Consider the following 104975-nt stretch of genomic DNA (forward strand, 5'->3'; position numbering starts at 1 on the left):
AATAAAATGTTGCCGTATATTCTCCGTCCTAGTAGGAATGCTTGTGTTCAGGGTCTCAGCCAACCACGCCACCCCCACCTCTTCCTGCCTCTCCTTTTCAGTTTCTTTTTTCCCAAATGACTCAACAGTTTGTGGCTACTAAAACATGCCCAGTCCTTACTGAGCCATTATTTGAGGACAGGTGCCCTTTAGGGGTAGGGTATAAAAGGATTTTTTGGTACTTTGGAAACCTCAGGATCCCCCTGAACCTGATAGAGAGCCTCCTGTTCTCAGGGTCCTGTTTCCGCTTCAGTCCTGTGCTGTGCTAAAGGACTGAACCCAACTTGTCCTACTCTCTTCTTTTCACTGCAGCAAAAGAAAATACAGGGACAAGTGCAAAATGAGCCAAGGAAAAGTTCTGCCTCAATGTGAAAATTGAAAATGGGTGATAAGCAGAGCTGGTCCACCCATGAGGCAAGGTGAGGCAACCACCTCAGGCAGCAGGGTCCACAAGGGCAGAAGATCATGACGTTGATCTTGATCTTCTCTTGCCCCTTCTGCCCTGGCAGGAAGGGAGCTGTCATTTTGGAGTCTCCCTCAGGTGCCAAAAATGTATCAGGCTGGCCCTAGTGATAAGAGTTCCCCTAGGCATGCGCAGAACATTTTTCTCATTACACTCTAAAAACAGATACATATTGCTTCACACCTGGTGTTATGGGAAGCATGTGGTTTTCAGGTAGGTAGAACTGTGACATCACTAAGTAATTAAAGCACTGGTAAATATACATTTATCCCACACACATATACAATCCTACCTCCCAACATCTTTTGCCTCTCAAACATCTCTTGAGAGAAGTTACACGCAAATAACTTCTCCCTGGATGATTGGTGGCATATCATGTTACAAACGATTAAAATATGTACATTAGCATCACAAATGCCAAAGGCACGTTTTTACATTTCAGATGTCTTCAATTTGTACTTTTTGTAGTGACATGGCAGACACACATGCTAACTTGTAAGGAATTTTTAAATTCTCTCTATTAATTGAAAACCTGTACTCCTTTATCGAAAGGAATTCAGAATGACATATTTCCCACTTCTACATTATTGTAATTCCTCCACTGTTTAGAGACCTCTCAGTTATCTAACATGTAGGTGGGTGGAACATTTCTACTGCCCTTAATGAGGTTGTGGTTCTGTGTGTGCAAAGTGCAAACACTGTTTTGTCAGATTATTGCTAGACTGAGCAAACACACTCTCACTTTGAATTAAATCAGTCAGCGCTTACCCTCGAACCTCCGTGATGAGCATTTGAACACCTGGCGTATAGAAGATAATTAAATTAATAAGTTAAGTAACTCTAAACATAATGGACATACTGTATATATTTTGCTGTTTCACATTGAGTTAGGAATTAGAAATAATTTGGCTGAGGGTAGCTGTAAACACACAAAATATGTTTAAGGTTTAGTGTTACCACAAGTGGGACCTGCAACAAAATATTGCAGTGTAGAGTGCTCATATTCAACCTCCTCTCCCTCCCTCACCGCTTCCTTCCTTCCCTCTCGCTGGTGCTCCTCAGCAGCTGCCACCCGCTGGTCTAGCAAGGTGCAGGTCTGCCACCACTTGGCCCCCTCCACCACCCCAACTTGACCTCTCCTCCCACCTCCCTCCTCAAGTCTCTTCCAACGCCAGCATGGGCAAGAGGCTGGAGCTGGGGCTCAAGTCACCTGTGGGAGCCAGCCGTCTACCCCGGGGCCCTGCCCACCTTCATGAGTTGTGGCAGAGAACAGGGCAAGGAGGCCAAATGTGGGGAATCCCACTCCACAAAGGGGGGGGGGTTGGAGTCATGAGAGAGTGTGTGCCCCCAAATCCCACCCACCCTGGGCCATCCTTTATTTTGCCCAGCCTGTCCCATATTTTGACCAACCAAAGGTGGCAACCCTAGATGTGGTTAATGATAAGCAATAGGATTCTGCAATAAAATGTTGCCGTATATTCTCCGTCCTAGTAGGAGTGCTTGTGTTCAGGGTCTCAGCCAGCCACGCCACCGCCACCACTTCCTGCCTCTCCTTTTCAGTTTCTCTTTGCCAAATGACTCTCAACAGTTTGTGGCTACCAAAACATGCTCAGTCCTTACTGAGTCTGATAGAGAGCCTCCTGTTCTAAGGGTCTTGTTTTTGCCTCAGTCCTGTCTACATTCACCACTTGAGTTTGCTGTTAAAAGGAATGATATAAAAACATTATGAATCATGAGTCACACTGGGGGGAACTTAGTGAGTGCCATATTACATCAGAAGCAGAAAGTCACTTGCACTCCTTCCTTGAATGTATGAACTGACTTTTAATAAGCTCATTTAATAGGTCTCTGCTACAGAAGTAGTAACAGATTAGCAAGCTTCTGAAGGAGAAGATTAAAGGCTTAGCCAATTAAAGACCATAATAAAATAAATTTTCTTATTAGTGTACAGCATATTGTTTTAGTCACACAGCTGTCAAAATATGTTCTCAGTTAATTGTGGTAGACTTGCTATTTAGAATCCCAACATTAAAAAACCTGTTACACAGCATATTAACAATAACATTATTGTAAATCAACTGTATTTCATGTATGAATTTGACACTAGCCAAATTCCTTAGATTGTCTACAATAGATTATAGATTATCCCCACTACGAGTCATTGACCAAGCAAATTAGCAGCCCCTGTGATAGCTTTTAAATATAAATCTTGAGAATTCTGATCAAAAGTCTCCTATGTAATTTGTATGTGTGCTAATGCATGTAAAAGGCTTTAAACACACTAAATTTGCTATGGAAAGTCTAATTAATTTATTACATGGCCTCTATGCTTTGAGCAAACTAGAATTCTGTGGATCAAGAGTAGACAACATGGTGCCCTCCAGATACTCCTCGACTACAGCTTCTATCATCCTTGGCCTTGGGACATGCTAGGGGCTCATGGGAAATGTAGTCCAACAAACATTTGGAGGGCATCCTATGGATTCTCCCCAATTGTTGCAGCTAAGGAGTTAATTTCACCAGTGTCTCTCATGTATATTTGTGGTGCATAAAATACTAGCAGCACTTACAGGACATATTTCTGAAAGAGGAAAGAAACAAGTGTGGAACTATGATTTGCTAAAATACAGCAAATGTAAATGATAGACAAGTTCACTAATGAGCACTGAAAGATCAATTTTAATGTAGTACAGTTTCTGTTCCTTGAATATGAAGAAGACAATATTCTGGGAAGAAAATGTGCTTAGAATGGGAGTCTTAAATGTATGTTGCACAAACTGAAATATAAATTAACTCGGTGGACACCTTAGCCACTTTCAATCTGTACTATTTATCTATCTTTCATGCCTTCTCTTTGTCGCTTTCTCTTCCACATCTCTTTTTCTTTCTCTCTCCCGGTCTCCATAAGATGGTCATGGTGCCACTAATCTTAAAAATAGCACAATATGTAATCCACATTAGCTGCCACATAGGTGTTATCACCACAATTCATTATTGCATTTCTGCAGCAAATGACAATGCTAATCTGGCATGGTCTGATTATGCCTGCCTACAATCTCTTCCCTAAAAGTTTTGCTATGACTTCTTATATTTGCAGGAAGGTGGACTTAAGAAGGGTTAAGTGAATAACCATAAATTTTGTTCCCTAAAAGAGACGAGCAGATAATATTGTCATTATAACTCATTTCACTTCCAGGGCAGTCAATTATGGGTTTGGCTGCAAGTCCTAAGAGGAGTAGAACATTTGATTTAAAACTTAAATATAGCTGAATTACATGGTAATGGTGACTGTAATGTAAGAGTGACAAAGCCAGCTCAACAACCCAACATGATCACCACAGTAACATTTAACTTCAATAAAAGGGAATTGCCATAAAACTAAAATACCAGTTAGAGGTAAATTGTAAGGTAGACTTGCAAACATATACACACAAACACCAGAAGACTTTAAAACATCATGATATATAGTCTGAAAAGAAATGTATTCCTGAAAAAAAGAAAAAAAGCTGAGCTGTTGTTCCAAATAAGTATTGTAAGAATACACCCTTTGAGAATAATTGATTAGCCTGAGCCATTTGTTAAGGAGATGCTCATATGCAGAAGCTTTGGGGATGCCAAACCTGAAACGAAGCCAGGATGCAAAAACCTGAAGCTACCTTTCAGAACAACACCGTAGTCTAGGGCCAAAACCCCTACTTGCCCCCAAAGCCTCATGCACAAGAATTGTGCACATATGCCTCCCTCAAGCTGCTGGAATTTCCAGAAGCAGAGGCCAGCTTGCAGGGGCAGGGAAGCAACATTAGGAACATGAAGAAAAGCTGAGCCATCCCTTTGTCCCTGTAGTGTTTATTGCAGGGAGGGACTGGGGCATAGAAAAAAAAACCTTCCGAGCCCAACCACCCTGCAAGGTTTTTTGACGCGCCCTAGTTAAGACTGCTGCCAGTTTCCGCTAAGATAAACGTTTATTTATAATGTTCACAGTCTGCATATGTATTTTGTGGATGGACTCTCTACTAACTTTTGTAAGGGGGTTCTCACGGTGCTGCTTCTTCCCAGTCTGTTCTCAACAAGACTTGTGTGTGACGCAATATGGCATAGCTACTACTGTGCCGCAAACTTCATTATGCCTCCTTCTCTTTTGCTGCTAGAGGGTCTGCCCTTTTACTTCCCCATATCTATGGGTTTACCCTCCAAATTTCACAGTGCTTCTTAAAATAAATATCACCATACACAGCCCTTTAAAAAAATTGCAGGGGAGTGGAAGAGGGATGACAAGGGAACAGAGAGTCCTCCTTCCCCCCGAATTCCTTGCTTGTTTGCACTATATAACACCACTGCTAGAGTTTTTTAGAATATCCAATAGGCCTTGTACATTCTCATGGCTAATACTGCCATTCTATATACACTTACTTTGGTGTACCTAGCTCACCTCTGAGTAGACATTTGTGGGATTACAGTGTTAATCTAAATGTAAAAGAGTCAATGTCTGATAAACCCTCTGCTACTAAAATTATATGGAGGTTGGAGACAAGAAAAAGATCCCCTTCTAGATTATTATGCCAGAAAGAACTGCCCTGAGAATATTTAAAAAAGTATATATAAGTTATTTCAGTTTTATCTATTTAACTCCTCCCCAAACCCAAACACACCCTGAGATAGGCAGCAGACTGGGGACAGCTGGGAGGGGTGTCAGATCTGGCCCCCCAAAAGCGCTCCTTTTGCCACCTCCCGTGCTTGTCACCTGCAGCTGCTGCCTGGAAAGTGTGGGTCTGCTACTGCCACCACCTGCCCCTCTGAGGCTTCCCTGCACCCTTCCCCCGTGTTTTAAGCAGGTGGTGGCAGCAGCAGGGCTGGGCACCATTTTCTGTTTCGCCTCAAGCGGCAAAATATCTCAGGTTGGCTCTGCCCTGAGTTGCTCTCTCCTTTTTCCAGTCTAACTGTTCTCTGCATCACCTTAGGTGTAGGTGTGGCAATGAGTCAAATGGGAACAGTATGTGGGATTCAGGTTACAAGCTGAACCTTTCACCAAGAAATAAACCTTTATGGACTGCAATGGTAGTCTGGCCAGACAGGTTTGAAGCAAGAGGCAAGTGCCCTTATACCTGACTGGTTGGGACAGATGCAGGGAAGAGATATGATGCATCTGTTTCTATTAGAAGAAAATTAGGTTGTCTCTCAAACCTACCCCCATATCTTACATCCACATTCCCCTTCAAACTTCTTTCACATGGCTCTGTCTGCTCTGCCTCCAACTGTTACCATCTGTCATCCTTCCAAACCTTCTTTTATTTTTACATTTGTCTATATCAGGGCAGTGTACAAAATATAAATCATACAACATTGATAATAGCTGGAATGCAGTTAGAATGAAAATTCACCACCACTCTTGTAGCAACAAATTATACACTAAAGGGGCCACACCACTTCTCTCTACCTCTAAGGGCGATGTACAATTTCCACTACCATTCTCTAATTTCCCTGCTCTCTCTCTGTGTAAGCTCACTGCTGCAGAAGAATATGTATGCAACAAGCCTTCTGTGGAGAGTGGCAAGTAGGAGTTGAACTTGGAATAAAAGGCAGGCTGCTGAGAGATGCTGGTTACTGCGGGGATGGAGAATATTGAGTGAGAAACCAAGGGGGAAGGTGAGGCGAGGAGGGGAGGAAGTTCCACACGAAATCATCTAGGACTGTAAAAAGGAACTTATTAACTGGAGGAGAAATGAGAAGCATTGGTCCTGAAGGTTCACCTTATGTGCCTTCTGGGAAACAGCAGTTATATCAAGCATTCCTGTATCAAACTCTGACCAACATGTGCAGATTCCACAGTGCAAACCACGAATGAAAAAACTGCTGCTGGTATCATTATCTTAACTCGGAGCACTTGAAAATGTTCCAGCAGCCAAGTCAGTTTTAGAAGGGCTGTTATTTTATGTTTAAAGATTATGGCTCTCATTGTGTACTCTCCTGCCCACTTTTCTGTGTAACAGGACATCTGACCTTCAGGCAGTTATTGAGACTGTATCTCTTAAAAAGAAACAAATACAGTATAAATAAACCTTCAGTTGCTGCAACCCTAAAAGCCATTGAGTCTTATCACCTATGTGCTACTTGCTAGCTTCTGTTTTAACCCTTCCACTCTCTGGTAAGGCAGTGGAGTTGATCCTCACTACTACTCCTTGCTGGCTGTTACACACAACTGTGCTATTATGTTAAGGGTACATTATTTGTAGCCTTCTTATGGCTTATGGGATTGCTGCCCTGAGACTTATGGGTATAGGGCAGTATGCAAATTTAATATATAATAATTTAATAATAATAAATAACCTGTTTGCTTTCTTGTGCTTTTGGAAGCCACACCTGGCCTCTAGACCAGGCTTCCTCAAACTCGGCCCTCCAGATGTTTTTGGCCTACAACTCCCATGATCCCTAGCTAGCAGGACCAGTGGTCAGGGATGATGGGAACTGTAGTCTCAAAACATCTGGAGGGCCAAGTTTGAGGCAGCCTGCTCTAGACTCTATTTGTATTGTGGAACTGATGCTTATCATTGCTGTTTTCTTGCTGATATTTTAATTGCCCTGTAAGTATTTTATTGATACCTATTTCCTTGTTGTCTGGAAACAGCTTTGAAGTCATATCTGGCAGAAAGCACCATATAAAAACCTTAAACAAGCAAATACTGTGGAACAATTTGCCACAGAAAAGCCACAATGAAGAACCTACTTCCAGCTTCTTACTTTTTGTGAGGATGCTGTGTCACTGGGTACAAATCACCTTTAACATCAGTAACATCTCTGACCTTTAGCTGCTATATTGATGAAAAATATGAGCATCTCTGATCTATGACTTTTGACGGCTAGTCCCAGTTATTATTCTCTAATGGGGGGGGGGAAGAGATGCACCCCATATGGTCCCAAATGCATGTATCCTTTGCTGTTTTTGATGCCCCACATACAAAACCCTCTCACATTCAGAGCAAGCTTGGACTTGCTCTCCTGGGTGTTGAATCAAATCAAGGTGTGCATGTGTGTGTTTGCAGGGGTGAGTGTGTTTTGAATTACACTAAATAAAGGGGGTGTTGAATAAGCTCAAGGGCTGTGTGTGTTGAATCAAGTCAAGGTGTGTGTGTATTTCTAGGGGGGTGTTGAACAAATAAAGGGGTGGGGGATGTTGAATAAACTCAAGGGCTGTGTGTGTGTGTTGAATCAAGTCAAGGTGTGCATGTGTGTGTGTTTGTAGGGGGGGTGTTGAATCAAATAAAGGGGTGGGGGATGCTGAATAAACTTGAGCTGTATGTGTGTTGGTGTTGAATCAAGTCAAGGTGTGCATGTGTGTGTGTTTGTAGGGGGGGTGTTGAATCAAATAAAGGGGTGGGGTATGATGAATAAACTCAAGGGCTCTGTGTGTGTGTTGAATCAAGCCAAGGGGTCCGTGTGTGTGTGTGTGTGTTGAATCAAGCCAGAGGGTGTGTGTTTTTGTGTGTGGGCCAGTTAAGGGGTGTTGAAAAGAAGCTCAAGGGCTCTCTCTCTCTGTGTGTGTGTGTGTTGGGGTTGGGGCATCCCTGCCCTGGGCTCCCTCGCCAACGCCGCGTTGGACAAAGAGCAGCTGAGGGAAGCGACTCTCTTCCCGCCTTTCCCCTTTGAGGCAAAGGCTCCCCTCACGTGAGGCGCGGCTCCTGCCTGGCGGCAACGGAGCTCCCGGCGGCCGCAACGGCAACGCCGGCGCTTGAGGGGGCCGGGCCGAGGAAAGAGAGGCGGAGGTGTGGGGGGAAAGAGCCGCAAACTCTTCCCGCCGCCGCGGCTGCTAACGCGGGTGGGCGGGGAAGGAGGGCGGCGGCGCGGCGAACGTGTGAGGCTCGGCACGGCGGGACCCGGCCGGGGAGCCTCGGCGAGAGCGAGTTGCCATGCCCACCAACTTCACGGTGGTGCCCGTGGAGGCGCCCGGCGGCGGTGGCGGCGAAGAGGGCCCCGGCGCCCAAGCGGGGCAGCAGCCGGAGCACGCGGCGGAGGAGCCGGGCGGGGGTACCCTCGGGCGGCCGCAAGAAGCGCCACTCGAGAATGGCTGCGTGGAGCCCGGGAGCCGAGGCGAGTGGTCGCGCGTGGGTCTCGGGCTGTGTGTGTGTGTGTGTGTGTGTGTGGGGTCTCATTGTTTTGCCCCCTCCCCACCCGTGTGGGTGGCATATGCGTGTTACAAGGAGGTGCAAGGAAGTGTGTGGGGGGGTCGTGTGTAGGTCCAGGGGAAGGGGCACTTCCCTCCCCCCTCAGGACATTGTGGGCATTTTTAACCTCCTATGGGCGCAGGTGGATTTAAGGGGAAGAGACAGCAAACTTCGGTTTCGCCCACACTCCCGGAAGGAACTGGAGGAATCTGGGTGTCAACTACGAACCCAGGTTTAGTGTATCCATTATTTCTTTTTTTTGGGGGGGGGTGAGAGGGAGGCTACCAAACACGGGGTTCGCGCTGCAAAACTTTGGAAAGGACCCAAAACTTAGCGGCTCGTAGTTAATGGAACTAGGAAGTGGTGGGGGGGGGGGGGAAGCTTGGCTTTGTTCATTTTGTATTATTATTTCCCAGCACGTGTGCATGATGCAGGTAAGTTGTGGAGAACTCGCACAGATAATAGTACCCAGGGGAACCCGCGAGGCCCCCCCTCCCCCCGGCGGCAGGTTGTCCTAGCGAAAGTTCCGTCGTGGGGATTTGCAACTCCCATTGTTTGCTCTCGCCGGTCCCACAGGTGGCCTTTCCCTCTCCTGGCAGCGGATGGAAAGGAGGAGGAGCCTCGTTAAGCCTGGGCGTTTCCGGCGCTTGCTTTGGTCAAAACGAGCCACGGTATTGTGCATTTTCTCTGGAAAGCGAAGCCCCGTTGCTTATAGTTCGTCCTCTATAAGCATGTTTCTTAAGGGGATTTTTAGAGGGAGCACTATCAGTTAACAGTTGGGAAAAGTTAGGAAGTAGAAAGCAAAGTTTAAAAAGGGGGGGGGGAGATAGAGGAGTATAGGCAAGGTAAATCAGTACAGTATGTTTCTGGAGTGTACCATGTCAGGTTGCAGTGGTTCCAGTTACAGGTGGGTAGCCGTGTTGGTCTGCCATAGTCAAAACATGGTATCTGAAGAAGTGTGCATGCACACGAAAGCTCATACCAGGAACAAACTCAGTTGGTCTCTAAGGTGCTACTAGAAAGAATTTTCGAGGTTGCAGTGGGAAAGAGGTGCTGTGTTTTTTTTTAATATTCCTATATGTAAAAGACATATTTACATATGGCATCTGTCAGACTGGAGTCAATGGAGGAGGAGTGCACCTTTGGGGGTGAAGCTAAACCATTGGGAGAGTTGCAGCACCCGCTGTGGCTTTAGAGACGAATATGGGACTATGGGAGACATGTTTTGTTTCAGCTGGGGCAAATGAAGGCGTCTGGTTGTGCTGCTGCAGGTGCACCATGGCGTTTCCTCTCTCTGCGCTCCTCCCAGTGGTCATTTCTCCTCTGGTCACTGCTCTGGATACATGACCTGTCTACAGGCATATGGCATGGTTAATGTTGCCAGCCTTCGTGTCATGTTTACAGACATCTTTGTAACATGAGTTGGTCTGCAAACGGGCCTGGTGCTTGAATGCAGAAAGATTTCTCCCTGATATGCTACTTCAGGGAGCTTTTTCCTTCTGGGGAAAACCTTGTGGCAATGTTCCAAAATAGGCCCTCACCTGCAGTCTTTAGTATTGTGTAGAATGTATTCCACTCTATCAGTTATGTAGACAACTGATTATATGTTGCAGAATGTGGTGGTAGGGTCTTGAGGGATGTACCACTTCATAATTTTTGAACGATTCCCTGTATTTAAAAATAACTCATTGCAAATAGAAAACTAGCACTTCAGGGAGAAAGGTTCTAGCCCAGTCCCTGTATTTAAAAATAACTCATTGCAAATAGAAAACTCTAGCACTTCAGGGGGAAAGGTTCTAGCCCAGTCCCATCTGTGCTGTGCTAGTTTTCTTTTTCTGTATACAGGTAGTTTTAAAATGTGATTCCCCAATTCTAGTGTGAATTGGTGTAGTCCATTCTACTATTTTATTTCCAATACCTTCTGCATGCTTAAGTCCAGCCGGAACAAATGACTGAAATATATGTGAATACACATTACAGTGGAACCCCGGGTTACGCACGCGATCCATTCCAGGTCGCTGTGCGTAACACGTGCGTGCGTATCCCAAACGCACAAAAAAACCCTGAAAACCTGGAAGTAGCACGATTTGAGCGCTTCTGCACATGCATGAAGTGCGCAGAAGCATTCTGTGCATCCGGGGGTCACGCGCACTCCGGAAACGCTTCCAGGTTGCGGGCGTTCTTAACTTGAACTTCCGTAACCCGGGGTGTGCGCAACCCGGGGTATGACTGTATACTTTAAAAGCACATTTGAAGCACATTACCTCCTAAAAGAATTCTGGGCACTGTAGTTTACCTACCACAGAGTTACAATGACCAGCAACCCTCAACAGACTGCAGTGCCCATAATTCTTGCCGGGGGGTGCGCTTTAAAGGTGTAGTGTGTATGCAGCTTAAGTTTGATGCTTAGTGTGGCTGAAGAGGTGTTCTGCAGGCAAAGGAAGTGAATAGGATAGGTGCAGAAAAACCTGAGGGAAAAAGAGGGGAAGAGTGGACAAATTTGAAAGAAACACCCATGCAAGTCTAGAAAAATATTTACCTAACTTTCTCCAAAAGGACAGAGTGAGAGAACAGACAAAAATAAGAGGAATAGGATTGGATATGAAGTGGTTTGAACAATTGGCCTGAAAGTAATGTGGAAAGGCAATATATTCACAAAAAATTGGGATGGAGCTTGGTATGGCATCTGCTGAAGTCAATTATTGTACCATATGACATCCTATTGCATTAGATTGCAGCAGTACCCCCCTGGTGCTTCCACTTCAACTACACATACTTGAAGTATATGTGAATAATTCTGGTATGCTTGCCAGCTGATTACTTTGTAGTTTGGTTGGTTGATCATTCTTCAGTGTGAGCCTAACATAAAGAGATAGCTGGAGAATTCTCCTGACTGTTTTAAGGAGATAGCTGGAGAATTGGAACCTAGATAAGATGACATCCTCCAGCAGATGGGAGAGGGCAGATTGGTGTGACAAACAGCAGCTGGTCATTTTGGAGAGGGAGAAGAGATATGTGAGTTTGCTGAGCACACCCTGTGAATGCAGGGCACCCCTCTGAAGATCTGATGTGATTCTGCTGTCTTTCTGGAGTGTTGTGTTGCCAGTATATGCTGTGCTATATTTGTAAATAAATATTATGTACACCAGAAGGGTCCAGAGTGCACTCGTCCAAAGTACAGTGGTATCTTGGTAGTCAAACGCCTTTGTTGTTGAACGAATCGACTCCCGAATGCCGCAGACCTGGAAGTGAGTGTTCTGATTTGTGAACATCTGGCGCGGCTTCTGATTGAGTGCAGGAAGCTGCTGCAGCCAATTGGAAGCCGTGCCTTGGTTTTCGAACCATTCTGGACTCCTGGAATGGATTATGTTCAACAACCAAGGTACTACTGTATTAAAAAAAACTGACATTGCTGTTCTGACGGAATTGGGGAGTATATAACGATATCTTGGTGCAATCTTATGCCTGCTTACCTGAGGAATCCTGAGGAAACATGTACAGTGGTACCTCGTGTTACATACTTAATCCGTTCCAGAGGTCCGTTTGTAACAGGAAACCGCTCATAACATGAGGCGGCGGCGCGCTTTCACTAATGGCTCCTCCCGCTGCTGCTGCACCGCCGGAGTGGGACTTCCACTCACATCCCAGGGCAAAGGTCACAACAAGGGGCATCCATTTCTGGGTTAGCGGAGTGCGTAACCCGCAGCATTCGTAAGGGGGAGGGTACATAACACAAGCTACCACTGTACTGTATAATATTCCACTGTAAGTATTTATATCAAAGGATTTCATATTCACCTCAAGCATTCTTACAGCAGCTCTGTCAGGGATCATGAAGAACTCTGACGGAATTTGTAGAGGCATTAAAATAACAAATGCAGTTCAGTGTAAGAAAGTGTGAAGGGATGCACACTGGAGAAGAAAATCCTAACTTAATAAATATGCTAATGGGGTCTGAACTGGCAGCAACTGACCCAGGGTACAGGACCTCGGGGTCATGATGGATAACTTGATGAAAATGTTGACCCTGTGTGCTACAGCTGTGGAAAGGTTAATTCTATGTTGGGGATCATTAGGAAAAGAATTGAAAATAAAACCACAAATATAATGCCATTATGGAAATATATGGTGAGACTACACTTGAAATACTGTATGCAGTTCTTATCATTGCAACTCATAAAACAAATTGAGCTAGAAAAGGTCCAGAAAAGGTTAATGAAAACGATCAAAGGGCTAGAGCAACTTCCTATGAGGAAAGATTACAATATTTGTGATTTCTTTGTTTAGGAAAAAAAGGGTGAGTGACATTTCAGAGGTGGATACAATTATGCATGATGTGTGGAGAAAGAGAAGTTTTTCTTCCTCTTTTACAACTCTAGAACCCAGGGTCATCCAATGACACTGCAAGTTGAAAGTTCAGGACAGGCAAAAGGGAGGACTTCCTCACACAGTGCAATGGAATTTGCTGCCACAAAATGTAATGATGACCACCAACCTGGATGCCTTTAAAAGGGGATTGGCATATTGATTGAGGATATGGCTATCAATTGCTACTGTGTCAGTGTCAGAGACTGAATACCAGTTGCTGAAAATCACAACTCTGCTCAGGTCCCATTGCTGCCACCACTGTGCTGTCTCTGTTGTAATGATTGTTGATCCGGCTGGCTCCTTAGAGACTTGCAAATTACCGCCCCTGAAGATGGCCGGGGGTCCAAAAGATCTTCCCAGGCAAATGGCCTGGTGCCGGCTGAAGATTTCAGGGCCCCCAGTCAGCAACATGGGAGAACCGCAAGTCCCGGCTTTCGGCACCAACTGTTACGGAAAAAATCCCAGGTGTGGAACTGCCCAGCCACCTGGCCCTTAGGGATAGGCCCACTGGTTTCTGCGGAGTTAAATAAAAGAAGTCCAGCCACTGGAGCAAGGACAAGACAGGGTTTATTGCGCAATAGGTTACAGTCAAACTGCACACCCAGAACAGTGTTACAAGAACTTTTAAAACCCCTATCATATCCCAGAATACAGTTTGAAAACATCATTACTACATCATCACTACATCATGAAAGGGAAGGGTTATACATGATTTACATATAGGAAAACAGGAAAGACAAGATTAGCATATGGGGGAAACAGAGCAATATCAGGGAGATAGCCCTGAGAAGTGTGAATGGGTGTTAAGTATTGGCAAGGATACCTTGAGCACTTATCTGGGAGAGAACAATGGGATTCTGGTTGAGGGATATTAGCCTGAAGCACCCAGAGATTACCTGCTGAGGCATTTCCCTGTGTACGTGGTCTCTCGCCTACTGGATCATGGCAGAGAGATGGGTCCCCTTAAGGGCATCACTCCATACCCCAAATGAGTTTACTCAGGAGGAGACTTTGCTTAGGTGAACCCCCCGATAATTTCTGTAACATTTGTCTAATGATGAATTATTATTTGCATTACAGTGCAGTACAGTTGTAAAAATGGGTAGAGAGAGGGGCTGAAAGGGAGCTTTATAGAAGTGTCTAACCAGAGAACAGCAAAAGAACAACATGCTGACAAGAAGCAGGGTATGATGGGATTTGTCAACTTGAGTGCCTGCCTCTTTCCTTTTATTCTATTCCTGTTACTTGAGCTTACTTCTGGTATTGAAGGAGGAACCCCCCCCCCCCCGAGAAGACAGATTGTGAGAAGGAAAGTCAGGGTGAAGGGAGATTTTAGCACCCTCAACCCGCACTCCATTTGTTCTGAAAATTGTCCAGAGAGTTTAACCAAATGGAGATGTTACTGTCATGTCTGGTTTGGCTTTGAATCTATTGCAGAATGCCACCAATGTTAACAGGAAATTGCACAGATCAAGGAGAGTCTTGATCTTTTTGCAACAATAACAATCAGTGGTTGGTTGTTTATTCAGTATTCTCACTCAGATAGGTCACTACTACTTGTGTCTTTTATATCCCTTCCTTCCTTCCTTCTTTGTAATCTTTTCTCGGTTTATCTTTCCCTTTCCCTTTGTTCCTTTTTCTTTTGTGTTTCCTACCTGCAAGAATTCCCATCTCCCTGTGGGTTCTAGGCTCACTATTTTTTCTGTTCTCCACTATCAGAACTTAGTTAGCTAGCAGTGAACTGCTGTAATTAAAATTTATAGAAGAAATTTTCAAGTACTGTGATATAATGATACTATTTTGTGATATTTTTGTTGGGCCTATTAAAGGCATCACCTGATTGTAAAATACACATAGAGGTCATTTTTGAACTCTCCTGTGGCTTTTGCTTGGTTTATATCAGGACTATTCTGTTTATTAAAGAACCTTTTAATGAGGGTGAAAGAGGAGAGCGCAAAATATGGTCTGAAGCTCAACATAAAAAAAACTAAGATCATGGCCACTGGTCCCATCACCTCCTGGCAAATAGAAGGGGAAGAAATGGAGGCAGTGAGAGATTTCACTTTCTTGGGTTCCATGATCACTGCAGATGGTGACAGCAGTCACGAAATTAGAAGACGCCTGCTTCTTGGGAGAAAAGCAATGACAAACCTAGACAGCATCTTAAAAAGCAAAGACATCACCCTGCCAACAAAGGTCCGTATAGTTAAAGTTATGGTTTCTCCAGTAGTAATGTATGGAAGTGAGAGCTGGACCATAAAGAAGTCTGATCGCTGAAGAATTGATGCTTTTGAATTATGGTGCTGGAGGAGACTCTTGAGAGTCCCATGGACTGCAAGAAGATCAGACCTATCCATTCTTAAGGAAAGCAGGCCTGAGTGCTCACTGGAAGGACAGATCCTGAAGCTGAGGCTTCAATTTTTTGGCCACGTCATGAGAACAGAAGACTCCCTGGAAAAGACCCTGGTGTTGGGAAAGATGGAGGGCACAAGGAGAAGGGGACGACAGAGGACAAGATGGTTGCACAGTGTTCTGGAAGCTACCAACATGAGTCTGACCAAACTGCGGGAGGCAGTGGAAGACAGGAGTGCCAGGCATGCTCTAGTCCATGGGGTCACATAGAGTCGTTCACGACTAAACAACAACAACATTCTGTTTTTTATTTTGATTTTTTTGGGGGGTGGGAGTTTAGGATATTTGTAATCTGAATATGTTCTCATGATTATACAAAATATACAAAGCAGGAGGATCAGACCTACAGGTTTAGAGACTCCTCTGATAGAACTGGAGTGGAGTGGAATGGAGGTAGAAATAAACACATCAGTAAACCTAAGTTGGCGATTCCACACACCACTGTCTCTTAAGAACAAGAAAAAGAAGGTTGAATAGAAAGTGGGAAACGGTCCCTTCTCATCTTCAGAATGTTTGTTTTATTAATTAGGCCAACTCAGATTTTGTGATGGGTTTTAGAAGATGTTGGAGTGCTCCCATCCAATTATTGTAAGAAGTGCAACATGGAAAGCAGGCAGGGGGAGGGGAAAACATTAGCCCTACATTTGCAAGCAAAATTTCAGGTGTTTGCAAACTTCTGTGCTGAAAGTGTTGAAGAGAAATAGGCATTAGTTTTCATCTGTATTGGGGGATGTTATATGATAATGGCAATTATAATTCTATATGCTAAATACTGAAAGGAAAGAGAAAACCCCAGAATTGAGAGCTGGGAAAAATAAATACAAATATGCAGTTGTTGGTGTAAATCAACCCATTACATCAGAACCAAGGAAGGGTGCAATTTCAGTGACTGAGTAACAAGAAAATATATGTACATGGTTGGTGGTAATTAAGATCATCAGTTCTTAAATTAGTTTTAGATGTTTTATTGTTTAGGTTTTTTAATAGTTTTTAAATGTTCTAAATAGGTTTTTATTTTATTTTTAATTGTGCTTTTTAATCACAGAAATGTGTCATCTTTGGGAGGAATGGTAGTACTGTATATAAATCTAATAAATACCTGTAAATATTGCCCTAAATCCAGCACAGAAGCCACTGATTTCATTCAAACTCTGCTGGATTTCTGCCACTATCATTACAGTTCAAATGGTTATGTGTATTTACAATCAAATTGCATTGTAACAACAAAAACATAAGCCCAATACATGTGCAGTGTTGGCATGTAATCACACAAGAAAAAATGTTGTGGAGTTCTTGTAGACAGTACTGGAAAATCCCACTCTTGCAGTATAGGAGTGAGTGGGAATTGACAGGCAATGGTGAAGAACCTGTCATTGCTTATTGACTAGCCACAAATCTCCCTGCAGTCTGGGAGTGGTGTTGGATATATTGGGATGAGCGTGTCTTGTGTGTGTTCGTGGTTGCATGCAAGTTGTGAAGATATGGCTAGAAGTTCACTGTCCTGTATTAGTCAGTGAATAATTTGAAATACTGTTCAGTGTTTTTTAAAGGGTTGTTGCCTGTCTCTGAGCTCAGAATATGCTGTAGATTAGATAACAATGTAAGAATATACTTGCTACATCAGACCAGTGGCACTTCTAGTTTAGCATTTTGTTTCCAAGAATGGCCAGCCAGATGCTTCTGAGAATCCCACAAGTTGTGCATGAAGGCAGGCACCAGTCTGCCTTCCTGTTTTGCCCCTCAGCAACTTGTTTTTGGAGACCTGCTGCCTCTGAACTGCAGATGGTCTTTCGTAGGCTACTAAACTAGGAATATGAGGAACTGCTTTTAAAGCCATCTAAGCCAGTGGTTACTATGACATCTTGTTGCAGCAGATTGCATTAATTGGTTATGTGTTGTGTGAAGAAATACTTCCTTTTCTTCACTGAATTTATTTTTAGCCCAATGTGTATTACTTTATACTTGCTTACAACTTCTTTTGAGGAGGAAAGAGGTTCTGGTGCTTTGTCCTTCTTCTCCCTCCATTTCTCAAGAACCATGTCTTCTTAAGAGTAAGTGGCACCACACAACCTGCTTTTTACTACTTTCCCGTTTCTTATATTTTGTAACTCCCCCCATGAGTTCCAGCTGCTCACCTTGAGCTACTACTACTCCAGTCTGATAATTTATGTAGACTACTTTGTCCTTTCATGCCCCCAATACTCCTGCTACTACTACTCCAGTCTGATAACTTGTGTAGACTACTTTGTCCTTTCATGCCCCCAATACTCCTGCCTTACTCTCTCTTTGCTTGCCTTTAGACTCACTTCCAACCTCTTCAGGAGGAGGCTGAGTGCAGGAACTAATTTCCCATTGCTTAGCTTGGCAGCCTTGATAACAAACTTTTTTCCCTTTTCAAGTGCTCCTGAAGATACAAATCGGAGTGCATGGAATTAAGATTAAGACCTCTGGTTTTGGTGCAGCTGACACTTTGGCTGTTCAACGGCTGTTACTTCTAGCCTTCTCGATGCCTATACCACAGCACTTCATGCAAGTTTACTTGTTTTAAGAGTTGTTTGTGGTATCCAGGATTCTCTGTGTTGCTACAATTGTACATATCTTCTTTTTAAAAGATTATGGAACTTGAAAAGCAGAAGAGAGCTAATTGGGCCCATTGATATTTTAGATCATGTAGAAATGAGATTATTCCTTTGTATTACTGTGACCTTATGTTTGTTTTCTTGATTATTTAATTAGCTTCTGATAGAACATAATTTGATGGGAGTAGCTCTGAAATAGGTTGCTAAAGGGCTCAGTTTATGATATAGTTTTTACTGTATCTTAAAGTAGATGTCTATTTTTCCAGGGCATATTCTTGATTCTCTGCAGTATCACATGGTAATAATTCAAGCTTTGGAGACTGTTAATTTTTTTTTTAATAATCCATACAGAATGTCTTTGTTAGGATTTGTCTTTACAATAGACTCTTTTAATTCCATAGAGAAGAAAAAGTAGAGAAGAATTTTTTCTTTACTATTTTGGGAAAGATAATTCTTTCTCTCCCCACCCTAGCCCTTAATTCTGTAACTGATATTTAGATATTGTATTGTAACACTTCCCACATCTTCGTACACGCTATCTCGAACACTAATTCCACGACCTACAGCTGGTGCTGCCTCATCACAGTCAGCATTCCACTTCCTATTGGTCAGCTGCAAGATCAAGGGCCTGACAGTCTTTTTGGAGCTCTTTTTCCAAGTCTGTCAACAGCCAATACCCTCCTCTTCCCAGACACTTGTCTTCTGAGGAAAGGAAAGGTGGGATTACAGAATATGGGGCTGGGTTGTGTTTTGGAATGTCTTCAGGGAAGTCAGTCTACTCCTAACATTGCCCCACATCTAATCACACCTTAAATTTTCTCTTCATCCTCAGTGTGCTAGTGCTTCTAAGCTTTTGGAGCACACACTCTCTTTGCAGTTTAAAATCAAGACTTGGGGCTTTTAGACATGTTCAGAATGTGGCCTAGCTGGAAGCTCCACTAAACTTAATGGAAGCTACTTCTGAGTAGACATGTAGAACAGTGTGCTGCAATGTTTAGAAAGGAGGAAATAAAAGAAGGGGAAATGGTGTGTGTGTGTGGAGAATCCCCCAAATGGCTGCTTGTAGTGAGAAACATAAGATAAATTTGTCAGGAGCGATTGTGGTGATGGGTGGCATATCTTAATTAACTTAACAAGGTGGTTGTCTTAGCTGAGGTACTTTGCTTGCCTTTTTTTAAAAGTCCTTTGCTTACCTGCTCAAGCAGGACTTGTAAAAAGCTAGCAACAGGCTTTAAAACTTTTTAAACAGTAAAAAAAAATGAATAAAGTGTTGCAAGCTGATCGTAATATAGAATAGTTCCTTTCACTTTCAGTTGTGCAATGAAAGTGGGTCAGGGTGGAGAAATTTCTTTATGTACAGTACTACTACAGCTATGAAGTGAAGACTGGAGAGTTAGGTGAGAAAATGACCCTGTTACCAAACAGAAGTGGCAGCAGTGTTGAGCAGACCTACAGAGGACTAAGCAGGGATGGATGGCTCTCTTCTGGCCCCTGCCTGGTCTGCTTGCCCAGCCAGGCTGCAAGAAAATGTGTATGCTTGTTTTTGTTTTGTTTGTTTTTTGCATCAGTTTGTTTGTCCAGTGAGATACCTGCCTGCAGGTAAGAGTGTTTGTGCTGATTGCAGTTTGGGGTACTGTATGATTGCTGACTGAGTGAATACAGCTGGGATGGGGGTGTGGTCCAGAGCTTGTCTTGCTACAAGAACAGGCTCTGGTGCAGGCAGTAGGGCTGTTCCCAAAGCTGGTGACACAAAAGGGTATTGCTGCTTTGAGACATCACTTTGGGGAATCACACACACACACACAGCCCAGGTCAGTACAGTACTTTAAAGTTATTACAGTGATACCTTGGTTTACGAACTTAATCTGTTCCTGAAGTCCGTTCTTAAACCAAAGCGTTCTTAAACCAAGGTGCGCTTTCCCATAGAAAGTAATGCAAAATGGATTAATCCGGTCCAGACTTTTAAAAACAACCCCAAACCAGGAATTTAACATGCATTTTACTATCTAACAAGACCATTGATCCATAAAATGAAAGCAATAATCAATGTACTGTACTATAAAATAAAATAAATAAAACAGTATTGTAGACAATAAAAATGAAAATTATAAATTTTCTTACCTGCACTGTTGATAGTCATTGTTTGGATGGGGGGCTTTTATCCATTTCCACACTCACTCACACACAATCAGTAGCTGTACTGTGATCCACACAGACCCCCCCCCCGCAGGAAATGCTCCCTAGAGTGCACGCCTTTCACAGCGGCGTGGGGGGAGTTGCGTGCCCTCAAACCAGCTGGCAGGCAGGTGCGCAGCTCCCCTCCCTTGAGGCTGCGGGAAACATTCTCCTCCCACAGCGGCATGGGGGGCGTTGCGTGACTGAAAACCAGCTGGCGGGCAGGCGTGCAGCTTCCCTCACGGCTGCGGGAAACACTGTGATGACCCTCTTCTCCACTGCCGGACGACGGAAGTGTGGCACTCAAAATGGAAGTGCACCCCTGAACAGAGTACATTTGGATTCCAAACACCTTCTTCCGGTTTTGAAGTGTTTGTGTACCAAAGAGTTTGTGACTTAGGCTGTTCGTAGACCGAGGTACCACTGTATGATAAATACAGTACTTTGCTTTATTGCATTGCAACATTTAACAACATCATTACACACAAAATAAACCCTAACCCAGAAGATGCAGTACATCTGAAATAACAGCCAGGTAATGTAAATAGTTCCTATCCCAGACAACCATTTGTACAGAAGGGGACATACAGGTTATGCTAAACAAATGTTTTATAATGGGAGAGGAGTCACCTTCTCCATTTTTAGCCATGTACACAGAAAAGCTGCACCAATCAGTTGCAGAATAGTCTTCATGCTTCAAACCTTGTGCCAGTTTTCTTTTATTAGTCAACTTTTCCACATGTGCTATTTGACGTACACTATTGTAGCAACTTGTCAGAGAAGTTTTTTCTCAAATTCCTCTAGTGTTTTGTTTTTTTTTATTCCTGTGAGCCTGACTGCTAATAAAAGAGAACTTATTAGGGGTTTGAACTGTAAGTTAGTATTATCTCCTGTGATACGATCGAGCAGTGCCAGCTCTGGACGTTTAAAGGTGTTTTGTCCTGTAATTGTTCTTATTTTAAAAATAGTTGTCCCAGAAATGAGCCACTTTCCCACATGTCCACCACATTTGTTGAACAGAGCCTAACATTCGACATCCTCTTCAACAGTTTGGTGAACAGGGAGGCTAAATTTGTAGGCATAAGATACCAATTTTTTTGCACTATTTAAAGTAGTAGATGTTGGGAAAGATGGAGGGCACAAGGAGAAGGGGACGACAGAGGATGAGATGGTTGGACAGTGTTCTCGAAGCTACTAACATGAGTTTGGCCAAACTGCGAGAGGCAGTGAAGGATAGGCGTGCCTGGCGTGCTCTGGTCCATGGGGTCACGAAGAGTCGGACACGACTGAACGACTGAACAGCAACAAAGTAGTACTTTCATCAAGGCCAGGACATTTTTAAAAGGAAATCTCCCCCACATTGAAATCAAGACCTCTTCATTAATAGTAATCTGCTAATCGGCTTCCCACATCTGCCTTAGACTTTCGCTGTATTCATATCTATTAAGATTAACACACTATTCTGTCTAGACACTGAACTGTTTTATCTTTGTGGCAGAGTCCAACAATAATTCATAAGGGGTAAGGTATTTCAATGTCTGTTCCCTGATATGGGTTCAACAAATAAAATTAACAATTTGGTACCAAGTCAGCCTAGAGATTCTATAGTCCTTAATTCGGGATTTCAACATAACCCTTGGGAGTGGTTGAGATTCAAGAACAAAGTCACAGAGTTCATTTAAACCTGCATTGTGAAGACGTAAGAAATTAATATGTCTGCTGTTCTGCATGAGCTCTAGAAAAATATTAAGCACCAGCTGTTCCTTCCACCATTTCCAAACCTGTCAGACCGCCCTCATAGTGGAGGTATTCTGTACTGGCTTCTGTACAGGGTACTTAATAAATATATAGTCAGTTCTCAAACTTCTAGCCCTGTTATAACTCTTGATTTGCACCCATTATGCACCTATTTTGGCAACCAAAAAACGAAGAAAAACTGGCTTGGGGCCAGTTTACCTGTGAGATGCCCTTATCCCATATATGCTCCATCAGCTGCTTTGAGCTGCGAAACTGGCATTGCTACAAGTCTCACATAATACTTGTATTGCATTTGTAAAAACAAACAAAAAAACGATCTTTTAGTGTTGCATCACCCACACTCCATAACTCCTTGCCTACTGACATGAGCAATAGCGCCATTCTGTTATAGTTCTAAATAGTATGATTTGATGGCCATTGCCTTCTTGCTCTGCTCGTGGAACCTTGCACTTCCAGTAATACCTGGCTGACCACAGTTAATTGGAATGTTGGGCTAGACAGACCTTGGACTTAATCAGGAAGACGATTCTTAGGTGCGTGACAGAGTAGCTGTTACTCCCCACACTGCCAGTATTTCTGTGTCTTTAACAAATGAGTGACATGCAAAAATTCATAAAATGTAGCTTTCCCCAGTTTGGAGATGCAGTGAATTAAAATGTCACCTGCTGGGTTTCTTGCAGTTACTCAGCTGTTAAATACATAGAAACCTCTGTGTAAATAAAGGTAGTTACAGGTAGGTAGCCATGTTGGTGTGTATCTGAAGAAGTGTGCATGCACATGAAAGCTCATACCAAGAACAAACTTAGTTGGTCTCTAAGGTGCTACTGGAAGGATTTTTTTTATTTTTTATTTTTTTTATTTTGTTTTAAATAAAGGTAGCAACTGTAAAAACTAGCAAGACAATAGTAGTGACAAATGCATATATCTGCATTCGGACAGTGGAGGAAAATAATTCTGGAGAGCTTATGACCTTTATTCTGACAAAGGCAGCTAGAAATAACCTGTTCACAACATAGATAATGAGATAATGACCTCATGTACAAAGGATCCATCATTACCAGCTGAGTCATTTTACCTGGCAAGGCTACTTTTAGATGTGGTAATAATTGACATCAGATGTTCTATTAAATATACTTTCCTTCATCTTTTTCAATAAGGAAAGTCATTTGTGTATATTAGGAACCCAGCAGCTAAGTCTGGATTGGTGCCAGTTAGAGGCCAGAGGTTCAGACAGAAACACTAGCTAGGCTTCACAAACAACTTCTTCCTTGCGGGTGTAGATTTTGAATGATGCTGGCCAATAAAAATGGGATGAAGAGGAACCTCTGGGAAGGAGGTGGAACACACAAGGCCAAATGGTCCAAGGCAATTTTGGTGCCTGAGCTGTGTAATCAAAACTACTCCCAATGTCAGGGCACATTGTGAAATCTGAAGAGTAGGGTTTCAAGACACCTGGTTTCAGTTTGTTAGCTATGTCAATATTTGTGACAATAGAAGAAGAAGAAGAGTTTGGATTTGATATCCCGCTTTATCACTACCCTAAGAAGTCTCAAAGCGGCTCACATTCTCCTTTCCCTTCCTCCCCCCCCAACAAACACTCTGCGAGGTGAGTGGGGCTGAGAGACTTCAGAGAAGTGTGACTAGTCCAAGGTCACCCAGCAGCTGCATGTGGAGGAGCAGAGGCGTGAACCTGGTTTACCAGATTACGAGTCTACCGCTCTTAACCACTACACCACACTGGCAATCCATCCTTCTACGTCTGTTTTCATTATCCTTGTTTAATCTAACATTTTCAACTGCCTAAAATGTTTTGCTGTGCTTCGAATTTATTGTTATCTAGACACTTTGTATAGTTTTGCTGGGTTCCCCCCCCCCCATGGTGCTGTACTCTGGAAGTAGCAGTATTGTATGAATGAAATTGACATTTTGTCCCATTTCATGGTGGCTTCAACCTGCCACTTTTACATTTTGCTTAATACTTGGGCTTGCCCTGGTTTCCTCTAACCCTCTAATTCAGTTAAACACCTGCTTCTGTCTTTTACACCGCTGTGAAAAAGATAATATGGAATGTTTTTTTAAAAATGTGACTCTTAAATTAGGCCTACAGAAATTTTGTCCTATGTTACTAATAGCCTGCAAGCCATGTTTTGCAGCCCTGGACCAAACAGGCAGTCCCTGGTGAGCTGCAAGCATCACACCTGGCTTACAAATTGCGTTTGGCTTGGTGGTTTACAAGTTGTGGTGTTTCTAAATCCATGTTGATCGGATATTGCAAAAGCTGCCATAAAATAACCAGATTGGTAATAAACTTTTATATTAGTCAAAGAAATAGAAGTTATGTAAAATGTAAGGGATGTTAAAGGCTTAGAATCTGTATTGAAGTTTGAAATACTACATTTGTGCCCTGCTGCTCCTAGGGAGGTCAGAGCAAGCTGTTTATCCTTGCAGCAGCCTGTGAGGTAAGTTAGGATGAGGGTGTGTGTGTCTTATTCAAGGCCCACCCACTGAGTTTCATAGCAGAGAGGATTTCTGTGGCCCTGATCAAGAACTCTAGGCTAGAATTGCACAAGATTTGGCCTACTGGGTTAATACAGGCTACCTGCTATGTAAGCCCACTCGCCGTGTGCTTGTTAAATGTGTTGTTTCTACTTTCTGTCTAGGACAGCAAAACTGCATTTTCGATGCAAGATATCTGTCCAAAATGTACGGCTGTCATCGTGCAGCCCTCACTGTAGTGCTGTGTCACAATCCTGGATTAGCATGAAGTCATGGCGCAGGGAGGGGTGCAGAAGAGCAGGCAGAAGATGGAAGGCTACAGAGGGAAATAGTGGTTTTAAACAACAGCAGAGGTTGGAAAGGAAACAGCAAAGGAGGGTTGGAGAGGAACTGAGAGGCAAAAAGTAATGATTTCAAACAATAGCAAAGAATTGAATAGAGAGAACAAGGTGTGACACTGAGAGAGGAGAGTGGCAGTTTTACATAAGGTTTGAATACAGTGAGAAGAGAGTTAGAAAAGGCTCTCTTGTGCTGGCTTCTTTGTTGTACCCACCTCTGCTATTTCTCCTGGTTAAAACCCACATTGTTTCTCCAGCACTGCTTTACTCAAACCACAATTTTTGTCTAGGTGTTTGTCCACCTTTGCTTTACTCAGACTTCTGCCATTGTTTGTGTGCAACAAGAAGGAACAAACACTGAAAGGAATTTTTTTTCTATTTTAAGCTTCTCCCTCTTCCAATCCATACCTCAGCTGCCTCATGTGTGAGAGATAAAGGACATGGATCTCTCACATATTTTATAGTACATGGCGGCCCAATTTTTCATACTAAGTGGGTCGCAAAAGTACTTCAACATAGAACCCATGGGCCGCACACTGCCTTGTCTTGCACACATGCACAGTGTGGGGCGGGGGGAGGCCAAAAATTGTTCCTCTCACACTGCATTCACACAGATGGCTAAGCTAGGCACAGGGCTTTAGGAAGGACACATGAGGCTTTGGCAGAGTCCTTGAGCCCTCCCACTTCTTTCCAAAATTTGGGAAAGCAGTAACTAGATAGCATGAGGGCTGTGGTGGTGGGTGGAGAGGATGTTAAATGTTGCCAGGTGTCTTGCGTTGGACTCCTACAATGTATTTCACTTCTGGTACTATTCGTTGTCTTCAACATGAAGTTCCAGATTCAGTGTAATAATTTAGAAAATATGTTTTATTAATAAGCAAACATGCAACCACTTTATTTAACCTTTTCTGATTGAACGAGCTAATTGACATGATTGCTCTGAAGAGTCTGTTCATCTTAAAGATACAGTAAGCTGTATAATCATGGGTAATGTGCACAAAGGGGACTGCAGAATAGGAGACAGGAGGAGGCATGGAAATTGGGGGTGGTTGATGTGCAAGGGAGAGTTGAGAAAAGTAAGGAGGAGGGTGAAGGAAAAAGTGAATGTGCAAAGGAGGTTGCAGAAAAGGGAATAGGAGGCATGGGAATGGGGTTGCAGATGAAAGCAGGGGCATGAAAGGGTCTGAAGAATAGGAGGGGACAATGACTTCACAACTGAACAGAAGGTGAAGTCTGCTTGTTGCAATGTGGGTGGTGAATGGAAGACGTTACAGTGGGGGTGGTTTGTATACAGGGGCAATTGCACAAAAGGAGGAGGTATGGACATGGGGTGAAGGTGAAAAGTGGGGAATAGAAGAGAAATGGTTTCAGAAATCAGGTGGGAAGGGGAAGCTTTAGGGTGTTAATATGGAGGGAGTGACAAGGGGGAAGGGGTTGGTGAGCAGAGGGAGCAGGACCACAGTGAACCTGGTAGCCCACAATAAATGGGTTGTACGCTGTGTATGGCATGATGTGTCCTAGGTTATGCAGACCTGTTTCAGCTACCATATCACACAAGTTCAACATATCAAATTTACAAACACATGCCTATTTTGCTGCATGAATGCAGATGATCTTGTTTAATGGAATGCTTTCAAAGCTCATATTCTCAAGACATTTTCTCTTTTTAGATTAGTAAACTTTCTCCATCGAGTCGCACAGTATAGATCAGGTGTTTTACGTAACTGTTTCATAGCTGGCAATAGATGTGACACGTGCGGATTACTTTCCAGAACATGATGCTATTTGCAGACAACATATCTAATATTGTAATCTCTGTGATCAGAGGCTAACATTTGTGCTTCGTTGATATTGCTTGAATATGTGCAAACACTATGCTGCTTAGATAGCAGATGGAAAAAATCAAATCCCAGCTAACATACTAGTTGTGCCATCTGTGGTGTCAACTTTGGTGTGTCCCTCCCCAATGTAATTGCTCTTTTATATTATTTGATATATATAATCAAAATATTTTGAATCATCATTGGTAAGCCATTGTTGTTGTTATTGCTTTATAGCATTGTTCTCCGGTTTCATTTTTATGCCACAAGTGGGTAATACGCGGAAAATCAAGGCATGAATCCTAGCATTTCCAGTAAAAGGATGTTTGGTACCAAGTTTGGGATAGACCTCAGCCTACACGTAAATGCATTTAACTAAACCACTTAAAACAAAACTGAAAAAAGAAAGCTGTGATTTTTAGAGGAGTGTGGGCACTTAATCATTTCCCCATCAGTTGTTTCCAGTTCAAATTCACAAACATCAAGCTCCACAACCATAATAGCAGTCTCCAGCAAGTCACAAAGCTGTTTCCTAATAGGCTTCAGGAAATATTACATTTCAAACTGAAATCCATCCAGCTGGACTTCAGACTTTTCCCCTCCTTTCAACAGATCAGTATGCTGTTTTCAACCTTCTTGGTCCCTCATTAAAATGTTAGCATTTTAAATGCTGTAGATTCTCAAATAAGACTGATATGGATAATTAAGGAGCCAGGAAAAAGGTGATTCGCAGATAGCACGTGGTTACTTCCCCAGTGCTATAACTTTAGCACAGTAAAAACATCATTACTTCACTAACAAAGTTAGATTTAACAGCAAATACCAAAAGCCGCCTTATTTCATTTAAAACCTTTGGTTATTGAGAGTCCTTCTAACTCAGCTCCGTCTTCTCTGACTGGCATTCCATGATCTTGTGAACATTTTGTGAATTTTTCTACTTTTGTCCATTTACTGTATTTATTTTTCCCAATTTGAACTATAAATTGGTGACTTTATTGAGTCAAAATGAGAATACCCCTAAACATTTTAAAGAAAAAAAGCACTGCCCTTACCAAAACAGTAATAAAAAGAAACATGTTCTAAGCCTAGTTACTTGGAATTGAGTCTTACTGATTTCACGATTTTTTAAATTTATTTGCTTATTTGGGTAAAGGGGGCATTGATCACTATCTAGTTTTTTTCTGGTTGGGTTTCTTTTGGACATGCAGTCAGATAAAACATAAAACATGAATATTTTGAGTCCTGTAGGAACTATATTTTAGAGCAGTGGGCTTCTTGACTTCTGCAAAGGGATAAATTAACAGAATTGAAACATTGATGTTTTCTCATATTGTTTTGAAGGGTTTTTTGTACATGTAAAGGTTTTCAAGAACAATATATTTCAAAACGATCATAGTTGACTTCCTCATGTTATAAAAATATTTTGAGTCCCCCAGAATTCTCATTTACAATCATTAAGATAAAGTCATTGCATGGTGATTTTATAACCTTTTTTATTAAAAAAAAATACACCATATGTTTAATGTTTTAATTTATTATAAATTAAATTAATCTGTGTTAAATAATAAACTCCCATGTGTTTCAACCACCCATGTGGGTAACAATTATTTATATTAATAATATTTCTGCATTGCATAACATGGTTTACATAAAGCACAATAAGATACTTAAATGTCGGAGAAGATAAATCTGTACACAAAATTATAACAAAAACAAAATGAATGAACATATCAATAAGAACAAGCAGAACAGTGTGATGAATTGTATAAGCCAGTGAAAGGCTTCTTAAATAAATGGCTCTTCAGGAGATGTTTTAACTTTACTGCTATTTCTGCCTTGTGTGGGAGGGTGTTCTAGAGAGTGGGTGGTACTACTGAGAAGCTAATTTTTGAGATGGCATTAGATGGCATTCCACCAGTTGTGGTATGGTCAGCATGGCTGTTCTAGAAGATCTGAGTGGGAGATCAGGGTTGCAATGGAGAGGCAGTTTGCTAGGTATCTTAGTCCCAAGTTGTTCAGAATTTATGCACCAGTAATGAAACATGTAACAAGTCTGGGACACGGGTGGCGCTGTGGGTTAAACCACAGATCCTAGGGCGTGCCGATCATATGGTCAGCAGTTCGAATCCCCACGACGGGGTGAGCTCCCGTTGCTCGGTCCCAGCTCCTGCCAACCTAGCAGTTCGAAAGCACGCCAAAGTACAAGTAGATACATAGGTACTGCTGCGGTGGGAAGGTAAACGGCATTTCCGTGCGCTGCTCTGGTTCGCCAGAAGTGGCTTAGTCATGCTGGCCACATGATCCGGAAGCTGTATGCTGGCTCCCTCGACCAATAAAGCGAGATGAGCCCCAGATTCGTCCATGAATGGACCTAATGGTTAGGGGTCCCTTTACCTTTACCTCTTCCTCTACCTCTACCTCTACCTCTACCTCTACCTCTACCTCACAAGTCTGGGTAGCTATTAGACATGTAGAAGTGCGTCAAAAGATGGAGAACAAATATATTTCAACAAATAGCACTTGCCTCTTCCTCTGCCAGATCATTTCAAAAATAAATTTGCACAGTTCCAAAAAAACTCTTTGTATTCAGATCGTCTTCTGAAATTAACTGTGTAATCCTATGCATATCTACTCTGAAAAAGTCCCACTGGGTTCATTGGGACTTGCTCCCAATGAAACATGAAAGCGGTACAGGATTTTTGCCTAGCTCTACCAGCCCTCTGTCTCCAAACTCAGCAGCAGTGATTATTCTGGAAGCAAGTGGCCAGAATTCTCATACTACTGTTTGCATGAGTATCTGTGAATTAGGGGGCTAATTTCACACTAGCATTAGAGGGATAGAACAGAGTTTCAGACACTTTCCTGAAGCCACCCAACCAGAGAAGGAGATGTATGGGGAGTATGGTTGCTGTGGCTAGAAGCTCCCATGTTTTCCCTGCCTGATCAGTTTCCCTGATTACAGCCACCAAAATGCTGATACTAATGCTAAACCTCTATTGCTATGAGGAAAGTATCTCTGACTGATCGCTGCAGGATTTTCTCCCTCCTAGGTACTTTCCATCCAAACATCTAAAAGCCTTGCACTCTTCCCCAAGAGGTCCCACCCTGTAGTTTAAGAGCCACTAAAATAATGTAAATTAAAAATCATTTACTAACTCTTTAATCCCATGGATTTAGGATTAAATATTTTATCTACGTAAAATATTGGTTTATGAATAGCATGCTGTCGAAATGATTGGATGCTCACTGCTTTCATATCCACAAGGAGGGCTTGTGTAATGGAATAGCTTCAGAGACATCTGCTGCTGTAAAGAGCAAGTCGATTCTAGGTGTAATTTAAGGCTTTCTACCTGGCGACACTTGATGATAGAGATGTAGGCCCTGCCCTTATTGCTGTGTGTGGGGGATTTATCACTGATGAACATCTCTCTCAGCTTAATCTGTTGGAGAGTGCTGCTGCTGCTGCTGCACTGCAGCTTGGCTTTGTGTCACATGCATACTTTAAACTGCATGAAGCTTTGATGACTTGCTTCAGGATTAATCCACTACTATCGAGAGACAGGATTTGAGGTCTTGTACAAAACGAGAGAGCAACTGTCAGCTTTCTGCTCTTTCACTTTTTAACATTTGAAGAGTTGACTCCTGATTATGAACGAACGGGATTATGAGGAGGGTGGCCCGAGCCCAGGTGAGTCTTAATCTTTAAGAAAGAAAAAGAGAGAGAGAGAAGCAAGTGTTTTATAAACTGCTGGTTGTTCTTGCCAGCAGAAGTCATAGAAGCTTCTTTGGAGAATTCAGATACTGTTTTCTCCAGAATTTTGAACCACATTGCATTATTTTTTCCAGTTCAATCCATTTCATCATATTGGAGTTTAGTAGCACTGTATTGTAAGGCAATGCATTTAATTTTAGTGATGCAGTATTAGAATCCTCTGTTACATAAGGCAGATTAAGTACTTTTCATTTTGCTCTTTAGTATAATTTAGGTAAACAAAGCTTTTTATAGATACTTTTAAAAGATTTTAGTGCCTATTTTCAGGAAATTAAAGCTTTATCAGAATGTACGCATGTGATAAACTTTTTCAGTAACCTAGCATCTCGTAGTGCACTTTAATGATAATCTTAATGCTTTCTTGATTTTTGTTTTATAAATTAAAATTGAAATCCTGGAAAATGGTTCAGTGTTAAACACTTCATTGATATTGGGGCCAATATTGATCAGAGCAGTTGATATTAATTAATGCACTGGATCACTGAACTCTCCTTGTAAATTCTCAAGGAATGTGGGGACGCAGCACCTTCATTCAGGTGATAAGTCATCAGGAAAATAAAGGAAGGTACAAGTAGGTCTGAGGTGGAACTTTAGTGGTAGCTGTCCCTTTTACTACATGCTGCATTTAACTTTGGATATTTAATGTAAGTTCAAGTAGGAGTATCAGAGGAGAGCAAAATTTATGGGTAAAATTAAGGGGACAAGCCAGTCTACTGTCACCCTTCTTCCCTGGTCCCTACTCTCATCAGGAGCCTTCCTGGGCTAAGATACTTGCATGTGGGAGGACTCTTATGGTGTGTGAAGGGGAAGGATTGGATCATACTCCCCAGACTACAAGCTTATTTTTTGGGAAATTGGATTTGGATTGTTAGGAAATATGAAATAACAGGAAAAGACTATGTACTGGATATGCACTTGAATATTCTGCACTGTCTTATCTACTGTTTTACAGGATTTTCATTGAAATATTTGTTGTGTTCAAAGAAAGTGATGGCTGGTCACTTTATTCAGATTGGGGAAGAAAACAAGATTCAGGAACAGAGTCTCTATTTCCTCAGTATTGTGATGATATTAACTGTTCTTAGTTTGCTTTTTCTCAAAATCTCACTTGTGTAATTAACTGCGAATTACAAAGTGTAAGTAGTATGGGTGCTTCTAACATTTTTTTGTGAAATATGTTTGGAGCCCTTTTGGGAGTATGAGATGTAATACAAAGCTAAATGTATAAAACAGCCTTGAAAGTAGAAATAATCAGAAACTACAAGCCCATTAAATATTCTTCTAGCCTTTCCGCTTACGCATATTCCTACATAAGCTCACTGTTACATGCTGACAGCCAGAAAGGGAAAAGAAGTGGGGAGAGGTAAATAAATTTCTTACATTTTGCAAAAGCGTCCCTTCCCTCGCAATATCCCCTTGCCATAGACAACTAGATGAGCAGATAATAAAAATCCTGAAATAAAAAGGAACAATTCGCAGAAATTTTGCGTGGCAGGGCTGTTAAAGTCTTACTCCTAGTGATAGAAATCAAACATAGAGATACAGTTGATTTTGTGTGTCCTGATTCTATGATCCTCTGATATGGCAAATGAGAGTTCAGGATCGGGTGCTGTGTTGGCAGTTTTTACTATTTTAGTAACATTTTTTTAAAAAATCATTTATATCCTGCTTAATATCACCACAGCAATTAATTTCTGCAGATTGGTGTGCTGCTGGTGTACTTTGTGCTCTGAAATGTATTGCAAATCCAGTGCATATATTGTGTTAATAAGGTTGTTAAGGTGGCTTCACATGTACACACCTTCCATGTTGACCTTCAGTGCCCTATAAAGAGCTAATACGTATATGTGGTCAGAAGGTAGCCGAGGTCATGAGGTCTTTACCTAGTGCACTGTTCTCTTTCTCTCTATGATAGCATAAGAAATCCATTCCTGAAAATCCTAGGGTGCTTTTCAACTGGGTTTTAATCAGAGTATAACAGTTGAAATCAGTGCCCATTATTAAGTTAGGTCTATTAATTTCAGTGGGTTTACTTTGAGTAAAACGCCATTGACTTAACACCCCCAATTCCTACTGAAATGTTCTTTTAAGTAGTGTTTTAGTCTGATTTACTTTTTTTGTAATTAAACTTAGAGCTAAATGCATTCAAGAGAATGTGATTTGAAAGAACAGCTTTAAGTACCGGTACATAAATTACTTTGTTGTCTGTTGTGGCATGATTCACTTTCTAGTGTCGAGCTGTAATTAGGAAAGTTTATGTTATGTTGAGCTGTGTTAGTTGTGAAGGCTTCAATGTCTCTAAATTTTTATATACCTCCGTACACAGGTTGCAAATGCATATGTAGCTTCACACAAAGCAATGTTTGGTCATGTGGGTAAAATAGCAGACCTCAAGAATACTTAAAACTGTAACTTGAACATATAGTTAAATTGTAAAAGAAAGCTAGAGCTTTTCTTTGATAGTGAAATTATACCTCAGAAAAGTATCCACTGGATCAGACAGTGTGACTTTTAAGTTACAACTTGCATGCAAAATACACTTTGACAACAGTATTATAAGCTTGCCATTAATATTCTCGTACACATTCACACAGGTTGTGGCTCTGTTATTCAGTCAAGTCTGTGTATTTAGCTGAATAAATAAGAGACTGCAGATTAGTCACCTTATACTTTTAGATTCCCCCCTTTCATTTGAAACCTGAGGAGCTTCATTCCATGAGGATTCTAGTGGCTTAATTCTCTTAGGGGTGAATTAACAGGCCTTTGGAGTATTGTGAGGTTCCTTATTATATGTGGGGGTGGGCACTGTACCAAATGATTCTGATCTGCCCAGTATTGTTAGCAAATTGGGGTGTGGACATGACTCAGTAGTACAATGTGTAATTTGTCTGAATATGCCTTCAAGGTGGATTTCTGGGTTCTTGACTAGTAGTTGCCTGAAGCTATGGAGAGCTGAAGACCTTCTGCCCCATCCTACTAGACAGACCCTTTGTCTGACTTGGAGGATCCCTGTGCTCTCATAAACGCTAGTACAAAATATTAGTGTTAGCAGAGCAGTTCATCTAAATGGATGAAACCAGGCTAGCTGGTTATACTTTTCTCTTGATATGAGTGTTGCCAATGCAGTTCACATTTATGGTATAAATAATTTTTTTAATGTCAAATGTGTAATCAGTCCTTGAAATGTGCCATTAAAGGGCAAAAGGGATTTTACTAATGTATATGCGATATCCTTCCGGTATGTTTGAACCCTGGTTGACCCATGAGAAAGTTTTAACCCTAAACCATGCTTCTATGTGCCTGTAATCTCATTATACCTGGGTTCTGTGGTTCTTCTTACAAAGATCAGGCTATTAGTTGTTTTTTTTTCAGATTTTGAAGGTTCGGGGCTGGTAAAAAGAACGTGAACCAAAGAAAGGAAAATATTGGTACACCGCAGCACCTAACCTATCATAATTCATGTAGAAATAAATATATGAGTTGATATGTAGAGCAGAAGTAGGAATGTGCTTGAATAAGGGGAAATGGCTCCAGTGAACTCCAGCTTAAAAGAGTAATAGGTTAACAAATTGTACGTAGCAGGATTTAAGGAGAAAAAAGAGTTTCTACAAAATGTGCTATGATCTAATTTTTCTTCATAACAATTATTTGTGGCAGGCTACTACTGCTCAAATGATTTGCAAATGATGACCTGAAAATGAGAGGGGGGAGTTAGCCTAAGGCCACCCACCAAGCCTGTGGCTGAGCTGGGGTTTTGAATCGGATCTCTCAGTTCTGCCCAGTGCTACTGGTGCTGTGTAGCAATATTTGGACCATCCAAATAGTAAATAGTGCGAGTGAAAAAGTTATTTTTGAGACAGAAGTGAAATTATTACGTTTGTAAAGCTGTTGTGAACCTTGCTTCCTTAAACTGACTGTGCCAAATAAGAGCATCATCACAAACGAATGCAGTTAGTGTGATTGTTCTCTAAAGAATCTAAGATATTCAGGACTGTTTGTATAGCAGCTGTTAAGAGGAGACAGCTTGACAGTTGATCCAGCGTGTGGCTCTCTGTTGGAATGTATTGTGGTAGCCCACTCCTGTGTTCACAGATCTAGCACAAGAGGGAGAGACTTGAGTAAGAACTGATAGAAACATAGCCATCAGCTATGCCTTTTTCATTATTCTGACAAAACAGTTGGGAAATGAGAAGTTGAGGTATGCCTGAGTCCAAGTAGAAACTTCAAAGCTTTTAAGTACTGTGCAGTAGTAAGACCCAATAGCTGATGAAGATCTGCAGTTTTTAAGAGAGAGAGTTGTTTGTTGCCTGGTGCATTCGGTCTACACCATTTAACATATTTGCTGTGGGAGCTTCACTGGCTACCAATATGCTACTAGATGCAGTTCAAATATTTGCTTTTAAGATTTTAAGCCCTAAACAACTTGGAACCAGGTTACTTAAGGGACCGCCTCAGCCTACCTGGCAAGTGTACCCTACAGATTGGGCAGTACTAACAGTGCTATGTGCCCCAGGAGTGTACTTAGTTTGCACTAGAAACAAGGGTTTTAGGGTTGCAGCTCCAACCCCTTGGAATCAGTTACCAAATGGAATTAGACAAGCATCTAGCAATTTGACATTTAGGTTTGACATTTGAAGGTGTTTTTGGATAAGAAGACTCTCCTTGAAGTGTGAGCCAGTTGATTTATGGAATATTATGGAATATCAGTTGTGCAGTCTAGAAATGGTTCTACTGCTTTTAGAGTTTATAGAAATTGTTCTATTATTTTTTGCGTTCATATTTCTTATATTTTATCACATTTTATCTTATTGTACAATAGCTTCTGGCTGTGAAGGAGTTTAGAAAACAATAAATAAATTCTACACCATCATTTGGAGAAGGTATAATAATGTCGTGATATTACCTAACAGTTTATTCCTTGTTTAGGTGTTGTGTCCACCTGCTACACCCCTGACTTTCCTGTATTGAGCAGGAATTGAGCAGGTGTCAAGGGGTATTCTCAGCATGTTTGATTGAATGTGGTTAGAAGCGTCCTCACATTTGGAACTTTGCATTATCAGGATTCCCAGTTGTGAGGAACCTCCTGTGCATTTTTGGCCAAAGGCACTTAAAACCCAACTTGAGACTTTTACGCTCAACACAGGAGCCATTGCAGGTGGAGAATGTTTGTGCATGGCTCACACACATAGCTATGCAGCTGCTCCTGCTATTAAGCATTCAATGTTTAGGCTATCGTAAGACCAGTTGTTATTATTATTACTGTGTTTAGAGATGAGAGACTAGGAGAGTAATTGCTTTACTAAAGCCATGTAGTGAATTACCAGTAATGACTAAGCTGGGAGCAGCCAGCATTGAGGAACAGTGCCATGGAGCCACCGTCCTGACAGATACAAGCGTAACAACCTTGCTAGATCAAGCCAAAAGATCAGGCCCAAGTATTCTGTTTCCACAATTCTATGACTGCTAAGCTTACTCAGGATTATTTGGTGAGGTACTTCAACCCCAGAGTCGGACATGACTGGACCTAATGGTCAGGGGTCCCTTTACCTTTACTTCATCAAAAGCTTTTTGTAAGTCTCAATACGCAATGTCAGGTGGATCACCTGTATATGTATGCTAATTTACACTCAAAGAACTGAGACAGGACTTGCCCCTTATTTGTTTATTTTGCAAAATTTATGTACTGCTTGATTGTAACAAAACAAGTGGTTTGCAAGAAATATTTAAATTATCAATAAAAATAGTTTAAACTATTTTTAAAAACTATTTAAAAAACAATTAAGCCAACAGTAAACTGACAAGATTAACAAGCTGTATGAGAAATATATTGTCATGTAGAAATAGTGGGGATGGGGGCTGCCATTGGAGTAGTGATGAGGAACTGAAAGCCGCACAAGTTCCCGGGAATTAGCTGTCGAGAGCAGTCTTGCACAGAAGTATAAGACCAAATGCTTTATAAACATACCGTATATACTCGAGTATAAGTCGACCCAAATATAAGCCGAGGCACCTAATTTCCCTACAAAAATGTGGGAAAGCTTATTGACTCAAGTATAAGCCGGTTCACCTTTGCCACTGGGGTAGAGGAGGAACGAGCAGCCCAAAGCAGCCCTTTGGGCTGCTTCTTCCTCCTTTGCTGCTGTGGAGCTCACCCAGTCGCAGGGTTTCGAACCGCCATTCTTCTGATCAGCAAGCCCTAGGGCTCTGTGGTTTAACTCACAGCGCAATGTTCCCTTGTGTTATACAGAGAAGGCTGGGATCCTGTCCTGTTTAAGCAGGAGCCAGGGAAAGTGAGCACCTGTGGGGTTTTAATACTTCCTTAACTGATAGGCTTTCTGCCTTCTGGGGTCTAAAGTTTGCATTTATGTGAGCAGTTCAGGAATGGAACAAGCTGCCTGGGGAGAGTAAAGAACCACCGTTCTTGTACACTTCTTAAGGAATGGTTGACTTGAGTATAAGCCGAGGGCAGCTTTTAAAGCACAAAAAGTGTGCTGAAAAACTAGGCTTATACTCAAGTATATACGGTATGCCTTTTTTGTAAGTCATGAGCATTTTAAAACCTTCTACTTGTATGTTTGCACAGTGCCTAGACCAGTGTACTGAGCTGACCTCAGGAATGAGGCACCAAGTTTGCAACTATGGATGTTAGAATGCTGAATTTCTAGCCTCAGACCCAAACTACATGTCATGGGCTGCATACTGCTTCAACCATCCTTCACTTGTCTGCAAATTTTCTCTCTCAGCTCTCTTCCCTTCCTGCTGCTTTCTTTCAACTGCATTCTCATACCAGCTCAGTTCCACTGGGAGAAAAGAACCTGAAGGGAGGTGGTGTGGTCATGGGGTGGGATTTAGCACACACACCCACACACCCACACACCCACACCCTATGTGCTTCTTTGGTCTTACATCTTGCTGTTGGATCAGACCTACCTTAAAATACTGGATTCTGTTGTCATCACATCTAGCCTGGGCTTTAGGTGTTTCATCTGAGTTTAGATTTCCTAGATGAAAGGTACCAGTACTTATGTGTATTCAAAAAGTGAAGGTTAAAACACTAAGCTTTCTGTTTAAGCTTTGATTATTTAGTGATCAAAATATTTGTGCTGCCTTTCTTTAAATAGTGTGCCTCAGCATGCCTTTGTCTTCCTGTCTATTTATCTTAATGTTACTTTGCTTGGAACTGGTTGTGAAAGGTAAATGAAGATTATGTGTGTGGTGGGGAATTGTTGCTGTGTTTGACTCTTAAGATCCCAAATTGCAGACTTGCGGGCTCCGTCATCCTTCCCAGTGCCGCCTCACCTCTTTGTTCGACATACAGCAAAATGAGAATGCTGGAGAACTCAAAAGTTTGCTTAGTATTTTGTGACTTATTGGATGGTTCTGAAAAAAACTCCGTGATGAAGGGAGTTGGTTAACTTTTTTATTATTAAAGATCACATTTAATCAATATACCGTATATACCCGAATATAAGCCGACCCGAATATAAACCGAGGCACCTAATTTTCCCACAAAAACCTGGGAAAGCTTATTGACTTGAGTATAAGCCGGTTCACCTTTGCCGCTGTGGAGGAGGAGGAGGAACGAGCAGCCCAAAAGCAGCCCTTTGGGCTGCTCCTTCCTCTTCCTCCTTTGCCAAGTTTGCATTTATGTGAGCAGTTTAGGAATGGAACAAGCTGCCTGGGGAGAGTAAAGAACCGCTGTTCTTGTACGCTTCTTAAGGAATGGTTGACTGGGGAGAGCGGGTGGCGGCATAAGTGGAGAGAAAGGGCTGCTTTCTCGCCGCCCCCACCGCCTGCCTCACTCAGGTATAAGCCGAGGGCAGCTTTTTCAGCACAAAAAATGTGCTGAAAAACTAGGCTTATACTCAAGTATATACAGTACATGATATAATGTCATATTATTTAGGGATTTTTTTAAAAAATAGAGTTTATTAAGTTTTTCAAAACACACAATAGAAAAATACACAACAACGTAACTACACTACAAAAGGAGAAACATACAAAACAAAACAGATAAAGATAAAAACAATCAAAAAACAATACAATGCAAAAAGGACAAAAACAAAATTTTCTAATTTTTATATCCTTATTTCTAATCTTGTTATAGGACTTCCCCCATTCCCTTATCTGCGTACTTAATAAATCTACTTTAGCAGTTTCTTAACCAGTGTAATTCACAATCATATTTATTTAGGGATTTTAAACAGGTTGCCAACTACTTGATCTCATCTTGCATTGAGACTGACTCATTGATGCCTTTGTAAGACATTTCTTGGTTTTGAGTTTTCTTATTTATAGGGTGAAAAGTTCAAAGAGAAAGCAAAAGGTAAATGCTCCTGTTTGAGGCTTGTGTTTAGGCTTGGTAAAACCATCACGTAAAAAAACCCGCAAAATCTTGAGCTTGTTAGATATATTATGCTCCAGGACTGTTGCTGCAAGGACAACATAACAGTAGCTGTATAGAGATGCCTGAAAACTTTATTTTCAACTGAGGTTAAGCTCTAAAGCCCATAGCAATACATTAAGGCAGGCTTTTAAATCTCTGAATACTGGCAAGGTGCCAAAGTATGCACTTTACTCTCTGACCTCAGATTTACAAGGTCATATTAACTATGCACTTATTACTGTTCCTTCCCTTGAATGATTTAGTAATTTCAAAAGGAAGATCCACGGAACAATCTACAGTACCTTTACTAGACCAACCAGAATAGCAAAATACCAAGAACAAAGCTTTCAAATTCTCCAGATTTCTTCCTTACAGTATATGTTGAACAAAAAGTGGGTAGGTAGCTAGGAAAGGGCAGCATGTCCGGCAGCCTGCAATTTTTAACAGTTTGAGGTTGTTGCATATGGGGTTATGTAGATGGAATTAGATTAGTTTTATCAGATGTCAAACAGATTTGAAGGAGCATCATGGCTGCTAGAACAAAGAAGAAACCCTCCGTTTTTTCAAAATACAAATTCTAGTAGTTGGTTCTGACTCCATCACTATTTGGAATGCACAGATTCTCAGTGAGGCAGAGAACAGTAGTGAAGAGAATCATATAGTCTTTATAGTACCAACTATAAAACTGGAAAAAGACCCTGATGTTGGGAAAGATGGAGGGCACAAGGAGAAGGGGACGACAGAGGATGAGATGGTTGGACAGTGTTCTCGAAGCTACTAACATGAGTTTGGCCAAACTGCGAGAGGCAGTGAAGGATAGGCGTGCCTGGCGTGCTCTGGTCCATGGGGTCACGAAGAGTCGGACACGACTGAACGACTGAACAACAAAAGTACCAACACTAGAGTTTAGTTTTATGTAGTATATTACTAATTATGTTGTAAATAGTTGGCGGGAATGTACCGGTAATGTTTTTTAGGACTGCTGAAGGACATTTTCATGGCTACAATATGTATGTTGAAACAAGTTTGCTCTGAAAGATCTTCTGTATAGATGTGCAGAGTAGAGAGGTTAATGTACAAGTATGATTTCAGCAATGCAGTATTTAAAGAGATTACTTCTATTGCATTGTTTGCAGTGCTCAGAATATGTCAGTATCTAACAAAGTTGATTGGCTAAATTCATGGCTATCAGTTTAAAATGAGGTCTACCAAATACGGTAGCTGTTTTTTCAGGGTCAGCCATGGTAATTTAACAGCAGCCAACCTCTAGCAGTTATGATCAAGCTCATCTGCACTATTTGTATGCCAATCTAGAGAGCCTTACATTAATTAACCAGATCAAGAGAATGGATCTTGACAGTCAGCTGTGCAACAGCTTAAAATTTAGGCTGCATTCTGTACTCCTTTCTTTGGAGTAAGCGTCATTGATCTCAGTGGGTCTCAGTAGATCTGTATAGGATTGCATTGTAACTGTCTGAGCTGCATTGACAGAGTCTGTGAATGTGATGAGTTGTAGTAACTTGAATGTAGCTATAATTTAGGTTCCTTTCTAAAAACATAACAAAGATTCAATAACAACCTGATCAGTAATTTCTGCTGATTTAGGTGGGAATTATTTCTAACCCAAGTGTACTTAGGAGCTGCAGTATTAATGACAAGTAACAACAAATGTTATATCAGACACTTTCTAAATAAAGGCACCACAATGTTGATGTATTTCACACTGGAATTTGTTCTTAAAGATAATTCTGCAATAAAAACAAATACCATTAGTACTACTACTAAACATAAATTTTAGAACTACTGCATTACTCCTATTCACACCCATCCTTTTCCTCTGAAATGTGTAAAAAAACACAAAAACCTTTATACATGATCAGCACAGACTGGGTTTAAACAAACAGGTGTTCCGGGCACTTCTAAATTGTTCCTAGGGGAAGATAATTTGTTCCTATGGAAATGATACTGATTTACGCTTTGAACCATGCTTGCAGTTGCAAGAAGGCTTCTAAGTATGTTTGGAAGAATACATTTAGAAACCCTGCAGATCTTGGATGTGTGAACATCTCAAGAGGAGGCTGTCCACCTGGCAGTGCTGAGGGCAGGGCTTATACATGCATCCCTTTCCTGTGTAACTTTTTAGCCCTTGTATTCAAGGGGAAATCTGAAAAGACTATTGCGTCTTTTCAGTACACACTTAAACCCACCTCACAATTCAGTTTGGGACACTCATTAACAGTACAATCCTTATAGCTATAAGGGTCGGTCTTTGCATGGTCAAAAAATGTGAAAATTACTATGGGGAGTTGTTTCACAAGTCCTTTACTGAATAGCTTCCATGCAGTTGTGTTTTAAGTTGTAACTAACAACTGAAATCCACCAAGACGGAGGATTATTAGTCCCCAGCTTACTCAGTTACCAACTTTTAAATATATTCTGATAATTTTTTTTAGTTATTTTAAAAATAAAACTACACACATTTTTATTAATGTGGTACAGTACTTGTATTGCTCACATTTATTTGAACATACTTCCTGTGTTCTCATCAGAAAAGGTGTAAGAGCACACAAATCTGCCACTATTAAAGTCTGTTGTTGCTGATTATCCAATAAGATGTTAAATATAGCAATCCTTGACAATTTTAGCTTTCCTTGGCGGAATTGGCAAGTGGCCAATCAATTAAACTGATTCTTCATATTTCAAGGAGCACCAGTATAGAAGATTATAATTGCTTCTAAAGTGGATGGTTCAACTTTGTTATTAAGTTGTGCTGGAAGAGTTCATAAACTATGTAAGATGCTTCTTGGATATAATAAACCCTAGAAACATTATGATCTTAATAATCAATCGTAAAACAATGATCTCAAAAACAACCTTACAAAAAGAAAGAGAGCCCACAACAGCCTCTCCCCACCCCTCCATTAATCATTTAATGGAAGGCAGTTTCCATCCAAGCTGTTCTTTTGCCTAATGTCTGAGCTTGTGTGCTGCCCATTGCTGCTCATCCTGGCTGGCCTTTTAAGAAAACTAGAAGGTAACCTTCATTGACACAAGGGCTCCCCTCCACCCCTCTACCTTAGAACCATCTTCCAGCGGGGCTTCTCTTTTTCTGCCTGATGCTAAGAAAAAGCTGGAGACATCAGCTGAAGAGTTGAGAAAACTTGGAACATCTCACCCCTCATAACTTCCTAGTATCATCCAGCCCATTTCATTAGTATAAAGAGAGCCAGATGAGTTGTGAGAGCTCCCAACAGGTTTGAGGTTCTCAGTGATAGCATTTCCCCAGATTCTTCTGGGCAGGATTCCTCTTTTCAGCATGTGGAGTGGCACAGAGGTGGATGTAGAAGACCCATGGTCTGGGTAGGAGAATAGACAAGCAAGGATGTAGAGGGCAGAAAGTTGCGAGCTATACGTCCAGGGGCAGCAGTACAAGTGGTGGTGGAAATGGTTGTGGGAGAATGTGAATTAATAGTATAGGAATGGAATGGTTTGTCTTCCAAGTTGAAACCTGTTGGTTACTGTAGAATGAGGCCAGGATATAAGCAATGGATGATATCCAACTTAGAAGTTCTGCTGGTGCAAGTACTTTTAGTTGTGCAGTGGAACCTCTCCACACTCAACTTTCCCCATGTGCCCTTTATATGCCCCTTAAATCTTTTTCAAAGGATTGGTGGAATCCCCAGAACAAATTTAGGGGGTTACTGGGAGAGGAGGGGTTGGGAAGTTGCATTGCACAGCTAAAAGTCTTTATGCTAGTGGAACTGTTCAGTTGGATACCACCCAATATATTTTTCAGAGTAGACTGGCTCATTTGATTTTAGATTTTAATATGTTCCCCCTGTTGAGATCCATCACTATCAATGAATTTCAAACCAGCCTTGGCAGTTTTTGCATCCCTTGCCAGCGTGGAAAATTACTTGAAGAGAAGGATCACTGATCCTTTCCTTTTCACACAATTTGCTGTGTGATGCATATATGCTGAGACATGGGAGCTTCTATCCTCACAGTCTGTTTCATGGTAGTTTATTGATGTGACAAAGGCTTGTTGATTTAATAGGATTTCACACTTTAGACCAAATAGCTTTGAACAGCTGGGAAATTTTTGCAACCTTCTGCAGAGTTTATACAGTCTCCTCTCTAAAAACCTAGGTTTAATATGCCTAGCAGTGGGTGAGATTGCACAATAAGTCAATATACAAACAATGGTTACCAAATATATTTGGTGTATATTGCCACATATTGTATATTTCTTTCAGCTGCAGAACTATCACTTTTATTTTCCTAGACTTCAATACTGCAATTTTAAAGCATGCCTTAGTCTCACTGATTTCAACTGGGACTAAGTCAGGGCACTTATATTGTTGGTTATTATGGGGCAAAGTCCTCTGAATTCCAACTCTGACTTTATATCAGATGTGAGTTGTGTGACTAACCACTGGTGCCTTCCAGATGCTGCTTATTTACTTTGCTTAGACAAAAATATGTTTTTACAGTATACCTGAAGCAGCTGATGCACCATCTTTCACAGTACAAGGGTGATGGTGGGAAATGCCCTTTTTTGGATCACCACCCTGTGATAAGTAAAATTTCCCCAGATGATCTTTAGGGCTGAGCAATGTTGGGTTTTCAACATCACGGTGTAGTGATAAACCGTGATGTTGACAAAAGCTGCATCGGCCCCAACTGGTGAGGTGCTGGGTGAAATTGCCGCAGCTCTCATCATGGGAGTTGAGGTGTTTTCACCCCAGCACCTTGTGGTCTGAGGCCAATACAGCTGGCTCAAGCCTGCTGCTCAGATGGGGGACAGGTGAGCTGCTGTCCCCAGTGGAGCCAGCACACAACCAGCAGGGGACTTGGGGCTCCTTGGCCAGGCTCCCTCTGCTTTCGCTGACGTGCAGGTGGGCAAGCTACCTTGCCTGCTTGCCCCCCCCTCCCCAAAGACAGACCAAGCCTGTCAGGCTCCGTCCGTTTGACTGCCTTAGCCTTTGCCAGTGCAGGAGTGCTGCCTCTTTCCGGGGGGGGGGGGGAGTAATTCACCCCAGGAGGAAAGACACAGCCCACCCTCCCGCTGAATTCCACAAGGCGTGGAGTGCAAACCCACCCTTTCTGTGCTTTGTGAAGGGCTGCTGGACAACTCTGGAACCACCAGCAGCATCAAAGAACCCTACACCGCCTGGCTGCCTTCCACTGGGAGGATGGGCTCTGTCTTTCTGGCTCAGCACACCAGGGCTTTCTCATCCGGGAAAGGTGGGCTTGCACTTCTCAGTTGCACAGCCCTGATCCTGCCCCTACTCTCGTGCAAGCAGGAGCCAGGTTGGGGCTCTCTCAGCTGGGGAGGGGGAGCACTTTAACAGAGCCCCCATCCTGCCGCTGGCTCATGTGAGCCAGTGGCAGGTTAGGGGCTCCGTAAAACTGCTTGGCTGAGGTGAGGGCAGATTAAAGAAGTGGAAGAAGGAACAAGCTGTATAAGCTTGTTTCTCCCTCTGCCTGGGTAGAGTGCGATGGTGGTTTCACCAGCGGTATATCGCTGATGAAACTGCTGCCACTTGACTCCCTCTGCCTCCAGCTCCCGGCTAGTTTGTTTCTCCCTCTACGTGCTCAGCAGCCTCCATACCGGTCCTGGGTGATATATTGATATATCACCCAGGCCTAGTGATCTTACAGGTCTACAGTATACAAGACCAGGAGGCTTGTAGGTTTAGGGCTCATTCTCCCACAGACTCCAGCCAGCATAGCCAGTAGTCAGGGATTATAGGAATTGTAGTCCAACAAACGCCTGCAGGCTATATACCAATCTATGGCTTAGAAATGTAATTTGACTTGGAAGTGTCATTAGCCAGTGGCAAGATGAGGTATTCTTGTGTACCGTAATCTTTATTTTATCTTGAGATAGGTAATATTTATTTTTATTTTATTTATTTTTAAACATTTATATGTTGCCTTTAGAAGTAAAAAAATTCATCCAAAGCAGTTTACATAGTAAAATAAGAATACATCAACTGAAATAGAATAAAATAGCAGCCCTAACATTCCCAAAGAACATTTCAGATAAGTTCTATAAAATATAGCTGAGAAAATTAGCAATAAAAGATCCACACAGGTGAATAATTTACTAGTCCAAAAGCCACTTGAAACAGCTTTATGAAAAGATTAGACTGTACAGGACTTCCAAATGTCAACAGGTAGGAAGTTCCAGAGCAGGGGCTACCACAGAAAATGCCCTTTCTTTCATATATTTCTCTTACATCTCACTGATTTTTGGTACCTTAAAATGGGCTCAGACGTGCAGTGGCAACCAGTGCAGCTGATAAGAATGCTTTGTTTGATCTGGCCATCTCCCACCTGTTAGGACAGTGGCATTTTCTACCTGCTGAAGCTTCCGAGCTATCTTTAAAGGCAGCCCCACATCAAGCAAGTTACAGTAGTCAAGTCTCAACTTGACTAGGGCAGAGGTTACTGTGCTGGGCCAGACCTCTCTAGATAGAGACGCAGCTGGCCCACAGGGCAAAGCTGAAGAAGTCCAGCTCTGGCTGTTGATGCCATCTGTACCTCTCCAGTCAGCATGTTATTCAGAAGGACCCCTAAACTGTGAATTTGGATGTTCAGGGGGACTGCCACTTCATGTAGGACCAGCTCTAAACCACCTTCTGGAGCAGATAATCGCCTGACTCAAAATTCCTCCATTTTATGTGGATTTAATTTTGATTTGTTTCACCTTCTCCATCCCAAAATTGCCCATGTAAGACTTCTACAGCCTCCCTGGGATATGAAGATGGAAATGAAAGGGGAAACTGCATGTCATTTGGATTATTTCTCCCAGCAGTTTCATAGAAATGTTAAAGAGCCCAAAAAACAGTTTTGAACCAGTGACCATGTGGAAGAGCAGCTGTCCCTCAGCACTACCTTCTGGAAATACTCTTCCAAGAAAGGTCTGAACCACTGTAAGGGTGAGCCTCCCAAACCCAACCCATATAAGTGATCCAGGAGAATATCATTGTTGATGGTATTGAATATCACTGAGAAGTCCAGGAGAATATAATATAATAGCAGCAGATAAAAAGGGAGTGACAGGCAAATGGAAAACTCATGTAAAAGCAGATTAAAAAGTTGAAGCAAGTTATAAGCCATTGAAGGCATGAGGGAATAGGTATGTAAAAAATAGGTGAACATTGTAGGTGAGCATGTCTAGCGAATGAGTTTCACAGTTGTGAGTGCCACAGCTGAAAAGGCTTTTGTCACTTGGAGAACTTCAGGCCTGTGAGGAAGATTTCAGCTGGTGAACAGGCGTGCACACAATCCAAATAATACTAGCAATACTAATCAGTATTACTATCTCTATTTGTGTATATTAAAATTTAAAATCTGTAACTAGTACAGTATGAGGGATGTGGGTGGCGCTGTGGGTTAAACCACAGAGCCTAGGGCTTGTCGATCAGAAGGTCGGCGGTTCAAATTCCCGCGACGGGGTGAGCTCCTGTTGCTCGGTCCCAGCTCCTGCCCACCTAGCAGTTCGAAAGCACATCAAAGTACAAGTAGATAAATAGGTACCGCTCTAGCGGGAAGGTAAACGGCGTTTCTGTGTGCTGCTCTGGTTCACCAGAAGCGGCTTAGTCATGCTAGCCACATGACCCGGAAGCTGTACGCCGGCTCCCTTGACCAATAAAGCGAGATGAGCGACGCAACCCCAGAGTTGGACACGACTGGACCTAATGGTCAGGGGTCCCTTTACCTTTTAGTACAGTATGAGAACAGGTCATAATCAGCTGCCAAAAAGCTGCTGTGATCACAGGTCTTATTTTACATGCACTTACGTTGCTATTTCATAATGCCTACAGCTCGCTCACAATTTTGTATTTACTGTAGGTGCTGATATTATTTGTCTTTGCTCCAGTCAAACGCATTCTTAAGTATGCTTTAAGTCCCACTAAAAGTGTTTCACAATTTCCTCTGACCTGCTCTAGTGTTTGTGAAAGAGGTGCTTCAGAAGACAAGTCCTGTTTGCTTATTGGCTGCTAAACTGTTCAATTACTAAGTTTCAGGTAGAAATCTTGTTTCCTTTTACACCTAAAGTGTTGTGTTTTGAACATGAGATATGCTATACCTTGTCACACTAATACAAATGGGCTAATGAGGAATAATCCTTCCTTTTCCGAGGATGTGTAATGCTGAGGATTTTTTAAATAAGATTTATAGGCTTCCTAAGGATAAGACTCATTAGGCTCAGAGGTCAACAGGATAGTCATGCTCTTTGTTTTTGTTCTGTTTGTTGCAGGTGCCTGTAGAAAAGGAAGCTAGGAAAATTGGTTTGCAAAGGATTATATTTGTTTAAAATAAATTTGTCGAAAGTTAATAGATTGTTACTAACCTATTTGAATTAACAAACCTTCCTCCACCCCATCCAATTTGCACAACTGAATTAATGAAAACCTGTTTTTAGCACCTCCACTGTAGATAAAATGCTGGCCATGTGAAGCAATTGTTGCAATAAAAACATCAAGCAAAGGCTTCAGCTGTGTGTACTGCTTTTTCTTTTAGCACTCATGTCCCTTTCTTAGATATGAGGCCTAAATTTCAGTGTTATCTTTAGACTGGAAGACTTTCCTATTAAATTTGGTCACATTAGTAAATTAATTCATTTTGTTGTGAATTACAGAGGTTAGAAATGTTCCTGTAAACAAGTTGCTCTTTTTGCAGAGGGCTGCTTCCTTTTTATATGGCATCATTCAACAATTCATACTATCTCAGTTGCCTCAGTATTTGTCTATGACATTTCATAAAGTGGGGTGGGGGCTGTGAGGAAGTGAGGACCTCTTCCTCCTTCCATCTTATTTTCTCTATTTCCAGTTTTTTGAGACATTTCATCTTAATTCTTTTGTGTATTTGATAGCATATTTCCTTAACCTTTCACTATTTCTATCATGTATTAAAGCCTTTCCCATAGCTATACATACATTCCCATAGCCATACATAGTATGGCAATCTTGCTTAAGCTACGCATATGTCTATCCGACCATTACTTGGAAGGGGTATCTCTTAGGAATCTGAAATAAACCACCTAGAGTTCCAGCATGAAGGAAAGATATATTCAGGTAGTAAATATGAACACTGAAGTGTACCTATAGACAAGCAGGCAAAAATGCTGATTTTGACCTTTTAAAGCCCTGCACAGACTGGATGCTGCTTGTCTGAAGAAATACCTCTTCCCTATATTATATATATATATATATCTCATTGATATTGTTGAAGGCTTTCTTCTGTGAGTGTACCTGCTTTCTATACAGAGACCTCTGTCAGGAGAAAGACAGGGAAAGTGTGTCCCTGTTAAGTCTTCTCGACTCTCAGCATTGTTTGATAGATACCCTTGACAATGATATCCTTCTGCAGCGGAGTTGTGGGTGGCACTGCTTTATGGTTGTTCCAGTCCTACTTGGATGGAGGTTTTTAGAGAGTGATGCTTGGAGAGTGTTCTTTGGCCCTGTGGAGCCTTCATTGTGGGATTTCTCACTGTTCAATTTTATCCTCTAAATCTACATGAAACCACTCGGTTGGGGTCATCCAGAGGGTTGGAGTACATTGTCAGCAATATGCTGATGACACTTAGCTCTACTTCTCCTTTACATTTGCAGGTGAGGCAGTGGATATGCTGGACCATTGTCTTGCCTCAGTAAAGGAGTGGATGAGAGCCAACAAACAAGCTCAATGAGATAAGACTGAGGCACTGTTAGTGGGTGGTTCCCTAGACTGGACGGATGAGAGGTTTCCTGCAGTTGATGGGGTTATCCTCCCTCTGAAGGAGCAGGTACACAGCCTGGGGGTACTTTTGGATCCTTTGCTGTCACTTGAGGCTCAAGTGACCTCAGTGGCACAGAGAGTGTCTTCCATCAGCTTTGCCTGGTGGCCTAGCTGCACCACTGGACAGAGATAGCCTAACAACTGTTGTCTATGCTCTGGTAACCCCTAGGTTTAGATTACTGCAACATGTTATCTGTACAGCTACCTCTGAATATGGCTCTGAAACTTCAGTTAGTGCAGAATTCGGTGGCCAGGTTGCTCACCATGACAAGACGGTTTGAGCGTATTACACAGATCCTGGTCCAACTGAACTGGCTGCCAATTAGTTTCTGGGCCCAATTCAAAGTGCTGATTTTGACCTATGTAGCCCTAAATGCCTCAGAACCGCAATACCTCAAGGTCTGCCCCTCTCCATATGAACCTACCCATACCCTGATATCATCATCTGAGGTCCTCCTTCATTTCCGTCCTCCACAATCAGTCCAGAGGGTGGCAACACGAGTACAGGCCTTTTCTGTAGTGGCTCCTCCTTGGTGGAATGCTCTCCCAAGGAAGGCTTGCCTGGCGCCTTCATTATATACCTTTAGGCGCCATGTGAAAATGTTCCTCTTCCACCAGGCCTTTGGGTGATAAACATCTTACACCCTTTTAAAAAAAGGTTGTGGAAGGTGTGAGGGGTGGTGGGTATTGTTTTTTGTGTGGTGGTGGTTCTTGTTTTTATCGTGTATTTCCTACTTTTATGTTGTATTTTTGTGTTGTGAGCCGCCCTGAGATTTGCGAGTGAAGGGTGCTATATAAATTTTAATAATTAATAACAACACCAACAACAAAAACAAAAACAAGAATAAGTCAAATACTTATTAGCTGTGTGGTTGTGGATCTAGATCTGCTCCGAATATGGTCATTGGTGTTGGAACATATATTTGTGATTCTGACTTCCGGTAGCATCCGTAAATTTCCAAACATTGGCTGAAAAATGAATTCTAAAGTTACCTCTTATAGCTGGTGGATAGAAGAGTGGAATGTGCTGCCTTCTTGGCATGAAAAAAGTTCATTATTTTGAAAGCGTTCTGCCAGTCAGCATCTGGCTTATCTGCTATTTAACTACTCCAAAACAGATGCAAGATTTGTCTTGCCTGCTTTTCAAAACAGAAATGTATCGCTTGATTACATTGTTAAATCTTCATTGTGATGTTGATAGTTTCCAGCGCTACTCATATAACGTGTCTGGGCAAACCTATTAAAGCTTTGTTTGCAGTTTATTGCTTTATGGTTTGTGAAACATGTATTAGGCTGTTTTTACATTTGTGTTTGGGTATTTTTTTCCTGCAGTAGTTCTATTTTTAGAAAGAAAAACTGGTTGAAAGGTCTTTGCTTCATTCTTCATCTTTTTTTTTTCTTTTTCTTTTTTTAGTGGTCTAAAAAGTACTGCTGTTTTTCTTTAGGAGTAAGTCTTGCCATATGTAATTGGTAGGCACATTTGGCTTGTATGGCTGAAAGTAGCACAGTCTTGCATGACTACCGGTACATATCTGTTTGATCAAAAGTGGAATCAAAGGATAAAGAGAGTAAGGAACTGTGGCTTCTTTTCTGTTCTTTTTCGGACACTAAATGTGTAATGAAAGGAGATATCAGAAATGACATCACGCATTCTCTCTCAGACGTGCAGTTGAGTTGGTAGAATGCAAAATGCTTAGAACTCAAATGTAAAATGTACATTTGTTGCTCCATCCACTTGTTTCTGGACCCACCCACCACTGACATGTGGCTCTCAGATCCCCCTTTAATATATACTGTTAGGTTGTGATGAGGTAGAATTGTGAGGGAGCCAGTTCTTGTTGAAAGTATGCACTACACTGATGCTGAAAGTCCTGTTTTCATGGATGTCTGCAAGCATGATTTCTGTTGCAACTAAGCAGAAAGAAGCTGGTTATCATGTCTAGAAGAGCTTTCCTAATACAACTACACTAGAGAGACCACACATGGGGGGGGGAGGGGATTAGAAACATTTTGCAAGTAAACAGCTAGCGCAAAATAAATCAAAATCAGGACCCCACAGGCTCTTGCTGAACTTTTACATGTTGGTGGCTTGTCTCATCCACTTACTACTCTCATGCCCACTACTCCCTCAGATCTCATCCATATCTGAGCATTAATCCTGGATCGCTGACTTGGAGAATCATTTATAGAAAAAAAATGTCATGGTGATGGAAGAACTGGACTTGGAGGAGGAGTTGTTATTTGCTAAAGAGTTCTTTTCTTGTATGGCAATTGCTTTTACTCTCATAAACAACACTGAGGTGCCAAATAGTTACCCTGGACACAAGGAGGGTGGAAAGTCACAGAAGACAATTAGATGGCAATGGTTAAGATAATTTGCTTTGAAAACAGTTTTTTTGAATGCTGAATTCTGGTTTGGAAAGTTATATTCACCTAACAAGGACAATTTTTTTGTGTAAGCAACCACTGCAAATCAAACTGGGAAGTAAGAACATTTGGAGATTGTAAGATTTTTTTGAATATCTTGAGTAAGAGTTTGAATATGAAGCAGAATGAAAGTGTGTGATTCCAAAAATACTGCATATCTATACCATGTTCTATATGCCATTTCATAACATACATACAACTTCGGATTTTTTTTGTAACACATACAAAGGTTTACATGAAGAATTCTGCACCTTTTGCACTTTAAAGTTGTGTGGAGTTCATGCAGTTCAGAGTACAGATCCTTGCAAGTTTGGTTTTTTGTGGGCAGTTTATAGACATCATCTCATGTGATCTGACTGTGTACTTTGGTTAGTGTTTGGGGACACTGGAGTGTGGAATAACAAATTGCTGAGTGTGGGAACTAGAACTGTGAAAGTGGGCTTAGGTTTCCAAGATTTTTTACTTGTAAGTTCATTTCTTGGGGAACTTCTCAACTGTTTCCCTCTCTAGCAGATTGTAGTGGTGTTCCAGGAAAAGCGGATTTTTGTTTAATATGAACTTTTAATGTCACTTAATTTATTAAAACAAGGTCTGAATCCCCACAGATTCTGTAAAGTTTCATTCAGATACTTGGAGGCAAATACTGTTCTGTCACACGAGTTATGGAATTAAAGGTCTTACTGGAGTATTTGTGTGTCCAGTTAAATGCTTTGATATACGGTATCTATTTATAACTGTGGTTTTGTTCCTCATACCTTACAATCCCATCAGCATAACATATCTGCATACGTGGTGGGTATGTAACTATACACAAGTTCTGGAAGCAAGTTGTAATAGAGATAGATATTATTGTTAGCAAACAAGTCACTTGGATGCTAAGCTATGTCTCTTATCCATTTTTGACAGTGTCAGTGTTGACTTAACCTCTCAACAATTAATTCTCTATCTGTTGGTTGGCGCTTGTCTAGTGATATCTCCAGGATGGAAGGATGCATCTTGTTGTTCTATGGATCTGTGGATTTCACAAGTCATATTTATTGTCATTTCTGAAAAAAGCTCATAAAATATGAGTCCCCAGGGTGATGTGAACCCATTTGTTTCTGTTTGGGGACTGTTTGTGATGTATATGGCCAAATATGGTTGGCGTATTCCCATTAAATATGATCTATTTGGCAACATTCATGATTATTTGTCATTTTGGGTACAAATATGAACCTTGTATGTATATTATATGCTACTTATTCTTTTTAAAGCTTTTTTATTATCATTATGATGGTTTCTTTATTATCTTGTGATTTTATTCATCTTGCTCTTATGATTGTTTTTATTACTACTTTTAGGTTGATGTTTGATTTGTTTGTACATTAAAAAATAACTCTGCTTGTATTCATTGTTTCATGGTAGGTGATGGGATTCCAAGGGAAAGCAGCCCATTTATCAATAATGACAGCATGGAGAGAGGAAACATTTATGAAGGGAAAAATATGGCTCTTTTTGAGGTACTTTTGATAACTTATTTCCCAAAATCCCTGTTACTAAGTTCTAAGTATGAAGTGTTATATTTATGTACTTTTATTCAAGTAGCAGTACTTGCTCTGTTTTATTGCAATCTATTCTGCAAGACCAGGGTCAGAATAGACCCACTGAGGTTAATAAATCTAAGTTAAATATGAGTAACTTAGGTTTGTAAATTTCAGAGAATCTACTCAGGACTTAGCTGCATATATAACCCTAGGGATCCACAAATTGTCACTTCTATGAAGTCTAATACTACCATGTTGATATATTACACTAAATCATGGTTTGTTGCTACTGTACAAGGAATAAGCTTGAGGGGAGTCCTGAGCTTCTGCACTCTGCCTCTCCAGTGTTTGGGAAAATGAGTTTAGTTTCGCTTTCCACTAACCTTGGCCTGTTGTGTTGTAAGAACCAAAAATTGTGTTGTAAAACAAACTTTGATTGTTTCAAAACAGGCCAACTTCAAACCACGAGTCAATAAGCTGCTTGTTTAACCAAGCAGAGTTTGCTTTAAACTATGATTTCTGGTTTGTATGACATGACAAGCCAGGATTTGTGGAAAATGAAACTAAATGCATGCAAATGCCTTCTCCAGGCCACATGGGGAGAAGAGAGGAGAGTGTTGAAATCAGCCCTCAAGTTTTTCTTGTAGCAAATATTTCCATTGAGGCTTATCTGCCAGCTGTAATGAAGCATTTGCATTCTGAATAAAAAGCTGAATAACCTTACAGAGAACCATTTTGAAAGATTTGCTTCACTTGTTTGAAATTGGAAACTGAGCTAGCAGTCAAGTAAGTGCTTCTTCACACAGCACATAGTTAAACTATGCAACTCGCTTCCATAGGCGACTGTGATGGCCACCAACTCAGATGACTTTGAGGATTAGACAAATTCATGGAAGAGACGGCTATCAATGGCTACTAACCATGATGGCTATGCTCTGCTGCCATAATTGAAGGCAGCAATGCTTCTGAATACTAGTTGATGGAAGCCGTAGGAGGGGAGAATGCTATTGTGCTCGAAAGGCATCTGGTTGGCTATTGTGAGAACAGGTTGCTGGACCACATGGGCCATTGGCTTGATCCAGTATTCTTACATTCTTAAAGAACTTTTCAGCCCAGCCCTACATGCTTTTTCCTTCCTCCATTTCCTTTTTTCATTCAGTCCTTCACAGTTGGTTCTAGCATGTTGGAATAAAAAAATACTCCCAACTTTGCTAATGTTGTAAGTGGCCTGAACTGTAAGTGGAAGGACTTGCATATCATCTGTTCAGCCCAGCCTGGCATGACCTCTTCCTTCTTTTTCTTTTTATTCTGGAATCCCAGATAGCTGCAGTTAGCAAATATAACACCATTTGTCTTGCCTTCCAAATGATCCTTCAGAGTGACTTTTCTGTATCTGTATCTTCCTGTATCTCTACATCTTTTAAACTTGAGTGTATCATTGGAACAACCTTAAGCAACCTTTAAGCCTGCCTGTGTGTCATTGCCTCATTCAGAGAGGAAGGAAGTGACACTCACCAAAGCTGGGAGGTTGCCATGGCAAATACATTTATCTCATGTAAAACTTGAGTAAATATAACTTGCAATCATGAACTCTATTCACAAAAAATCATCAGAATTACTTAGGAGAGTTTGAATTTGAACGTTTAACCATGTTAAGAAAGAATTTAGCAGAAATAGACCCGTGGTTTTATTTTGTGCACAAATATTATTTGTTAACTTTTATTTTGCAATAATAACAAAGAACCCTTGGAATCCTCATTATTTCTCAGCAAAAAGGTTTTAGCAGCAGAATTTGCATAGATATATGATGATTTTTCCTGTTTGTTCTGAAATGTGTTCCTTTATATTGGACCTTGATATTTAACAAGTTTTTCAAAATCCCAACAGGAAGAAATGGATAGCAACCCCATGGTATCATCTCTTCTTAATAAGCTAGCCAACTATACCAATGTTACTCAAGGAGTGGTAGAACATGAAGAAGATGAAGATAGCAAACGTAAGGAAATAAAGGTACAAATGCCAAAACTTTTAATTAACAATTGGTAGCAGAGCTTCTTCATTGGAGAGGTGGGCTGTCTGTCATACAAAATAGGTAATAAATACTACCTATAATGATAAAATGAAATATGATTCATTTCTCTCAGTTCCATCCAGGAAAAATTAAAATATTGCTAGTTATCAGCCATAGAGATGACAAGTTTACTTTTGGAGAGTGTCAAAATACACACTACACTCTCTTTTTTCCTCTTCCCCTTTTCCATGGTTTGGAAAGAGTGACACAGTGATCATGGATATTAACATGCCAATAGAGACAACTGAAAGAACAGATGTTGCCATGGGCAAGTGGCTGGTAACACCTCTGATATATTTCTTTTTCCGGGGCCTTGCAAAATAGGAGATTTTGTTCAAACACTTTAAAATTTTGGGCCATGATCAATAAGCCCTAGAATTATTCAACCTATAGCCACAGAGCATACTATAGGGGAATACAAGGGGGCTAGTACTCTGTGACATTCTTCACACAATGGAGGCAACCGAAGAGAGACCCGACAACACCCAAATCTGTCAGGAACCAGCTGAAGTTGAAGACCCTGAGGGAGTGCATCTAGATCTTTACCAAATACGACTTTTCTTGTTATGGTGGGTTAACTGTTATCCTTCAGTTCCAATTTTTATTTTCTGTGGTTACAGTTGCATTAACTACTCTCAGAAGATACAGCGTTGCACTCTTGTTCTTGTCTGATCATGGTCATACCTACATTTGCGTGAAAGACTGAGAGCCATATGCAGTAGAAGTTTCTTTCCTAGGGCATATGACATACATTTCTGAGGTTGTAGTGTGAGAAACATAAAAGCTCCTCAAAGAGTTTCTGAATATTTCTCTATGTGTAGATGTTACTGGTCGCATCAGAGGATTTTTTTAGCCTTTATGAAAAATTAGTTTCTTTGGGGAAAAGGCTGTCTTGCTTAATCAAGATACATTGGTCAAAAAGTATACTAATGAACTATTATGTTTTCTGTGGGTTTTTTAGGCTCCACGTATGGGCACTTTCATTGGTGTGTATCTGCCCTGTCTACAGAACATTTTAGGAGTTATCCTATTCCTGAGACTGACGTGGATTGTGGGAACAGCAGGAGTTCTTCAATCTTTCATCATTGTATTCATGTGCTGTTCTGGTGTAAGTACAACTTCCACTTTTTATGTTTAGCTAAATGCTGTTCTGCATTCTAGTGATTTTCCATTGTCTTCTAGTAACTTTATTCAAGCAGTTACAGGGAGCAAACTATGTAAAGCAAAACTGGGTGCAAGATAGACAGAGTTTATGTCCTTCTGTTGCTATGTTCTAAGTGGCTGCGTTATGGATATGCTAAAGCAACATCAAGTAGCTTTCAGGAAGGCCAACATTTTAAACCTCATTTGTATATCTCAATCTCTAGTGCCCAAAGAGCAGCACCTTGTTTAGGCTAGGATTTCTCATGAACAAACCTTTTTCTCAGTTCAAAAATATAATGCAAGCCAAGTGTAGTTGCAGTTCAAAAAAATAGAACTCTTTTGTGGCTGATTGGTGGACCAAGTAAGGGCTTAAAAAGACAATATGTGTCAGGGAACTGCCTCCTGGCCCGCTGAGGGGAACGGAGGGTCCGTTAGCATACAGAGAGCCCCGACACCAATTCAGCAGCAGCACTTCTTCCAGTGGGGAAAGCCACCACACCTCCAGTGGGGAGGAGAGGGAAGGAACCAGCCAGGTGGGGAGGGGGCTTAGGAATGCCATTGAGAGCCCCAGTGCCTCTTCTAGCCAGGAGCCACAAGCAGGGAGCCTGGCGGGGAGAGGCTTGGGGATGTTGCTGAGACCCTGTGCTCACCTCACCCGGCTGGTCAGGAGGGAGGCACGCCATTTCCGGCACCCCGCTTGTGCAGAGGAGTGAAACGCGAGGAGGGTAGGAGGAGACTTGGGGTGCTGAAGTTATTATGCTGGGGGAGAAGCCGGAAGGGGCCACTCCCGGATTCTGCCAGCGACTGAGACAGACATGCTTTTTGTAGCTCTGCACTGTAAATAGTTTGCACAATAAAACTGCAAAAGACTGTTTGGGCTCCTGCTCCGTTACTCGTGAAGCACCTTCACGCAAACCTTACAATTTGTTTATAAAAATGTGTTTTCTCTGTGGCACACAACACAGTCACCAATGAATTAGGAAGATAAGCCATTGTCCAGGTTGAGCATCATGAGGATGGGAACCAGTTGTTTCTCTTCCTTCTGATCAAATTAAAGACTTAATTGGTGTCATTGCCCCTATCCCAAATCTAAATCAGAGAAGAGATACTCTTTCTGGATCACCCAAGTCTTTCGCTTTTCTTTCATTTCATTTTAGATTCTGACACTGTGAAAGAGATTTTGAATTCTCAGGGGAAATAATACATTCAACGAGAGAATAAATAGGATGTGAAAGCAAATGGGAGGCTCTTACCCAACAGCTGATTGGCTTGGTCACCAGTTTGGACAGTTTCCCTTACTTTTGTTTCCAACTGCTCTCACTTTAAATAGCAACATCATTTCCTAACAACTCATCAAGTGAGATATTGTTTCCGAAGTTCAGAGCCAACAGACATGGGTTCCATGTCTTTGTAGTGATTTGGGCTTAAGTCTGCACATGTTTCAGCGCTGGAGCTTTGACCCATACCTGGCTTTCTTCCATCTTCTGATTTGATTACATGGCAAAGGATATGACTGAAAGAGTAAAACAATTCTTTCTAACCTTGAAATGTCATCCTGTTAGAATGTTTTGGATATATGGGTTTGATTTTTGTTTTTCTGTTAGGATGATATTAAACATACATACTATATTTGTGTTTTAGTTAGGTTATGGAAAATTAGCATAACATTCAATATGTTTAATAGTTCCTTAAATCCAAATACATTTTTGGAAAGATTGGGTTGTATCCAAGAATGTCACTCAGCTTATGGTAAGTTTTTGGTCAGCAGAATGGGAAGGGAAGCAATTTTTTTTTTTAAATTCCGTCCTCCAGTGCAGCCCCCCACATCCTTCCTAAATCTGCTCTAGACCATCAGAGTAGTATAGTTATAATGGAGCACCAAGTAAAGGGGACTGAATGAAATTGTTTCCCTGCATGTTCCACTGATGAAAGCTGTATAGCCAGCTGACCAATACCAATGAATATTCCTTTCTTTCTTGTAGACTCACAAAATATTTTGTTTTATGGTACAAACAGTGGTTTTCTTTCCCATTCCTGCAGCTGGACCTTCCCACTTGCCATTTTAAAACTACTGGAAGCACACAGACACACATATATAAATAACCCAATCAATTCACATCTATTTAAGTGTCTTGTGCTTCACCTGTTCTGAGGGGCTTAACTGTTAGAGAAACCAACTGTCAGACATTCTCATTCTCAAACTTTGCCTGTTGTATTATTTGAGGGCATCTAAGGCTGCAGTGTTGTTAATGCCAAGCAGATGGGGCCGCATCAGTGCCTAAACAGCTCTGAACTTTGAAAGTAAGAATGGGATATAGATATGTATAAATAGCTTCTCTATGCTGTATTAGTACGCAGGTGAAAAGGATACATGGGTGATGATTAGTCCTTCTCACTTCTACACCAAGAATCCAGTGTCTTAGCCTTTGTCTATACCAGCACTACATAAATGAGAAGTAATATGCGCTGAGTCAGTGACCACCAGTAAAACTTATGCCTTGGTTCTTGTCTCCACTTGAACCATTTTAACTACAGTGTCTTCACCAATTTATAAACTATTGCAAAAGCATGATTTCTAACATAAGATGCAAGAATAAGGAGATTCCACTGGTATTACATATGGATCAATCTGAAGATATCTGAAGAAGTGTGCATGCACACGAAAGCTCATACTAAGAACAAACTTAGTTGGTCTCTAAGGTGCTACTGGAAGGAATTTTTTTTTAAAAAAATTATTTTGTTTTGAGTATGGCAGACCAACATGGCTACCTACCTGTAACTGGAAATATGGATCAATAGTTTTAGTGCTCTGTTGTACTTTTGCTCTTACTATACTAACTGTCATCAGCTGTGGTTTCTTAAATTTGCTAGTAACATTCTCCAATATCACTTGTTTTTTTTGCAGACTCTGCTAACTGCAATATCAATGAGTGCAATAGCAACAAATGGTGTAGTTCCAGGTAATTACAATTTTTACTTGTACAGTGGTACCTCGGGTTACAGACGCTTCAGGTTACAGATGCTTCAGGTTACAGACTCCGCTAACCCAGAAATAGTACCTCAGGTTAAGAACTTTGCTTCAGGATGAGAACAGAAATTGCGCGGCGGCAGTGGGAGGCCCTATTAGCTAAAGTGGTACCTCAAGTTAAGAAAACTTTCAGGTTAAGAACAGACCTCCAGAACAAATTAAGCTCTTAACCCGAGGTACCACTGTATATTAAAAGTATGTTTAGTGCACATGGTAAATGATAATGGAATACAGATGAAATGCCTCTCACTATGATGAAGTGGGTATGTGAGGCGTGGACAACAAAGCATCTCCTGCTGTTCCGGGCACAGGCACACATTTCCTATGTCTGTCAGTGTGGTAGGTACCAAGGAAAGGCTCCAGCATTCTTCCCATAATGATGCTTGTTCCGGTCTCTCTCTTCTTGCCTGCTTTCTTGAGGATAGCTGACTCTGATGGAACAGGACTGACTATATCAAGGTGCCTGCAATTCTGCCCGCGCCTAACTAGTTGGGGGGGGGGGGATGCCAGTGTGTCTGCAAAGGCCTTACCTTTGCTGCTCTTACAGTAATGGCAGCAGCATTATAGCTAACTAAGCCTTTCTGTATCTCTTCCCCAATTTGCATGCGGAAATAGTGAAACAGTGTACACAAGAGACTTTATCAGAAGTGGGGCACATATTTCAGTCCATAAATGTAATTTAACTTTGACCATGAGCTGTAGCCAAAGTTTGTTTTTACTTCTGAGTAGACATGCATTCTGCTGTGCTTTCAGACAGTGTGTTGGCTGTCACTATAAGAAATTTGATACTGGTACTATTTTTCTTTGAATTGATACACAGCAACCAAATAGCATTCACATTTATGCTGGCAGGAAACATTAGAAATGCAGCCCTGTCCGTAGTTGCACAATGGCACTTGCCTACATATATCTGTGGGTAGGGTTGCTTAATGAGACTGTAAAGCAAGCCATTTCTGTTAAAACACTGGCAAAGTGCTAAATGTGCAGCGTAATCCTATGCTGTGCAGTTACTTATGCGCAGTGATCTTGCATTTTCTGTCATAATGAATTAATACATCTTATAACATTAAACAATCTCCAAGATCATGGATTGCTTCTGACCTTTGAATTCTCCTCCAGTGTTTCCTTCGTTCTCCTTGATTTATGAACAGTTATTGTTCCAGCCACAGCCTTGCCAATCTCTTCCTTAGTGCTACTTGATACCTACTGTTTTATAATCTAAGCACTCTTAGCCAATTAGCCAGAGCAGAGCACAGCAGGAACCCTTTGCTGTTAGTGGATTATCTAGGCTTTTTTAGTTGCTACCTTCTGAGACAATGTTCCAGATATTGTTTGCTTCTAGATGCGGTCCCTGTATTAGTAAAGTTGATTGTTAAGTGCAGGGTATCACTCTCAGAAAAAGGAAGGGGGCAAGTATGACTTCTTGCATGCAGGGAGGTATGCAGGAAACTCCTTAAATTTGAGGAAAGACCGCCTACTTCCCCCAGCCCCACAAATCCCCCACTATCTCACCCCATCTGGTCACTTTCGACCAATGGCTGACTTGCTTTTCTAGCCCAAATTCAGCACTCACTAGCTTACAGAAGCCTTATGCTGCACTGTCCTGCATGTTTGCATCGCATGACCATACCAAGTCAACTCTTAAACTCTTGCCCTCTTCTGTCTCCTTGTTAACAAACTATTTTTGACACAGAGCATTAGGGATGCAACAGGTTAAATAGTAGAAATTGCAAATAGCCTGAAAGTCCGTGTCTGACCTTCGTTTCACACACTCCTATGGGGCTTATTAATGGTGACTCTGTTTCACACCTGCTTGATATCCTAAAACAGCACATGCCACTGCATCAGTTTTAAAGGAAATAATCTATAAATGAGCAATTTTTTGTTGTAAGGCTCTTCATTTGAAGTTAGAAGAAACCAGGCTTCTGTCGTTCATGCAGAGGGCAGGGGGAGAGAGGCTCCTCTTGTGAGTCTCCAAATTGCCTGAGATAGTCGCACACTTTCTGCCTTTCCTTTCCTAACCGCAAATCACACTATCCCCCATGAATCTCCTAATCACCAACACGATGAACAAGGAAAAACAATGGTTGTTGTTCTGAAAGAAAAGAGGTTTGCATAAAATTTAGTAAAGTTTAGGAAAGCTTGCATGGTGTTTAGTAAGTAACAGTACAATCCTATGCATGTCTAAACAGCCTGAGGTTGCAATCCTATACCCGCTTGGCAGGAAATAAGGCCTAGAGCACTCAGTGAGGCTTACTTCTGAGTAGACATGCAAAGCACTGCGTTGTTGATTGCTATTGTAGTGTACACTGCTATCAAAGTCAGAAGTAAAAATGCCAACTAAACATGTTAAGATGGGGGGAAAGAAAGAGAAAAAGTTCCTGACTACATGCAGAGAGGAATGTAATGAGGAGTTTCCATGCATAAAAAATAGAATGACATGTTATTACAAAGGAGGAGGTGGGGAATTTTTGAAAAACCTTCTGAGGGCCCGTATGCCAGTGGTTGGTGGAGCCAGAGGCAAAAAGAGGTGGAGCAACAAATGTATCTACAAGCATCTGGGGTGATTTGTAGTGGGATATCAGCAGGAAGCAGGTTGCTTAACCCTTTCCTCAACACTTTCTAATTGGATAATTGGAAAATAATTTGTATGGTAGGCAACCCAGATTTGTGAGACTGAATTATAGCAACCACACTAATGTCTAAATGATGGAATGCATTTTTTAAAACAAAAAATACCCATTGCATCTTCCTGGCCTCTCCACTGGCCCACTTCTCATGTCATAGTAGGCAAGTTCACATTTAACGCTTTTTTTCTCCTGCCTATCGTTTTCTGAGTCTCACTAGAACTCCAGGCCATCAGCCACACCAGCCCATGGCATTTCATAGAATCATAGAATTGTAGAGTTGGAAGGGACCCCAAGGACCATGTACTCCAACCCCCCTGCTGTTTCCACAAATCTTTGGTCCGCTGATCACTGCAGCTCTGTTTTATTTCATTTTTTTGGTGGTCCCCATTAGCTCCAGGCCAACAGCTGCAGTAGCTCTGTGGAAGTCTTGGGCCGTGGACAAGAGGAAGCTGCTGAAGGCTGAGGCCCTTAAGGCAACATATAAATCAGCTCATAAGCACCGCCCTCCTCTGATGCTGTCAACCTCTACAATCGTGGGTGCCAAACCCAATTGGCGTGGGGGGAACAAGGGGACTGGTGAAGCTGTCACCCTCCATTACATCCCAGATACTGTGGCTGAGGGCACTGCCATTGCCAAAGCTGTTGTGTTTAAGGTGAGCCACCAGAGTCTGGTTAAGTGTCCTGCCCTTTTCTCATTTTGACCAGTTGTGATGAAGAGGCTCTGCTTGAAGTTTTTGTGTACCCTTGTGGAGTCTTCTCTGAAGATGGATTTTGGGGATTTGAGGTTCCTTCCCCAGCCTCTCCCCATTTCTGTGCCACCTGATCCTGCGCTTTCTCACTCTGCTTTGCTTAGGCCTGGTCCTCTCAGTCTTTCTGTAGTATCCTTGCCCGTGTCTAGTAAGGATCCATGCAAGCATTTGTTGCCTGTTTCATCACATAGCCCAGCTGCTGCCACTGTTTCCGTGTAAACATTCACCTGATTCCTCAAATATTACTTCAAATCTTTTGGGTGATTTACCTAAAGAGCTGCCAGTTATAGTTTCTAGCTTCTTCCCTGCGCTGATGCCTTTGGCTCCTGCTTCAGTTCCTACTTAGATCTTTGTGGCTTTATCTGTTCGACCCACAAAGACTTCTGCTGTCCAACCCTCTGTAACTCCAGCAGTACCTACTGTTCCTGTTGTGTTATCTTTGCTAAACCACTGTTCACTGCCTGATAAACATGTGAACGCATGGTGCCATGCACACAAGAGGGTGAAATCCACATCTGCACTCAGTGGTCTGCAAATGAGCCGTGGACCTGAACACGATGGAGTCACCATCTCCTGCTACATCAGGCAGTTCTTAAAACTATATTATTGTCGAATTATGTTTCTATGCCATTTGTTTGTTTCACATTTTTGTATACTGTACAGAAATTAGTGGTTGAATAAATGAAGTAGTGTAAATATGTTTTGAATATTCTTGTGGCATTAAATATTATGCTAATGTGTGTTTCATTGATGTTAATTTCACAGCTGGTGGCTCATACTACATGATCTCAAGATCATTAGGGCCAGAATTCGGTGGAGCTGTGGGAATCTGTTTTTACTTGGGCACAACTTTTGCAGGGGCTATGTATATTCTTGGCACAATTGAAATTCTACTGGTAAGTTGTCATTTAAAAAGCTGATAACATTAATGTAGCACTAACTACACATCCTCTGCTTTCTAATAAATTACGATACTGTTTTTATTAAAAACATCAGAGAGAGAGCTGTGAGACTTGGAGAAATACATGTCCACAATGAATTTTATTTATAGAATAACATACTGTCTGAAATGAAGGGGCACAGACCATAATACTGTATTTTTATTTTGTACTGTACTCTGGGCCCTTATGGTGAAGGGTTGATAAGAAATCAAATTAATAATAATTAAAATTGTGATAACAATATTTAATTATTAGATAAAAACATTTACTTTTTTAAAGACTTCCCTGAGTTAATTGGGCAATATATGTGCTATCTCATGTGCACACACACACACTTGTGTACCATGCATGCATTTATGAAAATAGCTGGTGGCAAGAATTACCTTAAAGAGAGCTGTTATCCTCTTCTTTTACACAGAAGAAATTCATTCTTGAAAGAATGATGCTTGCTGTGTTTCATGAATAATTTAAACCAGATTTGGTGAGCTTATGGCTCTCCAGATGTTGGCCATCATCCTTGAGTGTTGGCCATGCTGGTTGGGGTTGATGGAGAATGGAGTCACGGCAGCACCTGAAAGTCCACATGTTACACCTGATATAAGATTTTTGCTTCAGAGATATTTTGCCTATAAGCACTTTTATGCAAACTTAATAAATAGATTAACTTGCACAGATATTTTTCAGATTATATTTCCAAGTTTTATTTTCTGAAACCATGTTGAAATAAAAGAAAAATCCTAATTCTCCAAATGATGAAATGGTTGTCAAGGACTAATTTCCCCCAGCTTTGTTTTAAAAGCTAACTTTTTGAGGTAGCAGTCTTGCTGTTCTTTGATTACTTAAGTGATCTGAAAGTTAACTGTCTTGGAATTATGTGCTAAAAGCTTTCTGATACTTGTTTTCCCTACAGAAATACATTTCCCCCAATGCTGCTATTTTTGAAGGCGGCGAGGAAGCCATGTTAAACAACATGAGAGTTTATGGGACATGCATCCTTGCTCTGATGGCCCTCGTTGTTTTTGTGGGAGTCAAATACGTCAATAAGCTTGCCCTCGTCTTTTTGGCTTGTGTAATTCTTTCAATTTTTGCCATTTATGCTGGGGTTATTAAAACTGCTTTTGAACCACCAAACTTTCCGTAAGTAAAGGATAAATTTTTTTTAGATCTGTGATTATTATTTCAGCATGCTTTAAATATCTGGAATTTACTTGGTTCAGACATTGAAGCAAAAAATTGAATTCCTGAACTCAATGAGCCCCCTGAGTCATCAGAACCTTCCCAAACTCCCATGTCCTTTATTAGTGTAGCTGGAAGACACTCTAAGCTGAATCTGGAGAGCCTAGCAGGGACTGAGAGAAAGGAAGAGCTCGATGCTCCCATCCTGGTGACAGTTGGGGTGGTTACCTCTCTAGTTGTCGACGACTTTTTATTCCAGCAGGCCCAGCCGGCCGATCCTTTATCTGAAGATTGGATTATACCCATAGCTGTCAACTTTCCCTTTTTGCGGGAAATTCCCTTATTCCCGCGCTGTTTCCCATTGCAAAAAAAAGGGAAAGTTGACAGCTATGGCTGTTTCCCAATGCAAAAAAAAAGGAAGTTTGACAGCTCTGATTATACCCAGTGCTGCACAAGTGGAGTTCTGCTCGCACAATGGGACAACCATTTCTTGTCCTCTCCCCTGTGCTCCCACAATCTGCTCCAGAGGATCCCCCAGTCCTCCGGAGCAGATTTAGTGAGTGTGTGGAGGGCTTGAAGGGACAGGAAAGGGAGAGGAAGTTCCGTTGTCTGCAAATAAATTTGTTGTGCGAGTGGAACTGCCATGTTGGATACAGCCTGTTGTGTTTTATTATATGTTACTCCTTTCTCTGCTGTGTTTTTCTTGATGATGGTGATTTTTTGACATTGTGATTTTTAACAACTTGTAAGCCTTCTAAGGAAATACCTCTCCTTAGAAGGGCAAGCTAAATACTTCTGTGCAAATATACTCATGTGCACTTAAATGTAGGTTTTGTGCCAGACATCACTCACTTAACTTGCTTTTTTTACATGACTTCATTAATCGTTGAACACATGTACTGATGAACAGGCAGGTACTACCGGTAAAGTGGAAGTGAGAACATGCATGTTTCTAAAAAGTCTTTATTTTTCAAAATGCTCTGCTAGGAGAAAAATACATTTTCCCCAAATGGGGCAGCATTCTTGGCTTTACTATGTAACTACAGTTATCCTAGCTTGAACATACTTGTTAAATCAAATGATAAAAATTTGTTAAATCACATTTAGCATTTGATTGATTTTTATTTTGTGTTCTAGCGTTTGCCTCCTTGGAAATCGTACATTAGTAAGAGATACTGATTTTCCTTGTGTCAAATATTATGAAGAAAACAATATGACAGTGACTACCAAGCTGTGGGAAAATTTCTGTGGTAGCCTACTTTTAAATGCCACGTGTGATGAATATTTCATTCTAAACAACGTCACAGAAATCCAGGGGATTCCAGGAGTCGCAAGCGGAGTCTTCCTTGGTGAGTTTACATCTTGTGAGGTGACAACTGCACCTTTATCCACACATGCAGAAAGTATGTGACCCAAATGTTTTCTACTGATAGGAGTACAGTAAGGAAGCCTTTTAACTCCTGCTCTTTTTAGCATCAGTTTGTACTTATTGCTGCCCGAACACATTCTCTTCAGACTGTTGCGATTGCTCAGTTTGCCTGGGTTGTTTGTGCATGTGCAAATGACACTTCCCATATGAACTGGTCCTTAGTTCACTGCCGGCTCTAGACTAACTAGTGTCCTTCCTAGCAGGCTATGAAGGACTTGCTCTCAAACTTATTGACAGCTGCACGAATGATTGTAGTTAGAAAGGGGAAGGGGCAAGCAGAATATAAAATGGAAGAATGGTATAAAGAGGTGTGGGATATAGGTATTAATGATAAATTAACATGTGCCATTAAGGTAAGGTGGGGAATATGCAGGAGAAATGATTTTGAGGAGATATGGAAGGTGTTTGTAGAATTTGTACTGTTGAAACGGAAGGAGGTCAAACCATTTCAAGAGGTGTTGAAATTTTGGGAGGTTGGATGGTTACAATTGAATGGTCTCGGTAGTGGGGTGCACATTTTTATTCTTATTTATTTATGAATATTACTTTGTCAAAATACAAATAATTAAAAAATAGACTAACTGGTATCCTTGCAAGAAGTGTCCTTAACACCCTTTCTTCATGCAGTCCATTTCATTACTTTTATGCAGATTTGTCAGTATGAGCAAAATAAAAAATAAAAAATTCCTTCCAGTAGCTCCTTAGAGACCAACTAAGTTTGTTCTTGGTGTGAGCTTTTGTGTGCATGCTTTATTTTGTTTTGACTATAGCAGACCAACACGGCTACCTACTTGTAACTTGTCAGTATGATTTATTTGTGCCACATAATATGCACTTTCTCCTGAAAAAGAAAAGAAAAAGAACACAAATTATTGGCCATACAGGTCAGTGTTGCCAGTTTTACAAGTGAAAATGAACTGTTTATACTACATTCTGCAACTGCTCAGAAGATAACACATGACAAGTGCACTCAAAGCCCAGTGTGCCCCAGCCCTGCCTTCACTTGAAATCTAGTTCCATTTACAGTTAGCAAATGCTTTACTGCTGACTTCTGCAGGATGCGGAATACATTCATCACACTTTTTTGTTATATGCCTAATAAACGTTATATGCCTAATAAACTTCAAGTGGTCAAAACGAATAAGGTTTTCTTATTGATAAGAGAACTATATTTTGAGGAAGAGTGAATGATTTGCATGAGAGCTAGTGTTCATATATGTTTAGATGCTGGCCTGAGTGAGTAAACTTTTGTTCTTATTCCTCACAGATAATTTGTGGAGTGTATATGGAGACAAATTTGCAATTGTGGAGAAACAGGATCAGCCATCAGTTCCTGTTTTAGAAGAGACAGATGTGAAAATTAAAAACTATGTGTATTCGGATATCATGACCTATTTTACCATGCTAGTAGGAATTTATTTTCCATCTGTGACAGGTATAGTTCCCCTCCCCTCTTTCTCTCTCTGATAACTGAAGTGGTTCTCTGTGTATTGATTAGAATTGCATATTGGATTTAATTTGCCTAACTCAGCTCTGTGTGTCCCAGTTGCACATACATGTAAAAAAAAAGTGCATGTAAATGTGCTTTCTGCCAGCACATATAATGAGATACTTAGTTTAGACGCAGTAATATTACTAACACATGGGGTAATCAGACAACAGTCAAGAGTTGAGAATCAAAGAATGTACTACTTCATTACAAAATAGAAAGATTGTTGCAGTGTGCAGATTATTACAGAACAAAAAATAGTGGTTAAACAAGCAGCATACAAATAATACTGGCAGCTTATCTGCAGATGGGTGGCAAGAGATGCTAGACAGATATGTACAGCCTTATTGGTATATGGAGAGTTAAGTGTGTGTTGTTAGCAGCAGTGAGGTTAACTGGAAAAAAATGGGAACAGAGATGAAATAAGAAAGAGAAGTGCCTTGGAGTGTGAGAAAAGGAGACAGAGATTGTCTTTGGCATCAGATTGCCAGGGCTTCCTGGGGTCAGATGCTATGTGGAGCTGGAGTTAGCTGAACCTTCAGGTCCCTGGAGCTCTTAAGACATTGCATAGCTTCCTGGAATGGAACTAAGAGGAGAGGCACATAGCAGTTTTTCCTTGGGGGTCCCTAACTGAACCGAGCTATCCAGGTCAGAGCTTCAGTGGTATGTGAGGCTGTTCAGTTAAGGCCTTCAGTTCTGTTCCACTACTCACATAATTTCTTCCTTACTTAACAAAATGTATATACTGCTTGATTGGTTAAAAGAACAACAACAACCTAAATGGTTTACAAAAAAATCCTATATATTTTGGGAAATGGTCTGTCTATTTATCTGCCCGCCCGTTCTCTATGGGTTCAGACACCTGTCGAGTTGGCATCATTAAACTCTGCATGAGGGTCCCTGAGGTTGTGGGGGTGGTCTTCACTGACATTTGGATGCCAGGTGCCATTGTGAATTAAGGTATCGGACCAAAACATGACTTTGCCCAGTTTGGTGTGGCGGGCCCAAACTGCACTGGTGTGGATGCTGCTGAAAATATCACCCAGTTTCATGTGACTTTGCCCAATTTGGTGCTACAAGTCCAAACTGTACATAATTGGATGACTCTGAAGGTGCTATTGCCCAATTTGGTGTAACAGATCACAACTGTGTTGAAGTGGATGCCTCTCAAAATATTGTCACCTAACTTGGTACAAGCGCTCCTGAGATGGAGGCAGCAGTCTTCATCTTTGTTTTGATACTGGGTGCTGTCTTGAATCAAGATGGCAAACCAGAAAGATGACTTTGGCATGACTTTGCCCAAACTGATGTGACTGTTACAAATGAGGTCTCCTGAGGTGGAGGGAGCTGGTTTTGCCTACATTTGGATGCTGTTGGATGCAGTGAGCCGTGTGTCTGCGTTGAAGGCAGGAAACAACAATTTAGGAAGTAGAATGTTCTGAGTTAAACACCCTCTCTGGTGCAAAGCAGCTCTGTATTTTTCATGGAGGCAAGAAGAGACCTTTCTTGAAAGTTGCATCTAAATTTCATAGAAAGCAGTAATTAGTCTTGCCTCCCTTTTGTGTGTCTGCTGCTCACCATCTGGAACTGATGGGACATTCCACAGATGTCCACAGGACTTTAAAGGGTATAGAGCCAGTGCTTTAGATTAATGGGCATTCTTTAGTCTCATTTCATCCTTCTTACTTTAATTTAATTTACGGTAGTAAGAACAAAGAAATAAGAATTTGTGTGTGTGTGAAAATCTTGAGTATATTCAGCATTTAGGTTTTTTTGGTGTGAGAGAAGTATTTTTGGGTACGCAATATGAACAAGTCCTGCAGAAGAGATAGAGCATATTATTTTAGTATGACTGCCAAAACAGGGAATGAACTGGAATTTTGTTGGCATCTCTTTCCATGTCTGTAAAAATAAAGGCATTGTCTTGCTTTGTGTTGCTTTGATTCCTGCAAGAAATGGAAGAAGCTGTCCGAACTTGTTCTCTCATGTAATGAATACTATTGGGACATAATACATTTGCTAAGGTCATCCATGTCCTGATATTAGCTAATTGGCTGAAAAGTATTGCTGGAACTCTTCCATAGAAGTCTCTTGTACAGCACAAGCTGAACTTTTGTACTGACATCTTCGCTCCTTCCTTTATGGTCATAACACTTTTCTTCTCCTTTTTCAAAGTATAGAGGTAAACTTTGGTTTGAACCTTTTGGTTTATATGTCTTTTCTTCAGGAGTGAAGCTTGCTTGTAAAATAGGGAAGAAACATTCATTTTGGCAAGCCTTTAGGGTTGCTTCTTAGCCTTGCCAGAATGGATTGCAGACTTGTTGCTAGAGGTTTGCTACAGTGTAATTTTCTTCATAATATGATTAAAATGTATTCTTCTCTCAGTTCAGATTCCAAACAGGTAGCCTGGGCTGTATAATGTATCAAACAAGGTCGTTATTATGTTCATAAGTCTGTGTCCACAAAAGAGACATTGACTACAGCTAATTATAGTTTATTTGAGTATCACCAAATATTGTTCTCAAAACATGGTTATTTTATTCTAAATTTATATTTGCACTAAAAGATATTTTCTGCTTCTGCCAGTACTTTTCTGTTGCTTGTTTTGCATTTATTATTTTTTATTATTCTCTATTGGAAAACCATAATACATAGAAAACATTTTTCTTAAAAAAATAATTTATAAAAATACAGCATTTGCAGCATTAGTAAACAAATCATCAACTAATTATATTTTTTAAAATAATAATTTTATTAATATTATATTTATAGACTTTGTAGCCAAGACCAGATATCAATAAAGAAAACAAGTAGTGAGGGAAAGAAAAAAAGTAAAGAAAATAAAAATGACATATAAAGGAGAATTATCTATCCTTAGGCATCTTTTTCTTCAGTAGTCCTTGGCTTTTCCAGCCTTTACCCAATAGTCCAAAAGCCTTTGGAACCTTTGGAACCAGCAAAATTTGAAAGGCACAGTATTTCTCCAAATACATAGCCTGAACTAATTTTCTAAACAGAGAAGACCCTTTTCTGTCTAGCAGCCTCATAGATTAGGCATGGAAGCCTTTGGCTCACTGCAAAATGTGGCCAAGAACAAACTTTGACTACAGCTCTTGGTTAAGGAGGAGAGAGCTTAACCACAACCCCAGGTTTGAACTGCACACTCAGCCAAAACGTGGCTTAGCTCTGCGCTGCACTGAGCAAAAAGGGTTGGGAAGGAACAAAGCAGTTCCGAGCTTCTGCCCAGAATGTTCATGCTAAGCCATGGTTTTGTTTAGCATTGTATGTGACTATGACCAATGTATTGACATTGACCTGGTTCTCACATCATTGTAAGTCACAGTATGGCTTACCACGACTGCACTGACTCCCAATGGGGAGTTTGCATCTGCTTTGTTTCTCCCTATACTCTTTAGGTCAGCACGGGCAGCAGCTTAGCATGTTGTCTGAAGCTGAGATCATAGTTAAGCTCTCCCATGTAATCATGAGCTATAGGTAAGGTGTGTCTTGTGGTTTTGGTTAAGGAGGACACCTTGCCCACAATCCCAGGCTCAGGCAATGTGATCAGCAGTCCCATAGCTTAGCTGCTTCTCTAAAAAGCCCAGGGAGAGGCAAAGCAGCCATTTGCATATTTGTGCTAAGTTTTGGTTTAATGTGATGTGCAAACGCAGCCACTGTGACTGTTTGTAGAACTGACAGTTGGAAAGGACTTTTGGAACATTTGACTCTTGAAGGATCATCATATGCAGACCTTCTTAATAGTCTCCACCAAGTCTTGATGCTGTTATTCCATTCCCTTCTCCCTTTGCAGCTCTCTGCTAAAGGTGTGATTGACCAGATAAAAGCCCTTTGCTTGTTCTGGTAGTAGTATGTTATGGTTGTTGCTTTAATGACAGGTTGCATCTATCAACTTAATATAACTGGAATAATCGGAAACTATATAGCATCCCATTTTTTTCTATTTCTGTATGTATTTTAGGCATTATGGCAGGTTCAAACAGGTCAGGAGATCTTCGGGATGCTCAAAAAGCTATTCCAACTGGAACAATTCTGGCCATTTTAACAACATCATTTATCTGTATCCTTTTAATGCAATTTGCGGGTGTCTAGATTTCATATTCTTGGTTTGTTTAATTAGATTTTTGTTTTGAGAATGCACAGGTGGCTGACATATGATAGTAAAATGTGGTTATGAGGGAATCCTAAATATTTTATTTTCAATATGAGTAGGGTTATTGGGATTTGATGAATCTTTAAGCAGAAAGCATAAGCCGCTTCTCCAGGAATAGTACATCTCTTAGTCTATTTGGAAGCTACACCTCATTTTGACGGATTGATAAAACCAATGGGATTTGCAGCATTAATATTGGTAGATAGATATAAGAGCTTTATGCTATTATAGATGGAAACATGTGAACCATTATAGTACGGTTTGTTTTATAACATTAAATTTAACCAGAGATATATGAAAACAATAAGTATCTGTAATGGAGCAAATAATGAAGCAAAAACGTGAATTCTTGGAGGGAAGATCTCCCCTTTTCTATTCTGATTTTTTTTCATTTTAGGTATAGAAATAGAATATAGTACAGTCAAAGTTTAAATACTCTGCCAAATTCAGTGTGGAAGTTAAAATCTTTCCCAATGAAATCAGTGGTTAGCTTTCCTTGGGATGTGCAGTAATGCGTGCTGTTCTTCTAATGCTTCCCAGGTGTTCTTGTGGACCTCCTGTCCACCCCCCTTTCCAATTTATGTTCCTTCTAAGTTCCTTGAGTCTTAATTGCAGATTTGTCCTGCATAGTACTTTTTGGAGCCTGTATAGAAGGAGTCGTCTTGAGAGACAAGTATGTAACAGTGGGGGCTTTTTGCTACATAATTTCAAAGGCTTCCTGTTCATATCAGTTTAAGTGGATGAAAATGTGAGATTGGGAATAATAATAATAAATTTATTATTTATACCCCGCCCATCTGGCTGGGTTTTCCCAGCCACTCTGGGCGGCTTCCAACAGAATATTAAAGTGTATATTGGAGAAGTTGATATAGATAATTCAAGATAATCTGGAATGGAAATCTGTTGCCTGCTTTAAGTTGCACTTTTATTCATCCTGCATGTGTGTCCATGTTGCCAATGCATGTTTTTCTAGAAATAACATAGCCCTAAAAAAAAAATTAAAAATGGGGGGGGGGGAGAGAAGCAGACTCATATTTGTATAAGTTACTTAACTTTTTTTCCTTGTTTAATGTTGCATATGATCTTTCTCCACAAGATTTGGACAAGCAGTTAATGGAAACCTGGTGATTGGTACGTTGGCATGGCCCTCTCCGTGGGTCATTGTGATTGGCTCATTCTTTTCCACATGTGGTGCTGGTCTCCAGAGCCTCACTGGTGCTCCCCGGCTGCTACAGGCAATTGCAAGAGATGGCATAGTACCATTTCTTCAAGTGAGTTTTTGCCTTCAAAATTTTCAGTGCTTTTACAATTTTGATTTAAAAAAACCCCCAAATCTGTTGGGTAGCCCAATTCCAGCCTCTCACTTTAGCTGTAGTGATGTACCAGTATATATCACTTCCCTTGCTGTTGTGATAGGTGGTATTTGATGTAATATTTGTAAGATGTGCCACACCCACAGCTGTGGTTTGTTAAGTGTGCTGTGAATTGTAGCTGTGTGAGGGGTAAACTACAGTTCCTATATTTTTTTGGTGTATGGTGCAGATGTGACTGTGGTCTGCTAGTGCAACTGAAGGGAAAACAGTAAGCTCCACTTGATTTATGCTGCTTGAGGTTTGTGTGTAACAAATAATAGTTTGACTCTTTACATTGGGCCCTGTAATATTCACTTACATTAAGTTCATGCCATGCATTTTTGAAATGTATGTGTTTCAGATAGATTAAAGCATTAATCCTTTCTGTGTTTATTTTTCTCTTTCTTTTTAAAAAAGGTGTTTGGTCATGGAAAAGCAAATGGAGAACCAACATGGGCTTTGCTTCTCACTGCGTTGATTTGTGAGATAGGCATTCTCATAGCTTCCCTGGACAGTGTAGCTCCAATCCTTTCCATGTAAGCATGTGTATATAGGTTTTACCTATATTTTTTGTAATTTATTTTGAAATAATAATAATAAGTAGTAGTAGTAGTAGTAATATTACAGTTACTGTTTAATTTATGATGCTTACACGAATTTTGATGCAGAGTGTTTGAGTGACTTGTAAGAGACTTGCGAGGTAGAATGGGTAGTCAGGAAAGAGAGGATGCAATCTTGTAGTTTCAGGGTACAAGGGCACTGTAGGGGTGAAGTGAGAACAAAGGGACGTAGAAAGAACTGATAAGAAGGTGCAACAGTGAAGGCATTTAGAAGTTAATAGAAGTTAACATAGTGTGCAACCATTTGTAAAACAGTACTGTAATTTGAAAAGATCAAGGGAATTAAAGATTACAAGTGTCGATAAAAAGCCAAGTAGAAGAATTTTGCAACAGGCCAGTGGGAGAGGAATGAGAAAGTGAAGAAAGTTGTAGCTTCATCAAAAGAGAGAAAAGGGAAGCCTCTGCAGCCAGCATGGAAACATAGACGACTAGCCTTTTAGCAGGCAAGGTTTAAAAAAAAAAAAAAAGCCTTTCATCAAGCAGAGGAAGGACCTTTCCTTCCATGGTTAGCAGATAAGGTTGGGTGGCAAAGGAGCAAGGGAAAGGAGCTTTCTCGCTTCTCTTCATGAAATTCCATCAATTCATTGTTGCCAAATGACTTGCTAATTACTAGGCTGTAGTAAGTGATATTTCATGTTACGTTGCATGGCACAGTGAGGCCATTTTTAGCAGTAGCCTGATGACAAGTGTAATGGGCTATTCTTCCCTCACCAAAGTGTATTATATTACTATAGGACACATGTAGGCAACCCTTGTAGCATCTGTAGGCTCCCTGCTGCCCACTGAATGTTGGAAAGCCATGTATGTACTGTGCTTTGAAGTCCTTGCCCACCTGTCAAATTTACCCCTCCAGGAATAGAGAGATGAGACTCTGGCCTATAAGCAAAAAAAAGAAAATTCCTATCCTTGCTGTATATAATGTGTGTGTGTGTGTGTGTGTGAGAGAGAGAGAGAGAGAGAGAGAGAGAATGATGATGATGGATGGATGGATGGATGCTTGGGAAGGAAAGAAGAGAAGAGGAGAGGGGGGGTTATCTGTCCACTTTTGCCTTCCCACTGCTAAATCTGGCCTCCAACCACTTCCCCGACCCAGAAAAGCTTGTCCATCCCTGGTCCAAGATGTAGATGGAATTTGTTGTAGGACTACAACTTCCTTCACCCCTCCAAGCCCAGTTGTTGTGGTATGTTTTGGACAACCCTGCACTTTTGAAATAATGCAGCACAGGCAGATATGTGGGTCATCTTCCTCACTCCTTGATTACAGGTTATGAGGCTAACCCGTTGTATCCTTAGGAGAATTGAACTTTATCACTTTGTCTGTGTCACTTTTCTCCCTCCTTTTCCTTTCACCTAACTATCTCTGCTCTACCGGTAACTTATCTCTGTCCCCAAGATTAGAATGGGTGGTGATACTCATGTCAGTTGTAAATATATTTTTCTTTTGTAGGTTTTTCCTTATGTGCTATCTGTTTGTGAACTTGGCATGTGCAGTTCAAACTCTGCTCCGTACACCAAATTGGAGACCTCGCTTCAAGTATTATCACTGGTACAGCATGTTCTTTACAAATTTATTTTTTGAAGTACAAAAACAAGCATTTGTTTTATAGGGCTATGATCTTTTTAGGTTTAGTGGACATTGTATTGGGTGGGTGTATGCATGCAAGAAAGCTGTAAGAGAACACAAAATTCCTGTAAGGAGCAAGGGAAAGAAAAATGGATTTCTGTGTTGGTTATTCAGTTGTTTCCTATTAGTCTATAGAAGAACAGGAGGGTAGATAAATGCAAACAAGAACACAAAGATAGCTGCTGTTAAACAGTATAGGCATGAGTAGTAGATTTCATGGGACAAATTAGAATGTAAAGAAAATTAGAAAGGGTTTTCCCCACACATTTTGCCAATTACTCATGTTCAGAGTGAAGCAAATGAGAAACTAGATTTATTTATTGAGCTCTTGTCATAGCATAATTGTCACATTTTTAATGCCATTTTCTCTTATAAGAAAAGCCCCATGCCAGAGCACAGGCTTTCCAAAAGGGGTTCAGGGGTGAGCAGCTCAGCCTGTCATCCCATTGAGGCCCCCCGCCCCAGGCCATGTGCCCTCCTGAAGGTTCTGCTGGGGGGCAGGAAAGGGGGCGCGGTGAAGGTTTTTGCTCACCCACTGCTTCCCCTTCTTGGTTTGCAAGAAGTTCCTGAGGTACAAGGGGACCAAGGGCAGTGGCAGCTGGAGAAGGAAAGGAAGGGGCCTGAGGCCAGCAGAGCCTCAGAAGTTACAAAACAACAATTATGCAATGAATTTTCGGAGTGAAAAAATAGGGTGTGACTATTATGTGGTGGCTACAATTATGCAGTGAAATTTGGCATTGTTAACACACTAGTGGGTTGTATTGTACATTTCATAATTCATTTAGTACAGAGAGATTGGGGCAGGAAAATGGGAAAAACAGGAATATTCTACTGGCTGTTTCTCTTTCTTCTTCCCCCCAATCTGGGTTGACTCGTGTATTTGTGTATAATATCTACTTGTACAGCATGAATGTTAACAACTTGTGTTATGTGTTTCTTTTAGGACTCTCTCATTCTTGGGGATGAGTTTGTGTCTTGCCTTGATGTTCATTTGCTCTTGGTACTATGCTTTGATAGCCATGCTAATAGCAGGATGCATTTACAAATACATAGAATATAGAGGGTAAGAATACATATTTATCTGATCTTCAATGTAGTTGCTCAAACAATAAATTAAAAAGGGATATTCTTCCTGCACTTCCTTGCATATCTGTATAACTTCTATTAAATTTCACCCAGAAAAACAAATACCTCCCATCAACTTCTATAGGAAAAGTAAGTGTGTTTTCCATACCTTATTGGGGTTTTCAGCAAAATATATGAATTACATATAGGAGGGCTCATGCTGGCATGGCATGTGGCTCACCTAGGAAATTATTCCACAAACTGGGCACCAGTGGAAAAAGGAACCAGTTAATATGAATATGCAGAGGTGCCTTCTCTAGGAACAGTTATTAGAGTGGGATCAAATTGGGATGATTCAGGATGCAATACATCAATAACGTGTCCTGTTCAAGCTTTTTGAAATGAACATGATGCTCTGTGCTTGTGCAACTCCCCACTGGTTCCAGTGAGGCATGAAAGTTCCTGGCAGATTATGTATCATGTAAGTCTTTGTCATTTGTATCTGGAAGCCCAGTTCATCCATTCCAGTTGCTTCATCATCTACTAAAGACTAAAACATAGACCAGGACTTAAAGAGGATATAAATTGGCTGCAAAGTAATAGAAAATTCATTTTTTCCCCCTCATTTATCACTTTCATCCAATATAATCTAATTCCAAACCCACCAAAATAAATTAAATTTCTGGCGTTTTGTAAAAGTTCTCGTACTCATACGTTTTCATTTAAATGAATTCACCTTTACTGTGTTTCAAACACTTCCACATGAAAGCAGTGGTTTAAATATATTCTTTCATGGATTTACAGTCGGGAAGAATAGCTGTTTAAAATAAACTGTAAAGTTGTGTCAGTCTAGACCCGATATATTTCTATGTATTGTCTTATGTCTTATGTTTAGTGAAGCAATAGAGGTATTATCATAAACATACAATTTTTTTTTTTACTCTCCTTTTTATTTCTTCTTTTAAGAGCTGAAAAAGAGTGGGGAGACGGAATCCGGGGTTTGTCCTTGAATGCTGCTCGCTATGCTTTACTTCGGGTTGAACAGGGTCCTCCTCATACTAAAAACTGGAGGTAAAATTAAATGCACTATATTTAATAAATCCAGATCCATTAAAGTTGCAATCCTAGTCCTAATAATTGGAAGTAAGCTCCATTAAACTCAGTTTTTAAATTTGCTTCTAAGCCAGGCATGTCCAAAGTCTGTTTCGGGGGCCTAATCTGACCCGCCGGTCGATTTAATCCAGCTCCAGTGGCAGTATGTGTCCTGGGGTAAAAAAAACCCAAAAAGCTCAGCAACTTCAATCCAAAAAAAAAAAAAAGCCTCAACAACTTGGGGGTAAAAGTATAAAAAAACACAACTCAACAACTTTGGTTGGCTCTTACTTCATAAACTCCGGCCCTCTTTGAAAAAAGTTTGGGCACCCCCATTTTAAGCAGACATGAGCTAAGTCTGATCCTGGTGTCCCAAGTTGTTGAGATTAAAACTTGCTGCTGTCTAAATAGTCCCATCCTGTATTCTTGGACCCTCAAGAGCAGGGGTAGACTTCCATTTATTGTTGGACTCGCAATTCCCATCAGCCTCAGTCAGCATGACCATTGGCCTAGGATTATGAAAGCTGCAGTCAATCAACATTTGGTTATCTCTCTACTAGAGTGTGATGGAATGTCAGGAACTGGTTTTCTCTTCTCTCTCTCTCTCTCTCTCTCTCTCACACACACACACACACACATACATTGTTGTCATAATCCTGCATTATATATTTCACTATCAGCTACTTTATTTACCAGTACTTACTTACTTACTTACTTACTTACTGTATTACTTCAGGCCACAAGTCTTGGTTCTGCTGAACTTGGATTCAGAGCAGATGGTAAAACACCCACGGCTGCTTTCCTTCACCTCTCAATTGAAAGCTGGGAAGGGACTGACCATTGTGGGAACTGTCCTGCCAGGAATATACTTGGATAAATTCACGGAAGCTCAAAGGGCTGAGGAGGTATGTATTAAAAACACAGACGCAGTAATAAAATTTGCAAATATGAATAGCTTGGGTTTAATTGTTTTAGAAAGCACTGGTTTTTCTGCTATAATATATTCTGTAATTTTGACTATATTTAAGCATGTTGCAACAAGGGACGCAGGTAGCGCTGTGGGTTAAACCACAGAGCCTAGGGCTTGCTGATCAGAAGGTCGGCGGTTCAAATCCCTGCCACGGGGTGAGCTCCTGTTGCTCGGTCCCAGCTCCTGCCCACCTAGCAGTTCGAAAGCACGTCAAAGTGCAAGTAGATAAATAGGTACCGCTCCGGCGGGAAGGTAAACGGCATTTCCGTGCACTGCTCTGGTTCGCCAGAAGCAGCTTAGTCATGCTGGCCACGTGACCCGGAAGCTGTACGCCGGCTCCATCAGCCAGTAACGTGAGATGAGCGCCGCAACCCCAGAGTCGGACACGACTGGACCTAATGGTCAGGGGTCCCTTTACCTTTACCTTTTTAAGCATGTTGGAAAGGGTAGTCAAAATATTTTGCATCTTTAGGTGCACTTAAATGATGACAGATAATTATACATTTGTTGGATCTAATTACTACAAATGTGATTATTAATTATCATATTATGTCATTGGTTTAGTGATACAAATCTAGAAAAGGCTGCAGTGAAAATGATTTAACTTTTTAAAAAAACCATGGGCTAGAGATTGAAGCTAGCTAGTTGATATGGACTAAGGTGCAATACTCAATCAGGGATAGTGCTGAAAAATGAATGGAGGAGAGTAGGAGGGAGGAAAAACATGTGGACTCAAATTATTAACCGAAGCCAAGGGATTATAAAATGTTCTGACCTCGGCATCCATAGTAATTAATGATGTATCAAAAGGATTTTTACATGTTATCAGTAACAACTTGATATTTACTATACATTGGAATTGTATTCTCTATGATTTATATAAATATTTGTATATAATGTTCATGCAGGACCATGACCTTACATTGGTTGGCATGCCGTGTGAGAGAATCATGTAAATGCCGCTTATTATAACTGATTTTTTTTTTTGAGGGGGAGACAGGGTAGTTAAAAAAAAATCCCACCCTCACTTCAGCAGCACTGGTCTTCTGTTTCCTTTGATGAATATGAAAAGACTTACAGAGTTGGAGAAACACAGTACAGTTAACCTGGATTAGTGTTGGGATAATCAAGAGCCCCACATTACTGAGGTCATTAATACCTTGCTATTTGGAAAGGTGGGATTGCAATCAGATTTGAGGTCAGGGTTCCATCAAATATATTTGTTGAGATAGATAGCTACAAAATATAGTCTCAAAGTGTCAGAAATCCTGCAGATTTCAGCTGTAAAATTATCAGAATAATAAGAAAAGCAATTAATGAAGTCAAAGCTTTGTAATGAGCTTTACACTTCATTTTATGAAGACGCTAGGAAATGGGTAATTAGTACATGGCTTGGCAGTCCTAATTCTTTCTTCATTAGTTTCATTTTTTTTTAATGTTAAGTCCTTCCAAAAAGTAAGGTTGGCTCTAAAAAGCTCATATAGAGATCTTTGGCCTGAACTAAGATTATCTTTGGAAGAGCTATACACTAATGGGGAATCTAATGTTAACACAAGCATTGAGTAGCCAGACTTTTGTATTGCTGTCTGTTCCATCTATTTTTTAATAGAATATTTGAGGGTAAATCTAAGACAGACTTTCTTTAATAAGCAAAAGAGAAAATTAGGGAAGAGCAGGTTTGCTCTGCCAAATGTACTGTTCTGCTGCCTTCTGGTTTAACTTGGAGAAATTCTAAAATTAATATTAGAATTGGTAACACTGCCTTTTGGTACCATTTATAGTTTGTTATCTTTGTTTTTTGCAGGTTACCAATATGCACTGGCATATATGTGCATTGATTAAATGGTGGCATAAAAATGAATCTTGATGCAATTGTGTCAAGATCCTTTTTTACACTGCAGTTTCAGTCTATAACCTTGTACTGGTGCACACCAGTAAGCCTGCAAAAATAATAATAATATGTAAACTGAGAACTTAAGCAAACTGTGTATGATCTGTAGTCTGTACGATGCCTGGGGGGTGGGGTGGGGGTGGGGAGGAAGATTGCGACACATTTGTGCCACTCCACAAGCAAAATCAGTAGTTACATTAATTCTCCCCCTGTGCATACGGAATTCCAGTCCGGAGAGGGATTTTGAGAAGGAAACATCCTTACAACAGGAACTTTGAGCACATTTTGTCTTTCTCTGGAGTTCCGATTTCTTCCCACAATTCTTTGGGTTATGATAGGGATGTAGGGCTCAGGGAAGACATTTGGTGATCATGTACATTCACAACTGTGCTTATTAATTAGTAGCTTTAAGAGCAGATGCTGTCTGGGAAACATCAGGGTTCATGCCTTATACCCTGGGCTGGCTGGAACGGCCAACAGAATCTAGGCATCAAATAGGATGTTTTTATTAAAAGCATTGTAATACATGATGTCCCTGCCCCAAATGAGGGAGTGACACACCGAGTATTTCAAACAGCATTATTTATACACTTTTCAAGCAAAGAGGAAGCAAATGGGTAGTTATGTCCCTATATGGCAATACTTCCTTCTACTGGCTTATACTGGTTTTAATCAGGAGGACTAACAACTTTCTTATCTTCCCATCCCTCCTGATTCCTCAACAGTTTGCAGCATTAGCTCCTGCATATGTGTTGTTACGTCATTCTCTTATGGTTCTCTAGCAAGCACAACCTCCACATCCCGACCTTCACTTGCTCAGCCCTTCTGACATCTGGCACAATTGGCTGTGGGGTTCCCCCACTACTCTTAGAAGTATCCTGAGTCTCCTTTTGCCTAGCTTGAGGCTGCACAGGCTCCCTGCGAAACTAGAGCAGTAAGCCAGTAGGAACAACTGTATCTTTGACACTTCTACGTGCTGGGGGTACACTGTGACGTTTAAGCAGGCTAGCTTTGAAGTTGGATAGTACAATGCAGATGACTGCTGTGACTCAGTGACCCACCCCTCATATTGATTGGTTCGTTGCTCCTGAATGTACGATTTTATGGCTGCTTTCCTTCCCTGACATTCCTCCTTTGGGTACCTTAGGCATACTTTGGGTCTAAGTGACTCCAATATTTCTTGCCCCACTTCCAGCCCTTGTGCCATTGGCTATTCAGTGTGACAAGAGCAGCTGCATGAAGAACTGGATGAAGAAGACTCAGATCTTATATAATTTGATATAATTTCGTGTTTAATTTACCAATTATTTCAAGAATACCTTTAAACAGAATTTTTGTGTGGGTATCCCATGCTTTCTCATTCAAAGTGCAGTATAAATTAAAGGTTTGCATTATTTAATGCACCTCCTAATGCACAGCTATGTGATTGCAGACAGACTTTTTTGTATTAAGTACCAAAAGTCAACAGAATGTTTTTTAACAAAACAGTATCCAGGAAGACTCAAAATAGTTCCTTCCGTGCAATGACAGCTTGAAATCGGACTTCGCACTGCAATGTGCAATTAGAATGAACATGAGATAATTTGTGGCTTAGTGCTTAAAGCAAAATGCTTTATTCTTGGCCTGCGCAAGTCAGCATTTACTTAAATGTAGCACCCTCTTAATATTTAACAAGGTATTGAAGCTCAGAGGTCTGCCTGGAGTAATTCCCAGAAAAGAAAGGAGATGGCTCAGCAGTTTGTAAATGCTTGCTGAGTTGAATTTTTAATCACAATAGTTTGATTATTTAAAAACCAGTTACTCTGTTGTATTCTGAACACAATTTTACAATTGTCCCTTGCTACTGGAAAGATAAGTTTTATTTACTTTGAATAAACACTGTATTCATACAGGTTGTGCAGCAACGTGTTCTCTGGGCCAGTGTTTTTCAACCTTTTTTGGGCAAAGGCACACTTGTTTTATGAAAAAAATCACGAGGCACACCACCATTAGAAAATGTTAAAAAAATTAACTCTGTGCCTATATTGACTATATATAAAGTAATTCTCTTGAATAGGAATCAAATAAACACAATTTTTCCCACGGCATACCAGGCAACATCTCGCGGCACACTAGTGTGCCACGGAACAGTGGTTGAAAAACACTGCTCTGGGCAATGCTAAAAAAAGTAAAATGAAATGAAATATTAAATACAAAAACAAAACAAAAGACAGCATAATATAAAAGCTTTTTAACTCACAGTGAGGAGGAGGTAAGGCCATCCACACCTTAGAAGCCCAGTGTTTTAAAATAACAAAAAGATAATAAAAAAGCCATGAAGAAGGCACCAGGTGAGCCTCTCTTAGGAGTCTGGGAAGCATCAGGGTTCCTATCTATACAACATATATTGCTAAAATTATTCAAGAATAAATGCAAACCATGCCAAGGGTAGCCAGGAATAGCTCTGGCCTGTACAGATTTTCTAGCTTTAGGAGCAAAGGCTTGTTAAGGTTCCATCAGCACAGATTTTCCTTGTGCAATGAAATCTTCTCCCACACTCCTCCCATGCTCCCCCTAAATATGTTCTGGGGGTTCCCCCCAACCTCCAAAGCAGATTTGGGGATCACTGGGGAAGAAAGGGGGAAATTCCTGTTGTATTCTCTGGAATCCTTGCACTTGTTTTTATTAGGGCAGATGAGTTAGTTGAATACAGTGCCATATTATATGTAATTTGTAGTCCACATCACAGAAGAAGATTGCATATCTAGTTATTCCCAATCTTCTCCTCTTATTTATGAAAATGGATAGATTTGCACCTTATTTTTAAGTAGTAAATCTAATTTCCAGATAACAAAGGTGATAATTAGTTCATTAATTCATTTTCTCACTTTAGGCCTTTAAGTGTTTTCATTTAACACTTTCCCTCTAATTCAACCTTGTTACTTAATAATGTTAAATATCAAACTGGTATTTCTGGGAGTAGATTAATAGTCATTGTAATTGGTTAGAATTGTGTGACTTTTCTTGGCGGATAACGTTTTAAATGTCTGAAATATAACTTAATATGAAATACTTATTTCAAAAGAAAAGCCCGATTTTATTGCCAGAAATCCTGCTTGCTTATGTTTCCTTCCTTTATGTTTACAGCCGAACAATACAAAAACCCTAATAGAACTGTCCACAGTATTTTAGGAAATGCTTCATGCTTTAATACTCTTTTATGGGTGTTTATAAGTATTTATGTATCTTTTATCCCTACAGAATATTCGATCATTAATGGGGGCAGAGAGGACCAAAGGATTTTGCCAGATTGTGGTATCATCCACTGTTAGAGATGGAATTTCCCATTTGATTCAATCTGCTGGCCTTGGAGGGATGAAGCATAACACAGTCTTGATGGCATGGCCTCAGTCCTGGAAGCGTACTGATAATCCTTTCTCTTGGAAAAACTTTGTTGGTATGTGTGGCTGTACAAGTTATACGAATCATATTGACAACATGCAATATAGTAACACTTCATCTAAACATTCATCTAATTGACCTCTGAATGTTCAAAATCAACAGTGCCCTGAAATAGAGGTTTTGAAAAGAGCATTTCACAGATTGACCTTAGTGTCCTCCTGGAGTGGCACTGTCACACTGTTTTACGGTGTTCCATTCCTAACTGTGGGGTCACTTCCAGAGAATAGCATTGGATGATTCCAGTTTGACTCCATGGCCATTGTGCTGTGGAGTCTTGCAGAGTTTTCTTCTTGTACCTAGTGCTATTTAACATCTGTATGATCTTGTGCCTTGGGTAAAGGATGGACTTCTGAGAATACAAAAGCCAGTCAACCCTGGCTCAAGTACCGTATATACCCGAGTATAAGCCGACCCGAATATAAACCGAGGCACCTAATTTTCCTACAAAAACCTGGGAAAGCTTATTGACTCGAGTATAAGCCGGTTCACCTTTGCCACTGTGGAGGAGGAGGAGGAATGAGCAGCCCGAAAGCAGCCCTTTGGGCTGCTCCTTCCTCTTCTTCCTCTTCTTCCTTTGCCAAGTTTGCATTTATGTGAGCAGTTCAGGAATGGAACAAGCTGCCTGGGGAGAGTAAAGAACCGCCGTTCTTGTACACTTCTTAAGGAATGGTTGACTGGGGAGAGCGGGTGGCGGCACGAGCGGAGAGAAAGGGCTTCTTTCTCGCCACCCCCACCACTCGCCTCACTCGAGTATAAGCCGAGGGCACCTTTTTCAGCACAAAAAATGTGCTGAAAAACTAGGCTTATACTCAAGTATATATGGTAATTATTTTTAAAAAAATGTTACGTGTATTCTGTAGATCCTTTCCTTCTTTTGGTCAAATGATGTACTATGCAACGTGAAAGTGTACAGGTTATCAAAATTTAATTATTTTGTGCATCACTGTGGCACAGCTACAGCTCAAACTTTTATTAAACCCTTAATATGTCCCAAACCTCAGTGGTACAGATTCTGCTTTGCTTGCAGACTATTCCAGGCTCAGTCCGAGGTAGAGTTAGGAGATCTTCCTGCTTGAAATGCTGGAAAGCTACTGCCAGTAATTGTAGACAATACTGACTGAGCTAAATAGACCAGTGTTCAAACTGTATAAGGCAGCTTCTTAGCTTCTCCTAACAAGGATACACATTTTTAAAAATACCGATAGTGGTTTTCAGCAGTCTTGTTTCTTTTTTTCAGACACTGTTCGAGAAACAACAGCTGCACATCAAGCTCTTCTAGTTGCCAAAAATATGGACTCGTTCCCTATGAATCAAGAGCGTTTTAGTGAAGGCAACATAGATGTTTGGTGGATTGTTCATGACGGAGGCATGTTGATGTTGCTTCCTTTCCTGCTGCGACAACACAAGGTACTAGCCTTTCTTTCCATTGGGAAACTTTGCTGTAAAATGAACAAATGTTAATTGTAAGCTCTTTGAGGCTAGGAACTTTTGCATGTGAAATCCTATAAAGGATCCAGATAGTTCTGCATAAACAAAACAAGTAGCCCGGACATGAGATATAGTCAGTGTAGGATCTCTTTGTGCCATAAACTTTTGGAGTGTAACAGAAGGCCTGATTTTCTTTCACTAAGAAGTGTTTCTGTAACCATAAGGCCATGAATGATGCAATATCTGAAGTCTTCTTCATACAGAGAAGTTCTAAAGGCTGGAGATTATGGCATGGAGTCACTGTGTTCTTCCTCACTTTCCTTTTCTCCAGCTGCAATGGACTTCTGCTGGTAGTGGAAAGCTTATGAGAGACAGGCATTAGGCAGGAATGCAGTGCTACACTGATAGCAATGCTAACAGCAGAAAACCACAGTAAAGAAAACACCAGCAGTACATTGCCAGCAATAAAGTTACGAAAAATCGCTTCCACATTTCTAAAAAAAAAAAAATGTTCTCTCCTACTGACAGGTGTGGAGAAAATGTAAAATGCGCATCTTTACTGTAGCTCAAATGGATGACAATAGTATTCAAATGAAAAAGGATCTCCAGATGTTTTTGTACCATCTTCGAATTAATGCTGAGGTCGAGGTTGTTGAAATGGTAAGGTTTTTGATGCACCCAGTTAAGCTTTCATTAAATGTTTATGTTTATCCTTAGCAGAGGAACATTAAGATGTCCATTGTGGGTTTTTTTTAAATTACACCTATGTGTAATTTAAAAACAAAAACCACCCTGCTTTTAGTGAGCCCCAAAGCAACTCACATAATTGTGTGTGCATGTATGCCTCGGGCTTGTGGTTTGTTTCATACAAACAAACCCTGAGCTATAACCAAGGTTTGTTCTTCTCTTACCAATCAAGCTTTTTTGCGGAGACAAATCATGAGCCTGGGTTCAGACAGCACAAAAAGCCAAGCTCTGTTTTGTTTTGTCCATGGCACATACATCGTTTTAAATCAGTGTCTTAAAAAAATAAAAAAGACACTTAATATAATTTTGAAACACTCCTGATCCAGATCAGGTTATGATCCAGTCAGGGCTAAGCATATTCACATCCTAGTGATTTCAGTAGGAAAGTTAAAACAGGTGTGTAAAAGTGTCTCACTGAAGTTAAACTGACTTGATCGTGTCCATTCATTTTTTCTTCCTCCCTGGTATAAATCTGAATGCCCCTTTAAGAGTTTACATCTGGCTGCACAAATGGGTCACCAGCTTGTGGCTGAGTGGGCAGTTTTTTCAATCAGTGCAAGTTAGACGTGAGGGACCCTTTCTTCTCTAATACTTTCATCATTTGTGGTTGTCGACCCAACAGAGAGGAAACTGGCCTCTCTTTTAGCTCCCTCTACTGGAGGATGTAGTTGAATAAGGTTGGAGTATGTGTGTTTATATCCATCTGAAAAGGGGACACAGAATGAGAGTATGACTACAGTAGTTACATTCCGGGGAATGCATGTGAAGCCAAAATCACGTATAGACAAAACACAATGGGTTCAATGGCAGATGGGTTTGCCAAAGTCATTTCCCCAGAGCCACACCTCCTTTCTTCCCCTTGCCTTTTTTTTTTTTAATTGCCAGGTGCATAAAGCTGAATGCGTACGAATTAAATGCACGTAAATTGCGGTCTTAACTGCATATGTAAACCAATTAATATTTGTCCAAGAATCCATTATCTTCATAGTGTATATTAGCTCTATATATTTAATGAAGAAATGTGTAACTTTATGTTTCAGCAACATAAATTGCAGCAGAACAGTGGTAGTATGTGTTGCCTACCTTCCCCCATTTTGAGGGGCAATTAAATCATCAGGTTCTACATAGACAGTTTGCATCTATTCTAAATAAAAGTTAGCACAATTTCTCATTGCATTTTAACTTATTGCTTCTTCCTTCCTTCCTTTCTTTCTTTGCTTTTGGGGTAGTCTCAGGGGATTGACCCCAAACACCAGGGTTACTAGCATATGGTTTCATTTTATTGCAAATAACATTTATTTATTTTTCCAGTTTGAAAATGATATTTCAGCATTTACGTATGAGAAGACCCTTGTGATGGAGCAGAGGTCTCAGATGCTAAAGCAAATGCAGCTTTCTAAAAATGAAAGGGAAAGAGAGGTAATCCATTTTATTTACTTATTTTTTAAAAACAATGAAAATAATGTAGGAGCAAACCAAAATTTTGTTGCTAATTAATGAGGTCATTATTGGCCTTCCCCAAGGTATCAGAAATGGAATGAAGCTATCCAGGGTATCAAATTATTTGGGGCAGCAGTTTTAACTTATGGAGCATCATCCACCAGGATGAGCCCAACTATGAAATGAGCAGGAGCATTCATGTTAGTTAGGTTTGCTGAATGAGTGCTTTCTAGTAGATTCAATTCTATATTTATTAATTGGTGAAAGGTGTCATTTGGATTTACATTGTTCTCCCTGACTCACAGCTGTCCATGGAAGTGCAGGTCAATTCTGTGTTCAGGGCAGCTGTCTACCAGCTCCATCTGGTACTCCAGCTGAGACCCTACATGCCCGTGGACTGTGTTGCCAAAGTGTTGCATGCTCTGGTTATCTCCCACTTCGACTACTGCAATGTGCTGTACGTGGGGCTACCTTTGAAGGTGACTCGGAAACTACAATTAATCCAGAATGCAGCAGCTAGACTGGTGACTGGGAGTGGCCGCCTGGACCATGTTACACCGGTCCTAAAGGATCTTCACTGGCTCCCAGTACGTTTCCGAGCACAATTCAAAGTGTTGGTGCTGACCTTTAAAGCCCTAAACGGCCTTGGCTCAGTATACCTGAAGGAGCATCTCCACCCCCCATCGTTCAGTCCTGGACACTGAGGTCATCCTTCAAGGGTCTTTTGGTGGTTCCCTCATTGCGAGAAGCAAAGTTACAGGGAACCAGGCAGAAAGCCTTCTTGGTAGCAGCACCCTCATGGAACACCTTCCCTTCAGATGTCAAAGAGATACAGAATTACATAACTTTTAGAAGACATCTGAAGGCAGCCCTGTATTGGGAAGTTTTTAATGTTTGATATTTCACTATGTTTTGTATATGCTAAAAGACACCCCGAGTGCCTGGGGAAACCCAGCCAGATGGGTGGGGTATAGATAATAAAAATATTATTACCTACAAGAGCAGTGCCATTTATATCAAAAAGGATTCAATCCACAAGTAGATGCTTACGAAGGTGAAGTTCAGAAACGGTTATAAAATACAAAAAATATATAATACAGTTTTTGTTCTAATAAAAGACTTCCCTTTAGAATATTTTTTTCACTGAAAACATTAAAGGACAGCACAGATTTGAAACAAGAATTTCCCTTGTAGGCCCAACCTACGACTTCCAAATCCCTTGTATAAATATTTTAATTAGCGGGCTTCTTCAACTTTTTAACAACAGATTAGCAGACAACTTTTCCTTTTAAATAAATCCTTGGCTCTTTCACTATGTCTGCAGGGTCTTCGGATTTTCAGAATTACTCTCGTATTGGAAAACTAACTTAAGCACAGAAAGCAGCATATGGTGGGGAGGAGCTCCACTGCGCTCCTTGCCTCAGGTCAGCATCGTTGCTGTCCCTTAACGGGAGGTGAAGGCAGTGAGGAAGCTGCCAACCTCAACACACACACCCCATAAGCAGCCTGATGGCTCTACTCCCCTCTGGGCGCCACTGCTATCCATGATAAGTTACCCACTGCAGTACCCATTGTTTAGATGTATTATGCTTCCTTCTGTTGTTTAATAAGTGCCATTGTATTTTATGAGCTAATGATATGCTTTTTCTGGTTGTGCCTGGTGACCTTCCTGTCCCAGATTCAGAGCATCACTGACGAGTCTCGTGGCTCAATCAGAAAGAAGAGCCGCTCTAGCCCACAATGTATTGGTCAAGATGTAGACAATCTGCTACCTAATGACATTCAGGAGGAAGAGGTAGAAATTGTACCCACCTGACTGTTCCCTTCCCATTACAACACTTACAGTGCCATTGTAAACCATAGCTGTACTAATTACTACCACTAACCTGTTCTAATTCTTACTAATTACACTATTCTATGTAGGGAGTACCATCCCTACGGTATAAAAGCAGATGGATTTTTTAAAATAGAAATTTCATTGTGCAGCTTTTCAGAACAGATCATTCTGAATATATTTTTCCCTCTGGTATCTTTAGTTGAATCACTTGGTTGAACAACATGGCATTCAAGTCTTATGTTCATAGGGGAAAGCCCCTGAATCTGGTATCAGTGCTATATACATTAAAGAAAGATTTGTGGTACTGCTCTCCACACAACAACACACATGTTCAAAATTCTGAGTTTCCAGGAAAGACAGAAATTTGGAAAGTTGTTTTCAGAACTTTCCTGGAATAAATCCATTCATAAGCATTCTGCCGTTATATTTATTGCAGTGATTACTTCCATGAAGAAATCATAGGACCACCAGAATTGTCTCTCTGAACCGATCAAACAAGTCTAGGCAATATTTAACAGAAATATTTAAAGGCTATCCAGGTTAGCACTCAAGACACTCCCTTCAGGAAACATAAAACAATAAGGTTCTTTATTTTTTAAAAATCATGATCTTTGAAATTAGAAGCCAAATCATTGATCACAATCTATCACAATTTCAATATTTATGAGAAATCTCAAGCTTTATCACAATCAGCTGTGTGCAAAATTGTAGCCGTTCTCTCATTTTGTTAAGTTCCTTAGATTTAATAATAGATGGCAGCAATAATTTTGTGTTTCTGAATCTTGATTGATCATATAGAAATAATGATTCTACAGAATGTCATGGTACATGTAATACATTTTAAGCCTGGTTATAATTTTAAAAATGGCACTTCAAGTGTGGCTCCCTGTGTTCAAACCCGGATATCCTAATTTTAGTTCTTAGCAATGTGGAATGTCCTTTTGTAGATCACCTTTAGTAGGTTCAGTGTAGTTGTGTGTTTGAAGTGATAACAAAATAATCCAAAATTAGAATTTAGTAAATGTCACCCCTTTCTGTTCTTTTAAAATGTTGTATTTAAATCCCGTGATTTATCAGATCTTTAATGTTTTCAATCCAGCAGTATCTGATGTCTGTAATTATCATTTGTGTCCTAAAGCCTGAGGTATTTTTTTAAAAAAATTAAAACATTAACCTAAATGTTAATACGTTTATTGGATATTATTTGGCTTTATCCCTCTGATAGTATCTCCTCTTTGGAACAAGTCTGTATTGTTTGTTGTTAACACTAGTGTGGTAGATTGTTGTGTTTATTACTTAATTATTCATTGCACTGTTCTGCATTCTTTGACGAACAGGTTGTCAATATAAAAGTAGAATGTTTCTCGGTTATTGAAATTAAGGAATATAATAAGCAGTATAAGTGAAAATGCATACATGTTAATACAAACTAGTTTTAGGATAATTCAGTAATGTAATTAAGACTTCGTGTCAGAATTAAAGCATTTCAGCATTTTGTGCATTGATGCAGACATTAATGAAAAAGCTCTCTGGTTGAACTGGTTCCATATGCGCGCTCTCTCTCTATATACACACACACACACACACACACACACACACAGGATATTGTTTATTTCCATAGTAAGGTAAAGGTAAAGGGACCCCTGACCATTAGGTCCAGTCGTGTCCGACTCTGGGGTTGCGGCTCTCATCTCGCATTACTGGCCGAGGGAGCCGGCGTACAGCTTCCGGGTCATGTGGCCAGCATGACTAAGCCGCTTCTGGCGAACCAGAGCAGTGTACGGAAACGCCATTTACCTTCCCGCCGGAGCGGTACCTATTTATTTACTTTGACCGCTGGAGCGGTACCTATTTATCTACTTTGACGTGCTTTTGAACTGCTAGGTGGGCAGGAGCAGGGGCCGAGCAATGGGAGCTCACCCCGTCGTGGGGATTCAAACCGCCGACCTTCCAATTGGCAAGCCTTAGGCTCTGTGGTTTAACCCACAGTGCCACCCTTGTCCCCATTTCCTTAGTAAGTAGGTTTAAATGTTTCAGACTTTTTGAGAGGGAAGAACTTCCAATCTTCTTCTGGGGGTTGGGGGTGGGATGATGTTACAGACTTGTATTCACAGGTGCTGTGATACTAAGGTGACATGCAGAGCCTTTCCAGAGAATAATTCTATTGTATAGTGCTATGCTGCTACGTTTCATAGTACTCAAATAACAATATTTTGATGCTGTTAAAATGTCTTCCCACTCCATCTATTGTGATAGCGGGTAATATGATGTATATGGAGGTGAGATATTAATGAACAATTTGGATGATGACTGTGACTTCTTGTGAAAAGTGATGCAGTTCTTACAACTGGGGAGCTTGCTATTTTGTGACAGTTTTTAATTTTAAAGCTTATACCGCTTAAGCTTGGGCAGGCTTAGAAAGATATAGATTTTACACCAGAGCTGTAACTCTCAGTAATCAAAAGCACTGCCTTTGTAGTAATCCTAAATGCCAGATTTTGTTTCAGAAGTTCCATGAGCCAAAACTCTTTCACACTTTATTGTCATGTCGCGCCAAAGAATAGTAGCGCCATCTATGGAAATAGGATTGAATGGCATGTGGCTTGCTATATTATCATGTAATCTCCCAACAAAAATATGTAACTTGTTCCTCAGATCAGCCTCCATACCCAGGGACTGTAAAATGGCCAACGTAACACCAATTTTTGAAAAGGGATCCTGGGAGGATCCTAGCTATTATATGCTGGTTAGCTTGCCTGTCCCAGCAAAACTGGTGGAAAGCATTGTTAAAGATAAAATAACCAAGCATATACAAAAAAAGACTTGCTGAAGCAGAACTAGCATGGCTTCTGCAAGGGTGAGTCCTGTCTTACTAACATATTAGAATTATTTGAGAGTGTCAACAAGCAAATAGATAGAGGTGATCTGGTTGACATAGTTTTTGACAAGGGAGTTCACCAACCTGAGTAAATTCTGCAGTCGAATGATAAGAAGAGAAGTCCTCTTCTGGAACAGGAGCTGCTTATGTAAGAGGTAGCAAAGAATAGGAATAAAAGGCAAATTCCATGCTATAAATCAATAGGAAAGAGATTGAAAACATTGTTGGCATATGTTTGGCTCAAGAGACATTGGAATGTGCCTCCACGGGGTTCACCTTTGCCACAGAATCAATCTTTGAAGTGCAACTCTCAGGAAAATGTGTGTTCTGTACCATTTGTGTGTATAAATATATTCTTATTCTTCAAAATGAGCAGCTGCCTTCATGTAAGTCATCCTATCACAGACATATGTATCTGCAGGGTCAGATACATTATTTCTACCCCTTGATGGGCCATGGAATGACCCCCCATCCCCATTTAGAACTAATACTGTCAACAGTTATTGTTACTAAACTGGTGAATAAACATCTTGAATACATTGCATCTCTCATAAGCTGAACATGAACTGCTTTTATGTACAAGCAAGCAAAGTATTTACATGGTATTTACAGGCCTCTGCCAGCCTTGAGTTCCCCGACTTGCCAAAATGCTGATCTTTACATTGCTTGTTTGTGTTTGGTCAGGCTCAATTAATCCATGACAGAAACACTGCGTCCCGCTCAACAGGAATGGTCAAATCTCACACTGCTGTTGCTACACCAGACAAAATACAAATGACCTGGACAAAAGAAAAGCTTATATCCGAGAAGCATAAAAATAAAGAAGCTTGTCTGTCAAGCTACAAGGATATCTTCAGTATGAAACCGTAAGTAGATACGTAAGGCATTAAATACTGATAACATTGATCAAACCCACACTAACATTTAATGGTATTGAATAGAACGGGTTTATACCATTCTAGAAATGGTAGCTCATAGAGGAAAGCAGTAAGAATGCATTGACCAGTTAGATTCTGGAGGTGTAAATGCCTTAAAATCATAAAATCCAATGCTGAAGATACAAATAATTCTATTTTTCTTTATACACACACTACTAGCCCTCTTCCCAGTACTACCTTTGCTCTTACATGAACAGAATTAAAACAAAATAAAAAATAAAAAAATTCCTTCCAGTAGCACCTTAGAGACCAACTAAGTTAGTTCTTGGTATGAGCTTTCGTGTGCATATCTGAAGAAGTGTGCATGCACACGAAAGCTCATATCAAGAACAAACTTAGTTGGTCTCTAAGGTGCTACTGAAAGGAAATTTATTATTATTTTGTTTTGACTATGGTGGACCAACACGGCTACCTACCTGTAACATGAACAGAATTGTCTTCTAATTATTCTCTGGGTATCTTACATTCAGTACTGCTCTCTTGAGTGCAGCAGGAGCTGAGTTTTAGTTTGAAGGCTTATGAGTAAGCAGGAGCCATAACTGTAGAAAACTTCGTGAAATGTAAAAGAAGACAGAATATCTTTAGAAACAGGTGTTTCCTTCTGTAAAACTTTTATGCTTTGCATGGCATGGTATCATAGCGACATCATTATTTCAGTGGTACTATAAGGCAGTGTTTTTCAACCTTTTTTGGGCAAAGGCACACTTGTTTCATGAAAAAAATCACGAGGCACACCACCATTAGAAAATGTTAAAAAATTTAACTCTGTGCCTATATTGACTATATATAAAGTAATTTTTCAATTTTTCCCACGGCACACCAGGCAACATCTCGGAACAGTGGTTGAAAAACACTGCTATAAGGAAGTGAACCACTTTGTTTCAGTAACCACTAGATGGCGATGTAATCCTATTAATCATTGCCAGGACTTGCAGCACCTATAGATTGAAAAAAAAACCCACAATGTTGGGTTTTGTTTTTATGGAAATAAATGACATGGTTATGTGTCACAACATGGCTTATTATGTTTATCATCTATTGTACATGGGCTGTTTTGAAGTACTATCCATTACGTTCGTTAGAAATTTGCTGTCCAAACCCTTTTTTATACATTAATTTCAGAACATAAAAATAAGTAATAGTTTAATTTGTAAAGCATTACAAAGATAGCACTAAATCTGAAAAGAATGTGATATATGTTTTCCGTACAAGTTAGATTTTGATAATCCTTTAAAATAAAGCAGAATTGATATAGATTATTTCTGTAATTTGAAGAAATAATTTAAGGTCCATCCTTATTTACACTACAATAAATACTATTTCTGTCATAAACTAGAACAGTTGGAGCATTTGCTAGATTTCTGTAGCAAGAAATGTGAAAATGGGTTGAGTTTTTAAATAAAAATAACTGACTTCACACCTGTAATTTTCATACACGGCAGTGGAACAGGTGATTTGTTAGGAAGATTAATAATAGAGTGATAGTAATCTGTCCCCCAAAAGACATAAGTGAGTTTCTACACTGATCTAGAGACCCTCATGTGCATTATGGTTTACAGCATTGCAACCTATGTGTGTGTATTTGCAATATGTTCCTATGTCTCCATGTTAACCTTCCCTGCTGACCTTTCTGCTTCAGAAGTTATTGTTTTGGCCTTCGGTAAGGTTTACTGCTGTGGTTGCTTATCTCTCAGAAAGAAAATTAACAGCGCTTTAATTTACGTTTGATTGTGCAATTTAAGAACGCCGTGGCAATGGCAAAAACTGAATAGGTTAGTTTTAATCTGGCCAAGTAGCTGTAGAATTATTGTATACCTGAATGCTCAGTTACGATCATACAGCTTTGTCTTTCATTGCTTGCTGCCTTTTGAAGAGAGCTGATGTGGGATACTGTTTCTCCGAGAGGTAGGAAGCCGCTACCCCTCATCACAGTCTCCCTGCTTCTCCTCTCTCTAGGTGAAAAATATCCAACCCCTTCCAAATATGATGTTCACCTGCCACCAAGGATTTGTGGGGAGGGAAAATACATTAACACAAAGGCCAACTGCAAGAAAAAATTGCAGACCACATTAAACAATTACAAAAAGAGGGTTGAAAACCGTAGCTAACACGGGGAAAAAGAAACCAGAGAGTAAAAGATAAAAACTAAAGCACCATAATAAAAAGCTTTGAAAATAAAAACCAAAGAAACAGAAAATTTAAAAATAGGAATTTTAAATGCTGCAAGTATAGAGGAATAAAATATTATGTTGGGTCAGAATTTATTCCTTTTTCAGATGAAGGAAGATTTTGGAAAGGGAGCATGCAAACTCAGGAGTTGCTTATTTGCATAGTTTCATCTCTGTGTGTGCGCCTGAACTATTAACACTGCAGGAAAACACTTAAAGATTAGAGGGGCAATTTTAAGAGCAGTGCAGAACTGCTGTACAATATGAACAGGGGGCAATTTAAACGTGTCCATTCATTTAGGAATGTGTGCCATGGTTTGTTTTTAAAAATCACATGCAACATACTAATTTTTAGTGATTAAAATGTTTAGGAAATGAATAAAGTTACATTGTGTTTTAAGGTGCTATATTATAAAAATATGCCATATAGCTATGTATGTATTCATAAAGTAATATTTTTGCACATTTGTTTCTCTTCCATGTAGAGAATGGGGAAATCTGTAAGTCGAATTTGATTTAATTTAGGCTGTTATTCCTGCTTTCTGTGCTTTATTGTTTAAGTGTTGTTGCATGTCTCTTCCAAATTAGCTGTTTTTTAATCTTCACTGGGTCTGTGCATTATGTTTTAGCATGTGAATGTGATGGCTTAGCCTTCCTGTCATATTTTCCTTTTACGCTTTTCTCCTTTTTCTAAGCTAGGTGTCTCTTTTTTATTATTACTTTTCTTCAGAGTAAATCACATTATGTGTCTCATAAAATGAAGGTCACCATTTTCCTGTATTGAACATTTGACATTTCCTTCATCAAAATCCCATGGATGCAACTTTTCCCCTTAATTATCTCAATAACCAGATGCACAGTAGTTTCTGGATAAGCTAACATTGACATAATTGCAAAGATTATAACAATGACAATAAAGGTGATTAAAAAAAAGAAGAAGTGGGGAAAGATAGATGCAGATATTAATCTCATGAGTTTGTTAAGCTATATTGTGTTCAGTTGCTTAATTTGTAAGAATAGTGTGCAATATTGCATACCTTCAAACTCTCCACTCATGGGGGGGGGCGGGACATAGCAGTAGATAATATTATAAAAAGAAATTAATGTGGATAAATGAGTCATTTTTGAGGCAGATCATTCAACCTTATGAAAGTGATAGCGATGCAAGTTTTTGTTCTCCTGTGACTTCTTCCATTCCCCCTGCTTTGAAGCACTACTAAGGGCTCTCTCCTGCTTTTTTTTCTTTTTTGTTGAATATCCCTGTCATTTTGTTCTTTGATTTTTCCTCTGTGTGAGTCATCAGTTCTTTATACCCAAAAACTTCACACATAGCATTGATGTTTCTCTTACAGTTTTTTTTAAAAAAATGTCTTTTTACATATCCATCCTCCATAATCATTGTATGACACCTAAGTGTCTTGATCCAGCAGATGTGATCAGCCTGCAGAAAGCTTTCTGCCCATGGATCTGGTTTCTTGAACGCACAAAATCCAGATATGTGGCAGACCACAGACTGTCACCAGTCATGCACACAGAAACCCATGACCTGTTCCATATACACCCATGATTAGGCTTATGCAGTTGACTCCTTACGTATGTATGTAGCGGGGCTCTTGTGCTCCCACAATTCTCTAGGTCAGGAGCAAGTGCTGCAATCAGATGATCATATCTTGGGTTAATAAGGCAAGGTATGAATGTGCCTTGCAGCGCTCCATGAGACCTCTTTGTCCCTCCTTTGACATGAAGCAGCAAACAAACTAGGAAGACTCCAGTTAACGGTTGTCTCCTGTTCTGAACAAGGGAACTGTGGCTAACAGCTTCAGAACTAGCAAAGATTCTAAGTCATGGCTTGAAATTGGATTTGTATCCTAGCTTGTTCCAAAGCAGTTAACCATGTTATATTTAAACAATAAGAAACAAAAATAAAGGGTAAAAGGACCCTAACAGTTGACTTTTGTATCCTCGCCACCCTTGAAAAATGTGATGGAACTCCTCAGTTGGAGAATCTTCCAGGGCATATATTGCCCATTACTGCATTCATAAGAAGAATGGCATCTGCCTTTTGAGTTTTCCGAAGGTAACATAGCAGCTGTTATTGTTCTATAAAGTTGTGTCCTTTAATTTTCACAATCAATGTACTTTAAAACTTTAGTGTTAACATTAGTGGGAGCAGCTAAGCATATAATATGTCTAAAATTAGGCACATACTGCACAGAAATCTGAACCTAATTTATTGGTTCTCTCTATCCAGTGACATTCATGTCCCCTGAGAATTAATATTAAAATAGCAAATACAGTTCAGTTTAAGTGTTGCATATTGGGGCAAGAAAATGTTATTAACGCCCTACACATTTTGGAAAAAAGATTTCCACCTTCAGAGGCAATTCTCTTTGTTGGAGCACTGCAGAAAAAAATTACTGAGGGTTCTTCCTTGGCCAGATGCAGCCCACTGCCTTCCCTACCTTGTTTTGGTTTTTGCACATTAGGGCAAAAAGCTTAATTCCACACACACATTAATGGAGTCTGAGCTGACAGTGCCTGGGGGCAGGATAGGGATGATGGAGTCTGCTGTGGAATAGCTAAATTAAAATTTTGACCCAGTATGCATCAGCTGTAGAAAAAGGTAAAATTCAGTTTGAGGGTTATACGGAAAGGAATCAGAAATAAAACTACCAATACTGAAATGTGAATGTATGTTGTGACCATACTTTGAACGCTGCAGTTTTGGTCACACCTTAGAAAGGATGTTGCAGAATTAGAACAAATAAGAAGAAGGGGAACCAAAATAATCAGGCTGGAGCAAGCCTCCCATGCCACTAGGCAGTTCTCAGCAGATTATTCCTGATGGAAAATGTGATTACCTGAGAAAAAATGGGTTTCTTGCCTTTGCTCTGTGTCAATGTAAGAATGAAGAAGTCATTGATGAACGAACCCTTTAAGGAGTAAATTAACTTTGGTAGCCTTTTGACTTAGAAAAAGTGCAAAAACAGTAACAATTCTATGCTACTTGGAACAAAACATTTTATCACTCCTTGATTTAAAGTTTGCAGGTCTACAGAAGGGCGAGATATATTTGTTTACAAAGCTAGATCCAGTCCACCAGCCCAACAGTTGACTAGACTTCATAGACACTGTGCTCAAGTATTTTATTTTATTATTTCATTTTTTAGGAAATGTCATGGCATTACCTGCTGATTACTAAGCATTTGCTACGTTGTATGGCTTAAGATTTTTTTGGCTGCAACAGTAACTTTTTCCTTTCACTTATCCGTAAGATTGTGCTGGCTGATCCATCTCTAATTGTTGCTGTGTTGTAGGAACCAGTCGAATGTGCGAAGGATGCACACTGCCGTCAAGCTCAACGGAGTTGTGCTAAACAAGTCACAGCACGCCCAACTGGTGTTATTGAACATGCCTGGTCCTCCAAAAAACAGGCATGGGGACGAAAATTGTATCCTTTTTTGGTGCACTTTAGGCATAAAAGCAGCCATCCAGCAACACCCAAAATCTGTTATGGCATATTAGAATCAGATAAGGGAAATATTGAATAGAACTGTATGAAATAAAGGCAGTTGACCTATTATGCAGGAGAGATGAGTGATTTAATAACAGTGTGGGAAGTCAGTTACATAATGATAAAATCTCAACACTTCCTGCTTCCGGATAAATCTGCAAATTTACATTTGATAACAGATAACAGAAATTCCCATTTTACTTTCCCATGCGGAACTGAAGTTGAATTGGGGAATGAGAGTGATTTGCCCAGTGAGATCATCGCTGATCAGAGGTATGAAGTCGGGCAAAGCAAGCTGAGTATGTTTTGCTAACACATACCTTAAGAGAGATGCGGTTTGCACCTTTAGGTGTGAGAAGGGGAAGCATATAATCACCATAAGGTTTCGGTACAATTTTATTCCAGGTCTTAAAACCTTGACTACTTTGACATCCAGATATGGAGTTCTTGGAAGTTTTGACAGAAGGCTTGAACAGAGTGCTCTTGGTACGAGGAGGAGGTCGTGAAGTTATCACCATTTACTCCTAATAATTTTACTGAACACACCGATAGTACTACACATAACATCTGTTTCTGGAATTAAATGTGGGACTTTGGCAAATCTTGTTGGGACTAATGACTTTTGCCCAGCCCTATTTATTGCATACAAAATAGAATCAAACAGTTGAATCCTCTTTTTTTTCTTTTATAAAAATGTAAGCAAAATTATTTCCTACATAGATCTCTAAAATGTGTCTTTATTGAATAAATGTATTATATGCTTGTATATTTTTTTAATGTAGAAAACGGAGACGATATTTTTTTGTTGTTCTGGGGATTAGGGTGGGACACAGATGGGCATACTTTTTGCACATAGCTCCTAGTAAATACAATAGCTGCTTCTTTGACATAGGAACAGACTCCTAAGTTTGTACTACTTTTTATAATGATGGTTTTTAAAAAAGAAAATGAAGAAATGGGGCTTCCAGGAACCATTTTATAAGAGTCTGGCCTACATATTTTGTACCACTGACCCTGCTGACTGGAAGCAGGTTCTGTCTCCTTACCAAGTCGCTATGGTTCTGTATTCATTTTAATCCACAACTCTGTGAATTGTTTAGCATTGTATTTTAATTAAAGATCACTGGTTGAATAAAAGTCCTTTGATTTAGGAACCAAAATTTTGACTACTTGAAAGTGGTCCTTATGAGTCCAGGCTTAAATTGTTGCTAAAAGCTGAGTCTACCTTAAAAAGATAGTACTTCACTTACAAATACAGCAAGATCTAATCTTATTTTTAGAGTATTGTTTTGGAGTGTCTTGTTTTTAAGGTTTTGAACCCCAGCTCTTAGTTTTTAGGAGAGAAGAAAGGAAGAAATCCACTAGAATAAATCATTTAAGCCTTTGAAGTTACACATGTCCAGCTGCTGTAGGGAAATAGAAGACATCAGAATGCAAAAACTTGACAACTAAGAATACTCTGCTCTTAAGCAATATTGACTGGACCCTATAAATGGCAAAATAAAAGTCTAAAATTCATCCTCTAATACACTTGCCTACCCATAAGCTGCATAGTACCCGTTTCATTTAGTAGGCAGGGAGTGGCTGGAGTTTTGCTTCTTCCTCAAATTTCTGGTAAACACCTGACTTCACCAGATCAACACATGGCCACTATCAGTCCTCCATCCTCTTGGGCAGTAGCATGACTGTTCCACTTCCCTGACTACCTGCACCAAAAGCCTAACTATATATTTCCGCTCAATATTGGAAGGGGGCTCTTTTGGAGACCCAAATGCGAAACTGAAATATTATAAATAAGATATTTTGTACAGATGCAGGTAGAATCAAGCAACTGAGAGTTAAATACAGCAGCTGTTGAGTGCAAAAGAAGTGCACTTGGTAACAGCACCAGCAGTGTTATTAATATTACTTAGTTAAAGTGAAAATTCTGGAAATTTCACCATGAGAAAAACCTTAAGTGTTTTTAATGGCTTTTGTGGTTTTTTGGAGGGGGTGGAAATGCAAATAAATAGAATATAGAATTACTTATTAGATCAAATATTTCTCACATTTAAAAATGTATTGTGCATATGTTAGGTTGGCATCCATCTTGGGAGAAAATGGAAGAGTGTGCCTTCAAGGGTTATGTCAGACAATTGGAGAGTTAGTGCCTGCTGTGTCTGTAGAGATGAATACAGGAGAGACATGTTTTGTTGCAGCTGGGGCAGATGAAGGCATCCAGTTGTGCTGCTGCAGATGCACCATGGCATCTCTTCTTTCTGGGTTCCTCCCAGTGGTCATTCCTCCTCTGGTCACTGCTGTGGATCGTTTAAGAAATGTATTATACATAAGTTACCCATGCATGAAATTAGAAGTGTGTGATATATTGGTTAGATTTTTCAAACAACAACTGCAAATATAACCATTGTTAGAGATGGGATTGCAAGCTTCTACTCTCGTCGAGGTACCTGTAACGCAGAAAGAGAAGAAACTTAATTTTTCTGAAGAGAGCTTGGAAATGAACATCTGAATCACAACATGATTTCACGGATCGTGTGCATGGATAGTTCAGTGCCCGCACACTGGCGATTCAAGACACATCTGATGTTTTGCCAGGTATGTAATGTACATAAGACCAATTAGCACAATCCTTAACTCTCAGAATTGGTTTGTATGAGATGGAGATCATGGATAGGTTCCATGTGCATTGGGCACACAACCAACTGGGTTCAGGAACAATGCTGTAACCCTGGGTGTGCAAGTACATTTGTGTGGCTGGCTGGCTGGTACAATGTTGATTTTCCACCATGCATAGCTGCATCGTTTTTAGAGCCATATCTTTGTAGCTCGGAGGTTTTCCATCCTGTTATCAAATTACTGCATATTGGGCCTCAGTGGGTAAAATCTTGACCTTGAATGTATGTTAACGTATTCCTGGGGGTAGTGAGATTTTTGTACTGAAGCTATATTGAAGTCAGTACTACCATTGTTAGGGAGTAAGGTTATTGGCTGTTGATCTTTGAAGAAATGTGAAAGCTAATTACTTTTAGCATTTCACATAAATATTACGGCTCACAAGTTTTTATTATGCAATGAATGCTATTATGCTAGCAGTTGCTTCATCCCCTATCATTAGTTTGTTGCTTTTGTAGTTTATTTTTGTAACTTTGTTGTGATTGTTGCAATCATTAGGGATGTTCTAATTACTTATTGATTGTCCATAACGCATTTCACAGTTGAAGTCATACAGTGCTCCAGATAACTCCATGAACAGTTTGAAATTTGTCCTCTCAAGTGACCTTAATAGGGTGCTTTGAAACACATCACTTCACTGTGGTCATGGGCTTAGCACGTGTCTATTGCTTTCGAAAAGAAGAAGAATTTCAGAGGTACTGTAGTTGATCAGTTTCCCCTAAGGGAATGGCTATTTTAAGAAGAATTGCTTATATATCTTTTAACACGTAAAATGTTTTCCTGTGTTTTCTCTTCTCAACCCTGTGAATTTATGGCTAAAACCCTTATCTCACAGGAAAAGGGTTGGCATACTAACCAGTGAACTCCTTGTACCCAAAGGAGGATAGCACATTTAGTTGAGTTGGCCAACCTCAGTGGATCCATGTGTTCTTATTTGCCTTCAAGGAAATTTTGGCATAGTGGCTCAGTTGAGATTATTTTGCTGGATATTTTGCATAGGACTCACTACGCTGTGGTCTAGTCCCACCCTACTCTGGCAATGCCTGTAAGAAAAAACTGGGTGGGTGAGCCAAAAGGCATGTTGTGATGCTGGCATGGGCAAAACCCATGTGATTTAGAAGACTCGTTTAGTTCTTACGGATATTCCTGGAGAAAGGTTTGGGGGCGCATCACTTCAATAGCAGAATCTGTTTGGACAGAGGTTGCAGAATTATGGATTGCACCATTTCAGAGTGTAAATGCTAGTGTGACATTTCCCCGTTTTTTTAAAAAACCCTCTCTGCGTGTAGTAAACTAGCTTATCAGGTAGGAAAGCTTCCACTGTAGCTCTCCTTGATGTGCTAGTTTGCTCCATGCAAAAGAAAGGAGCGCATTGGGAAGCTAAGGCAATGCTCAACTATGTTTTATTCCAAGTAGACCCTTGAAAATTAATGAGCATGACCAATCTGAGTGAAACTTTGATATGATTTAATTCAGGGTGGTCATCAACTTTCACTTTTTCTGCACTATCTTAAAATGATGTATCATGCAGCCATATACACAGCATTGGAGCATTGATACATACAAACTCTTGTAATACTAGGATTCATTTGCATGTCTCAAAAACGCTTAGTATGAATTAAAAACATGATTCAGCTTCTCACCTGGTCCATTCTGTTGCTTATTTACCCCTTGCAGACCACTTACTACCAGGCATTTACTCCAACAAACAGGAGGAATGCCAAGACAGATCCTGGCAATTGCCAATAACTTTGTATTGATTTGATTGATTATATTATTTATATGCCACCCATCTGACTGGGTTGCCCAAGCCACTTTGCAGTGTGCTTCTGCTAAGGGCAGGAGTACAGATGGATGGATCTGTCTTATTTTCAGTCCATGTCAGCTTTGCATGTGTTGTTCAGTCTGCTCCATCTTGTTTCCATGTTAATTTGCATTTTTAAAGAAATAATCTGCACAAAAAAATCCATATTTAATTTAGCACATTGAAAACTTATCTCACAAAATGCACAGGCCTAAACATATTCTATGAAAATGTGCATTTCTCGATGTATTTTATCTAAAAAAGGTGTGTTTTAAAATACATTTTGATATTTTTGGAGCAAGGATTGCATGACGGAGAGGCACAGATAACTGAAGTTCCAATCCATGCATTAGTCTTGGAGACACAGGTCAGGTCAGTTCACATACGAATTCACAAAGAATTCAGCATCTCTTGGCAAAAGAGAAAGCCTGTTGAAGGAATTCTCCAAATGCACAATCAGCTTGCACCCCAGCTGCCTACCCAGGTTGTGCAGCCTTGCTCCCATTAGTGCTGGGTTGCTGCTGTGAGAACAGAATGCTGCTACATGTAATCTTTTCTGTATAATTTCCCTGATGCTACTTTGGTGGCTCTAGTCCTCATTCCAGCTTCAAAAGCTGCATAAACAGAAGTGTAATGGAGGGTTTGAGCCGCGTTTCAAAGTGATCTAATTGTGACACTGATGTCACAGAGCCTGGGGTGGGTGGGAGAGAAGGGGGGTATTTCTGTTCCATTTGGGGGAAAACACGTTAAACACTACGTGTTTCTTTGGCAGCTGAATAAGGGAAATGTATTCTACTCATTGGAGGAGTCCTATAGGCTTGGGCTGAAGAAGAGCATGACCAAGAGAGCCAAAGTTGGTCAGGTGAAACATAATTCCATGTCTCTACGCTGCGTCCTTACAATAGACAACATTCGGGGGGAAATGACACCTCGCTTTTGTGGAGAAGGGGTGGTGGGTGGTTTATTTAAAAAAATGTTACATATTTGGATAACAATACACATGTTCTAGGACCTATTTTCCTATTAAGGAAGTTTCTGTAGGTCTTTTCTAATGGGATAATTTTAAAATCTGCCACAGAATTCAGATGAAATGTTTCCAAGACAAATTCAAGCACAGTGCTGAGATTTTTATTTAAAATAAGAAAAATATCCATCTTTGTGTACCAGTTTATGCTCTGCAAATTGATCATTGGACGTTTTGGCACAGGGGAGTAGGAATGTTTTCTTCTGTATGTCTGAATATGTATGTAAGAAGCTGGTTTTAATTCAGTCCTCTTTTTATTTTAGAGCTAATCCCTGTGTTCCAAGTTGAGGATAAACACTAAATCGTGCAGAGAAAGTACAGGTTAAATAAGATCATGAACTAAGATCATATTGGTTCTTTAATGAAATTTAAGCTGGCAACAAAACCTGCATGTCAGCATAGCTTGTAAAGGAAGATCAACAAGTTCCATCTAAAACAGTAATAAATTATTTCCGTGTGGTACCACTTTTGTCTTTTACAATGTGTGGAAATATAGTTACAGTACATCTGAAGCAGGCTTTCTCCCTTATACAGCCTGTCTCTTGTGTGTTCCATTGCAATGAAGTCACACATCTCAATCTGGAAACATTAATCCGCTTTGAAATTGTTGCACCACCAAAATACATAGTGTAGCATTACTCTCTCATAACCACTGTTCCTTGGGTCCTATAGCCAAGTGCTAACACAGTACACAAGATTCTAGATGCAACATTCAAGACTATATGTTCCTTTCAAGCACAGAAAAACCCTTTGCATATTGGCCATTGGCTTCTGCATCCTGAGAATCCCAGCTTTTGTTTTTAAAGGGCAGGTTTCTAGCCCCTTTTAGACAAGCTATAGAGGGTGTGGAAAATGAATCATGAGGAAACTCCCATAACTATAGGGGAAGAGGGAAAGAGAGGAGGGTGCTCAGTAGCACTGCTGATAGTAAGAGGCAAAGCATCAGTACAGTGGTACCTCTGGTTACATACCTGACCGCTCGCACCCTGAAAAGTACACAACCAGAGTGGTGATATTGCGCTTCTGTGCGTACACACACGGCGAAACCCAGAAGTAAACACTTTCGGGTTTGCCGCATTCGCAAACCAACCCGCAGCGAACGCAACACGAGGTATGACTGTAGTTTAAATAGTTCACT

General features: G+C 40.5%; 1 protein-coding gene across 9 annotated transcripts; it reads left to right on the forward strand.

Annotated features, from left to right (window-relative positions):
• The first annotated feature begins 8374 nt into the window (after window positions 1-8374).
• SLC12A7 (solute carrier family 12 member 7) lies at window positions 8375-99493 on the forward strand. 9 transcript variants are annotated; one of them, XM_033154341.1, is made up of 26 exons: window positions 8375-8584; window positions 52386-52480; window positions 54392-54514; window positions 55537-55683; window positions 58624-58678; window positions 62891-63021; window positions 63977-64203; window positions 65380-65591; window positions 66939-67106; window positions 71140-71238; window positions 71947-72004; window positions 72428-72602; window positions 73101-73219; window positions 74751-74849; window positions 75871-75990; window positions 76959-77063; window positions 77821-77989; window positions 83186-83381; window positions 84624-84793; window positions 85343-85474; window positions 86873-86980; window positions 88680-88796; window positions 92401-92582; window positions 95308-95322; window positions 98140-98273; window positions 98773-99493. In XM_033154341.1, exons 1-26 carry the CDS (start codon window positions 8404-8406, stop codon window positions 98862-98864), a joined length of 3429 nt encoding a protein of 1142 aa, XP_033010232.1. In that variant the 5' UTR covers window positions 8375-8403; the 3' UTR covers window positions 98865-99493. The 9 variants fall into 9 exon arrangements, with proteins under 9 accessions (XP_033010232.1, XP_033010240.1, XP_033010233.1 ...); XM_033154343.1 differs by lacking the exon at window positions 8375-8584 and adding an exon at window positions 8768-8890; XM_033154347.1 differs by lacking the exon at window positions 8375-8584 and adding an exon at window positions 30169-30292.
• Window positions 99494-104975: the final 5482 nt, after the last annotated feature.

This window comes from Lacerta agilis, chromosome 7 (assembly GCF_009819535.1).
Source record: "Lacerta agilis isolate rLacAgi1 chromosome 7, rLacAgi1.pri, whole genome shotgun sequence".
NCBI classification, from domain to species: Eukaryota; Metazoa; Chordata; class Lepidosauria; order Squamata; family Lacertidae; genus Lacerta; species Lacerta agilis.

Coding starts and splice junctions, on each gene's coding strand:
- SLC12A7 (XM_033154341.1), top strand. CDS start 8,404: ATGCCCACCAACTTCACGGTGGTGCCCGTGGAGGCGCCCGGCGGCGGT. Junction 58,679..62,890: donor AACAAATGGTGTAGTTCCAG/GTAATTACAATT, acceptor TTAATTTCACAG/CTGGTGGCTCATACTACATG. Junction 67,107..71,139: donor TTATTTTCCATCTGTGACAG/GTATAGTTCCCC, acceptor TATGTATTTTAG/GCATTATGGCAGGTTCAAAC.